This window comes from Pipra filicauda, unplaced genomic scaffold, assembly GCF_003945595.2.
Source record: "Pipra filicauda isolate LSUMZ 115617 unplaced genomic scaffold, ASM394559v2 scaffold291_size933811_pilon, whole genome shotgun sequence".
Lineage (NCBI taxonomy): Eukaryota > Metazoa > Chordata > Aves > Passeriformes > Pipridae > Pipra > Pipra filicauda.
This window is the reverse complement of record NW_024104411.1, coordinates 729,375-871,851: the sequence shown is the minus strand read 5'-3', so window position 1 is coordinate 871,851 and position 142,477 is coordinate 729,375. Positions and strand designations below refer to the sequence as shown.

At 47.0% G+C, this 142,477-nt stretch overlaps 3 protein-coding genes and 1 long non-coding RNA gene across 8 annotated transcripts in view; 1 reads left to right on the top strand and 3 right to left on the bottom strand.

Moving 5' to 3' along the window:
• Positions 1 to 17,785, bottom strand: part of LOC113982345 (peroxidasin-like) — a 42,585-nt gene extending 24,800 nt beyond the window's left edge. The window contains exons 1-4 of the mRNA XM_027710444.2: positions 17,622 to 17,785; positions 8,363 to 8,434; positions 666 to 737; positions 335 to 406 (exon numbers count right to left, since the gene is read on the bottom strand). Of these exons, the coding sequence (XP_027566245.2) occupies positions 335 to 406; positions 666 to 737; positions 8,363 to 8,434; positions 17,622 to 17,785 (380 nt within the window). The remainder of the gene's footprint in view (positions 1 to 334; positions 407 to 665; positions 738 to 8,362; positions 8,435 to 17,621) is intronic.
• Positions 17,786 to 23,535: 5,750 nt separating this feature from the next.
• On the bottom strand, positions 23,536 to 33,563 carry PCMTD2 (protein-L-isoaspartate (D-aspartate) O-methyltransferase domain containing 2). The gene is made up of 6 exons (XM_039382950.1): positions 33,497 to 33,563; positions 30,479 to 30,807; positions 29,098 to 29,200; positions 27,165 to 27,336; positions 26,093 to 26,216; positions 23,536 to 24,561 (listed from the first exon to the last, which is right to left on the bottom strand). Exons 2-6 carry the CDS (start codon positions 30,783 to 30,785, stop codon positions 24,179 to 24,181), a joined length of 1,089 nt encoding a protein of 362 aa, XP_039238884.1. The 5' UTR covers positions 30,786 to 30,807; positions 33,497 to 33,563; the 3' UTR covers positions 23,536 to 24,178.
• A 13,778-nt stretch (positions 33,564 to 47,341) lies between these two features.
• On the bottom strand, positions 47,342 to 111,184 carry MYT1 (myelin transcription factor 1). 5 transcript variants are annotated; one of them, XM_027710461.2, is made up of 23 exons: positions 111,124 to 111,184; positions 87,845 to 87,945; positions 80,581 to 80,635; positions 78,656 to 78,686; positions 75,360 to 75,422; positions 74,345 to 74,592; positions 72,512 to 73,381; positions 71,747 to 71,881; positions 70,249 to 70,339; positions 69,611 to 69,724; positions 67,973 to 68,187; positions 65,228 to 65,433; positions 64,070 to 64,339; positions 63,272 to 63,426; positions 60,760 to 60,822; positions 60,466 to 60,534; positions 56,159 to 56,221; positions 55,499 to 55,582; positions 50,998 to 51,219; positions 50,492 to 50,583; positions 49,474 to 49,577; positions 49,214 to 49,357; positions 47,342 to 47,587 (listed from the first exon to the last, which is right to left on the bottom strand). In XM_027710461.2, exons 1-23 carry the CDS (start codon positions 111,146 to 111,148, stop codon positions 47,447 to 47,449), a joined length of 3,561 nt encoding a protein of 1,186 aa, XP_027566262.1. In that variant the 5' UTR covers positions 111,149 to 111,184; the 3' UTR covers positions 47,342 to 47,446. The 5 variants fall into 5 exon arrangements, with proteins under 5 accessions (XP_027566262.1, XP_027566264.1, XP_027566266.1 ...); XM_027710463.2 differs by having other exon boundaries at positions 65,228 to 65,352; XM_027710465.2 differs by lacking the exon at positions 111,124 to 111,184 and adding an exon at positions 106,786 to 107,032.
• Positions 57,118 to 58,545, top strand: LOC120323580. The gene is made up of 2 exons (XR_005564197.1): positions 57,118 to 57,307; positions 58,460 to 58,545. It is a non-coding gene; the product is annotated as an uncharacterized LOC120323580 (long non-coding RNA).
• Positions 111,185 to 142,477: the final 31,293 nt, after the last annotated feature.

Sequence of the window (142,477 nt, the reverse complement as noted above, 5' to 3'; positions counted from 1 at the left end):
CCAGCAGACACAAACCCAGCAGGCCAGCTGCCTGCTGCTTCAAGACATCCTGCAGGTCCCTGTCTCTTCCCATCATAAGGTCCTTGGACATAAAGGGCATCAGAAGCACAGCTGGTTCTTCCTATGCTCCAGAGGTTTAGGATCACAAAAAAAACAGGAAGAGACCTCAGTATTTACTAACCAAAATCAGTGCTGGGACCAACTGTTTTCAGATTAACCCAGTGTAGTCTGGCAAATCTGGCTGATCAAACAGAAGCTTCATCCTACCCCTTGCTAAAGTGCCTGGTACTCTCCACATCTGGAAACACAGCAAGCAAGGCTCATCTGTACTTACAGCTGTTCCAGGGAATGGAGCCCATGGAAGGCATGTTGCTGGATGCTCTGAATTTCGTTTTTATAAAGGTAGCTTTCAAAAGGAGAGAAAGGAAAAAGCATTAGGCCAACTCATCAGCAGCTGTGTTCTAAAAATACAAAGGAAACAATAATGAACCTCAAGTCGAAGCAGAGCTTGTTGGTTGGATTCAAGGGCAACGTTTCATACCTCTGACACTGACATTAACATCCAGGAACTCCAAACACAAAAAAATATGTCCTTGGCTGGCAAACATTACAAGCGGGTTGGTAAATTTTAAAGTGGTTAAGAAAATACTGAGCTACCAACTCACAGGTATTTCAGGTTCTCCAGATCTTCAAAGGATCTTCTCACGATTTGTTTTATCTGATTATTGTTCAGCAGCCTGTTCAAATCAAGAAAGAAAAACACAAGTGGTGAATCGAGCACATGTGAGATTTGTGGCTTTTCTGTTCTCGGATGCCCACTGAAAATTCCTGAGCTTGCTTGTCAGAGAATTTAAGATTTAAAGGGTTAGCAGATCAAAGTTTGTGTATTCACACCAGCCAAATCAATGAGAAGGTTTCTTACCCAGAGGTGCCAACTGCTTCCAATATGTACAGTGTTCAAAGTCTTTTGCCACAGGCTTTTTGTTCAAACCACTTTTTGCCACAGTGGTTTTCAGCCCCAGGTTACAATTTTGGCCAGGAAAGGGATGAGGGGAAGGGAGACAGGCAGAAGGAGGCAGAAGGGAGGGGGATATTAAATCATTGCTGCCACTCTTGTACAACCACATTGGTTTTTGGAGGTGCCTGGTTGTGTTCAACCTGGGAGCAGGGGAGTGCAGAGGCAGTTTTTAAGAGTACAAATGTAGTTTAAAGCATCAGCTCACAGTGGAGTTATAGGAGCCATAAAATGGTAACAGCTTTGTTCTAATCACTTGATAAACCAATATCTGCAAATGAGAAAGAAATAAATTCAGTTCTGACTCCTGAGGCTACTCAGAGACAGCCTCTTTCGATCTAGGGAGCCTTGTGCCAGATTTTAATAAAAAACCTATGGACCACATCACACTGGAAAGCAATCTCTGACTTGTATGTGCAGTTGCCATGACTGTGCATGCAAATGATGGCCGGTGCCAAGGACCAGAAACAGCTCAGCCCTGTAAGAACCACGCTGTGCAGCAGTGGTAACCACACAGCTGAACGCTACAAAAACCTCTTCTGCAGCCACTGCCAAGCCCAACACCGAGCAAAGACAATAAATCACTTATAAATAGCTCTTTAATATATGAATTTAGCTATTCATCGTGGCTGCCCAACCGCACTCCTGTGGGTCTGTCGCTGCGGTATCCCACTGATTGCAGATCTGGTGAAGCTCAGAGCTGGTGGAGTTTAGAGCTGAATAGCCCAGAGCAAGGATTTTATCAGCTACACTAATTTTTAAAATTCCTAAATGGAGTTGTGGATGGAGAGGAGAGATGTGACTGTGTGCTGCAAAGATTTCTTTTTCTACCATTGTAGGAAAAAGTGCAATTCCCTCTGCAAGCAGCCAGACCTCACAATGCTGGGTCAAATTTAATACATGCACTAAATGTGCATTTTCTATTTTACAAGCTGATTTTTGTGATAATTCTACTCCCCGGGAATGACCTGCCACCAGGCAGCAGTTGAGAAGACAGTTCAGCACTTTCCCAGCAATAAAGCCTAATCTTCTGTCCCACTTTTCCAGAGAAAATAGAGCAGCCAGCCTCTGTCATTACTAGCCAAGGTCTCCACCTGGGAAAACCAGTTTGCGCAGGTAAATGATGGAGAGAAAAGACAAAGAGATGGGGAGAAATGGTAGAAAGCATGTGGGAAAAGAAGATGAAGATAAAATCAAACACCTCAGGGATGACAGAAAAGATAAAAAATGACAGAAATACACATGTGTGATGGCAGGTTCACAAGTTCCCACCAGGCACCTGAGTCACACCAGCTTTCTACCAGCTTGTTCTCAGGTGGAGAATTACATTAAGGGCCCAAAAAGCACGTGATAAGCTCAAGTGCACAGAACTTTGGAAGTCAGATAATAAGGGTTTGAGAAAAACCTCATTATTCTTGATTTGACTGCCCTCCCTTGATCAGCCACCCAGATGCCGTGGATGTGGGTGCCACTCCCAAACTGCACATCACCGGGTTGGGGACAAGCAGCCTGAAGAGGTTAAGGCAGAAAGTTGCTGGAGAGTTCCTGCACAGGTGGGAGCAATGGCTCAATACACACAGCTGAGGTCAAACAGCCCTATTTCTCTCATAAGGAAGCAAAAATGATGTCAAGTCCTTGGAACACACGATCCTGCTTTGACAGCCAATTCTGCTGAGTGGAAATACAGCCTCTGAACACCAACCCAAAGGTCTGTTTGGTGACTGAACACCCAAGGACTGGAAATAACTGCCTGAGAGCAGTGCAGGAGAGGGCTTTTGTCTATTTGCCCACGGCACAAAGACAACACAGGGCCCAGCCGCGCCGGCTTCCTTCCCTGCCTCTATCAGCACGCTTTCATCTTTCGCCAGGGCAGGACAAAGGCAGCTTGTTCTCTGTTATCTGATCCTTGGCCCCACTTCTGAGGGCATGATGGGCTGACAGGTGAGTGCCAGCACCAGTGTCATTCCCATGGATGTGAGCACCTGGATCCTGCCACGCAACCGGCATCGGCCGCTCCCCTCACGAGGGACAGGACACAGTGACCAGGTGAGCAGGTCCTGGAGCAGGGTCACACCAACAGCCTGAGCAGCCCCACACACAACCATGGTCCGGACTCCTTTTCTGACCATTCTCTTTTGTGCAAGGAGTTCAGGCCAGAACTGATGTCCACCAGGATTTCAAATTGCAACATGCTGTCTGACTGCATTTTGGGGCTATTTAAAGGCATTAACCTAGTCTGTTTTGTTGTCTTGGCTGTTTTGGACAGTGCAAGAGAGTGTAATCAGTGATGCAGCCAAATAAGATGAATTCTGGAAGTTCAGATGGCAAGCAGTCCACAGGCCTCTTATCTCATCGTCTGATACTTAGAAATTTGTTCATTGCCTGATTAAAGAATAAAAAGAGCATGGAAAAAGCCATCTCTGCTTCCTGTGTCAGGATTCCCCATTGTAATGGAAGGATAAGTCCTGGAAACATTAGAAAGTGAGATAATTGATGAAGTCCATCACAGTCCACATATTCCAAAATGCTGCTTTCAGAGAAATCCATAGACAACACAGCACATCTGGCTCCTAGAAAGACTTTGGATGGCTTCTGCACAGCTGTCTGCTCCTTGACTCCTGTGCAATTCATCCAGGCAGAGAAACGTGCAAAATCCTGGCATGACCTGGCTATGGATCCCAGCTGCAATCCACAGCAAAAATGCCCAAATTCCTGCTAACCTTAGAGGATTGGAAGCTAAGATCTACTGCTAACCAGATCTGCTGGGAATAAATGCTCTGGCAGACAGAGGCTGGAAAGATCATTATCATTATTTTAAGCACACCCTGTAGCAAAACAGGCTAAATAAAAGTATCAGAAGCACATTTCCTAGCAAAATGATGTGGCATTTCCCTTCGTGCCAGATGGTGAATTGGGCTCCAAATAAGTAGGTGTACTTAATCACACAGGTTTTATTCCTGAAAAAATCTTCTGGGATGTTTGAGATATACAAGCACCATGAGATCTGGCCCAGATCACCAGAAAGAATATTTTACATTCAGCTTCCTTTAGGTTTTATGTCCTGACTGCCTCTTCCTTCTTCCCCACCCTCTCTCCAGGTTGCCAAGCACAGGCTTAACTTGCATTAAATAAGTAGTTTTCTGGTTTTTGAAGAATGTATTAAATGATGTGACAGTACAGAATTCAGACTCAAACCATGTACTCTTTCCTCTTTTTGTGTGACAAAACACATGCTACAGTCATTGCGACATAACAGCTATTTTTTTCCTCACACCATTAACAGAAATCATCATGTAGTGCATTTAAAGCGGGAGAAAAAGTGAGTTTTATGTTCAACTGTGCATTCTCCCTTGTTGACAGAATGATCTGGAATAGCCATTTCCCATATTTGAGGAAGGAACTTTTATTCTGAGATCCAAGCAGACTCTGACATCCCCTCCTTGCTGTCAGGAGCACGTTCTCTCAAGAGCTACTAGAGGGTAAAACACAGAGACTCCACGTTACTGCTGTTGTTCATCCTGAGACCCTTCACAGGCATCTAGAGCAGAGCTGCAGGGCTCACCAGAAATGCCCTCTGCTCTCACCCAAGCAGCAAGAGAAATGTGATGTGAGCAATGGCACTGACAGGACAAAGGGCCAGGCAGAGGCACACACAGCGTGGTCTCCACAAGGTCCCTGTTCTCCTGGGTGCTTGTGCCTCAGGCAGAACAAAATACATGCTGGGGAAGTTAAGAATTACTGCTTTGGTCACTAGGTTGGATGTTTCTAAAGATGATGCTGGAGAGACCCAAGTAGCAGCAACCATTTGGCTGTGATGGTCTTGGTTTGAAAATACAGAGATGGACCAACTGGGTCAACATGGCAGAGGTCTGACTCCTGTGGGAGCGTGTAAGGACCAGCCACACAGGGGTGTCATCTCCATCCCCACCCAAAGATGACCGAAAGGAGCAAAAACTGGAAAGCAATGAGAGGCTGTGCCTCACCATGAGCTCGTAGTGTGTTTGCTCTCTTTCTTCCACAGCCCAACACCTGCTCTGAGCTAATGTTGGCTTCAGTGATGCAGAGAGCGCTGGCAAACTCCAGCAAAACAGCTGTCCAGGAGCTGTGGTATTTTGTGGATGGCATACAAGAGGGTTTTTTGCCTCTTTCTCCCTTCTACCCTTTTTTTTTATCCTCTTACCAAGGGGACATGTTAAGAGTTTAAAAATACACAAGGAGATCCTCACCAACACCTGCACAGGAACTGAGCAGAGGCAATAGGAAGGGATGAGGAAATCCTACAACTCTCTAAGACATTTAGCCCAAGAGGACTTCTCCAGTGCACACAACATTGCAGAGAGCCAACAAGGAATCTCCCAGTGGTGCAGGATTTAGGATAACCTGTGGTGCTGTACCAGGAGTCCCCAGCCAGAAACACACAGTGACTGTATCTCTTCCACAAAGAGGGTTTCTGGTTTTAATGTTAAAGTAGTGCTCTGTGATTTATCAAATCTCCCACGCCAAAGAAAAGCAGAGAGGAGCCAGAGGAAGGTTTGAACTGTTGAACAGCCCCACTGGACATCCACACAGGCTCCCAGCTCACCTCCCTGCATCCAACACAGGCTACAAAGGCTTCCTTATCAGGGTGGTTTACAAACTGTCAGACTTGGATATAGTACAGCCATCCTGCCCAAACGGAGATGCGGAACAGAAGCTTCACCAGAATCTGCTGCCCTTCCTCTGCCTTTGTAAGAAAAGGCTCTTCAAAACACATTTATTTGCTTATGGAACATTTAAGTCCCATGGCAGAAAGATGCAAGCTCAGAGCTCTGCACGTAGAACCTGAACTACTCTATCCTCCAAAGATCCCACTTCGAATTTTCTGGACAAACTTTCCCAGGAAGTCTCTCAGGGATTTTAAATGATTTATTCTCTTTATCACTTGAAGACCTGTCTAAGTCCTCAGGCAAAAGTTTGCCATCTAAGCAGCATCAGCAGTTTCTTCCAGTCTCATCAGTTTTGATGTGGGAATTGGCCAAACCAAAGTTCCTGGAGAGAAATTTGCTTCAGGGGTGCGAGGTCTGACGTTCTCTCATTCAGTTATCGAGCTCCTCATCCTGGGAGTTAAATGCTACGAGTGTGAGAACAACTGATTTTTCCAGTGTGTTGGCCAGACCAGGAAATACAACTAAGCATAGGAAATACTATCTAAATGGAAATGTTTCCATTACACATCCAGTTGATTTTCAGAATTCAAATATAAAAATGCAGTATTTTGTCAGAGCAGCATTTCACCTAGGCCAGTATTCCAGCTCTGACGATGGCCATAGGACAGTATTTAGGAAAAGCAGGAGTGTCTGCCCACCATCTGTGAAAACACATTGTTCTGGCATCTGAAATCATGAGATCAGGGATGTTAGGGGGTACATAACTGCCTTTAGTACCTGTTCATGGACTTGCTGTCCTTGAGGTCCCTGTCCAGGAGAGTGTGGATGTAGAAAGGAAAAAGAACTGGACAAATTCATGGAGCATAAACAGAGAGACAGGTCTTTCCTCCTCCATCAGGCTGTGTATCTATATCTGGCTTTATGCTGAGTGTCAGGAGTCAGAAAGACAGAAGCAGAAGTCTTGCACGTGCCAGAGACCTGCCCAGCCCAAGGCAGGGCAGGAACTGGGATCTCTTACAAAGCTAGGCAGGTTGGGTGGAGCATCTCTCCAAGTGAAGCCCTGCCAGCATCCTTATTTTCCCCAGGGTTCAGCTGAAACTCGCCTGGTGGTCCTGCAAGCTGCCTGCCAAACATCTGCCTGGATCACACAGGGATGACATCATCTGGAACCACTCGTTTCCTCCACTCAGGAGAGCTTCAGGGGTGGAAGAGCAGGGCTGGAGATCAAGAGACCTCAGGAGAGCTTTGTGATAAGGTAAAACCCTATGGACTCAGACTCTACTTTCTCTCTACATATTTTAGTCTCATTCACTACCCTATCTGACCCCATCTCAAATGACAGAAATCCACCCAAAGCATCCTTTCCCTCTTGTTTTTGGCAATTAAGTACCACGTGGTGCTGTTTGAGAGACTAATATGGGCTGTTCTGGTGCTCTGGATGAACAGCATCACTGGTAATAAAGTTTTTGACCAGCCTACTAGTGGACCACCTGTTCTATGAGCAGGGGCCTGGGCCACAATCAGGGTACTTTGAAGCATCCTGCAGTCATGGCTTGGCCAATCAGTCCCACACACAGAGTGGAACAATCTTTAGCAAATTTTGATTTTTAAAAGATAACTATTGAACAGGTCTCTATGATAAAGTCCTGTTGTATTACCACTCTTCCTAAACTACTTACAATTAACTACTTAACAACTGAATGCCTTTTTGCCCAGGTCTTCCTTCCTTCAGCTCTGGTACCGCCACAGGATCAGGGATTTCAGATCACTCAAGGTATGACAGAAAAAAAACAACTTGGACTTTCTCTTACCATTTGGGACCATGAATGTACAAATGTCTGTCGTGCAGTGCAGGTTCCCAAACAAGCTGGTTTGCCTCACTGAGGAATTCCTGCCTGGACCTGGAAATCCTGTGGCTGTTAGCGCCGTGTTACAGCTCAGATAATTGGATCTGAGTCTCAACAGCCCAATTACATCCAGCACAGTGCTGTGCTGACACAGCTTCTGGTTCTGATTTGGGAGCTGGTGTGTTTTCAGCTTCTTGGCTACAGGGTGCAGATTTACTCAGATCTGCCTTCAAAACCTGCAGCAGCAAGAACAAGCAAAGGCTCCCATGATTTCCTTTGAGAAGAGTGAAAAGCTCTTTAGTACAGTAGTACATCAATGTGAGCGAGGGATGAAAGACTGCAGGAACTGCTTTCTACTCCCATTCTTTCCTGGAGTAGGGCAGGTGTAGGCATCTATTCCAGGGCAAGGCATAGGGACAAGGTGGCATTTAAAAGATGCTTTCTCACTTCAATCAAACTTACATAGAGCAACTCATGTGGTTCCTGCATTCAAATAGGCCACAGGAAAGAGGAAGCTTTTAATAAATCCCTTCACTATTTTGCTTCCAGGCCAGAGCTTCTTCTATAGGCTACTCTAAGGCCATACCTGCCCAAACTTCCTCAGTCAGTACTGGAATGCATCAGATTTTTAATTAAAAGAGAGGTTAATTGTGAAAAATGAAGGTTATTAAATGGCACGTTTAATTAAAAAATCTAAGAAACATGATCCAGAGTAGGACAGAGAGAATTTTAAAGCTTTAGCTGGATATGCACAATTTGATTGAAATAACTAAAAGCCCAAGGGCACCTTTAAATTGCTACAGGGGACAGTACCAACAAAAGTAATAAATGGACATCCTCAGAATGGAACTTACAGTGTGTTGAGGTTCTTCAGTCTTCTGAAGGCTCCAGGTTGTATCTCCTTGATGTGGTTGAAGCGTAAATCTCTAAAAGCAGAAGACATAAACAGGCCATTAGCAATAAGCATCATCCCCACGAGGAAGGGAGGAGGGCTGTTGGGAGGATCTATCACACCAGGCCTACATCAACAGGAAAAATGGAGACAAAGACCAGGGAACAGAGTGGAGAAGGAGTGGCAACAATGGTTGGGGTCTGCTCTTGTCTACAGTGGGCTGGGACAAGCCCATATTGATAAAATTCTATAGTCTAATTTCACAGAAAACTGAACACTGAAAGGACTCAGGTGATCATTTCCATGAGCAGCAGAAAAGGTCTGCAGCAAAACACCCCAAGTTCAAGTGCAATTACACTTGTATCTCATACTAATTTGTAGAGGAACACTCATCATCACGTGGACCCGTATTTTAGCTCCCTAGCAAAACTATCTTTGCCCTAAAATGGTTAAATCTGCTCAAATAACCTCATATAATAAGCATTTCCCATTTTGCTCCACAATGCTCCAAGACTCACAACAGCTTATCGCTGCCTGCATTTCAAATTTGTGCCAACTTCAATTAGAATTACTGGACCCCAGGGGATTCTGGCAATTTCCAAGGGCTGCCCACGGAACTACATCAACTTGGAACCCTAAAACATGGGGTTTGGATTGCTAATGAGATAATAAAATAAGAGCTAAGTGGTTTAACCTGGTTAACCAAGTAGAAACACTTCTATAGGGACTGTGCATTGATTTGGCACCTTGCACGGTCCAGTGTATTATAACAAATCACAGAAGGCTGACAAATCAGGTTTGCTGCAAGTTTCTGTCCAAAGCAAAACAATGAGGTTGATTTTTTAATCCTACACTGCTTGGTCTATCCCATTTAGAGAATACACAGCTATTTTTCAGTTTAAGGCAGCCTTTTAAGGGCATTTGCTTTAAGAGGAAAAATACACGAGTTGCCCGTCATTCCGGTGATAACTTACACATGGAAGCAGAGTTTAAAATAATAATTCTACAAATAGCTACAAGTTCAACACTTATTTTTAGACAGGCATCAACAAGAATTGTGGCCTTTATGAAATTCAGATTAGAAAGAGGTGCAGTCCTTGCAGGTGAGCCCAAAGTGACAGGGAGTATCTGGGGGGGCTGAAACAGCTTTGAGCAAGTACTTGGGAAGAGGCTACACAATAAGTAAAGGTGATTTTATTTTAAGATCATAGAATCACAGACTGGTTTGGGTTGGAAGGGACCTCAAAGATCATTCAGTTCCAACCCTCTGCCATGGGCAGGGACACCTTCCACTATCCCAGGTTGCTCCAAGCCCCGTCCAACCTGGCCTTGAACACTTCCAGGGATGGGGCAGCCACAGCTTCTCTGGGCAACCTGTGCCAGGGCCTCACCACCCTCACAGGGAAGAATTTCTTCCTAACACCTAATCTAAACCTGACTTCTTTCAGTTTAAAACCATAGTCCCATGATGTAATGTTTCTTAATTTGCAAACTTAATAGTTTGCAAAACTAGTTCTTTTACGCCAAAAAGTGCGTAATAATGTTCTTACTTTTTAGGCAGAAAATGCATGGCAATTTTACTCGCATTACACTGAAATATTAAATCTCTGCCTCGTTACCCCTTTGTTATTAGTGAATGCAACAGAACACAGGCAAGTGGACATTGTCTTTTCTGTGGCGTTTTTCCTTTAACTTTTCCACTTTGACCAAAGGAATCAGAAGACTGATACAGTAAGAAATCTTTCCCCTCTCTTAGTGGTAAATATTGCACACAGAAGAGTTAGAGTGCAGAAAGAAACAGAGCTTCACAGTATTTCAAAAGAAGGTTTCTAATTGTAATTCACCAGCTCTGTTTGTCCACTGCAAACTGCAGTCCCAAAGGATCATCCAGGATCATCCTTTGGAACTGTAGTTTTTAACTTCACCTTTGACATTTTCAGGTGTGTTTGGCTTTATTTGCATTGCTTCAAATGCAAATGCAATGTTTCTTGCCCTTCTTCTTGGAAGGAGTTCCACATCCTTCTTCCCTGATGATGTGAATTTGAAGGTGTCTTTACAGAGTTTTCAAGGGAATGACTGACACCATAAAGCCAAATACAATTAAACATTGGCAACAGTGATAGCACAATGTGCTGCCTGTTCTCCATGGCCTCACTAAAAGGAAATGAGGAAAGACTAGACCATGAAAAAAGGTGAAGAAATACAAACTTGATTTATACACTGCAATGCACAGATACCAACTCTGCCTGCCCTGGGGGGTTGTAAAGGGCTGTGTAATTAGTCCAGGCAGCTGGCTACAGGTAATAGGGAACATTACAAATCCATGGAAGGAATATACAGGGGTCAGGGCTGGAGCTGTTGATGCTCATGGAAGGCAGCAGGGAGCAGGCAGTGAAGTGTAAAATACCACTTTGGGTCACAGGCTGCAGGCGGGGAAAAAACCCCTACAACTATTTTAATGACCAAAGACAACTGCAATCCTTCCCAGCCCTCCTTCACACTGAGGCACTCAGCTCCCACAGCTGAAACAAAAAGCAAAAGCCAGAACTACAGGTAAGAGAGAACACCTCTGAAAACACAGGAAAAAATAAACCACTAATGTGGATGTCCTTGAGCAGCCAAGAAAGTCCTTGGCGATGCAGAGGAACCTAAATCTTCCTCTTTACCATGTAAAAGCCCCAACACTTTGGCTCATCCACAATGTTTTCTCTCCAGACCTTGCCTTAGCCTAAAGCACCGCTGGCAACGAATGTCATGGAGGGCTGCACTGGGAATTTCCTGGCTTGCCTGTATTTGATTGAGAACATTCCCTACAGAGTTTGCCTCCTCTTACACAGAAACACTTGTTTCTCTCTATTCCCAGGGCGCTTATTCTGGAAATTTACATTTCTTTTCACGAACAAGTGTGCTTTTCACAGGGACCCACCACACAGCTTCTCCCATGCCCAGCTGCTTCCAGCTGCCCTGTGCACCAGCAGCTGGGCTCCCTCACTCCTGCCTGCTCCTTTCTACCTGGGAATTTGCAAAATGGGGAGAAAAGTTAAATTCCTTGTGATTTAACTCTCTCCCATGTTTTCAAGGCCAGCAGTCTGGGATTACAAGATACCTTCCCGCAAGGAACAAAGGGAATATCTGATGCTAAAAGATATCCCAGATTCTCTTCTACCTTCACACACACAGAGTGCTCACTGGAGGCCTGGGACAGCAGCTGTCCTGGGTCACCCAATACTGATCCCTCTGGACAACACCAGCTTGACTGGCTCAGCAGAAAATCTCACCAAACCCTTGTGCCAAAGCACCACAGCTCCGACAGGAAAGTGAGCTGGAATACATGGATAGTCTGGGATCTGCTATAGAAATAACTCGCCTTTTCTGAATTTGGGAACTCAATCCCATTATAGAGGCTACACAGAAGGCCAGAACTTGCAAATGGATTGGGAAATGGGTCTTGACAGAAAGACACTCCAATCTGTCTGAGGATCTCTGCTGCTATGAGAACAATCATCCCTGCAAGCACTGTGTGAAATAATTATCAGTGATTAGCATATAAAATAATCAATGCCTTTTACAAGAAACTTTCACTTCTGTTTAATCTATTGAGGCTTTCACAGACTCATGTATTACTATGTTAACTAAGCAGATAATTAGCTACAAAAGGCATTTTACTGCAGTTCCATGGAAATTACTGGGTTGGTTTCATGGAAGCATCTTTTGTGCACAGCAGTAATGCTGACAGTTCTGGAGCATTTCACCCAGAACTGGTTAGTAAGTGGCAGCCACACAATCATTACCAACAATGACACAGAGAGTAAAGGTGGTTTTACAGAAGTAAGATATTGAGGTTCCTTCCAGTGTTTCCTGAGGAAGGCAAGGTGTGAAAGACATCCTAAACGCATACTAAAAATATCCTATAAGTCAAGTTTCCACATATAAGAAGAACCAGAATATTTACCAGAAAAATGCTTGTTTCTCTTGCTTATCTGCAGAACATCACAGTCAGCTCTGCAGGTTCCCCCATCCTGCCAAAATACTCCAGTCCTGGCAAGAAGGGAAAACTGCCTTGCTCAGATGGAAATGAAGTCTTCCAGACTCACTGTCATCAGCTCCCAAACTCAGGAATGTCCCTCTCCCACACGAGTCCCCAAATGGCTTTAATAAATGACAGCCTTCATCTCCCAGTCCCTACATGGACAGCTGAGCGCTGCCATCTCTGCAAGGCAGATGAGGAGACCGCGGGGAGGCTCAGGGCTGGGGGCTTTTCCAAGTCCTGGCTATTTTGGAGTGTACCAGCTTAAGACATTAAGATTTGACTGTTCAAAGAGTGAAGAGGAAGGAAAATATGTTCAGCATGGAAATACAAGTAAACGAGATGACGGGATCATGGTTGAAACAGTAGAGAGCGAGCAGATGCAGGGCTGTGGTTCCCTGTTACACTGCCACACCACTCACATTTTGAAGTTTTAGGGGATGGCAACACTAGATTTTAATTAAGAAATTACCACAGGCATTCCTGAATGCAGCTTTTTAAGATTTCAGCTCCCATAAACAGGAGTCAGATTTTCAAAAGGGCTCCCTCTGCGTCACAATCCAGCAGCCAGTCTATCAAGCTGGTTTGATCCCACATTTTCTGTGCATGTAAGCTGGTGGGAATGCTATGCTTCAGAGTCTGGCCTGGAAGGCAGTGCCAGGGCAGGAGGCATCTGCTGGTGCCTCATCCCTGGTGGAATCATTTCAACTGACACGTGGCATCCCTTTAGCTCCTGCCAGCAGGACAGGAGCAAAGAACATCTCCAATGCATAGTTTTGGTCCTGGACACATATTCAAGAAGGAAGATTACATAAAAAATTATTGAGGTCATCAATCTTAGATAATTTGAGCTATTATTTATTAGCAGTGGGTATGGAGTTTAGGGTCTGATCCTACTCAAACCAGCTGAGTCTATTCTTGGGCATTCCTGGCACCCAGGAGCAGGACTCTCTTAACCTAATGCCTATTTCCTTTGCACCATCTAGTCAAGATATTTCCCATATCAGATGAAGACAAACTTCCCTCCTTCTGAAGTGTGTTCTGACCCTGATCCAGAGGAAGTAAAAGAAACTCTTTAATATGCAGGATAGGTGTCAGTCTTTTGCTTTTTTAAAATCATGACCATTTAAGTTTTTATCCAGAATACACACACAGTTCTTCCTTAAAAAGCAGATGATAAAATCCCGGTATACCTATGGAGAGAAGGATGTGGTGAGGGCAATGAAAATACCAATAACTGAAGTGGGAACACTGGGAAGTTCAGTGAAGGCAAGATTCCAAACACTTAAGATAGCTACAATCACAAGAGTTAGGATGCTTTCATCAAAAGATGCTGGAATGTTTCTAGAAGGAAAATATGTATTAAGTGCCTTCTCTCCCCCCATTTTCCTTCCGATGAAGGTACTTCTATAAATAGAAGATAAAGAAAATTTTGGTCACCTCTAAAAGGTTTAATAAGGATTAAATTCTGCAGTGAAAGAAGCCAGCAAGAGATCCCACCTGGCACATGCAGAATGTGTGGGTGTGTGTTTAATGGCTGCATATAAGACCATCACACACTGAGGAAATGAGTAATCCATTCTTCAACCCAAAACACACGACAGAGACCACAATGGGAGCAGCGTTTCCAAGAACTCATTTGCTCAGTAAACCTTTCCCCAACAAATGTATAAAATTCCCTCTCAAAACTATGCTCATTAATAGCCTAAGAGAGATACACCCTGTCCTACTCCAGCCTTCCTCCTGCGGGAGGAAGAGAGGAACTGAGCAGCCACCAAACAATAAGCACAATGATGTGAAGGGAAACAAAACTTGTAAGCTGGCCATGCTTACACTGCCCAATTAGCAGCCAGGTCTGTGAACAACTGGGTCACCTTCAGTTCATGCCAGCAATGTGCTCAGATCCCAGATCCTGCCCCGTCTTTGCCTGTGCCCTCAGCTATGTTTCTCTAGCAGGACTCATTCATTATGTGCTCTGCATAATGCAGAAAGGAGAATAACCCATGGATAATTGGATCGCAATCCATTAGCTGCCAGCCAGAGGGGAACTTCTTTCCGTGGATTTCTTCCACTCGTGCCCGCACGTTTCAAAGCTTATTGTCTTAAATGTCACACTGTAGAATAAATGACGGAAGGTTAAGGATCTATTCAAATTTTTGGAGTGTATGTTCCACAGCTGCTCCCCTCCTTGGGCTGCTGGCTAAAAGAACTGCCTGAATCCCAGCAATAACCAGCGGATCACATCTGGATAATCATGTTCCAATTGAACAGACAACAGCCAAAATACGTTTGCAGTTCTACACCACGAATTTTTATAGCTTATCTGTACACGTGTAGTCATTCCTGCCATCCTATCCACGTGTAGTCATTCCTGCCATTCTATCATTCCTGCCATTCTATCCTCTGCTCAGGATAAAACCAACAGACTTCATTACCAACGATAAATGGTCTGCTGCTAAAACCAGACATTGGGCTGGATCCTCAGCTGTACCCAGCTGGGATTGGGAAGGGAGGAGGGAAACGGCGACCAAAGAGGAGCCAGTAACAGCTCATCAATCCTGGAACTGGTTCCATGCCAATCCCAGCATCGCTCGGAGAAGGCCATGGGCGGCTCCGAGTTCCGCCAGCTGGCTCCAGCCCCGAGGGGGCCATCTGCCAACGGGGCTGGTGAAGGACAGCGTGTGCCAGCTAGGAGACTTCCCCACTCTTCCAGGATTGTTAGAGAGAGGATGGCACAGAGTCACGGAGGTCAGAAAGTCCCAAACTCCCAACTTCAAAGCAAACTCCATCTGGAAACTGCAGCTGTTCTGCGAGGGAACCGAGCTTGAGCCTGGGATCGTGTTTGGAGCTGCAGTCACAGACTCAGTCCTACTCATACCGAAGGGTAAGTGTGGAAAATATCCCACATTTTCTACTCAGAATAACTCCATGATCAAGACTATTCTTGCTATAATTCTGAATGTTCAGTCTGACACAACAGTCCTCCCAGGAGAAAGATTAACATACCAAAAAGCTGGAGTAGTCAGGGCTTGGTTAAGAAGCATTCTTTGATCTTGCACAATTCAAAAAAGTTTAATTATTCAAATGTTATTTATAATAATACAACGGGACGCTGGCTGGGAAATGCATTTATATACATTAGATCTTCAAGATAGCCAGGAAGTCAGGATTTTTACTTGTCACACACCACACAAAGGCACATGATCTGCCAACAGAGAGCACTCACCAGGCTCATGTGTCTTTATATCTTTGGGGATCTCTGCTTACCAGAGGGGTTTACTTAAAATTATGCAGACAGTAGTAAAAGAGAATAAACCAGATAAATTGCCTTAAAAAATACTGGTCTACAGTCACCTCATTTTGGAATATTACTACTTTTACGTCTCACACCTGTACCATTTAGTTAATGTTTTAAAACCCAGTTTCCCATTCAAAGTTCTTGCTCTTCTGTTAAACTAAATAAACCTGTTTTCCAAATGGTTAAGCAGGGAAAACATGGACCATTTACAAGCAGTGCACATGCAAACCAGTTAGAGCAGAAGAGAGGGAATTAGGGTGACTGCACTGGAAAACCCGATCACCTTTCTAGATTCAGTTTTACAGGCAATTCAATGCAACCTCTATCACAGCAAGATACTATCTGGAATTTTACTAAAGCTGCAAGGCCAAGCATGGGCCAGGGTCAGGGTTTTGCTCCCTGCAGCACAGAGAATGAAGTGTGCTGCTGCCAGAGGGAGCAAATGTGACAGCAAATGTGGCCACATTTCAAACACAGAACAGAAATTAAGCTTTAATGAGCTCAGAAATATCTCACTTCAGCCAATGAAACAAATTTTTCCCCTCAATAAAAATCCATGTTTAACCAAGGAGGAACCAGTTACTTTGCTAAAATCAAACAATGTCAGGGTATTTGAAATATTTTGATATTTCAAGATGCAGAGGAATAAGAGGGAGAAAAAGTTTGGTGACAATTGGAAGAGCCAGACACTGTGAGTTGCTGTAAGTGCAGATAATCCCGACCCAGTCTGCACAGTACCGAGCAGCGTCACACTGTAAATAATCACTCCATCAACAGCCCAGGGAGAGAGAAAGCTTTGGCAGCTGTAGCAAGTGTAGACCTCATCCTGTGGGTCACTAATGCTAGAACCTCCGTGGTCTCCATCCATGAAAGCAGGTCTGGATGGCAGCAATTCAATGCCAGCATCCTGCCCACATCATGTTCCTCAGGCTGCAAGCAGAGAAGATGCATCAGCAGCATTAGTGAGATGTCTGTGGGAGAAATGCTGGTATGGATGTGGCAGCTGAGATAAAATTCAGTTTGTTAAAAGCAGCTCGAGTTGAAGAAGTTTTACAACTGGCAGCAGTTTAAGCAGGATGAGTGCAAAGATTAATTTTTGCCAAGTCTTTCCAACTATTTGCAAAAAGGGTCTTCCAAGCCAAGAGATCAGATAAGAACAGCACAAAGGGAAGCACTTTGTCACATGCCACTACATCTCAAACCCACCTTTAGGTTCAGGATTAGTTTAGAATCACAGGGAAGTGCTCTTCTACCTCCCTCAGTAAGAGCTATTTAGGAGTCACCAAGCATTACCCATCCTTTTCCTCCACCTTTCCTGTTTGAATGGACTCAGCCAGCAGCTCCCTCACTCACAGGTACTTTATTTCTCAAGGAATCTGTGAGTTATCACAAGCATTACTTTTCAAATAACCCTTAAGTTTGGTTTGCATAGTTGAGATAGAAACTGGAAAACCAGTACTTAAAAATTTAGGAATGAAATGGTGTTGTATGTACCAGGAAAGGGTAGAGACAAAAGCCTGAACTGCTCTATTTCCTCTCTCCCCTACATCCAAAGCTTTCTAAAATGCAAGCTACATACATTTCTATAAGCTCAGTTTAATATTTGTGACTTTTGATTCTCCAAAACAGTCTTCCAGTGCTTGCCCTGGCATTATTCTTACTAAATTTTTCAATTCCCTTGATTGTCCCATTAGCAATTAACTGATGCCAAAAGAAGCAGTTTCTGTTTTGTGTTTTAAAAGCACGAAACAGTCTGTGAGGCCAGGAATTCTGCAGAGGAAAAGAAAAAAAGGAAGATAAAAGTATGCCTTTGGCCTTGACTCTTTTTTTTTCCCCCCCCTTCTTTCTAAAGACCAAGCAGGTAGAGAAAGGCAGTAAAATGAAGTGGTTACTCACAGAATGTTTGTCTGGGGCGGGATCTCGGGGATGGTTTCCAACATCAGATGCATGCATCGCACCGTGGTCCTGAAGCACAGGCAGCGACTGGGGCAGGAGCAGGAGAAACCAGGCAAGAGGAGAAAACACAAAAAGCCTCCAAGAGCTGAAGGTTTGATGAGCATGGTGTTTGCTGGAGTGCATTTGCCTCAATTCTGAACTGCAGGGAGCTGACAAAAAAAAAAAGTTTCCCAGCCCTGAGGTCCAGGAGGAGGGGACTCATCAGCATGTGTTTGCAATTAAATTAAGGCAGTTTGACAGTCCAACCGCCCACCCCCTCTGCCATTATGTACATCACTGAAGACCAGACTGTCCCCACCCCTCTTTAATTGTGGCGCTGAAATATAAACTCTTAATTTTGATTTATTTTCTCCTTGCTGCTTCTTTCGAACAGCAAGTTAACTCCTCACCTCCTCCTGGGGCATTTGTCTGACAGCAGAATGCACCTTCATGGACAACGACCAAAAAATGATCCCGTGCTTCCAGGGCTGAGCTGGGATGCAAAAGATCCAGGGTCAAGGTTTTTATGTCAAATTTTTTGCCTTAGCACACTCTGAAAACTAAGGAGAGTGTCTTATCCAACAGCCTGTCAAATGTGTTGGGTACTAAGACTTTTAGGATAGAGGCTGTCTCTTATTACATGGAGTTACAACACCCAGTAAAAATACGTTTCCAACCATTGATGGGAGCGTGGAATGCTACAGATAAGTGATTTTAAAAGGGAGATCACTCACAGAGATAAATAACCTGCAAATAAAGACAAATCCCCATCCTGCAATCTCTAAAGTTTCTTACACAGAGTAAAAGCTGATTCATTTCAAAGACCTTTTGCCAAATACAATTTCTTTCTATAAGGATGCCATTTGGAAAAATGTCAGGATTTTGGAGACATTAAAGGCAACTGAGGGGTGAAAAGGGAAAGAAACACTGAAATCAACCGAGTTTGAACTGTAGGAAATTAAGTCCTCTCTTTGTTTCTCCCAGTGAATGATAAAATTGAGACACAAAAGGCAGGATTTGTTCCCATCTGAATTAAATCACCTTTGTAAAGAAGCTTGGACTGAAACCAGCTTGTCTTTAGGTTTGCAGTTATTACTACACGAGGTCCTAAATGTGTGGGTTTAGCATGAGGGAGGCACTAACACACATTAGGATATAAAGGTACTTGAGGAAGTACAAACACAGCATAAATCCACATTACCTGGACGATCAAATGAAGGTTTCCCATGAACCTGCACATCTGCTTTAGACTGTAATCTAAAAAATAATTAATGTGACAGAGGAGTACTTAACAAAAGTGCCATTTACACCTTCCTGGTTCTCTTCTCCCTTCAGATTCTCTGTCACTTGAGCATTTGGGGAGTGCGTTGGGTTTGGGGTTTCACCTAAAATTTCATGTCATAGAAGGTAAAATCACTATTTTTTTCCAGCTATAAAAGAGCATTATACTGCAGGTTTTCTGCCTCTAGTCCTCAGGCAATCTGCTATTTGTTTGCCCGGACATCACTTGGAAATCTAAGCAAGTTTGCTGAACTCATCTGCTCCCCCTGTGGACCCGACTCATGATTTTGGGCAGAGTGTCCTCTAGCGGTCACCCAATCCAACCCAACCTTCAAAAAATGGGTTGTAAAAGGCCAAACTATCAGCTTTAGCCTTTATCCAACAACTAGCAGCTGAGATCAGAGTGCTCCGTGTGAATATGACAGCTTTTACTTCCAATATGAGATGTCAAGGGCATTAGAAGCACATCCTCCATGTGCATCAGACAACGCGTGTTATGTTTAAGTCTTCTTCTGCAAGAACAACAACAAAAAAAATCCCTTCTAGGTTTATTTCTATTGCAGCAGGAGAGCTGGGCCAGGCCCCACTCAGGTTTCCTTACGTCTGGAATCGTATTTCAGCGCCCGGCTGTGCCACGGGGGCAGCTGCAGGAAGGATTGATGGGTATTTACCCACTACTTTGTAGGCATGGGATCTTCAGCCAAGCCAGCAGATTAACAGCAGCCATAGGGAATAATCTGAGTGCAAAAAGGCAAGTGCTGCAACCCCCACATTTACTTAGAAGCAGATCTTTCCTTGAACTTGAACCATACCTCTCCCACTTTGCTTATTTCCCCTTCGCGACAAATGGGATGATTGTGGGATGTTATGAAACACCAGCAATCCCAGTCCCCTTACTCTCACATTAACTTATCTGATTTTCCATCAACATGAAAAAATTGTTTAAAAAGGAGTGTGCAGCTCTGGGCAAGAACCAGAAATTAACTCCTGAGCAACTGGAATTAAAGTTAACCCTCGTGTTCCATGCTCCAGCATTTCCAGCCTCTTCTACACAGGCTTTTCAGACCTGTAGAATGCAAGGAAGTTTGGGGGTTTCTCTCGTGTGTTTCTCCCTCCCTCCCCCCCCCTTTGTTTTAACTATCAATTCTGTCCCAATAGAAAGACTTCCCTCAGGGGACCTACCCCCTCCCTACATCCCAGGGAATTGTGATGGTTTACGTTTTGCAATGAAGTGAACATAAACATTATCTGACAAATTTAATTTCCTCAATACCATTTCCATGACACATCCATGGCTTTCCAAAGCAGAAAAGGATTTTGTTTCAGCAAGCATCACGTGAAGGAAAACATTAACGTTGAACTAATCTCCTGTTATAGCTGGTAAAAGGACATTTATCATACACACAGATGACAGGAAGAAACACACAGACAGGCAATTATCCTATGGAATAAAGGTTAACAGATTCATTTAATTAGCAACAGCTGTATTTGCTGTTATGATCAGTTGCCTACCACAGCTGAAGCCAAAATATTATCCCCAGTACCAGAGAAATGAAAGCCTTGAACACACCTCTCAAAAATCTGCATTAATTAAGCACTGAAGCGGAGCCCAGGGGACAAGAGGGGAGCTGCAGGTCAGAATGCATGGAACAAACTCCTGACATGTTTGGTTTAGGCAATTCCTTGAAGTACAGAAATCAACTGAATCAACTCTGGGTATCTGTTGTCCACAGGTTGATCAGCCAGGTAAGTGAATTCACTCTTTAACTGTTCTGATATACACTAAGTCCAGATCAGTTGTGTGTGTGCTGATTCCAAAAATCATCTTGCACAACTGCATTACATAAAGGTTTGGAACTCATCAGCTGGGCAGGTTTCTTTTGAGATTATATTCTGAGGAGTTCATCTAAAACTATGCACCTGCACCAAACGTTTTTTTTCTAGCGTTCTAGTGTTTTACCCTTCAATTATGGAAGTAAGTACTTACCTACAAAGTATTCTAATTACAACATGATGCAAAGCCATGTTAAGAAGGCTAAAAAGTCTTTACTGAATTTATTGATACAGAAACACTTATTAATAAAGTTTAAATTGTGTAACACTTCTGCATGCCTCAGGCCAATTTAACTCTAGTTTCGATACAGAGATTTTTCAACTTACACACTCATGATTAAAGCAGCCTGAAGTTCAGTTCTTTTCCAAATTTACTGCAGGATTGAAACCTAAAAGGAGTCACAATAAAAGTGATGACTACTTAGAACACAAAAGGAAACAAAGCAGGTACAATTCCTAGACAGCTTACAGACCATACAAACTCAGCTCTAATACAATTCCTCTACTAGAAATGCCTACAAAACTACAGTGCAAGTGCTTGTGCACAGGGAAAATGTATTTACAGTTCCCCCTTATTTACAGGCTATTAGCAATACTATTTCACAGTTATATTACACATAAAATTTCTACTATGTGTTTGTTTGGACCTGTGGTTTTTTTGGACAAGGGGACAATTTGACAACTTAGAACATAAATTTCCTGTATATATATATTTATTTATTTATTCAACTTCACCCAGGAAAAAAATAGCAGTATTTATGCATCTTATAGAAAGCTACAAAAATCTAGCAAATGTAATAAAAAAGGCAAATCTGGTGAAAAATCCAATAAATTATCTTTTACAACTGCGGCTGGGATGGGGAATAAAAATCAAACAGGGATAAATGAAAGACAATTCTCCCTCAACTGGTCAGCTCTAACAGAAGCTCAGGAAGGCTTACTAGTAAGAACCTGAAGTTTAATGTCATTTTTAAAGGAACTCTTTTAAAAGTTTAATAATTAAACCAAAGGATGGATGACCTGGTAGCCAAAAGCAGGAGGCACCCTGAACTACAGAGAGGTGTGGAAATTGTGCCATAATACACAAAGGCACCTGGTATGACACCTATTAAGCAGAAACATCTAACAAATACAGAGGCCACAGCCTTTGGGGGAGCACAGAGAATAATGACACATAGATTAAGCCTCTCTTTACCACCATATTCAGGATATTCATCTGTGGGAAGAAATCCATTGCAGTTGCCAGAATTACACGGTGGGTACGTGCACGTTTACAGGAAACCATCAGCTCAGTGGCCACAGAACTGCCCTGCTTAAATTAGAGAAATAAAAACCTGAGGGAGCAAGCTAATTTGGGGTGCCATTTAGACCAGAAGTGGAGACTTAGGAAACCAGAGGCAAAACACAGCCTGTGCCTGTGTTATGTGCCTGCAGGCACATGATACAGTATTAGGAGATGATATTGTCAAAGATACACAGAACTCCTATGAAGCAAGGAAGAGTTCTTCACTTCGGGCTCAGGCATACAAGAGTTATCCATTTATTTTCAAAGCCACACAAAACTTTGAAACACTATTTATCATGAAGCAAGTCGTGCAACTCGGGACCATTAACCGAAAACCCGGCGTATTTTTGGCAAGACTGTCTTTCTTTCATTGCTCCTCGGAGAACGAGGAGACAGCACATACACACCAAAAAAAAAAAAGATACCAAAGTGATACCAACTTTAGTGCTTCAGATGGGGCAATGCCTTAACACAGCTGCACCACCTACTGAGAGGGGGCCTTTCATCCCCCCCAGCTTTAGGAGTATTTCACATCAACACAAACTCAAGTTTCTTTCCAGCCTTTACCAGTTTAGGCAGATTTTTCAAACAGGCTGAGCCAAGTAAAACTCTTCTAAACATGGTATTTTTTTGTCCACGGACACTGTGGACTCCCCATCCCTGGAACTATTCAAGGCCAGGCTGGATGGGGATCTGAGTAACCTGGTCTAGTGGAAGGTGTCCCTGACCATGGCAGCGGGTTGGAACGAGATGGTCTTCAAGGTCCCTTCCAACCCAAACCATTCTGTGATTCTATAATTCCACGGTATCTCCTTCCACCACCACAACAGGAAGACTTGCAAACAAAAAATCAGAGCTCACACCCACAGAACTGCAGAGTGTCAAGTCCTTCCACATGAGCCTATTAAAACATGTCCTCGTTGTTGCAGGAATGAAATAACGCACCAAGCTGAGCAACCTGGTTGCACACACCACATGTGGAACTCGTGTGCATTAGCTGTATTCCAGTCAGCTCACCTTGCCATAGCAGGGGCACACACAGAACACCTAAAAACTGCACCAGTCTGGCTTTCTATACTGTTTCCAGGTTCTAGACACCCTCCAGAAAACTATATTGGGCTGATTTACCTCTCAGGCTGGCACCCTGCACTTCACTCTGTGATGATCACACTTATCTCATACGACAGCAAAACCCCACAGATTCTGCTTTCACAGTCAGTTTTCACAAACTCACTGCTCTGCAGCTCCTCTCTACCCTCTTCCCCATTCAGAATGACTCTGTAAACATTTCCAGAGACCACAGTCCCAGCTCTGACAACCCCTGCAACCTGTCAAAGTCAAGCAAGCTTTGCAATTCCTCACTTTGCCTCCATTGCTTTAAAAAATAAAAAAACAAAACAAAACAAAAAAAAACCCACAAAACAACCCCAACAACTCATGCACTAGAACAGGTGGTTCCCATTAAGAAAACCAGTATTCTGTAAAACACTTTAACTTTTTACTGAAAAATTATATAGAGTTTATAAGCAAAACAGAGCAACCAAAGTGGAGCTGATGCTTTCCTTCTCATTCAAAACCTGGATGCCACAAGGGTAATGCCAAAAATTTCTTTCCTTTCTGTAAAAGTTGTGCTTTTTCAGATGACTGGAAGAAACTAGATTGGCCAGGTCAGGTTTTACTAATAATCTTAACCGTCCATTAAACACACACCACAGCAAACCCATGGCAGGTTTAGTGGGAGAGAGCACAGACAGGAAAGGTCTTTGGGGAACTGCTTAAGAGTTTTTCAAAACTGACATTCAGTAGAGAAGCCATGAAATTTTTAAGAGTATCTCTGTGCAGTTAGTTTCAAGGGAATTAAATCCTCCTTTCCACAAGCAGCTGAGCATTTCACCGACTTGCTTCCTAAGGAATCCCTGCTGTAGGATAAAACTATAGCACACAACTGAGAAGGACAAAGAAACTCAAAAAAGCTATAATGTTGAAGTTTACAGCAGCCACATTCCCCAGCCTACTGCCCTGCGTGGTCACATTTGCAGGCAAGCAAGTGGTGTACATTTGTCAAGCCCTAAGAAGTACTTTATTTTCTGCCTAATTCCCACTCTCTAGAAGAAGGAAACTACTTCTCCCTGTAATAAAGCAAGTAATACTTCAAGGGATCGGGCAAAGGCAGACTCAAGACCTTTTCTCTCAAAAAGTTTACAGGAGGGTCTGGCTTTAGTTCAGAGGGTTTGGTTTCTTCCTCTTCCTGCCTCTCCTCCTCGATGTCCTCGCTGTTGTTGTTATCATCTGACGGGCTGGAGATCCGGCTGGCGAAGACCTCTTTGTCCAAGAAAACAATGGTCTCCATGCGCCGGCGACGGACACGCCTCCGTTTAAATCTCGGGGGGTTCTTCAGCCCATTCCCAGTTTTGCTCATCGTTTCCTGATGAATTATTTTCTTAATGGTTCCTCGGATGGCGATGCGAGCCAGGTCCTGCAGGCTGCGAACGGCCACGGGGGCTGGAACGAAACAAAACCCGTGAGCAGACGCGGAGAAACTCCACCCCCCCCTCCCAAAAGTACTCACAGGAAAAGTTCTGTTTGCTCAAATTAAATCAGGCCATTTGAAATCCCTGCTGCGATTACACAAACAGCTCTATTCAACTCCTGTCAACTCAGATAAACTGCACTGCAACTTTCCAAACAAAATTTAATTGCGCATTTGTCTCATTAAAAAATTTGCCCGTTTTGATCTCAAGTTCTCAATTATTTTAAGATACACATCTTAAAGATCATACGAATGCACACTTAGCAACCAGAACTGTGACTGTTTAATTACTTAGAAAAAGCTACTTTCCTACTGTAGCTTACTAGACATGAAGTTTATTTAACTCTTCCATAAAATGATTTTTCTGTTGAGCTGTTACTTCAGCTTTGCCAAGTTCTGTATTTATAAAACACAAGTACTATTTATGCTCTTCAAAAACTGCTTCAGACTTACTTAGTGGGAGAAGACAGGATGGAAACCATTTTGTAGAAGTAATTATAGAAGTGTACAATAAGTTACTGTACTGAAATATCTCCCACAGTAATGGTTTGGAAGACTGTCCTGTCTTCTGCACGTATTTGCTGCCAGCCCATAAATACATGACATAACTCATAGAGCACAAAGAAAAAAATGTATTAATACATTTTAGTTCATGAATGTGTGTGAACTAAAACTGAAACAAAAAATCCCTGTCTTCTACCAACAACTAAGCTTTCCTGGGACCTGAAGGAAGCAGAAAAAAATTACATCTAATATATGTGCAGGTCTCACTATAAAGCAACCTACATACAAAACATGCTGAAACATGCACTTAGTGACTTTCCAGCACAGTATGGATTGTTTCCCGAGCTCCTTTCTGTCATGCAGACACCTTTCCAGAATAAGACCAAAGCCTGACTAATCTCTTTATGAAGGTATCTCTGTCTTCAGAGGCTTCTCGACCCTGAAATCCTAATCTAGAGATTGAGGCCACTGATACAACCTGCACTTCAAAAAGCCAACCAAGAAGTGCACAACTTGTATTCCTCAAGCATTCCAGCTTCAGGATAATTCTGAATTGCTGTGGGATGAGAGCCTTTGAGTAGATATTTTATTCACAGGTCCTGTGTGTGTATTTCCCATTGAGAACCACGACAGGACATAATTCAGGACTGAATTGTCTGCACGTGCAAAACCAACAACCAAACATCCCTCAAAGTTCAAGTACAATTTCACAAGAAATCATTTGTATTTGGAATGATGTTGTAATGGAAGGTGTCCCTGCTCATGGCAGGGATTTGGAACCAGATGATCCCTTTAAGGTCCCTTCCTATCCAGGCCATTCTATGACTCCACAATTTAGAATCTATTTTATGCAACTCCCATTCTGGCACGAGACAGACAACTGTTCAAAAAGGAAGCACTTGGAGTAATTTTCCTTGAAAGGATTCCCAGGGATGTCACACAGCTCACAGCCAAACAGCAGAAGAAACCTCCCCCATGCTCAGGAATGTCTGTACTCACGCAAGTGAACAAGCCTTGATTTTCCTGAATCTGCGTGGTTTGGCTGAATCAAAGGAGCAAAAGAAACAGCAAGAATCTTCTTGGTCTCCCAGGCAGAAGGACCAGTACGAGTTATCTTAGTCAACTAAACCAAAACAAGGAGATTATTGTCCATTGTGTGAACTACAGTGAGATTTTTGTACAGAAAAAAATGAACAAATGACTTTTCTGTCTGAACAAGTGGTTAAAGTACTGGAAGCTACAACAGTAAAAGGTGATAAGGAGAAACACTGGTGGTTTTTTTTAAAAAAAATTAAAAAATAGGAACTTCTTGCAGGATTAGCCCCAAGTAACTCTTGCAACAGAGCAAGGGCACTGGCAGTTTGGGACACTGCTTTCCCCGAACTTCCTCCATTCTGGGCCAGAGCTGCTGTGTCTGATGCCTGAGAAAACTCAGTCACCGATGAACATTCACTCCTGAAGAGGTCTGCAGATCACTGGATTTATATTCCAGCTCCAATTTCTTGCATTAACTCACTGCACACCATTGTACTCGGAAGGAACCCTGCACCCTGCTCCTCTGTACCCTGACAGAGAGAAAAGGTCAGACACCTACACCTCAGCCCATTAAAACAACACATCTTTACACCAGAGAGATAAAATTGAATTGCAATCTTGAGCTCACACGTGGGGCTCTTGCCCACTTTTTACTAAAAGGCTCCATTGACACTTGTAAATAGAGACATCTTGCAGGCTCTTTCACAAACCAGTTGGGATATGCAAAATGTTGTATTTTGTCATCAAGCCCAACACTAGATTATGTAATTGAACAAAGCCTTGCTTACATTTTCTGCAGCATGGAAGTAAAACTGCAATTAACAGACTTCAATATATATTAAAAGACTGGTAGAACTATAAATTTCTTAAATATTATGAATGTGCAGAGTTCAGTTTCCACTCATAGTGAAAAACCAGTGCACTTAATGATTTCTTCAACCTCCTACAAGGGCAAGATAAAGGAACAGCTATTGACTAAATCAAGATCAGAATTAGGAATAACTGAAAGAGAAACAGGAGAAGAAAGGCACTCAACCTTCTCTTCCAGAGGCATGACAAGAATTCCCCCAACTTTCAAGAGGTTCTTCATGTAGTCCTCGTGTTCCTTCTGTACTCCAGCACCACAGTAAACACGGTCATACTGAGTGCAGTCCGGGGAAATCTCTAAACAATTGCCAGTAACAAAGGATGGCTCACAAAATTCAAATCTGAAAGTGAAGACGACTTGTATCAGACAAGAATAATACAATTTATCCAATGAGTTATCTTCAAAATTCTGAAAAAACTAAACTACAAAAGACACTTGAAAAAACCCCTCAGTTTTACAGGATTTCTCCTTCAAAGCCCACATATTCTAGACATTATTGTAACAGAACAGAGCTAGAAGTCTCAAAACCGCAGAACAATGAGGTCAGAATTCATGGATTAAACTCTCCAAAGGATAAGGATGCATAATTTCATACTTGAGATGCAGGGAACTCTTCAGAACAAGCTATTTTTAGTCACCTGATGCTGACTCAGTTATAATATGCAAATATAAATATTAGACCTCTGATTGCAGACAAAAAAGTCTTTTAAGGACTGCACCTGGGTTTATTGTTGCAGTTTCAAAAGCTGGCTTTCAGATGTGGGGAACTATCACCTGATGCTACAGAATTATGCTTTGCTGAAGCCAATGGAAGTTTTGCCATTAGCTTCAAAAGAACTGTGATTTTACCCTTCACAAAAAAAGGGACCTTTTGCCTACAGCATTTCTGACTCAGTGTAAAAGAAAAATGAATGATTCTGTGATGCTTCTGCTTTTCTTACGCGCTCCAAAACCACATCAATTTTAAGCCCTACATTTATGAAGTTGTACAACACATCCATTCTTCTACTGGTATCTTGAGTGGCAGCTCAATATAGCATCTATTTATTCCTAAACACTTCCTGAAGCTTTCTGGTTTTGCAAAGCGTGCTGGACATTCAGAGCAGCCAGTGAACAGTTCCTGCACACGGTGTTCCAACAGCACAACCCAGCAGACATCACTCAGCAATGCCAACTTTCCAGTCATGATGATTCCTGAATTCAGCTCACTTTTGCTCCATAGCTATATTTGTCTGGAGAGAGAAAAAAAGTCTTCCTTAAAACATCTATTTAAACAATAGCAATGTGACTCTGAAAAAAACACCCAGCCGAGCACCATCCACGCCAAAAACCGTCAGCCTGCTGCCAACATCCAGAAAATACAGCCCTCTCATCAGCAGCTTTCCAGTACAGCAGGAGCAGCACAAGGCTGAGTAGTCTAAAATCCAGCATGTAATGACTTTAATTTTCTTCCTCCCAGGAGAGGAGGATATCAGGTATCCACAGATGCTTCGCTTCCCCGTCTGAACAAACTGTGCAACGGATCCAAAAATATGACAGCTACAACTTTTACTGCTGAGGTTACTATTGGCAGTGGTTATCTTGCTGGAAAGTTATTACTTGTGACAGCAGCAAAATGGAGGTTCTAAGGAAGAACATCAATCAAATCCCAAGCAGTTTTAGTACCAACTTAATCATCTTAAAACTACCTCCTTATTTTAAAACGTCATTTTTCTTCTTTTCAGATAAAACATATTAGGCCACCACAGAAATCAGTTCATATTCTTCTCCTCACCGTGCACGCTCCCAGACCACAAAAAGAACAAGTATAGTTAATTGCAAGTTTCGAGCTGTTACTGCAAGTGCATTTCAAAACAAACAAACTTCCTCAGCTCCCTCTAAGCCCTGCAACATCAGCACGGCTATTGAAAACACAGCAAACACTTCAGAAACTCCCCCACAATACACATGGGCTTCGAAGGTCACACACTGCAGCTCAGCAAGCCTAAGGAGCCCGAATCCTCAGATTACCCTGAATCCAGAGGGGCCACATGGGAGCCAAGAACTGCCACGACTAAAGCCAAATGCACAAAATTAACCCCAACGGGCATTTTGCTCTCACTTGTCGAAGCTGTCGCTTGTTTTGATGAAGAAGTCCAATTTCTGCTTCGCGTATTCGATCACGTCCGAGTGAAGCTCCACGCCGTGGTTAACACCAAAGGGACCTGCAAATGTGGAACACCAGGATAAAGGTAACAGGCAACACCACGAAATCCAGCAGGATTAATACAGTTTGGGTTACTTCCTGGAACAGATTTTCCCCGTGAGTGTCAGACAGTCAGTGTTTGTGTAGGGTCAGCTCTCTTAGCACTACAATGGGAATTGCAACCCTATACCTGCAATTTCTGGCAGCAAATGAGCCTGTCTTGCACAATTGATTCTGACTCATTTGCTCTCAACTATGCAGGAAACTTCTCCATAGCAGGGAAGCACTGCTGCCGTTGCTGTAAAACCTGGAAAAAAAATTCCAAGGCAGAACAACTGCCTGCATGTTTTAATACATCCCTAAAAATTTTTCATATTATTTTTATACCCCCTTGTTGATATGACAAGGAATCAGGAAAAGTCATCATCCACTGTACTTCAATTAACAGCAAAAATAAACTGGGAGATACAGAAGTTGTTCTGCACTTGTGTTTTTTATTCAGAACTGACAGGGTAATTTTTGCAAAAATTCAAAAGAATATAAAAACCCTGGAGTTACATATTGGTATCCTTGGTAATCTCAACAAAACTAGGACAAAACCACAAATGGGAGATGGGAGCGAGACTCTACCCTGAGAACAAACACCTCAGCAGTTAAAATTCTTGACACCCACTAAAGGGAAGTTTGTACCCTACAGCCATTTGCTATCTATCCTGGCAGCACAGCTCTGACTGAGACACCCCAGGGTGAATGGAAAGGGCACAACTGCACTTGGGTGATTTGCTTTGTGTCACTGTAGATGTGGTCACAAAATCAGTTTTGCTGCACTCCGTGTTTTCCAGAGAATATTCCCACCCGTCTGCTAGTAAGTGTCAAAAGTGGACCTCAAACATGTCTCAGTCTAAACAGCACAGTGTGAACAGAAACAGGCACAGTGCAGGTGTAGTCACAGCTTTCTGTGGACATGCTTAATCCCGGTTTCAGCTTTGTACTCCTGATCCTGATCTGGGGTCATCTTTAGAAGGAAACTAACCCAAGTTCATGTTCCTGCAGGAATCCACTACAATCACCTCTGGAAATACATCTGTGCCTGTTCTGATCTGCCACAGAAATCTGGATCCCACCTGGTTCCAGAGAGAAGGTTGCAAGAACCCTGATAAACAAGCTGGATTAATGCATTCTTTACTTTCCCAGCTATCTTTCAGTTCCATTACTTGAGGGATGATTCATTCCAGATTTCAAAACATGTTTTTCAAAATCTAACGCAAACAGTTAACGTGATCGAAAAGGTATTTACCCAAGATGAGTCCAACCATAGAACTCAGATAACCAGTGCCACTGCCAAGATTCAGAAATGACAGCCCTGGTTGCAGATCCAAAGCTTCCATCACCTCAGAGTAAATGCACGGTGCTGAGAGATGAATATTCCCATGTTTCCATGCCAAGTCCTTGTAGGCATTGTCTTTGAACTCTTCCAGGTAGTAATCTGCTCGATCAATGGCTCGGAAGGCCTGTTCCACCAGTTCTGTCCTGATGTATTGTGCTTCCTTCAGGTTATCAATTAATTCATCGTTATCTTCTCCCGCACTCACTGCGCCTCCCATCTTCAGCAGTCGCCTATAGACACTAAAAGTAAAAGAATAAAGGAAGGTGAGGAACAGAACATGCACTTCAACGCTAAATTATGCTGCTGTGTGTGAAGTACTTTGAGAGAGACCTTTTTGTACTCCCAAGGACCTCAAGCACTGGAAAAACATCACCAGCAGCACTCCCAGCCCCCATTCCAACAATGGAAAACAAAATGCAGCAGATCTGGCATCCTGTACCTGACACTGGTGGGGGGGTGGGGGGGAAAGAAAATCACAATAGGCAATTTCAATGTGCAAGTTCTGTCTTCAAACGCTCCCAACATTTTACCAGCATGTCAGCTTTTCCACTGAACTCTTTTATATAAAGGATTATTCCAGCTCCTGTGCTCGTAGGTCATTTTTCACTGCAAGCCCAACCAACAGTGCAAGTTTGGCCTGTCTGCCAGAATTCTGGCCACGAGCAGACTTTCTATCTCTAACAGCATCAATTAAGACACAGGCAGCAAATCCAAAAAAATCTCAAATTACATTTTCTTTGAACGTGCATCAGGACGTTGATTTCACAGAGGTTAAAAATGCCCAACAACTCTGATGCATCAACCTTGCTTACTTTAGCAAATAAATGCACTTTCACATAACTCATCTCTAGAGTTTGAGCCACCCCCATTAGTAAAGCACTTAATGATACAGTAACTGCAGAGAGAATTTCCACTGCAGCCTGTGGAATTTCTTAGGTCCTCTTAAGCCCTAGATGAGCTCACCTTCAATTTGGTAACTCCTGAGTGACAGAGATCTCTGAATTACAAACACTTCTGACTTCACTGACACCATCATGGACCTATTCAGGCTTGTGGGTGTGGGGTAAGGAAAGGAAACACTTTCCTTGACTGTGCATTACACTACACATGATTATAATACTTCATGTAGTTAAACAGCTACAGGTTTTAAAGGAAAAGGTATGGGGGGAGAAGAACACAGAAGAACTTATCACTCAGAATTAACCTAGCTCTTCCCCCTTTCTCATATCTTAAGAAAAAAAAATCCTTTCCAGAAAACCCATGATTCTTTCAATGCATTTATTTACAATGCCTTTCCCTGCTCTCAATAATAACCACAGAAGCAGCAGCTTTGGAGTTCATTCCTGGGATCAGAAGATCTGCCTACAGCAAAATTGCTGGGAGTTTATTTGTTACATTCAGCAAGAGCAAATTACAGACTTTCATTTTCAGAGGAAACACAGAAAAGCTGCAGGACTCCAAGGAAATTTCACAGTTATTCAAATAACATGCCATTCTGATTACCTGGAGAGGCACACAAAACAGGATATACTTAGGCAGGGACCTCGAGCCAGTTTTTAATCCATTCATGCCTCAAAATACATCAATCCAGTTCAAGACCATTAATAAAACTTGAAATAAAAAGCCACCCCTCTCCTTTCGACAGTGACTCCTTCATTTTCTCTCCGAAAAATGACTGTGTTTTATTACTTCACAGTGGAAACACATCAAGTTGAAGGCTCAGGTGGGTTAATCTACCAATTATTTTTCCCCCCTCCTCTTACATACTTAAAACCTCTGTGCATTTGCACATGTAGGGTTACCTGAATCTTTGTTCAATTCACTTTATGTAGCATTCCACATTAAAACACTCTCTTTTCTGAGGGTATTGATTCCCCTGAGTTTCCTCTACATATTTTTGTTCTTAGGCTTGCTTATTTCTGCTACTCTTTCTGCTACTAAAAACAAAAAAAAAACCCTGATTTTTAGGTTTAAGCTAAGAATACAAAGTTGTGCCTTTAACAATGTTCCACTTTGGATCCCCAATAAATTCCTCCTGACGTACGTGAGCCCCACTGGGGCAACTGGTCTGACCTGGTTTTAGCTCAGCTATATGAACAAGTGTTTTTCCATGTTCTACAACATGGAACACAACAACAACTGTTGTCTGAAACATTTTTTTAACGAGATCAAGGAACATCCGAGCTGTGACAGGCATAAAAAATAATCACTTTTACTGGACATTAACTTAGTTCCAATAAAATTACTGTTTTGTGTGCAGAACTCCTGACATTCAAATTCCTCTTAATGTAATCCTATATATTTCTTTAACTTTGCGGGAACCAAGACTGTGGGTAGGGCTTATTTTTAACAAACTTTTCAAAAGAAAACCCTCACCCTCCACAACGAGCCCAGCTGGAATTTTTACGCAAAACCAAGAGATTTCCACAAATCTGAGCCAGGGACAAAGTTCACTGCGCAAAAATTCGCTGCTCGCACAACACGGGACACCAAACCCAGCAGCGTTTTGGTGCTGAAACACCCCCCGGGGAAACACCCCCTTTAAGAAAAACAAAACAGAGAACGAGCAAACGAAAAAGCAGAAAGCGAACGAGCAGGGGAGAAAACAAACAAACAAAAAGCAGAAAACAAAAACAAACAAAAAGCAGAAAACAAACAAAAGCAGAAAAAACAAACCAAGCAACCGGCCCCACGTGAGCAGCTGCGTTCAACCTGAAACCGAATCCTGGGACTGGGGCGATCCCTCCCTCCCGCTGCAAACAAACACCGCCGGGGGCTCGGGGGACGGCTCCGAACAATGCACGGGGCGCACAAACGCAATTCCTCAGCCCCAGCAGGTCTCCAGGGCAATCCCTGCTCTGCCATAACGCGCTGCAGGAAGAACAGCAAAGGTGGGGTTATTTAGTGATTTAATAAGAAAAGAGGCACCTGAGCGGCCGCGGTTCGGCTCCGCTCGGCTCCGTTCGGTTCGGTTCGGCTCCGCTCGGCTCCGTTCGGTTCGGCTCCGTTACGTTCGGTTCGGTTCGCGTCTTTTCGGTTCGGTTCGGCTCCGCTCGGCTCCGTTCGGTTCGGCTCCGTTGGTTCCGTTCGGTTCGGCTCTGTTCGGTTCGGTTCGGCTCCACTCGGCTCGGTTCGGCTCTTTTCGGCTCCGCTCGGCTCACCCCAGGCCGGCGCGCTCGGGGCTGTAAACACTGCCCAGCTGAGCGCCGGCCGCGCCACTGCGCACGCGCGGCGCGCACCACCGCCGCGGGCTGGGGGGGGCGCGTGGAGCACACCACTGCTGTGCCCGGCGGGGGGCGCCGTGCGGGCCGTACCATGCAGGGCCGGCGCGGGGGCGCATAGGGCTGTACCACTGCGGGGCTGGGTCCGTGCGGGAGCCCCAGGAATGGATCCCGGTGGGATTCTCCGTCAGACATGGGGAAATCTTCCAGCAGCTTCTCACAGAACACACCCCTGTACCCCCCACCCGCCCCCTCTGCCAAAACCTCGCCATGCAAACCCAATGCAACGTACCAGGAGCAGACACAGACTAGGAGTCCCTTCTGTCCCGTCTGTCCTGGGAACATCTCCCAGTCCCAGTGTGGCTGGTTTCCCCCAGCTCTGTGCCCTTCCACCCTGCCCTAATTGCCTGTTCCCAGCACGGGGCTGCATTTCCACGCCTGCTGCTTCAGCTCATCGCCCAGTTCCCCCAGTCCTTTAATGCCCACGGTGACAGCACAGTGCCCCAGCTCCCGCTGGGATCAGGGCTTCCCAGGGCGTGGGATGGGATAAGAGGAGCTGGGGAGATGCCAGTCAGAGCTGGCACACACAGTCCTGGCGCTGGAGCTGAACCAGGTGTTCTGATATTAGTCACTCTTGGGGAAAAAAATCATGGGAACTTAATGAAAAAAAAATAAAAATTGCTGTGAGAACTGGTTGATATTCTTAATTTTGAGCCTGTGAACACCTAACTTGGGTTACATCCTTGAATTTTGTTTGTTGGTTTGGTTTTTTTGCTGCAACCATAAATGCCAGGTATGAATTTACTGAGGAGTGAGCGAGCGAGATGCAAATTCACCTGATTCCAGGGGCTGAGCCTTGAGGAAACATGGAGTATTGTAAAACTTCACAATATCTGACTTGCCATTTGTGTAGTGAGGGATCCCCTAACATGATCTGAGTGTTAGGCATGTAATTTAAATTTTACCTACCTGTGTAAGCTCGCTCAGTGGTTGTAACATGGCAGGGCCTGACAAGACAAGGGGGAAAGGTGTCTCCTGTGACCTGAGAGAAGTTATCCTCTAAAAGTGTGTGTTTGTCTTCATGTTTAAGTGACCCACACAGCTCTGGCTGAGGCTGCAGATCAAACAAAATTGTCTGGACTGGCCTTAGATCTTCATGGACTCCATACTACACACAGCTGCAAAATGAGAAGGAAGAACGACATCTAAACAAGAGGCTTCTTGATTTAAGTTGTCTGGAGATGAATTGTGGAAAAAAGGCTGTCTTGGCAGACACAACAAGCCCGCAGTGAGAAAAGAAAATAAGAATTACTCTGGTAAATGAGACTCAAATAGGAGAAAGTGAATCAGCATCCGAGATTTATTTATGCTTTAAGGTGATTATCTCAGCTGCCTTCATTAACGTGGTAACAGCAGACTCTGCAAACAGGCAGCGGGGTAATTCTGTAGATGTCTGCACTTTCATTTCGCAGAAGACAGCTGCCTGGGAGAATGGGATTATTGGTGGGAGAGCGAGCACTGAAACTCCTCCTTGCTGATTCAACCAAAACAGGCCGTGGTGATTGTGCTCGGGCACAATGGGCAACGCAGCGGAAACTGCAAACGCAGGACAGACAAACTCCTTGCACGTGTGATTCCAGGGCTTCCATTCAGCACCTGCTTCCTTGCCACTAGCATCACTTGAAAAATAGCAGTTGTTTTGTGGGTTGGGGGAGTTTTTTGGAGGGTTTTTTTGTTTGGTTGGTTTTTGGTTTTTTTGGTGCAAAATTTATTAAAATGAAAGCTGGGTAAAAAAATTCCCTGTTATTGCTAGAGCACCTGCAGTGTAGGCAGAGCATGCAGGGGCAAAGGGGAGCACTGCTTGTGCCTCTCTCTTGCAGCAGCGAGTCCTCAAGAAGCCCAGAAAGCCCTTGAGGAATGTTTTAGGGATTCCCAAATACCCTGTGCTCTCCCAGGTGTATTCATGAGTCCTCCCAGCCCTAAACTGCCAAGACTGATGAGACTTGCAGCCTCTCTGTTTCTAGACAGAGAATTGCAGGAATTAACCAGGAGAAACACACAGGGAAGATACTTACCCACTGCAAGTTCCCACCTCACAGCACCCCAAACATGTCAGGGACACAATGATGGGGAGGGAACAGCTAAAAGGACACAGTCACCCCCAAGAGACAGGTTATTTTCTGCACATGCACATCTCTGCTGCACATGGCCCAAATCTCTCATGCCAAGCTGTGCCTGTGCAGACATATTGTCACTGCTCCATGGGCTCATCCCCAGCTTCCCACTGGCACCCCCTGGTTCTGCTCCCCCAGGGGCTTTTTCCCACCTACCTTCTTCGAAAATGTAGTTATTGCTGAGAACACCTCCATGTATGTCATAGCATTGGGCTCCAGCTCTGGAGGAAGCCAAAAATTGTCTGATAAAATTGCAAACCAACCCCCCCCCCCATTTAGCAAAACAGAATGGTTGGCTATTTCATGATTCCGTGGGTCTCCAGCTGCCAATTCTTCGTGCTCCTTCTTTCCCTGCTCTTTAAAAACACCTTCCTTTCCTCCTTAGAGCTCACCTGGGGCTTTGTTAGCCAGGAGTTACAGCCAGTGGTAGATGAGTAACTCACTGCTGCCTCTGTGCTGTCCGTAAATGAGTGTGGGCAGCTGCCCCCGGCTTGGAGAGCCCCCGCAGACTCCGGGAGTGGGAAAAGCAGAGTGAGAGTGGGAAAACGGAGCCTGCTGGCACTTAAATCCCAGCGTTACTCTCTCCCAGCCGTGTACCACAAGGTGTCCCCAGCAGTACAGGCATTGCTGCGGGGTTCGGAGGTTCCACCTCAGCATCTTCTCCGGGGCTGGGGCAGGGCAGGGACCCTCACAGGCACAAGTACAACCTCTGTCCCTACTCTCAGCAACCCCCAATCTTACCAGAGAGAACCAAGTCTCCATCCTTTGTTAGCTGAGATAATTGCTGATTTTTCTTGCCTTTCCTTGTCTCTATTTCCCTGTGTTTTACAGTTTCCTCCTTCATTTTTTTCAAACCAATTTCCTTAATAAGCATTTTTGAAACACCGGTCAGAATGAATTAACTTCTGAACCCTGTCATAGTGATGATCAGTCAAAATGGGATGTTTTTATTTATTTGGAAGATCAAATAGTAAAATGCATTTTAGCCCCCAAGCCAGGGCCCAGCAGCCTGAGCTGACCTGCAGCCTGGCAATACAGATGGTTGTTTAAGTCAATGGGGTAATTAGTGAGTGACAGGATGACTCACATAAATTAAGAACTGGGGGAGCATTAAATCACAGGGTTATATTTTCCCATTTTTTCATTTTGTAAAATATGCTGTGTTGCCTTTTCTGGTCAGTTTGGCACTGTACCATTTCCATATGCAAATACTACTGTGCATATGCACACATATGCATATATGCAAATACATGCAGACTTATGCATTTATACTGATATTATTATTAACACACCGACAGCAAATCACTTGAGATCCTCCTGCCCATGCAAGGGAGGGGTGTGTGTGTGTGTGTGTGTCTCCTAAAGCTATTCTCTTGCTTCACTTCATCCAAGGGCTCTGTGAGCAATTGCTGAAGCAAGGGGAAGAGCATATGTCTTGATTTCCACTGTATTGCACTGTGCATAACCACTGCCACTTGGAAAAAGGACTCGTAAAGACCTGGATTCATCTCACTTAAGTGTGTCATTAAAGGAAAGCAGCCAGGAGTTGGTGCAGCCTGGCTGAGAGTGGGAGAAGGTGTCACCAGAGATCCGTGACAGTGAGGACGTGGAGCAGCGAGGTGCTTCATCTTTTCATGGTGTTGCCAAGAGAGTCAGTGAGCTCTGCTCTGTGCCCTGTCTCTCTTCTGTCTCTGCCATGATTTAGGGCACGACTGCCAAATAAAAATCTCAAAAATCAAGCTTTTCATATTTATGGGGCAAGAAAACGATTCCTGGGTCTTTTAAATGATTCATGGATTAAATAAAATCAATGGATTTTATGGATTCATAAATAATAAAAATGCAACCAGACAGCAGCCATATCACACTTCCCTGCTTTGCCTCTGGCAGTTCTACATGTCCTGCCTGCAAACTCACCTGTCGGGCTGAGCCAGCCACATTTGTCCATCTCCCCATAAAGACTATGGGGGCTTATCCGTCCTGCTCAGAAGGCCTTTCCAAAACCTCCCTACTCCAACAATAAGAAAACATCTTCAGATTTCCAATGGGAATTTATTCCTGGCCAAGATGCACCTTATTTGATCTCCTACCCATATTATCCTCTAACATAAATCATTCCCCTTCCTCCCACCCTGAATGTATTTATGAAGAGTAATCATATCCCCTCTTAACCTTTGTTTTTCTAGGCTAAACAAGCCAAGCTCTTTTAATCTCCTCTCCTAAGATAGGTTCTCTGTTCTGCTAATCACTCTGCCAGTCCTTCCCCGCACCTGTTCAAGGATAAATTAATCTTTTCTTTTTCCAAAGAGAGGTCCCAGAACTACACACAATATCCCACACGAGATCATACCAACACTGGTACTGGTATTTCTCTGCATCTACCAAATAAATGCTTTGTTGCATGCAACTTTTTACACAGCAAATGGAAAATAGATGCAAATCCATAAGCTAATAACCAGAACACAACCTTAACCATAACAGAACCTTACTCAAGGAGATTGCTATTTTACTTGAAACAGGCACTCTGCTGTTTTGCATTTGTGGGTCCAGGTCCTTAGCAGGCCTTTTTCAGTGGTTTTCCACATTTCATTTACCCCAGATCAGCATCAGGACCTTTGTATTAAAGGTGGCACTGAGGAAAGTCTTGTCGGTGTTTCACTCAGCCTTTACTCAGGCAAAATTCCCTTTGAAATCATAGCTGAGGGTTTGAACTACGAAGATGCAGAATCAAATGATGAAAAGCATTTTGCATTCGTCTCTTCTCTTTTCAAAATGATTTTCCAGTTTTACTTGAGGTTTAATTAAATTTCTGTGACCCAGGCAGGGAGTTCAGCCTTTCCTGATTAATGCTCTTTTAGGTGGCTCTGCTGATAAGAGTTTAGCATCAACAATTGAGCTAACAAGCCCCAGTGAACAGTTTATAGCAGGAGACTAATTCTATTAACACTTTGCAGTGTCAGGACTCCACTTTGAGCCTGCAGCTGAGAGGAGAGATGGGGGAGAGGGAGTAAATGCAAAATTTGGCAACTAAATCACCAAGATTCAGCTTCTTTGTGGGCAGAGCTCATCTGGAAAGTATTTTAGCTGACAACATCAGAATTTCACCTGTCCTTTTTTTTTTTTTTCTCCTGGCTGATGCTCCACACTTTCTTGGCTCATTGTGATAAGGACTGGGAATAAGGAGTGGAACTGAATGGCAGCATTGATAAGAGAAATGAAAGGGTAATGTGATGACATGATACTGGAGTAGGGCCTTTGCAGTTAGCCCTGCCTGTGCTGGATGTGTACCAGGGTAAAGGATGGTCAGGACAAAGATGCTTGTGCTGACAGTTCCAAATTAGTCTGCTGTGAGAGAAAAATTGAGGTTAATGCTCTGCAGAAATGTTTCTTTTACTTTTTGGGTGACAATAGAAATATCTTGCAGGTCTGTTATGATTCACAAGAATTTTCTCTCTCTTTCCTTCTCCTCTCTACCCTGATAAAAGTACCACTAAAATCTCACTCTGTCTATGCTAAAGCACAGCCTGATGTCATTAAAATGCAGTGCAAAGTCTTGACCAAGATATTGCAGTTGATCCACCTGTCCAGAGCTTCTCATCTCCAATACCTGGAGACCCAGCTTTGGTCTTGCCTGTTTTGAGCTGCCCACAAACCTCATGCAAGAATCTCCTTTGTGGGAGCCTGCAGAAGCCAGAACATTATTTTGAGGTCATTGTTTTCCTTTCTCCCCTGGACAGTCACCAAGGATAACTTGAGACATGCAGACCACCTGGAAGTTACCTGAAAACAAGGTGCTCCCTGGATTGGCAGCAGAACCCCAGGCACACCAAATGCACAAGGTGAAAACCAGTGTCCATCACGGGTGCTTATCATTGCTTCTCCTGTTGGTGGAGAGCACAGATGCCTTTCTCCATCCGTGGCCACCATCTCTCCTGTTGACTTTTCTTTCTTCCTCAAGTCACCCATTTAGGACTCCCACTCATTTCTCCTTTGCCTGGGATTGGTCCTGTGGCTCTGCAGCTCTCTGAGGCTGTAGGAGGATCAGGGATACCCATGGGCAGGGGGCTCTTCCAAGGCTGGTGGCTGAGTAAGGAGTTTGGACCCTTCAGGGGAGCTGTGGATCCATCAAGACAGGAGCCATCCAGCCCCCTTCAGTACTTTCTGAGCTGTTTCTTCTGCCCTTCTCAGGGACAGGGATGGACAATAAGTGCTGCTGGTCCTCCCCAGGGAGTCTGCAGTCAGGGGCCATCCAGCAGGGCTGGGTGGCTGCACCCCTGTGTTCATCTATGCTGTGGTCTCTGTCCTGTGCTCACAGTATGTGCCCATTTTTATTTCATTTATTTTACAAAACAGGCTAAAGATTCGATTAAATTATTTAGGCAATTTGATTACCTTCCCTGTCAAGACAGTCTTCGGGAAGGATTAGCAGTGTCTCAGCCCCTCAGCAGGAGTTGGTGGGGGGAACATGTCCCACATCACACACTGCCTCCTGCTCAAACCCTACCCCCCGTGCGCTTCAATCAGATGACAGCCCTTTGCTGTCCCTGGATGAAACCCCTGACAAAACATGCCGAGGACTCACAGCCGCCCTCCCTCACTCTCCCCCCATGACTTTTGCTACAGCATCGCTGCAAATTGTACTTGTCAGCGGGGGAGCCCCCTCATCAGGGGACTCCAGCCGTAATCGCCACAAAGCGGATGTGTGGATCTGAGTCCGGGATGCTCCCCAATATCAGATCACAGCAGGGACTCAGCTAATACCCTTGTTCCCTCTCCTGAAAACCTGAAGACCCACTGAGAAATCCTTGATGAGGGGAGGCTCAGACAGCTCTCCTGACCCCTCAGGACAAGAGGCAGCCCAAGCACCCGTCCCCCAAGGTGCTGCCCTCGTGATGCTGTGGGGGCCGCGCTCGCCGTGGGAGCCACGTCGTGAGCAAGCGGCGAGCGTCGACAGAGATCCTCCTGCCTTCATCTCTACAGCTGTTGGGAATGGTCTCGTGCACAAAGGGCAGTGTCCTCATTAAATTTCACGGAGGGTTGCCATGTGGCCAGCTGAAATTCTGTTTTGTTTTATTTCGGTAATATATTCACCACCTCCGAACGTAATGGAGTGACAGATGGGAGCTGGGCCCTGGCTTTCATGGGAAAGGCTCCACTCAGCAGGGAAGCAGTAAGTTTCCCACCTAATCTTCTGTAACCTTCAGACTGCTAACAACTGTAAGAAGCAAAGCAATGGGTAGTTATTAAATTAATGACTTCATCCCAAGCCGGTAATAAATATTTTATAGTTTTATCTCTCCACCCTGTAGACTGCTCTAGACAGACCAGACTGTTTATTAATCTAGCTTCTGGATTTATGTTATTTAATTGCTAAACAACCTCAGCCTGGTTGGGCTGGATTATTAAAGGTTGGAGCCTGAGAAGGAGTCCCCTAGCAAATGGCAAAACCTGAGGAGCTGATCCTTGATGTTGGACTTGACTCATCAAAACCAACTCTCCTGCAGTGCTAAGGCCAGGTTAGCCTCTGTTTGAGTCTAAACTGTTTGGCCATTGCCTTATGTTCAGCTTAGGTGGACTCTGGGACTTGTGAGTAAGGAAGAGACAAGTTTTGGCATATCCTGGCTTCAATAAGGACATGCTGGTGTTAACCATGGGCATGGTGTTGCAAGGGCAGACATCATCTAAGTGTGGACAGGTCCTTCTGGGGCCTTCATGCTAGTCCTGGAGCTCAGGCAAAGCATATGGCCTTGCTCCATCCCTTCATGGCTCGTGTTCCTTCAGATCCTCACAGATAGTCCCTGACATTCAAACAAAAGAGCATTGCAGTTCTAGAAATGAAAGCAGGCTTTAATGGGTATTATACTTCCTTGTTGTCAGGGTCGAAAACGTCTGTAAAACTGATACTACCATTTTTACAACGATTGGTGATTTATTCATCCCACTGAAAGACAGGGATGAAGGCATCCGGAATAACGAGAGCTATTTGTCTGAAGAATGCATGCTTTCCTACAGCCTCAATCCCACGAGCCCTTCTGTACAAAGCAGAAGGTTGTTTCAGGATATATCTTCTCATAAAAGTATAGAAGTGAGTCTGTTAACAATTGTGGGCCAGAGCCTTTGATCCAACTAAACTGTGCTGGAGCAATTTGCAGCTTGGGGCTGCTCCATTGCTGCTCCATTGCTGCAGTGCCATCTCCAGCCCATCTGATTGCTCCCAAGCCTCAGCATTGTCATTCTCTGGTCCAAGGGGGAGTGAATTTGATGATAAATAGTATCTCTGAAGAGCAAAGTTCCCTTCTTGCCCAGGTAACCCCATAGAGAACAAGGCAACCACTTCCTGACCACCCAGCTGTGTGTTTTTCAGGACCCCTCAGCTGTGGGAGGAGGATGAGGTGGGTTGAGCCTTCACCCGGAGGAGCTGTGGGGTGGGGGAAACAAAAGTCAGAAAATATGCATGAGGCTGGAAAAGAGTCCCCTTTCTGTTTATAGCTGTTTAAGGCCAGAGCTTGTGGCTGTCTGGGAGAGGCCAGGTCAATGCTGACAAGTGGAAGGTACCACTGGAGGAATGGTCATTAGCAGCTCTTAACAATTAACAGCGGCATCAGTGAGGCCAAGTGACACTCTCTTTGGTCAATGGTTTATTGACATGTTTAGAAACAACCCTATGCATCCTTGAAGCCAGAGACCTGCTCTTCTCTGCCATTCAGCTCTCACCCTAGGCCTGGTGGAGGAGGCTTGAGAGCTCTCCTAAGCACATGTATAAACTGACAGTGTACCATCTTAAACCAATTCAATTCCCTTCCCCGCGATAAAGGACGCTGGTTCTGAGAAGATAACATCTCACAGTGATGGCTCCCCGAGCTGCAATTGAGCACAAATCCAACCGCTCTGTTGTACAGCTCAGCCAATTCGTTAAGGAAGGACAAGCGAGCTCATCTATTAACTCCATCATCATAATCAAATATTGGCACAAGGAACTGCTCGGCAGTGCAAAGTCGAGTGAAACCCCCATAAAACAATTATGTGCCCTTCAGGAAAACAACGTGCCAGCCAGTTGAGGGGAACCTTTGCATGGGTTGGCCTGTTTTTCTCCTTTGTGAAGGGGATAAAATCCCATCAACTTTCAAGTTAGGCCCAGCAAAGCCTCAAAGAGATCTTGTCCTTGGGGCTCCTGGGAAAGCTGGGGTCCATCCCCAACAGTCTCTGCTTCCAAGGGTGTTTCTTCTCAGGCATTTGGGACCACACAGCCAGGGTATCCAAGCAAGTCTGTCCTAAGCCTCTGTCAATTTTCCTGCCCCAGGACAGCTTGCAGATATCCAGTGAAGTGAGAAAAAGTTTCCAGTGAACACACACTGACATGGACATTCTTTAAGAAATCCTCCTACCCAAAACTTTGCTCTAAATTTTTCTGACTACAGTTCTGGCTGCATTTTACTCAGCCCTTCACATTTGTGCCTGTGGTACAGACACTTCCTCCTGCTATAACCCGACAGTGCTTGTACCTCCATGCAGGGACAGACAGGGAAGTTCAGTTCAGTTAATCAGACAATTGAATTTCTTGGTGATGAACCTGCCTGAAATTCCCATTTGACCCAATTCACTCAGCTCCAAATGGCCTTAATGTGATTTACCTTATTTCACCTTGGGAGCTCCAGCTACAGCAGAGCAAAACTGAATTATGCCAACTTCAGAAATTATGTTTCCAACACAGAGATCAGTGGAAAATTCTCTTCATTGCCACAGCTTCAAAACATAAATTCTTACCAGTGGAAAGGCTCTATTCTTCCAGGAGGGCAATCTGCAAAAATCACTGTCAGGCTGATATAACTGAACAAATCTTATTGATAAAAACCAGCCATCTCCCAGCATTTGAGCTAAACCTCAGAGCTCAGTTTGGTGAAGCTTTTTTTTATAAATCTAAGAGAGAAAAGTGTCTGTCTCTGTGTCCTGTCCCAGATCCGGCATCTCCTGTGCTGCTCCTGATGGCATCCCCTCTGCTCACGCACTACCTGTGGGAGCACAAAGCCACAAAATCATGAAATGCTGGAATAGTTTGGGTTGGAAAGGACCTAGAGCCCATTTTGTTCCACCCCTCTGCCATGGGCAAGGACACCTTCCACTAGACCAGATTGCTCCAAGCCCTGTCCAACCTGGCCTTGGACACTTCCAGGGATCCAGGGGCAGCCACAGCTTCTCTGGGCAACCTATGCCAGGGCATCACCACCCTTATAGGAAAGAATTTCTTCCCAATATCCCATCTAACCCTGCCCTCTGTCAGTCTGAAGCCCTTCCATTTTGTCCTGTCATTCCATGCCCTTGTCCAAAGTCCTTCTCCAGCTCTCTTGGAGCCCCTTTAGGCACTGGAAGGGGATCCAAGGTCTCCCTGGAGCCTTCTCTTCCCCAGGCTGAACAACCCCAGCTCTTCCAGCCTGCCTCCAGAGCAGAGGTGCTCCAGCCCTCCTGGGAATGTGGGGTTTTGATTCTCCCCATCATGGCACTAGTGGGATTTTAGGCACCTGCTTGGCTGGATGGTGACAGCTCCTTATTCTTCAAAGCCTTCAGAGATGCCAAACCTATATTCCCATTAAATCCTCCAGCTTAATAGGTGGGAAGAGCCAGGTGTGAAGTGCACAGTCCCTCAGCAGAGCTCCAGGTCAGCAGGGACATGGTGACCCCACAAGCCACAGTGAAGGACGAGGACAAAGCCCCGTGGGGACGCATCAGGAATATTGGCAACAGCTCGAAGAAAGACCATAGGAACTAAAGTCACAAACAGAACCGGGTTTTATTACGAAATAACCCTGCCAGTACATAAGGAAGTTCTGTCTGCAAAATACATTTCCTGAGGAAAGTAGATCACAGTATTCGTTTTCACAGAATAACATGTAGCCTGCTATAACTTTCAATGTGACTCTTTATTATTTAAATATTAACAGTATTCCTTCACATAAACAAGTACTCAGTCATCACATAACCAACACACAAACGACAAAATAAATATACAACAAGAGCACAGTTTGTTTTTTTCCCCGACTTAAATATTAAATAAATAATAAATACAGAATTTTCATTTCCTGTTATCAGTGCCTGAAACAATATGAATGAAAAAGAAAAGAAAAACTGAAAAAGTCTCTCTTCCCCCCGGTGCCCCTGCCCCTGCAAAAAAACAAACCAAAAAATTATCAAAATGTCTCAGTTATAAAATATCTTTAAAAAAATTCCCATCCTTAAAAGAATAAATAACAAAATATATAAAAAATAACTTGGTTGCATCAAAATTACAAGTAGGAGTTGTAGATAGGGGTTTTTTCTTTTTTTTTTTTTTTTTGAATATCATTTTTTATGGTCAAGAGTTTTAATTTTTAACTTTTTTTGCTTCTTTTATCTTCATTTCTATGGTGCAGTGTCCAGTTTAAAATAAGTATAAAATTAATAAATAAAAAAGTTAAATAAATAGCAAAAAGTTAACATAAGGTGTTGTAAATATAAATTACATACATCTTGCCAAAATTAAATAATTTACAGGATAATTAAACTAACTACTTTTTTTTTCTTCTCTTTCTTCCAGTAAGTGCAATTTCTCTACTTTTAAATACTAACTGAATTGCAGTCACAATCAATTTGGACTCTATTTACATGTTAAGAACGTTGTGTTTTTAACACCTCAAATTTTATATTCTTTTTTTTTCCCTTTCTTTTGTATTTTTGCACTTGGAATGGGTTCTAAAATAAGTGAACTCATGGAGTCTGATCCTGCAAACACTTAAGTATGGGAGCAAACCCACCCAGGCCAACTGCCCTGTGGAACTCAACACGGAACCGACACAATCGAGTCACTCATGGGCTTAGAGGCTGGATCCAGTGGCCACGGTAGCCACTGGGACTTTCCACTGACTTCTCCAAAGCGCAAATTACATCCTAAACATCTGCAGGATTCGGCTCGAAACAACACCACAGTCTTGCCTTTAGTAGGGGCCAACAAAATCCTCCCCAGCTCTGCCCCCCCTGCTGCCGGGAGCAATGCGGGATATGGGATGCAGGATGCAAGATGCACCCACGCTGGGACCCCTCGGGGGGGTTCTGCCCCATGGTGCTTGTGAAGTGTTTGGAGAAGGAAGCGAGCTCCGGATGGGAGCGGAGGTGGGGTGACAGCCGGCCCTGGAGATGGAGCGGGTGCTGCAGAGCAGCGGCGCAAAGACAATCATAGAGTTGTTCTTTAAGTGCACAGTGGGCTGCGTGTACCGAGCTGCTTACAAAATGCTTCTTTGGAAGAATACCCATTACCTGAATACTCTTTTTATTTGTTTTCCTTTTTTTGTTTTTTCCCTTTTTTTTTTTTTTTTTTTTTTTGTTTTGCAGAATGGCGCTTGCGCTGTGATTTCCCCTCAAATCCTAGAACACCAAACCAAAAAAAATACTCATTGCCCTGTGGATACCTGTGAGAAATCAACTCCCGATTCACGGTGTGTAAGCACTTTGCTGGCCATCAACTAACATCTCTCTTTTTGTCGGTTTTTGCCTCTTTTGTTTTGTTTTGTTTCGTTTTGTTCATCACAATCTCAACCGTTCTCTGGCATTGATGTATGATCTCTGGACTGGCAGTACTGCGCCACTGTAAGGATGATCACAATAATGAAAAGAACCAGAACTGTCATCAAACAGACTTCCAAAAAATCATATACACCGGACCATGACACATTAAAGAGTTCCTCTGTATGAAATATCTGGAATTGGCCTATTCATAATAGCTATTCTCATATTTAAGACAGACAAAGGAATACTGTAGTTGCAAACTCCAAAAGCTTCCCTGAGAACCTTTTTTCCATTGCGCTTTCCACTGGAGATCCAGAACTGCTCTTCAGATTTCTTTCAGAAAATAAAAATAAGCTACTTTATAATACTTCAGAGTTCCCATGCCCAGTGGATATCTGAACACTTCGGGGTTGGGAGGCCCAGCACAGGTTCAGATTTGCAGGTAGCTTGCAGCTCCAGCACTTGTAGCAACATAGAACATAACTCATGTGTGAGTAGGTGATCTGGACATACGACCATAGACAACATGAGGGTTTAAGCCAGTCATACACTAGTCTTGGATCAGACAAGACCCTGTTCTTGTAATGTTTTAACCCTTGGATCAACTCTGCAAGAGCATGGCAACTCATGAAAGTTGCCTGCTCTTCACCTGCTACCAAGTCCCACAGCCTACTGGAGAATTTAACCTTCCATCCTGATCTACCTCGTGGTCCAGGTAGAAAAAAAACCACTTTTCTCAAGAAGGTCCAAAGCTAAGTAAACGAGAACATTGAGTTCGATCAGTTCCATGTCTCAGAAATGGCCTCTTGGTTCCATTTTGGTCCTTTTTTTTCCTTTTTTTTTTCTTTTTTTTCATTCATTAAACAAGTTTTCTAACTTGTAAACCTGAATACTTGGAGGGAAAGTTCCATCTTACAGTCTGTTTGCTTGCTCATCTCCGTCCCGCGGCACTAAACCTGGATGCCCTTGACGGCTTGCTTGATGCTCTCCAGCAGGTCCTTGTTCTCCGGGTTCTGGTAGCATTCCTGGTTGGTGTACATGTCTGTCAACGTGTTCACATATGCATCGAAGTTCTGCTCACTAATTGGCTCCTGCAGACAAAAAAAAAACCAAAACAAAACAAATGAAAGGATTAGTAGAAGCACAGGAAGAGGCTGAAACAATTCTTTGCAATAAACCATTTGCATATTTTATTGTGGATGCCTGAAAGTGTTCAAGGTCAGGTTGGATTGGGCTTGGAGTAACCTGGTCTAGCAGAAGGTGTCCCTGCCCATGGCAGGGGGTTGGAACAAGATGAGCTTTAAGGTCCCTTCCAACCCAAACCATTCTATGATTCTATGTATGTACTGGCAGTCAAAGGTCTCCACTTCAGGAGCCTTTTTGTGTGCGGTGCTGTACCTGTGGGAATCTCATCATGCAACCCCTGATCCTGCCAGATCTTAACTGGATCCTTAATTTTATGGATTGGCCTTGTGGAACTATTAACAGCATCAGGTTAAGCACATTCAGGCAGTTTGACAGGCTGGAGGCTGAATAAAGCCATGGAAATGAAGGGCAGGAGAACAAGAGGACTGGTGGAACATCACAGAAGGAACCAAAGGCAAAGTCAGGACAGAAGCCTGGCCACCTTGAGCTTACAGCTGCCCAAACCAGCACTCTGCTGCAGTACAACTTCTGCTTTTGAGGGGCATTGTGGAAACCTTGCAAATATCTCATTTGGAGTAATGGAGGGAAAAGAAAGGGAGAAGAAAGAAAAAGAATAGGAATAAAATGAGCATACAAGTCTCATGGGCATTATTTAATTGGAGTTGCCTGAAACCTTGAAAAAATATTTGCTGAACAGTTTATTTGACCTTTTTGTGTCAAATACTTTACAAAAAAGCACTCAGCGAGCGGTTTTCTGCCAGTTAGGCAGCTGGGTGAATACTATCCAAAACTGCTCTGCTGGAGGATGGCTTCTCTCCAACGAGACTGAATTTAAATACAACCCCCAATGAAAAGGATTCCCAAAAAAAAAAAAAAGGATGGCAGAAAAAAATAAATCAAAAGCTCATTTCTCTGATCATTGCAATGGTCTTTATGAGTTGTAAGAGGAAAACTTCCTCAATAACATGAGCCCCCCCTCCACACACCTGGTTTTGACAACAGTAATTACATTCCTGGGAATAGAGCGAAGGTAATTAATAGCCTTTTGTGGTTTTACTATTTTAATGCAGTCTTTTCATTTCTCAGTAACTCTACAGTAACATGCTGTGGGCTGTTAGACCTTGTTAAATTAAACAAAATACATTCTCTTTAAGAATGCTATTCTTTGGCTGCCAGCTATTCAAAACCGAATTGAAACTACCTGCATTATAATAGGAGCTCTAAGATCTTTCTGACGTTTAAATCCAATCCCTCCTGATCTCTGCTTGTGCTGTCTTAGCCTAAAAGGCACTGGGTGCCCTTGATAAAGTTTCCTATTTTGTGATAGTGCTCCCAGATGTAATGAGACAGAACAATAGATACAAAGGGAGATCAGCAGAAAATGACAACAAAAGGGAGATATAATGCAAGCTTCAGAGATAAGGGAGAAGTACTGATCTTATAAAGGACACGTAGGTGTATGGAGAGAAATTCTCCCAGTCTTTAATTGTGAATAAGCCTTATTGTGAACTGGGTTTGGCACAGCTCCCTTGATCACACCGGCTGGGGCGAGCGCTGTCTAAGTTCCTTACCATGTGCGGAAGGCGGATATTGGCAAGACTTTGGATTAGAGCCTGGCTCAACCCTGAGAGCTCCAGGAACAGGGCTTCGTTTTGCTCCTCTATTATTTTGTTTTCCTCCTCGATGTTCTTCAGGTTCTTCTCCATGGTGGAGATCTGCAGAGCAAGGAGCACAGCAGGGTTACCAACCCTCACCGGTGGCACCCACCACCACCCAGTGAGGGGCTTGGCCATGCCCCCGTGGGCTTGGGGGAACATTCAAGCACACAAACCTGTGACTGTAGTTTCACCATGGCCGCTTCCATCTCCGAGTTGGACTCGTTCAGCTCACTGATCTCCTTGTTCAGCTGCTTGATCTCTTCATCATTCTCCAGAACTGCAGGAGGGAAGGTCATGGTCAGTCAGCAAATGCTCTTGGAAAAAGCAAAATGTTGGGCTTTCTGCTGAGCCCATCCTGCTGCATAGACATCTCCACTCCCAGCGTCCTCGGGTCCTCACCTTGGCTTTTACATCCTCTAAACAGGATGCACATCTCACCTGCATTTTTTTTTACCTTAATTTTTTTAAAATTAAAGTTTGGATCATCACAGTTCAATGATACTTGAATAGGTCAATATGTAAATGCAAAAGCAAAGGGCAGCTGAGCGGCTGGAGTCCAGCACATGCCCACACCCGACAAGGTTGATTGTCCTGAACAATCAGGTCACCTCTCCAGTCCTGAGTTTGGAAAGATGCCATTTAAAAACCTAATGCATGTCTTGATTAGAAATTACGAGGTTCATAAAAAAAAGCAGTATTTCCAGAAGAGTGCAGGTATTTATAGGTTCCAAACTATATAAGTGCTCAAGTTCAAGGCTCAAACCTTGTCAAATACCACAGAGAACTCAGTAATAGCACTGGAAAAGCAAAGTGCCATCACTAACAAAATTCCAGATCCAGAAATATCACAGTATTAAAAGCCCTGAATAGGTGAAAAGTGCTGAATGACTGCAAGGGATTTGTAAAAATGCCAGTGAATATTTGAAAAAAAAAATAAATCTCAATTTCAGCATTAATTCTTTTGCCTTCTTTATTGTCACTCCCTCAAAGTGTGTGACTCAGGGAGTGGGGCTGGTACCATACCATCCCCAGCACCCAGAAAACCCAAGGAATGGGTTTTCATAGCACATGACATCTTTGCAAATCTGTGGCCAGATTTCAGCTGTTGAAACCTCCTCAGTCTGCAAAGAAGAAGATCTACAGGTTCAATACCCCAACACACCTGCAAGGCAAAGGAGTGAAAATCCTTACCGTCGCTGGTCTTGAACTTTGTGTTGAGAATTTCATCCCCTGAGAGTTTTCCTTTCTTCCCAGCAAAAGTAGCTCTTGGACACCCTGACAAACTGAAAAACAAGTAAAGATGGGTTTCATAAACTCTCAGTATTTATAGGTGCTTGTGTTCCCAACAAGAGCACGCACCATTTGGTGGAGTTCACGCTGTGAGACAGTTCTTCTAAAAGCTTTTTATGGTACAGGGGAAATTGCTTTATGAATAATGCCACAAAACTCCCCATTTATAAAGTGAGAGCAATTTTCTTTAAGCAAGGATTAAAAAACACACTGTTTCCTAAAAGACAGGGTACACCAGGTGAGGAAGGCGAGATGAGTCTCGCTAGCTTGGGCATTAAGCCCCCTGTTCATGGTGCTCAAGTGCTTTTCTAATATGCTAATGGAGATTTAGATTAGATACCTACAGGGAGGTAGATGAGTCCACAGCAATGCTGTCACACTCACACTGATTTCCAGTTCTGATTTACCTTCTGTGAGTGAGGAAGCTCCCGTTGGCATGGCCGGAACCGTCACAGCCTGGGGTAGGGCAGGTTGGGCCTTCATTCTTCAATGACTTCCAGGAAAACGAGGAGCCATTGAGTGATCCTTCCTTCTGCCTGCGGGCTGCGAGAGGGCACCCTGACGCACTCCGGTGAGAGGCGTATTTGCCGCTGATGTGCCCGAGCCCAACACAGCCAGGAACAGGACACCTGGGCACAGGGAACCACCAGAAATTACGGCGTGGCCATAAAGAGGAAGGAGCGGAAGGAACGGATAAAGATGTGAGGAAATTAGGGATGAGCAGGAACGGGGGAGCCTTGGAAGGGAGCATTTGCATTTGGGTCTCGTCTCAGGTTTATGGGGTAGATACTTAGTTGATGGAAATGGCAGATGGGAAATTAAGAGCTACGACTGCTCCTTCAAAAGAGTCAAAGAGAACCAAGGAGAATTCTGCAGAAGGAAAGACTGTGGAGGTCACATTGCACACAGCAAAAGCAGGTCCCGGTGGAGTCAAAAACCATTTGTTTGGTGCCTCACTGAGGGCAAAGATGGTGGTTTGGGCTGCAAGACACGGGATCCTGAGATACCGCAAGGTTGACACTCTCACACTGAACCATCACAGGTGTACAGCCAGCTCTGCACGGTGCCACTGCTGAGGAATGCAGGGTCATCAACTTTATCACCCTACACTAGCACAGTCAACACGGTCTAGGAGCACTGTCTGTGCCCATGGGGACACAACCCTTCCCTGTGAGCCAGTCCCTGAGCCAGGAGCTGCTCAGGCTGTGACCTGTGCGTGAAGAGCTGTAAACCTGCTCCTGCCAGGAGGATGTCTGAGGAGCTTCTGAGCTTGTACCCCAGCAGACAGGACGAATCACTATGCCATCACTCAGCCTGGCATGACCTCACTTGCCTCCTCCTCCTCCTCCTCCTCCTCCTGGTTCACATCCTGCCTCTGTGGAAAGATCAACCCACGCTCACAGAGGGATAAAGTGGGAATTACCATCAAGGCAGCACATGAGCCCTCCTACCCCCGCACTTCTGCTGCTGTTTATGGATGGCTGAAACCCACGGGAGCTGTGAGGAGCATCGTGGAAGCACCAACACAACTTGTGCTGTTGGCAAGCAGGCGAGTGGCTCTCCAAAAGGCACCTCTTTCCTCCCTCCTCACAGCCCCCCCACCCTAATGGCATTCTCACTAAATCCAGCCGACCCACAAGTCCAGTGCTATCTATCAGGATTTCTGCTGTGGTTTGCATTTGTTTAAAAATGCTTGCCAATTATAAATACAGTTAAAAGTTTATTACTCGGGGGAGGTTGCTCTAAAATAAGGGAGGTGGAAGTAGGTAAGAAATGCCAAAAATAACCCCCCACGTCCTCAGTATGGAAGCAATTAGGGACTTTGAGGCTCCCCAGCAAAAATATCCACCGAGCTGCTCCTGAAAATCGCAAGCTGCGTTTCACTACAGAAATTATTACCCTGATTGTTTACATTCTGCACAAAAGGGAGATGACAGCAGAAGGGAGGGGGGCTCTACACCCAGCCTTTCCCCAAGATAATTTGAAAAATGCTGATCTCGATTTTAATCAGCTGCAAATGCAGCACAATTCACTTATAATATCCCTGCCAGCAGGATCCTCAGTAAATTCATAACATCATTGCTTTTATATGATCACGAGCAAATTACTGAATCCTCAGGAGGAAAAGGAGAAGGGGGGGGGAGGAAGGAGAAAGAGAGAAAGAGACAAACCCCAGGATTTAGTATGCAGCCATTATGGCCCAACCGTTACATATTTTACGCTGTTAATTTAAGTTTTATTACATTTTCATTGTTAAAAAATAAACCAGAGCCTTATTGTGCAAACCAGCTGTCTTGGACATTTTTTTTAAATTATTTTTTGTTAATTATTATTATTTAATGGAAGCACCAGCAGCGTTTGATCAATTAGACACCTGTGGATGCTTCCGTTCTACGCCAGGGCTCGGCTGAAGGTTGAGGTGATCTGTTCAATCACGTCTGCAGCAAATTACTTGAAGGATGAACAGCAAAAACAACAGGGACTAAATGACTTTCTCCTTGGTAGTGATGTGCAAAGCTCGGCCGGGTTCCAAGTGGCGCTCGGTGCAGACGGAGGGTGGATTTAGAGCCAAAGCTCCTTATCGCAAACCGGCACCGGGCACACCTTGCTGTGGGCGGTGGAACACCCTTCCCACGGGATGGGGGAAGGTGGCAGCGATGGATTGTTGCACCATGTTGCTTTGCACATCTCAGAGGAGCTTCTGTTCCTCCTGGGTGTGCTGGAGAAGTCGGGGTTACTGCCTGTGCTGTGGGATATTAGGGAATGCCTTCACCTCCTGCTCTGTAGAGACCCTCAGATCCCACCCGGCACTGCCTGCCCCAGTGCCCACAGTCCCACCAAGACCAGTCTGGGGACAGACAGTATCAGCTTTCCAGGAGTCAGGAAATCCAGTTCTGGCGATGCTCCAACCCTTTTTGAAGCTTGGAGCCCAGAGAATCTATGGATGTCCCGCCCCTGGAAGTGTCCAAGGCCAGGTTGGACGGGGCTTGGAGCAACCTGGTCTAGTGGAAGGTGTCCCTGTCCATGGCAGGGGGTTGGATGAGATGGGCTTTAAGGTCCCTTCCAACCCAACCTATTCTAGGATTCTATGATTTCTTGCCAGTTTAGCTTCCCAGCGTTTTCATCTTTAGGGTGAACTGGGAGAGAACCCAACCCCTGATGAGGATGCTGGTGGGACCATCATTCTGCTGTGGGAGTCCTGACAGCTCATCCCATGTTCCAATACAAGCCCCAGCTGCACTATAAAAACACAGCCACATAAAAGCCCTTTTTCTCCTTGGACTGGAAAGTTATTTTTTTGCAGAGAAAATGCACTGGCGAAACTGCTTGGCATATTCCTGCCTGGTCCTGTCCTGAATGGGAAAGGCACAGATGAGAAAAACCACAGCTTCCCCAGCCCCACAGGGCACGTATCCCTGTGGAAAACATGGATAGGGATGACCTCCCACATCCCCCTCCAACCACAGTGAAAGCAAAGGTACAACAGCCAGCAGTTGCACAACAACAATTTGCTGCTCGTATTTTCCTTCCCTGTGTCTCTGGTTAATGGCCCAGCATTGCAATGCCACCAGCAACTCAGTGTATTTGAGCCAAAAGAGGATTTTTCCCACAGATTCTCAAGTAGGTTGCTTAATTTTTAATAAACTCTGCTAACTCCTGCTAATTATCACACGGCTCATTTAACTGGGAGGCTTTCCTTCCTGTAGACTGAGGAGGAAGAACAGAGCAGATGGCTCAAATATCATCTTTTTCTGAAAGGTCCTTATGCCCCAGCAGGCACATCTCAGCTTCCTGCAGCCCCCACGGGATACTTCCACACCCACTGGGTCCTGCTCCAGCTCAGCCTCTGCTCCAGGACAAAACCTGGGCACACAAAGATATTCACCTCTGATCCCCTGCAAAGGCAAAACCAGCCCTGGGGCTAAAATAAGTTTAAAAAATCCATTTGGAGACAGTCTGATGATCCAAAGGGGTTTGGGCAGATATGCCAGCACTCATGGGCAACTGGAATCTCTTGGAGGGAGTTGATAATTTTTCCCATGTTTCTTTTTACCCCCTTTCACCTGCACTTGCTAGGTGAGTGGACAGGCTCCAGAAAGGCTGGGGATGCTCTGGGTTAACAAAAAAACAAGATCCTGGAGTCAGTGCTGCCTTTGATGTCCTATAGCTGTATAAAGGGTTGAGACACTGACCTCAAACACCACATCAGGCCATGGACACTTAGCCTGTGATGCTTGGACTTCTTAAAAGTCAGGCCAAATGGATTTCACAGCTCATGAAAATTCCTGAGGTGCACTAAGGGATTTCAGATCTCTATTCCCTGAAGGAATAAACCTCCTGAGACATTTTGAAAACTTCAGCCCGAGGCAGCAGAGAAGGGTTTTATTCAGTTCACTCTGAATATTCTGCCCTGGCAAAGACTCTACAAAACATGTTTTATTCAGGGTTACTGGATCCTGACTGGACTCATTGCTGGATAGTTTCTATTTCTACTGTGTTCCTGGGAGTTAAGCAAGTCCCTCAGCTCTCATCTGCCCCTTGCTGCCCGAAAACCTGCAACATTTGGCTTGATTGTGGGGTTTTACCCTCATTTACAACACTGGTGGGTTTTCTTAGGAATTGTATGAAGCACAGGTAGCAGAGAAACTGTTTGTGCCCTACCAGCCTACCTTTCACATCTGCAGAAACAAACAAGAAAACATACACCATTACCTCCCCAGCACCCAATTTTTCAATCAAATTGCAAAATTGCAACACCAAAAAACCAACAGGAAAGCTTTGTAGATGATGCTCAAAGCAGAGTGAGCCAGGAGGGATGTGGGAGGGATGTTGCTCCCCCACGTAAATCTGTGTGAGGCAAAGGGGATACAGTGAAAAGCTCTACTCAGGAGTTATCCCCAGACTTACTTCATCAGCTCTGGGTCTTCTTTATCATCCTTTGTCGGGGTGATCTTGATCCCACTTTTCTTGGCACGAGGGCAGCCTGACAGACTGTGGTTAAAAAGAGAAGAAAGGCCTGTCTCACTGGCAGAATCCCTGCCTTTGCTATTCCCCCACTTCAGTCATCTTTCCCTTGAATTTGGCACAGTGTTTTTTGATCTCTCTCGTTTTACAGCTTCACACCACGAGAAGTCAGAAGAAAAAAATAATAAAAAATTGAGCTAGATGGACAGTAATTAATGGTGTCTAGATAAGAAGATATCTGCTAACAGCCTGCAATGTTTAATGGAATTGTTGAAACAGAAGGCTCAGATCTCTGCTATTAATGTTCTAAAGTGATAATAGAAATCATAAATAGGTAGCAATATTAACAGGAACATTGCATCAGCTAAAATCTGACCCTTTGTCTTTTATTCTGTTGAAAGGAGCTTCTAATCAGATGCTGGAAACATCAGGAAAAAAAAAAAAAGAGAGAGAAGTCAGATTAAAGAGATGAAAATAGGCTTCAGTTGTCAGTAACATTAATGTTTTATTCAGAACTTTACAACTCTGCCCACTGCAGGGGAAAAAAAAAAAAAGGCAACACAGAAAGAGGCTACAGAGAAAATAATTTAAGGGAGATCTTACCTTCTATGCGATGCATAATTTCCTGTTATGTGACCAGAGCCATCACAACCAGGAGTAGGGCACCTGCGGAGGCAAGGGAGGCTCGGATTAGCCCGGGGGTGCAAGCAGGGGGTCGACACTCTGCGACAGCTCATTTCAAAGAGAAATCTAGGGACTGTCAACACAGAAGCAGGTTTTTCCTTCCTGCCCCTTCTCCCTCTGTAAGAACAAGGCCTGGTCTGTAATATCCACAGCACCAAAGTCAGCGCATCGCTGTGTGATGTGGCGTTGGAGAGGAACATCGGAGGCAAGATGTTGGGATGTTGGGGGGGATGTTGGGAGCACAGTGGAGTGGTTGCTCTCCAGGAGGGACACAGGTCCCAGCCTGTGTCCCCACCCTCAGGAAGGGGACAGCTCAGGAGCTGATAATGAGCTAAAAAAACCCTCCAGGACAGTGTCTGTCATCTTGAGGAAGCCGTAAGGAGACAGCAGGTGCCATCCAGGGCCAGCAGGATGGATGCAAGGATAGAAAAGGAATGAGAAAAATAGCCTGGACAGGGGGCTCAGCAGGGCCACCACCAAGAGGAAGGTCCCAGTTCAGGTCTGGGTGACTTGGGTGTGGGGGGTGGCTAATCTCAGTGGGGGCAAATGGACAGCCCGTTGCAGGAGGGTACTCAAAGTGCAATACCAGCCAATGCTTCTGATGGAAAAAGATGAAGGAACAGGAGGAAAAAGGTTAGGTTAACCCTGGGTTCTCTTCTTCATCACTGTAGGCAGGACACAGGGGGTGTTGCAGGGTGACAGCACCTCCTGGACCTCGGGCTGGGGGTCGCCAGGTCACCACACACGGTGCCCCAGCAGCTTTTGGTGCTTCGGTGCAGAATCTGCCCTCGGTCCTCAGCCACTGCCGTCACAAAGGGACCTTTGAAGATGCACCCAGGGTCGTGAGTTTGAAGGTGAGCACCCAGCACTCTGGGATGGCACTGAGAGCAAAGCCTGGAGAATGGTCCTGTGACCACCCAAACCTGCACAAAGGCTGGCAGGGCTGCGAGCCCGCCGAGCGGCAGCGAAGATGATGGCACGAGTTAAGCACCGCATCGTTAAGAGCTCAGAGCAAGAGCGGTGAGGGGACATGAAGTACCACGAGCACAAAGATCTGTTCCGAATGCTGTAGGTGACGCGGCGGACATAAAAGTTGTCATGGGGACAAGGAAGAGAGGCGAGGAGTGTTCGCAGAGGATGTGCACGCCAGCCTGCCAATTAGCCAGGGCTTTTTCAGTCAAGTGATTAGGACCGGGGGAGGGGTGGGAGGGGGAGGAAATCCGCGGTGCTGCCGCAGGACGAGGGGGAGATGCTCGGCTGCTCCTTCTAACCAGAGCTCAGGGCACATCCACGAGCTTGCAGAGTGCCCATTCTCCTCGGGGAAGAGTTTTGCTGTGTCCCACCTTTCTCAATCCCTTTTTGTAAAGCCACCAGTGCCTGGTTTGGACCACTGGCAGGTACCTGCCCTAGAACAGGGACTGATGTGTGTCCAGGACATGCCAGTGGTGTATGGGCAGCCCCTGAGGTCAGTGCCCTTGGGAAAGGCAATATACTTTCCCAAAGGTTGCCCAGGGAGGTGGTGGATGCCCTGGAAGTGTCCAAGGCCAGGTTGGACAGGGCTCTGAGCAGCCTGATTTAGCTGAAGATGTCCCTGCTCACTGCAGGGGTTTGGACTAGATGGCCTTTAAAGGTCCCTTCCACCCCAAACTATTCTGTGGTTCTGTGCCGGTGCCTGGCCTGGGCAATGGTATAATTGGGTTGCTCCAGCCTCTGAGAGTCAGTGAAGCAATGATTTCCACAAATGTCTTTTATCTGGTAGCTTGGAAAACAGCCTTTCAAAAAGCCCTCTTTTTTTGACCAGAAAATATCAAAATTCTCCTCTTTGCACAAGCTCAGAGGGAGAGTTTGGCATTTGCAGGTCATTGAATAGTCTCTGTTGGCAAAAAAAATTGTTACTTCACCTCAGATTGGGAGTACAGGTACACATCCTGAAGGGTGTCAGGGACACTAAGTCAGGACCAAGGCTCAGCCTGCTCAGATGCAGGAAAACATAAATGCACAGAGATCCAGAGCAGTTAAGAGCAGGGATATATCCAGCAGAACCCCAACAAGGATGCAAATGCTTCGACTCATTTAGAAATTACAGGTTTGGGAGATGACTGTGACATTTCCCTGCTATACACTCTTAAACTAGAAAGCAAAACTATTTCTTTGTTGTTCTAGCTTCAGGGTGGGAGGAAATTATGAAAACACTAACACCAAACTCTTTCTGCCTTTCAGGACTTTCAAAGAGAGGAGAGAAGTAATTTGATTTTTATTTTTAATTATCTGGAGACAAATCATACCAACAGAGACCTTTTATTGCATGTTCCAGCCTGGAGCTGTTTTTTTTTATATCAGGGATATTAACCCCTGAAATAGAATTTATAATAGAAACACTGACATGGTCTTATCTGGAGCTGTGAAAAGCTATGACTGTGCAATCTGTAATATCTCCAAATCCTCTTCTCTTCCTCCCTCCTCTGCTCCCATCCTCACCAAGACATAGAAAAAAAAAGAGTATTTGAGAAAAGATATTAACAAGCTTTTTTTTTCCCCCCAGAAGTCTATTTTATACCGTATTTTGATAAAAAGCACTGACACTGGATGCCTGAGGGGGGCAGGGGATCCTGCACAGCACAGCTGGGTGCAGTGTTTGATCTCAGGTACAACCCTGTTTGATTTTTGTCTGGTCCTTACTGGAAGTGGGCACTGCTCCCAAGAGCTTTTAATATCTTCAACACTAATTTTCTGATCACTTGGCTACTCTTTAAGGCTGTTGGAGAAACACCAGTTCAGCAAGATTCTTTGAAGAGGTTCTTTCAAAATATACAGTCTATAATGCATGATTAAGTGTACTTAGCACTAACCACGCCAGTCCTTTCCATCCACCAGCATATTCTATTAATATCAGCTAATCCTGCCACTTTTTCCACCTCTGTGATAAGGAGCAGGCATTTAACAAACACTTTTCCTGGTACCAGCACCCACATTGGTTGTGGGGCACAGAGCAGTCCCAGAGCCATGCGTCCCTCCAGTCTGTCACAGAGGGATTTGGGACTTTATCAATCATCTTTGTGACCAAAGAGGCTCCCCCTGACTCACCCATGGCTTCAAAAATCCTTGACTGTGTTCAGGACACAGCACATTTGTGGTTTTTTTCATGGTGAGCCTGTGCAATGGGAAGCTCTCCATTTTACTCTCAGTGGGGGCTCTCCAGTTATAGTTGTGAATATCTCAGTGTCTGAATGATCCAAAAACTGGATTCAGCAAAGCAGGGAGCTCAGAGGAGACAAAGGTAGGCTGGATCCATGGAAGAAATTTTGAAAAAGTTCTCAATGAGCTTTCCCCCAAAGAGGGAGTTGTGTGGAGGAGGCTTCAGGTCCCCCCAGTGTCTTCATCTGCTTTAAATACAATTTCATCTTTCTTGAGGGAAAGCAACCTAAGAGAGCATCTGGGAAACCCTCCTATGAAGAATAAGCTCCTACTGAAAATGAGGAGTTTGGGGAAGACACAGTAAAGGTGAAAACAAGATTCAGAGGAAGATATTTGACTGAAAATGTCAAAACCAGGTTCCTCTCTTCAGAAGCAGCAATGGAAACGGGGAAAGTCAGATGCCTGTGAGCCCTTTGCCACTGGCTCAGGATCTGGCCTCACCAAACATTTGCATACTCCCTCCTTCATTCCCTCACAAATCATAGGAATGAATAGGAACCTCTCTCACTACATCCAGAACAGCCACTAAAATTTAGCCTAAAAATAGCATCCCAGGTTCTCCAAAAGCATTGGCTTTGCTATGTCCTGGTGGTGTGTTCCCACCTGAGTCTCTGCCCGAAAATAAAGCATGAGCCTTTCTCCAGGTTTTGGATTATTTGAGATGTACAAAAATGTTAAATGAAAAGGGTTATGGCCCAAACTAGGGAACAAGAGCTTGAGAAAAGAAAATAGCATGTCTACAGTGCCCAGAGGAAACCTGCCAGACATTCAGGTAACTTCCAATCACTGCCATGAGCCCCTCTCCCCAAAATAAGCCTTCCTTCATGCCATTGCCTCTTCAACGTGACAGCTGGAAGCTGGACTCCACCAGAGCTCCTTGCAGGTAGGTTTTGATCAGCTCTTTGAAAGGAGAAGGGAAGGGATGGAAAAGCAAAAGCAGAGCAAGAGGAGTGGGGGCAGGAAGGGAGAAGAGAGAAAAAAGGGTGGAAATAAAGAAAAAAAAAGGAGTTCCAAGTTGAGCGCAAACATACTTGAGGTCAGCAGAGTGGGCAGCCATGAGGTTTCTGAGGCTCTTGTCAGCAAGAGGACAACCAGAAAGGCTGAAAGAGAAGAGATGGAATATCTGGATAAGCAAAAAAAAAAAAAAAAAAAAAAAAAAAAAAAAAAAAAGGAAAAAGAAAAAAGGGCTGGGGCGTGGGGAGGGAGAGGGGCAATAGAAGGGGGGGAGGAAACAGAACCAAACTATCCACATGGTCAAAAAATATACTAAAAGAAAAAAAAAAGTTGTCTTTAGAGTTCAAACCATGAAAAAAAGGTCAACCCACCTGCGGTGAGAGGCATAGTTTCCCGTTATGTGTCCACTGCCATCACAGCCTGGGGTTGGGCAACTGGGCAACAACAACAACAACAACAGGGATCATAAATGTGGGAAAGGACTGGATTCCCCAAGAGCCACGGATGGGCAAAGCCAGCTCAGCCCCCTCAGGGTCTATCAGGTGGGTCTCAGCCCAGCCCCACTGCCAGACCCCTTACACCAGCTCCATCCATCGGATCTCGGTGTGTGTTTGTACGTTTGCATGGACATAAACCAGACATTTCCCCTTCAGCTCCCTTTCCTCCCTCCTTTGTTCCCAAAAAACCTAAGGATCCTGTGAAAAAAAATTTTAGGAATTGCATAAATTTGTGGCAAATGCAAAGGAAGTGTTTAAAATCCTTAGTTGCTTGGAGTGCTTGGTGGCAGCTGGGGACTGACAACAGCCTGCTGGGTGGCATGACCTGACAGGTATGAACATCCCTGGAGGGTGCTGCCAGGTTGAATGATTCCTGCAATACTGAAACTCTGGCTGCAGGAATCATCTTGTTCAGTTTTCAGAGCTGAATAAGGTGTGTCAGATTTCAGGTTTCTGAAATGATTTGGTTTTTTTCCTCCCAGCTCTTTTAGCTGCAAAGAAAAGCTTGAAAACACTTTTCACTGCAGAGAGGGAATGAAAGTAGCCTCTGACTGTGTGTCTGGAGGCTCCTAAACAGAGGGTAGGAAGGAGCTGCTGCATCCCACCCACTGCCTTCAGTGGATGTACTTCCCATCCATCCCTCTTCACTGCCTCCTCTGTGAATTGTACTTTCATGGGCAATGGAAAAAGGTGCTCTCCCTTCTCCATGTCCAGGGAATAAAATCCAGTTTGTGCATGAGCAGCAAGGCTCTGGCACAGTCATGCCCTCCTGCCCCAAGTCAAGGGTATATGAGAAAGCAGGGATGTCCTGGGGCACTGCAGGGATACCTTGGGACAACCTGGCCCAGCAGGTTGAGGCTTGGAGGCACCTATTCCCTGCTCACCCTTGAGTCCTTTCCCAGCCACAACTCCCACACAAACACAGTGAGCCCTGGAGCCAGCACTGATATGGTGATGTTCAAGCAGCAGGGATGTCTGGCTGTGTGGTTCCCACTCGTGTGCCAACAGGAGGGTGATGGGAAGATACAGGTGAGGAGCACCTTCCCTGCCATCTGTGCCTGGAAGTGGCACAAGAACTACATCCAGACACGGAGCATCAGGCACAGCAGGCAAGTCTGCTCTTAACTACAGCTAATTCATTACAGCCTTTGGGCCAGAAAGGAATAAGGATGCTAAATGGGGAGGGAAGCCTCAGCACTGCCCATGACACCATTTATTTATTCCAGGGCTGTTTCCATTCAGGAAATTTCTGTACCATCACAATAAAATTAAGACACGGGAGGACTTCAGGGCTCTACCTCAGAAATTGCTATTCACGGTGCTGCTGGGTTTTAAAAAAGCCTTTAGAGCTTTGGATAAGGGCAGCTGGTCTGTGCTTTGCTCATTTAGAGAAGATACTGCTGCTGCTCTCCCCCACAGATCTCCTCCCTGCCTGTCTGCTCCCTCAGCCTCCTGCCTGCAGAAGCCAAGTAATGAGCGAGTTGTATAAGGTCAGTAAAACAGTGCCCACCAGCTCTTCCCTGTTTAACATACAGGGGGGTCAGATACACAGGAAAGAAGCCAAGAACAGCTGGGATGCCTGGGAGGGGAGACTTCCAGCCTGATCCCGAGGTGCTGTTAGGTCAGACCGAGGTCCAAGCTGCCATGTTTGGATCAAACTCTTAAACATCAACCATTCCTATGGGAATCAGTGTGGATGCAGAGCAATACTTCATCTAATAGCACAGATCTAGGTCAGTACTTCCACCCACCCGATGAATAGAGAGATGTAAGCTGGGGCAGGGTCTCTCTCCAATGCAAACTGCAGCCTGACAGCAATTTTGCTGCAGCCCCAGGTCACACTTTGTGACCCTGGATTATCACAGTGCTGGGACCCACTGCTCTAAGCCAACGAATCCTGTCTTCTCAATGAGACATCTTGTGGTTCAACACCCCCATCAAGAAGGTGCTGAGATCCCTTGGGTGCTCTTGGCTCCACAGCATCACCCAGTGCCCTAAAACAAGGGGTCAGGAGATTGGGCAGGCTCCTTCACTGTGCCAGAAACACTCTTGCAGGAAACACTGAGGAAAAGAAAGGGGGTTTCCTCAACCCTGTCCATGAATCCTGAGAGCACCAAGCTCCCTAATAGGTTCTTTTTATCACTGAACAGTAAGGCCATGTAGGAAGGTATTTTTCCTCATTGATCAGCTGTTGTACGAGGGTGGGGTTTCTCTTGAGCTTTCATATGAACCACTCAGATGAGCTAAGACCAACCACAGTAAGAAAGAGAACTACAATTCTAATTTTTAAAATTAATTTACTAGCAAATTTTGTCTCCTACCAGCCTGGCTGTGCTAGGTACATATTTAGTAGATTTTGGAGGAAGAGACAAAAAGGAGGACTTACGTGAGCAGCTCTTTCTTGATGTCCTTGGAGAGGAATTTCAGCTTGAAGTTGGTTAAAGTAACTTCCCCTGGGTATTTTCGCTCTTCAAAGTTTTCCTCTGACACTTCTTGCTCATCAGCTTCCGAGGAGGCAAAAGAGTGAGCGGCAGGTTCTGACTGCAAGAAAAGATCCAGGAACAGGGATTGTAGTGGTGGTCATTGCTGCTGAACTGTGGTGGGAAAGATCCCAGCTTCATTCCAGTTAAGAGTGCAGCATTCCCAACACTCCTGAGCCCTCTGAAAGCACCTCACAGTACCCAAACCATGGATCCAATAGTCTGTAATTTCCTGGGTTTGTAGGAGAAATGTGTAAAACGTGTCTGTACGTGGATTTCCATGTGGATTTCCCTCACCCCGGCCAGGGGGTCATGGCTGGATTCCCCACCTGCAGGATTAATGTCAGTGACATACAGGGCCATCTCTGCTCATGGGAGATATAAATCCTGGCAAACATCACCAGGAGCACCACTGGTGCAAATGAGCTGAAAGGATTTACAACAAAGAAAGCACTGCACACCCAGGGCAAGGAAAGTGGTGGGTTCTTCCTTTGCAACGCCAACGGTTCTAAGACCATCTGCCTCCTGCCTGCTTGTCCCTGGCTGATACCTGATAGTACTGACAAAGCTAGAAATATTTCTCTCCTAGGCTCAAAGGGCAAACTAGGTGTGTGTGGAGGGGAAGGGAACAGGACAACTGTGCGAGCAAACATGGCATTCAATCGCCCATGAGGGAGATTCAAGCATGAAGAGTCACTTCTCACCTCTTCTGGCTCCTCTTCTCGCTGACGGTTTGGTTTAGTGTAGTCAATGGGCCCATCCCATTCATCCTGGCGGGAGGTCTGGCTGGACTGGGGGGAGGTCATGGTGCTGCTCGTGGCACTGGTGCTGTTTTGGCGCTGCGACACATCTGGGGACTTCATGCTGGGACTGCTGCTGCAGCTGCTGCTGCTGGGAAAGGTGCTCTCCCGTTTGCGGTGTTTGTTCATACTCAAGTCCAGAGTCCCATTTTCATCCACCTCAATGTCCATGGACTGAAAGGTTGGAAACATGCCCAGTGTTAGCAGCTGCCAGCAACTCCCTGTGGGGATCTTGCCCCCATTTGTCTTTTACAGTGCAGCAGGCAGCTTTTCATGTCCCATCCTCTCCACAATCAGTTATGAGGAACTGAATGAAAAGGGATGCTCTTCCCTAAATATTTGAGGGAGGTGTCATGAAAATGCATCCCATGTGGCATTTTGACTCAGTTGATTAACACAGGCATCTAGTGCCACTTAAGATGCCCCATGGGATCCAAAACATCTGCCCATGGCTCGGGGTGCTCCGTAGGACTTCTGGAAAACCTGTGTTCCCCTGAAAAATAGCTGGAAATCAGTCTGGATGCAACTGGGGAATCTCAAGTGGCATCAGATACAGATCAGTGAGCAACTGAAACCAGTTCTGAGAATCACAGAATTGTTGGGGTTGGAAAAGCCCTCTAAGATCATCGAGTCCAAATGTTCACCCAGCATGGCCAAGGACACACTAAACCATGTCCCCAAGTGCCACATCTACGTGTGGCACTTTAATCCCTCCAGGGATGGTGACTCCACCGCTGCCCTGGGTAGCCTGCTCCAGGGCTTGACCACTGTTTTAGAGAATAAATTTTTCCTAATAACCAGTCTAAACCTGAGACTTGGCTTGGCAATGCTGCTCATCTCCCATGGGTAATTTGAGCATCTCCACAGCACATTGAGAGCCAAGATTACCTCCTCCAAACCACACCACCCAAAGCAGGGAGCGAAAGGGTGATTTGTGATGAGTGTCTGCATTCCCTCTACGCTTAAAAACTGAAACGAAAGGAAGGGTAAACCAAGGTATTTCTCCCATCCCAAACTTCAAGTTTGGCCCCTGGGCAGTGGTCCCCAGGCACATGCACCCACCTTGCCGGGGGCCTCTTGTTGCTTGGTGCTGAGATTCTCGGGCATCTCCCAGCAGCGTGTGGAGAGGTTGAGGATGGCAGTGGCAGCCATGTGCGCAGCCTCAGCGTCGTGGGAGTAGTCGAAGCCTGTGGAGGAAGATGAAGTGCTCTTCACGTAACTGCTGGAGGGGCTGTGGCTGGGGGAAGAGGCCTTTGGAAAAGGTTTGGCTGGAATAAAAAGAGAAGGAACAACACAAGGCTGATGTATAACCGGCATGGGCAGCAGAGAGAAGTTAGCCTGACACAGTTAATGTATTCACAAGTTCCTGGGGTTATTCCCAGTCCAAGGGCTGGTTTGTTGCCCGAGATGTGCAACAGGAGCAATGCTGGCTGCAGCTTGTGCAATGGTCTCTTGGTGTGAAAGGTTAATTCGTTAACTGACTCTGCCATCAATACCCAAAACACAAGTGCTTTTCTTCGTTAGAGCTACTCCTCGGTGGAAGAAGCTAAAAGAGAAGGCCTAGAGAAGCTTCCTGGCTCTTTTTTTGTCCTCTGTATGTCCATAATTTATCTGCAGAGCTGTCTTATGGGGAGATTTCTAGTAGTACTTTTGAAAACATAAAATTTAAAAAATTACATTATTAGAAAAACCATGGTAATAAAATATAAGCTTCCAAGGATAACGCAGTGAAATACAGATTTCCTGACAGCTGACATATCATTTAAATATGCCTGAATAACTGGATTTATTATACAGCTGCCACTCTGTTACTGTATGTCACAGCAGCAGCAGTGCCAACCTGGAAATGCAATTTCTCTTCACACCCTATGAAACAAAAGTGAGTATTTCTCAGGGTGAATGCACAATAAAACTTTCCCTAATAATAAATAATAATTTCCTATTAATAAGACTTGAACCTGGTCCCATTTAGGGGGGGACCTGACCCACACAGGGTCCCTCTAAGTCAGTAGTTTCAGTGGGTGCAAACAGGATCATCTGATTTAGAACAGTCACAGGATTGCATTCTGAATCAATTACCAAAATCTTCAAATTCTGAATTTATTCCACTGTGCCCTTTCTGGGGGAAACCACCCCTCCTTTAGGGGGAGTCTCACCCAGGGAAGATTCCTAAGCTTTGGCCTGATGATGGCAAAGCAAAGACAACCTCTGTTGATGCAGCTATGGAGCAAAGTGATTTCATTATTCCCATTATGAACTTGTAATATAAGACACTATAAAATACTAATCTTCCCCAGCACCGCTTTCTTCCTCGTTGCGTGCGTATATAATGCATATTGACATTAATGGGAGTTATGCACACACATGCAGGGGAATATAAATCCCTCTGGATGAAGATCTCTTTAAAATAAGTTCTCAGTGAAAGGAGCAGATTTCCCCGCTATGATTGGCAATCATATTCATCCTGTCGCTTTGATTAACTCATTGGAGGTTTGCCCGAATGGTTATTCTCGTGTCTGGCTGCTTGTTTTCCCGTCCGGTTTAATCCATGTCTTTGTGGTGGGGTGTGGGGTATCCACCCTCCCAACCTGACAGTATTCAGGATCGGGAGATGCCAATTTCAATTTCACACCGTGGGCTCAGCCATGCTTTTCCATTTCATAAGTATTTCTACCACTAATAGACTCGCAATCAGCAAATTAGTGAAATAAGTGATGAGAAAAAATAGAAAGGATTATCCTAGTGGGTCTGCTGGAATTATTTTTGTCAGTACAATTACCCTGAAAATTCTTTGCTAATATTGCAAATAACACAATCTATTCAACGAGAGAATCACTTGTGCTGGGAAACAAATTACTTTTCCATCAGCCCTAACCCAGGATGACAGTGGCAGTTGTGCTCTCTGGCCTCCATCCAATTTCATTGTCTGATCCTGTACAGATTTAGTACTGTAATAAAGGGCACTCCCATTGTAGTGCAACAACCAGGATGCTTTCAAGTACAAGCACTTTTTTACAGAGCAGCTGCATCAGGATTAAACAGGATTGTGGAAGTGGGATTAGCCAGACAGAAAGCCCTCTTGAGGCTGCTGACTTCTGCAAACTGGGCTCCTAAATCTTTCTTTTTTTTTCCCCCCTCAGAAAGATGTCTTCAGGTACATGGCTGGTGTCAAAGGGAAGGGGGAGGTTTAACACTTTTGCACAGGCTATCTTCCCATGCAGTGTCCCTCCTGCCACAACAGCCCAGCCCCTCAGGGTTTATTTATCCATTTCATTTTCACCCACAGTGTTATAACCAGTGCAAGGTCCTCAGAACAGAGCAGAGGTGGGTGGCTACGACATGAGAGAGCTGGAAGATAGAGGTGGGTGATCGATAGGTAGCAGAGCTGGAGAGCAGAGCACGGCAGGAAAGACAAATGGGTGGAATGGGTCATATATAAGATGGAAGAGAAGAAAACTGTAATCCATTTAGCTAGATGAGGAAAGACAGATCAATAGATACGAGCTGCAAAGCAATGGGGACCAACTGAGGACAGCTGTGTAACTTCTCCCACCTCGAGACATCACTGAGATTAATGTTCACACTACAGTTCTTCCAAAAGCTGAGGCCAAAGCAACTCTCCTCCAAGCAAAACTTTACCAGCGGCCATGGGCTCCTCTCATCTCAGCCTCCCCATCCCAGGAGGGATCCAGCAGTTCAGCCCCAAGCCTCTCCCATCACCCCAAAGCCACAATCCCAAGAGCCTTCACAACGTGCTGACAAAGTCAGAAAATGCAGAAACCCAGCCCATCCCTGCTCCCAACTTACATTTAAAGGCTTTAGGTGAGGTTTCGCTAGTCTGAATCTTTGGGGCAAGCATGCGTTTGCCAAAAACCTGAGCATCAAAACTTGCATAATCGAAGGTGACCTTGGAGTACTTCTCCAGCTCCTTGGCCAGGTTGGCCCGTGGGGTTGCTGGGACCATGTTGGGCCGGTAGCTTCCGTACTGAGGGATCTCCAGTTGCTTCACAAAGCACATAGGCCTGAGGATGAAACAAGGAGCAGCAATTATTTCTCCTTTCCTTGGTGAGATGACTGTTGGGAGGGGACTAGACGTGATGGGGATGTGTAGCTGCACCTTGTTCCCGAGGGCTTGCTGGGCATGAGGAGGCAGCAACAGCCCTTTTGCGCTCCCTCAGCAAGTCTGCAGCTGGTTTGGATCTCTTAGGTTCCATTTTTATTTTTTCACCCTTTTTTTTTCTTTTTTTTTTCCTCTTTTTTAAACAAAACACCGAGATGTCAATCTCATCCGAAACAACAGTCCTGCCCACTGCTGTGGCATGGCAGCATTTTCCAACACAGCACAGGAATGGGTATCACTCACTCATGGGACCCATGACACGGGGTGGCACACAAAGGCGTGAGGACCCCAGTTCAGCTCCACTCCCCACTGCAGGTTCGTTGCAGAGGCACCAGGGCCTCTCCCCTGCCTGCAGTCCCTCCTAGAGCCCCGCTTCGGCGGGGCTGCCTATCATGAATCAATTTGTCTTGCATATAAATTGTATATAAATGGCCTATTGTTATTCTCCTTCCCGTGACCTCTTTCCACCAGTGACTCCTCGGAGCGGGAGCTCCTTGGAGCATGGGCCGTCCTCGTGATGCGCTCAGAGCGCTCTGTGCCCGGTGCAGGCTCCGCTGCAAATAAATAAGTAATCGCCCTAAATGGCCTTTCCAAAGCACCGAGCACTGGTGCACCAGGGTGCTCAGCAGTCCTGGGGAGCAAATAAATAAATTAATCAGAGCTCGATGCCTTTGTGGGAGTGCTGCTCGGGGCTCGCACCGCGGTTTTTATCCTGCTCTCGCTGCAAAATAACAAACCATATTACGATCCATCTGTAGCCTCATGAATCACATCAGCTGCGGAAGCCAGCATCTATCAGGGACATCCTTAATGTGAGACAGGCCTTTCTCCCGGGAAGATAGAGATGGGCGAAATATCAAAACAAATGTGATTGGTTTGGGAATGAGTGGCAGGTTCTTCTCCCCTGAACCGCGCGGGCTAAGGAAGAAAAGCAGGTGGACTTACACGCAACTGCCATGGAGTGATTTGTATGTAGCCTAAATCTCCTCCTCCCCCTCCCTGAGTCCACCCTACTTATAATGCTAATATAATAGCCATCACTGGCTGGCAGTTTGTGCTGCAGAGCGATCGGCACAAGTGCCTTCTGCTGCACTGGTAAAACCCTTTGGCCTGTAGCCTCAGCATTAATTGATGCTACAGAAGCAATTCATTGTCCTCAATGCTCTCCCTGGGACCATCAATTAAATATCTCCCCACCTTGGCGAGACCTATGATCATAATAACAGGACTCAGCAGTATCAAGATACAGCTCCTGGGAGCGTGGCCTGGCAGGGAGGGCTGGGGCAGCGCAGGGATGTGGTGCTGGGCTTTGCTCTCCCGCTTACCTGAGTATTCGGTCAGAGTTGGAACTGGTCTTTGAAGGATCACCAGACTGGGTTTGTTGCTTTTCATGTGATTTGGCTAATTTTTCAGCAGCAGCAATGGGGCACCCAGATAAACTGTGGGAGTTCGGTTTGTTTGTTGTTTTGTTGTTTGGTTTTTTTTTTTTGAAAGAAGATAAAAAAAGAGAAAAGAAAACCAAGCATGAGGAGTGAGCATGAAAACCTTCATTTCAGGGACCCAGAGCTACACTAAGCCCATGAGAAACATTTGCTTCTTCCACACTGAACGAGTAATGAGACAAACTCACCTTGCACCTGCAATCACATTAACATAGAATCATGATTTATAGAAAGGTTTGGCTTGGAAAGGACCTTAAAGCTCAACTAGTTCCAACCCCCTGCCATGGGCAGGGACACCTTCCACTACCCCAGGTTGCTCCAGGCCCTGTCCAACCTGGCCTTGGACACTTCCAGGGATGGGGCAGCCACAACTTCTCTGGGCAACCTGTGCCAGGGCCTCCCCACCCTCTCAGGGAAGAATTTCTTCCTAATATCCAATCTAACCCTGTGCTCTGGCAGGGGGAAGCCATTCCTTCTTGTCCTGTCACTGCACCCTTATAAGAAGAAGCCAAAGCTGGTACCTCCTGTGCGTGTTGCGGTTGCTGTTGACGTGACCCTGTCCTGTGCAGCCTGGGGTGGGGCATTTCAACACGTTCTCGTGCATCGCCAAGACTTCAGAGCAAGAAGGGGAAGGGGAGAGGGGAAGGGAAACAAAAACAACTTAATAAAAATCAGAGAGAAGGAAAAAAAAAAAAAGACAAAACCATCAAGTCTTGTACGCTGGTTTCCTAGAAATCAGGGAACGTGAAATGTCGTAGTTAGAGTTTGTGGAGAAAAAAAAAAAAAAAGATTTTCAAGGCAGCAGCACTCAGGTCAGCACTAGATTAGCATCTCTACACACAGCCTGGGCTTTCTCCTCGTTTTCTGATTGCAATCCGGTTTCCCCCATCTAGTCCCTCCTGCCCATCCATGTTTTGGAACCAGTTCTCCCAATTTCAGGTAGTTTTAAGTGATTGAAGTTGTATCTCTGCTTTTATCCTTAGGACTGGTCTTTGTTTGATTTTTTTTTTTTTAATTTTAATCTTCAGGATTATTGCTTCCTGCAGCACTGACCTTAGAAGTAAAGAAAATAATTTGATCTGCAAGCTTTTGCAAAGCACACAGCTTGTGTTAGTTATTTATTAATTTTCTTTTTTTTGCATTCCAGCCTGTGAAGATAGCTGTACTTTCTTCTTGTTTCCTGTAGATCTGTGTTTATGGCAGGTCTGCAACCTTTGAAATTACTGATAAGGAAGGGCTCCTTTTTTTTTTTTTTTTTTTGTGGTCTATTATGCCATTATCATAAACATGCAACCTTGATTTTTATGTATCTATGCAGGGAAAGCTATTTAGGATGCTGGTAGAGAGGCAGAAATAAAATATCTCTCCATGCATATACAGAAATCTGCTATGATGATGATAAATATTTTCTGTAGAACAGGTGAATCTTGATATATCACCTTGTGAATTTTACAGTGATAAGAGCATAGAAGAAGACTCAGCTACCCTGTACATCCTGAATGACTCCTCTCCTTTCCTGCATGTCCACATGTTTGGACAGCAAGGAAGAATAATATCCCCTTCTTCCCAAAAGATATCCCATATGGGGAATAACATGTGACTTTCGGTGTAAAGATGGGCACTGCTTAACACACTCCTGGAGGTGGGCAGGCATTTTTAAAGCCCCCCTTTGATTTTCAGAGAAGGGACCTCGTTCTCCACAGGATGGTGCTAAAAATCTTTAAGAAGGGCAGGACTTCCAAGCAAATCTCCATCACATTTCCTGTGAGTAGCAATAACACTTTGGTGGATAGCAGCATCCAGGATCAACCTGGAAAAGCACCATCCCACGCCAAAAACTCTGTTATACTCCAAGGAATAACATCAGGCTCGTGCTAGAGACTCAGCCATAAAACTCACATCATTTGGGATTATCTGGAGAGCTTTGAGGCAGCGCTACCCATCAGATGTGAAATTCCCCTTAGGAAATAAGGCCTCAGAATAATTTAAGCAGCCCTTGTTATCCCACCATGTACTCACTCTCGGGGGGGATCCTGTCTTTGTGCGGGCAGCCGGAGAGGCTGCGGTGATGAGGGTAAAGCCCCGTGACGTGGCCGGTCCCGTCACAGCCAGGAGTCGGACACTTGATTTCTCGCTTCTCGGGTCTCGAAGGATCTGAGGATTGTGGGGAAAGGGCGGTGGGGAACAGGTTAGTGGATTTGGAGGGGAAGAGGTGGAAAGGAGACAAAAAATTGCTGAGGGTGCTTCCCCTACCGCTTTTGCAGTCAAACAGAGAGAGACTTTGGGTTTGGAAGTTTTTTTTCCTGGAGGTGGAATTGTAACACAGGAAGTTGAAAAAATTGGAATCAGTAAAGTAATTTGAGGAAGAAACCCAGTTTGGAGCATGGAGCAACTCACAGTGACTGAGCAGGTAACCAGCTCAGTGCCAGAGGATGCCAAAGCCCCTGCCCCTCGTGTTCCTGTGACCAGACTCCTACCTCTACTTTAAAACCCCCTTGTGTTTTAAACCAGCCCTGCAGCTCAGACTCAGATTTTCAAGGCCAATGGACAATTTAGCCAAGCAATTCCTCTGCTGAGAGGAAGGATGGTGTAGGGCTCATCATCATTTTGTGCATTCGCTGTTGACCTCTAGGATGTCCCCATCCCTCTGGGCATTGAGGATTTGTGGCTAAATTCTCCCAGTGGGCTGTGATCTCCCCCACCATCAGCCTGATTATCACAGGGTGCTGAGCAGACAAGTTCACCTCTTTTATTGGGAAAGGAAGGAGAGGTTTGCCCCTGTACCTTTGCCGTAGTAGCTCTTTCGGATGCTGTCCAGCGGTTTGCTCTGTTTGTCATCCACCTGGAAGTGCTTTACGTGTTCTCCTGGCAGCCGGCTGGGCTCCCGCACGATCTTCACCTGCTCAGCTTTCAGCGCGATGGCTTGTTCCAGCAGCCCCAGGTTCCCCCTTGTCATCATGTCGTACATCTCTGACTCGTCGGTCACGGCTGATTTCTGGGACCGGGCGTCGTCGTCCTTGTCATCGTCCGACCGGACCTCCACGATGACCGAGTACTCAGGCTTTGGGCTGAACTGCCCTTCACAGTGGCTTTTCTGCGTGTCCTGAGAAGTGTGAGGAGCTTCTTCGCAGATCACTTCAGGAGCCATCTCCTCCTCCTCTTCATCCTCATCTTCTTCCTCTTCTTCCTCCTCCTCATCATCCTCCTCCTCCTCTTCCTCCTCCTCATCCTCTTCTTCCTCCTCCTCCTCATCTTCTTCTTCTGCCTCAGCCTTCTCCAGTTTACAGGACTCCTCGCAGGTGGCATCATCCCGGTGCTCTGGACACAACTCGCTGCTGCGCTCACTGGTGACCTCGATGACCTCCTCCGCATCCTCTGTCTGGATGATGATCTCCTTGTCGCACTCCTCTTCCACCAGCTCCTCTCCCGCATCCTCATGGACCAAATGCACAACGTCAGATGGTGGCTTGGAGACCTGCAGCTCTGCTTCGGGCAGCTGCCCCTCGATGGCGAGGGTTTCCTCTGCTATTTGTCCCAGGTTTAGGAGGGAGTTGGCAATTATTTCTTGGTAGCTGCTGTAGTTGGCCTTGCTGGGCCCAGATGTACTTGATGCTGTGTTTTGTCCATAATGGGTTGATTTTGCTGGGCTTCTCTCTGAGGAGGGGGGAAAGAAGGAATAGAAAGAAAAAGGGAGAAAGAAGGAAAAGACAAAAAAGGAAAAAAAAAAGGAGGAAAAGAAGAAAGGGGGAAAAGAAGGAAGGGAAGGAAAAAGAGGAGAAAAGAGGAAAGAGGAGAAGGGAGGAAAGAGGGAATGAGGAAAGGGGGAAAGAGAAAAGGGGGGCAAAAAAAAAGGGAGAAAAAAAGAAAGGGGAAAAAGAAAGGGAGGAAAAAAAGAAAGGGGAAAAAGAAAGGAGGAAAAGAAAGTAATTATGTAAACCCATAAACATTTCTTTTTTGTATTTAAACTTATCTGAAACCAGAGCCTGGCTGTTCTACCCCTGGCATGGCCTAATTTATTGCATTTGAGGATGGTAGGTAGAAAGGGAATTTCCACATGGAAGGGAAATCATGGGGGTTAAGATTTGCCATGTTCCCAGCTCTTCCTACCCTCTCACACATACCCTGTCCCATCAGCAGCCATCTCACCCCCCTGCTCCCAGTGCTCCCCAGACCAGGGCTCCAAAGCGGTGAGCAAGACACTGTCAGGACCCTGGCTGAAGACTCATCTCCTTTGCTGGTCACTCCTCCTCTTGGATAGCAGCTGGATCTGGCCAGGGGCATGACTCCTGCTGAGCCCCTCTCAGCACCAGTGTGGGACCCTGGCTGCCTTCCCCGCTACCACCTGAGCCACACAGCAAGTTCCTCTCTGCTTTCCATGTGTCTTTCCCCAGGGAGCATCCCTGGTGGAAAAGCTCTCACTTTTATGACGCTGGAGACAATCACTGTGTGTCCCCTCTCAGCTTGAGCAGAGCTTTGCTGTGTTGCTTCCACCCAGTGCAATAATTGAAGGACCCATCCTGTACATAATTCAGAGGAGCTATAACTCCTGGTTGTTAACACTCCCTGCCCTTTCTTCATCTGCAGAACACAGCTCTGCAATCAATAATGATAAAGCACCTTCTGCCTGCTCGGGGCTGCGGGTCTCCTCCTGCTCCATCGTCTCCGCCTCATCCTCCTCCAGCATCCCCTCCGACTCATCGGAGCCAGACTCCTCCTTCGCCTCGGCCTCCTCGCTGCCGTCGCTGTCGACGTTGTAGCCTTCATCCAAGGCCAGTTTGAGAGGGTGGGATTTTCTCTTCGACACCAGATGTTCGGCCTCTGCATCCTGAAGTTTCCTCTTCTTTGCGAGAGGGCAGCTTTGTAAACTGCAGATGGGGTCAAGGAGCAGAGAGAAGGCATTGCCAAGTGAGAAAGGCCTGGCTGCCTCATCCCAACTGGTTAGGCAAAGGCAAGTGGGACAAATATACAAATACTACCAAAAAGACCATCCAGCAGCCCAGATTTTTTAGCTGTTTTAACCCTGCATGGCCAGATCTGCTCTCAGATCATGACTTCGTGCAACTACATCAACTTTTTTCAGAAATGAGAGCACGGATGCTGGGGTGCAGCTTCCTTGCAGTTGCTGTCCAAGGAGCAGCAGGATCAGCAGCTCCCAGCACCACTGTTGGTGATAGGCATCAGGACCATGAAACCAGGCAGGGGATGCAGAACTGGACCCTGGGGCTCATCCACCAACTGCTCCAATTTCACCATTATAGGGTGATGATAACCATCAGTTAAGGCTGGCATGGCCTCAAAGGCAGACTGTGTTCTTTTTTCCCCTCCCCATCCATAGAGACACCGAGCAGACCAAAATCTCTGCCTGTCAGCAGCTCCCACCAACCCCTGGCACCTGAGTCAGGTACTTCTGCCATGTTTTGGGGTCTGTAGGAAGGTTGCTGTCAGCCTGGAGAGGCAGACCTCCCCAGGATCCCTTGGGGACTGATGGAGAGACAGAAACCAGCTCTCTAGTGGGCAGATTTGGGACAGAGGGGTTGGGTTGCTGGTCTAAATCAGATTTTCTCCAGTGAACCTCTGTGTCTGGGTTTCTTGCTCACAGTTTTCCACTCCACTACCTCCAATGCAGCCTCACCTTCTGTGTCTCGCGTACTTCCCACGGATGTGTCCTGAGCCGTTACAGCCTGGGGTTGGACAGCTTGAGAGGGAAAAAAGCAAAACATCAAGAACAGCAATAGGACTTTGGGAATTACTGTTTAATTAGAAGTGTATAAACTATGGTCAGTTAAACAGGTCCTGTGCCCAAGGAACAAAATAACTGGAAACGGGAAGATAATTTCCCTCAAATGGTTCAGTTTGTCCCTTTGAATTCCAAGGGAGGAGGGCAGGAGAGCAGCCCTGCAGTTTGCTAAAAATTAATGAAATTACTCACCCCATTTAATTAGATGAACGGGTTCACTATAGTTTTATGAGTATGTTTAATTAAAGATTTGCGTGTGTAAGAGCAAGCTTTTAAAGGCAGACAGCTACTGCGCTCTGCCTCCCCGCTGCCACTCCAGTTTTGTTTTTCTCAGGAGGAAAACACAGGTTTTTTCCTTATTTGGTGGCTTATCAAGAAACTGGAGTTCCTTACAGCAAGAAATGGGTGGTTTTCAGAAAAGTAGGTCAAGGAGGTTTTTGGCAGAGCAATATGGGTGAAGATCACCAGGACTAAAATCCTCAAAAGCACCTCAGAGCCCCACTTTTGGAGGGATGAATGGGATTTAGGTGACCAGATCTCCCAAATCCCTGCATTTTTTTCCCTGCTGCTCTGCAGAAGAGGGTGAGTTAAAGACTTGCAGGGAGCTCTGAGCCACACTCTCAGCCACCGCTGCCTTCGCTTGAGCATCCCTCTGCACGGGACCACACGCCTTCCCTGCAGGGGTAATTAGTCCCAGCTTCAGGAGCTGTAAGGGCTCCAGATAAGAAGCATTAAAGCAAACATTTTCTGGCAAAACCAGATTATGGCATTGATTATAGGATGCCCAAGTGACTTGCCTGATGTCTGAGGAATTCTGGAGTCGTGTAGGATTAATAACCTCATTTAGCACTGTATCACCCTCAGCCCAGGAAGTTGGAAGCACTAATGAAATCTCTCGATGACAGTGCAAAGGGAGAAGGCATCACCAGCCCAGAGGGGATCTGGCCAGCCTGTTATTCTTAGAGTAAAAATCACGGGACAACATTAAATAGTATCAAGTGCCAAGTCAGGCTTTAGGGACTCAGAATTTCTGCTCTCAGCAGAGAGCTCAGCCCTTGCAAAAAGCTGAGGACACGGAAGGTCTGACTGCACTAATGGGTGTAGCAGCTCTGGGGGCACTGGTGGGTTATTAATGGTTCAACTCCCCACAATACAAGTCAGATTGCTGTGTTCAAAGAATATAATTCAACCCAAAAGCAGGACAGAAAAGGGCTGCTGAACTGTCAGGAGAGTAGGAATCCTTCCTCCAGGGAGACCAGCTTGATTTAGATTAGCAAAGCTGATGCTGAGAGGGCAAATGGTGGCAGCACATCCACTAAAGGGACACAGCTCTCTGGGTGGGTGGAAGCTGCACCTCCTGGCTCCTCCAAGACAAGTCCCCCTCCCTGCTGTCCCCTTTGCTTGTGGCCTGGTTTGAAGCATCCTCCGATGCCATCACTTGGGGGATGGGTCCCAGCTCTTTTGACATCCACACACAGCCCAAGCCCCACCACACCCAGGGTCTGGCCTGGCAGTGAGGTGTCCCTTTCTCCAGCAGAACATTCGAGGTCAGACAGAAAAAGATCTTATCCCACTAACATGCGCAACTGGAAGAGGGAGCTCCCCCCTTTGCTGCTCATGATCTAAAAGTCTATTTAATTTTAATTGCCCTCAGTCCTGACTGAGGCTGCTGTGTCCCGAGCAGCCCCAGACACGCTTCCAGTGACTGCACACCAAGAGACAGAGCAGTGTTTATGTCACCAGTGACTTGCCTGAAAAAGGCTTATTCGGTGGGAAACAAGAGCAGCTCTGATGAAGATGTTACAGGCTTTTATAAGTTTTCCTGTATCAATTAAAGCTAATTATCCCCCACCCCATTTTTGATGTGGTGAAATGAAGCCTGCAATAAAAAGTACGTAGGAAAGAGCCAAGTGGTTGAGCATCGAGGTTTGCCAAGGCAGGTGCCGATTTGGGATGTTTCTGGCTTCAATGTGTTAATTTAATGCCTTTAAAAAGCACCAGCACAGAGGTGATGCTCGACATGCTCTGGGCCAGGTTTCCCCTCCCCTCTCTCCTTTGGGGAGGTTTCGTGTATTTTGGCAGGAGTCCCAAAAGGGGAAAGGAGCTTCGAGGTCTATTAGAGCTGCTCTCCATCTCTCGAAAGCCACCACACCGACCAGCTCTCCCCCTCTCTCCAGCCTTCATCTGCTTGACAAAAGGGCTTCTTATTGTTATGCAGACGATGCCCTGCTTCCAATTAGTCGATTAATCGTCCAGTTATTCAGGCAATTAGGTGACAGCTGCAGAGATGGCTTTGTGGAGCACTCTGTCCTGCCCCTTAGATATGTCACCTGCTCCAATTACCACCTCCACTCAAGTGTTCAGCAATAAAAGTTGGAGAAGGGGCATGCCCACCTCTCGCTCCTCCCGGCTCTCCAGAGTAATAGGAGAGTGGAGGAGCAGAAATGCTCTGAAATTGGGTTGGTTAAGGTCCAATTACTCTTTGACACACACGGCTTTCTAAGGAAGGCTGCTAGGAGAGGCAGCCCCTGCTATTAGTGCCTGTCCAGGTTAAAGACTCCTACCTCTTGCAAAAGCCCTTGTGAAAGGTTTAATGGGAGCTTAGAGGTGGGGGAGGCTGTTATATCTATTAAGAAGCTCTGTGGGGCTGCAGAGGCTCCACTCCTGCTCTTTTGGCTGCTGCTGTTGGCAAGCCAGCACTGCTAAATTAGTGACAACAGGACCTCAGTGGCTGAACAGAGGACGTGGGGCCAAAGGAGGAGCATCTGGCACGAGAGGTGATGTGACACTATATTGTTTGGGGGGAATAAGAGGTTGTAAAATATGTGGAAAAGAAACTGTGGTTAGTTGGTTAGTAGGATGTTGTCCCTAATGATCCTGGAATAAAAAACATGGGCATTAGATTTTGCTGGGGTTTAGATGTGGGATTGGACAGAGGGTTGCTTCAGTCTAATGTGACCCTTTCCAGAGCTCCTGTTTTCATCCCTTTAAGTCTTGTGGTTCCTGACATGTTTTATCAAGTGGTACTCATAAGACTTGGACACAATAAGGTGCCCGCCTATATAAGCCCCCCAGCAAGACCTCCACCCCACTAGTCCCACAGGTTTGCTCCCCACACACAAATTCCCAAGCTGAGGGGCTTATCCCAAGCCAGTCCCACCATGTGCCCCTAGGAGGAGCAGGGTCCTTACCTCACCTCCTGGCCGATGAGCTCCGTGGGCACTGGGCGAAGGGGCAGATGCAGCAATGGAAACAAACACAGGTCAAACACACAATAGGGGTGCCTGGCCCCACCCCCGAGACATCCCCCTTCTCCGGGGGAAACTCTTCTGCCTGCAGCTGCGTTTCTATTGCCTCCTGGGGCATCCCATTTAGGACAGAAAGGGAAAATCTATCCTGCTGTCGTTTTACTGCATGCCAGCCTGCAGTAAATCATAATCCTGCCCTGTAAATCCTCATATCTGTGCTTATTTTCAAGCACGTGAGTGCACGTTTGCAGCTTCAGGGACCACCTCTCTTCTCTGAATACAGATAACTTTGAAGTCATGACTTTGGAGCTATACTGACATGCATGTAACTCAAGTTTAAGTAAAGACCAAGTTTTCTCATGCCGCCTTCTCTGCATTTGCCCTTAAAATCTGCTCATCAATTTCTTTTTCCACAGTTCACAACTGTTTTGCTGCAATGGGCATATTTACCTCTAAACCACCATTTTTCTCTTCCCCTTGTCACACTGGACTGAGCCCCTACCAATGCTCAGACATATAGTAGGAGATGTGTTAATTGAGGTTTAGGGTAAACAGTTTGTAGGGGTTTCAGGGATTATTCCCCATTTGTGAATAAGAGGACTTCTCACTGCTCACAGTAACTATGTGCAATAACTTCACATCATCATAGTTGAAATCTTACATCCAGCCAGGAATCCAAATAATCAGGAGGAAAAAAATCCCTCAACATAAGTTTAAATTCACCCAGGCTAAAAACTATAACACGTTTGCTCAATTTGTTTGAGCTAATTGGGTTTCCTGGGATCCAGCTCCCAGTGGGATGACTCACAAGCTTCAACAAACTGGAGGCAGTGGCAAGTCCCAGGGTGTACATAATAAATTACCTTTTCACATGGAGAAACCCAGATTCAAGTGTGGGGAAGGCAGGGTGTGAGAAAATAAATAGAATTAGGGGGCTCTCATTTGCAACCTGAGTGATCACCTTTGTGTATGTGCAACAAAGCAATGAAATCCAAATATCCAAGCTTGGTTCAACACAACTGGCAGCATCTGGGTTTGTTTTTTTTTTCAAAATATGCAGATGCTGTGAAAAGCAAGGTGAGGACAAAGGAAGGTGGTTCAGCCCCTCTGTAGGATGAAGCTGCAGTCCCTGCAGCCATCACACCTTTCCAGCCTTGTTCATTCCTCACTTCCAGCCAGCTTTGTCATTTGTCAAATCCACAACCATAAAAAGGAACCAAAATAGATAGGCTGGTCTGTAACCATCACACACGGATGTGGGACCACCTGAGGTGACACCCCGGGCTCTGCATCAGAGCCCCTCACCTTCTCCCGAAGAGAAAGCGCGCAGAGACCTGCACTTATTTTCCTTTTCCTTTTTTTTTTTTTTTTTTTTAAATCAGAAAATAAACAGCAATCAAGCTTTGCATTAACCAGTCGTTTGTCCCCCCATCCCTGCCGGGGGACAGCCCGTTTGCTTCTCCAACGTGAGCTACTTCTGCCAGGCTCTCTCAGATGTGCGACTTCAAAGCCGCTGGCAGAGTGAGCATGATGAAAGCCCCGGGAGCTGATCTGAAGCTCCAGTGATTGCCATCCCCTACAGCAAAGCATGCACGGGGGCTTTTTTTTTTTTTTTAATTTGCTTGTTATTTTCCTTCTTCTGGGTGTAGAGGATGAGGGTTAAATATCATAAGGACCTGTATAGGTTTGTGGATGGGAGTCTTGCAGGATTTTTAGAAAAATTTCGGTGGGGTTGGGGAGCAGGGGGCAGTGAGAGTAACTTAAAGAGTCAAGCCTGGACCTGAAAAATCAAAGCCTACTTGGAACAAGCAAAGTGCAGGGAGCTCAGGACTGTACAGCCTGGTGCTGTGGGATAAACAGCTGCTCACCTCTGACAGACTTGGATCGCGTGCGTGCTCTCTTATCGTCATTTTCTAAACTCATCTGCAACGGAAAGAAAAAAATCATTGCTGAAAGATAACAAGAAAATTATTATTAAAGGACAATCTTGCATGTGGCTATTGCTTCATGTAAATACCTCGGCAGCAGGGAAAGCTTTCCCATGTTTTTGAGGTGGAGGTTTCTTGCTTTGATGCAATTATTCAACACACCGTGCCCAAACTTAGCAAGTTTAAATTAATTTCCACATCCCAGGACACAGGAAGGACCCTCTGCTTGTTAAGTACCACAGAGGGACAGACACCCAGATGTGATGCTCAGTGATGGAGAACAGCTGTGCCTGAGATTGCACTTGTTAAGGGCAGAACTGGTTTCTCTGGGTTTACATCACAGAAGTGCTCTGAGCACCCCAGTGGAATGCCAGCATGTATTCAGAAATCTCTGAATTTGTGTCCAAAATGGTCTCCTGCCTGAGAAGGGCAACTTTTCACAAGTACCCTAAAAAGCAACCTCTCCTCTCTTCTAAATTTGCCACAAAGAGGGCTGCGTCTAAATAACACCCCCAACGTGGACATCAAACAGGAGGGTCTGCAGGGAACATGAGCATGAATAAGTAACATTGGGGACTTCAAAGTGCTTGATATTAATTAAACATCACCACATACCACAAGGTAGCAGAAGGCTGAAGTGCAGCCACCTCTGGGGTGCAGCACCCAAGCCCTGGTGTCAGGGAGGCTTTGAAATCAGGCAGTGCCTGGAGGTGGGAGCAGGAAAGCAGGGACCTCCAAGGCATGGCAGAAAGACACAGCTGGAATAATATAAATGGGATTTCATTAAAGTTGTCAACAGAGGTGCTGAAGTGGTCAAAGAGCTGTTTTACATCTTGCCCTCAACACAGATGCTCTCTCTGCAGGCAGGAATATTTGGCAGCAAATGCCAAGGGGAAACAGCAGGACTGGGATGTGAGCAGGGACAGGGGTCATAGCCTGGTAGGCTGGGGACAAGACAGTTTGGGTTTTACTGCAGTGTTACCACGTGGAACATTTCCTCCTGAGACAACAAGAAGGAAAGAGAAAAGTGGGGGAAAGGACCATTTACAAGTGGGATTGACATAATAAAAACAAATTCACTTTAGAACATCCTCTACAAGGCCCAGTTAGAGAAGGATCCAACCAGCTCCTGGGCCATCCCCAAATGAGGAGGTTCCAGGCTAACCCTCCAACACCCCTGAGAGAGCAGGGACACCAGCAGCTGCTCCCCTTGGTCAAGGGGCAGGAAGGGACATACATGCAGAGCACATGCTGCTCTGCTGGCAGAAGGGATGATGCAGGTGTGATATGTGCCACTGCATCCCCACATGCATCTTAAAATCCTTTCTTGATGGATGGGCCAGGGGTCCTCACCCTCAAAGGATGCACCGCTTGGTGCTTTCCCTGAGATTTGGAGGCAGAAAGGAGGAAGGGAGGGAGGCTGTTGGGCAGGCAGAGAGAGGAAACCAAGGTCCCCAGCCTGTGGGGCACCACAGCTAAAACCACCTCAGAGAGGAGGGATGAAATTTCTCCGAGTGCCTCTCTCCTTTCCATTGCCACCCTCCAGAAATTCACTGTTAGCATGCGATGATTTATGTGATTTGTTAGATGGGGAGGTTGGAGAGGAAAGGAAAAAAAATAAAAGAGTGGTGGTGGGGAATCAAAACCTGGAGCAATTTCTGCATCCTGTCAGCATTCAGCTCATGGCACCGCGGCGTTGTGCTCCACGTTTATTACAATCTTCCCAATAACACAGCAGACAATTACTATAATTTGTATTTTTAAAGCCCTGGTTCCCTGCAGACCAATGGCTCACGTTTAAAGTGTGGAGAGGAGCAGGTGTCACAGGGACTTCATTACATTTATGAGCCTTTCAACGTCGGCGTGTGCTGAGCTCGCTCCCTAATGCCGCCGCACGCCGACAATACAACTAATACCTTGGATTGCTGGGAGCCTCCAACCAAAAGGAATTTCAGAGAGGGCTTTTTCTTTCTTCTTTTTCTTTCTCTTTTTTTTTTTTTTTTTTTTTTTTTTTTGACTGATCCCCAGGGAATTGGCACATGTTGGGCTGGTGCCTTGGCAATGTGGGTTTCCTGCAGATCAGTTATTCGAAGTGGCAGAGGAGGTCGGGCTCTGGGAAGGGCAATGGGCATCACCTGCAAGGGGCCAGCCCTGGCCAAAGAAAGAGGTCACAGGGCCAGCATGGAAAACCAAAGCAAATTTTCAATTTTCTTAACCCTGTCCTTCAAGGACAGGCAGGGGGGAAGGGCTCAAGCTGCTTGTCTATAAATGTGGGAGATCTATAAATAAGGGAAATCCAATTTCATGTAACATTTGTCTTCAGGAAATTAGGTATCACTTCCGAGGTAACATCCAGGCTCCTCACTACACCACAGCACCTCAAAGTAATTCCTGACATTGCCTACCACACCTTTTTCAAGCCAGGATCAAACACCCTGGGAAGACAGGAACACACTTTGTTACCACATGGGCAGTGGGACAGGAGCCACCTAGGACAGGAACAGAGCCAACCTTGCTCAGGACCAAAGAATGCAAAATCCAAAAAGGCTGCCTTGCCTGACCTACTGTACAAAAAAAAAACCCCAAACTCAAACTCCTAAATTATTGAGGGTTTTCCCCACAGGAAAGACCCCTTTACTTTTTTAGAGAACTTGTCACAGCCTCACCGTTGTGTATTTATTCCACTTGCATCACAGGCAGGATGGGGTAAGCTCTGCACTCCTAGGCAGTTTTCTACCATCAGGTTTCTTTTCTCAGCTTAAATCAACAGCAACAGCATCCTAAAAAATCCCCACTACCCACTAAAGTGCCAAAACACCAGGAATAAGATCCATTTCGGAGCTCAGCCCCTGCTCCTTCCAGGCAGCTTAAATAACTGGCACAGCCATGGCTGCACTTCAGGAGCCTCCGTGGTATCGAGCTCGGATGCAGGAAGGTTACATGAAACCACTGTCCTTTATTGTTGCCTTCTCAACCAGAAGCCCTCTAGACAGACCGTTTTAATGCAGAATTCCAGGTTACACAGCGCATATTTGCAGTCCCGGAGACCGACAGGGTATTTTCATTAGGTCTCTCTCTTGTTCACATAACAGCCAGTCTGAGAAGCTGTCTGGATCTCACTCTTATTATTTTAACTCTGAATGAAAGCAAAGCAATCCAAGGGGAAACCCACAAATAAATTATTGCTACCAAATGCCAGCCACAGGCATGTTAGTCCAGCTAGAAAACGCAGAGGTTTATTCTGCTCCCCCTCACTTACCAATAGGTTATGTCTAAGATTGAATCAAAATAAGCATCTAGCAAGTTTCCTAGCCCAGTGCTGCAGGAAAGGACCCTGCACTGGGTCTCAGGGTACTTGCTTCAGGATTCAACTCAATGCTCTGCCATTGACAATCAGAGTAACCTTGGGAACATCATTTCATCCCTGAGTGCCCCTTTTCCCCCCCTTTTCTCTCTAAAGGGAAGAAATACCCCCTGCACCATGGCACCATGTGTTTGCCCCACACTAAGGAGCTCCCTGACACAACCAGAATACAAGTTATAATGATGACGTGTCAATACTGCAAATATAAGTCAATGAGGTTCAAACAGATAAACTTGAGAAAGAGTTTAACCCGCTGTTACAATGTGAATTTTAACAGCCTGATTCTACAGTCAAGGTCTTGTTCTGCTGCCAAGACAGCAATACAGCACAGATCCAAAGTTTCCTTTTATGGAGTACCTACAGGGTTGATATTTTCTTCTTCCTTCTTATCTTAATACACATTTCCTTTCCAATGGGAGGCTAAGGGACATAACAGAACATAAACCCACTGGGAGCCCACCATGTGCTGATGCCCAGGTGTGCCTGGGCTTCGGCAGCTCTATGCAAATCTGTGCCATTAAGGGCCCTGCTGAAATTCCCCCGGGTCAGCAGTAATACTTTATATGTATTCAAGAGCACCACGGAGCTCAGAGAAAATAAACATGCTGAAAAAGCCTTCAGCAGGACAAAGGGAGGTGAGGATTCAGCAGGACTATTTATTTTACACCGAAAGCAGCAGAGCTTCCATCAGTGCTTATTTGTGGACATAGCAAAATGCCAATTGCAAGAAGCTGCATCTGAGCTTTAGAGGGACAGACGGACACACAGAGCCTCTATTTTTAGTTTTAAAAACCCCTAAACTTACATTTGCCTAGCAGCAGAAGGAAAATGCCAGAAGAAATGACATTTTTCCTACATAATTGTTGAAAAGTAGTTTTCTGCTTGGTCCTCCCCCTCTTCCAGATCCAAGGAGTCCCTCAATTAACTCCTCAAGGGAAAAGGCAGTAAAACTGCCCTTCAGCTCCCACCAACTGGTGAGGACAGGTTTGAATGGCCTGTTCTGATTTCTTCTTTTTTTTTGAGGGGGGGGGAGTATTTCCCCCACCCTACCAGGAATTCCTCCTCCTTGGCTGTTGCAGGCTGAACATGGGCAGAGAGACCTTGATCTGGGCCTCCAAATTTCTCCCCCTTGCTCTCTGCAAAGTGCCATGGCATCTTTGGTCACTGTAGAAAATGAAGAGGATTTCATCCTGCTGGAGCTTCTCTAGCTGTGAGTTTTTTAGTAAGTAAGGGATGATGGAGGAAGAAATACCCTTGATCAACAGGGTGCCTCTACTTTTACAGAAAGGCTCAGTAGTAGCTCCCAGCTGCTATTTTAGAACCACACTCAAAGATTAGGAGGTGGTTTTTTTTTTCCTCTTCTTCCTTTAGGGTCTTCCTTGCTGTTTGATTTAAATCCTCCTGACGTTCCACCTATTGTGAGTCCTGTCCTCGGCTGAATGAACTCCCGCCTGCCTTTTGCTCTGACTGCTTCCAGGAAAGGACACCCTGCGCGGTGTTCCCGGGCTTGGAGTCGGGGTAGGGGGGGGATGTGTGTGATTTTTCCTTGATATGTTTAGACGCAAACCCACAGCTTGTACCCACCTCAAATCCAACACTACAGCTGTGTCACAAACATCCTTCCTAAAGCCGTGCTGTCAGCTTGCATTTGCAGGAAGGGTCCAACCCCCACGGAAAGCACCCGGTGCTGCGAGTGAAACGCCTCCCGAGCGCCGACACTCTGTGGCGATGGCAGCAGCATCCTCCACACAGCAGCATCCTCCACACGAGGGAAGCGGAGCAGAAAAGCTGCTCCTGAGCATCACGTCTGACACAGCCGCAGCTGCACCGTGCGCGTCCGGGCCGGGTGATTTCATACGCTGTAGTTTGAGTTGACATACACTTTCCTCTTGACTGTCTCAGAGGGCTACAACACGCAATCCCGACGCCAGGGAGGCCTGAGCGGCTCCGTACGTGCCGATGGCTCTCACGCCACAAGAGGAGGGGTAGGGAAGCGGGGTGGGGGAAATAAATCGTAGTTCTTCAACCTCGTTGTTTTCCAGCTCGATAATAAGCTGCCTTTTCCATAAGATTATCCTCGACTGGCACCATGTGAAGGGGTTGTTGAAGTGAGCTACGTGCGTGTCTCCAAAGAGGATGAAATAGCTGGCACTTGTGGTAGGGATGGGCTCTGGTGACCCCACCACCATCCCTGTTTGTCCTGACAGCAGTCAACCTTCACCAACAAGCTGCCTGCTTTTCAGCTGCACCCCAGCTAGGTCCCCATGGCACAGGAAAATAAAGATTTGGGACACAAAGATTCATTTTGCCATCAGACACTGTGGTCCGGGAGCGTCCGTGCGGACGGGCTCAGCTGGCTCCGTGCAGAGATCAGCTCTCGCCAGCACTGCAGAGATCTCATTTCAAACCTGTCATGGGAAATTGTATCCCATCCCTGGACTTCTTTAGAGGCAAAAATAAATAAGTAAACGTGCCCCACATCCCATTGTCCTTCACCGCTGCGCATCCTGTGGATTACGAGCTGTGACTGGCATGAAAAACTACATTTAAATACAATATGTATTTATGAGCACACTTGTAAGTGCAAGTGTGTGCACACAGTGCAGATCCAAAGGTTAGAGAGGGATCAAGACCTCTCCCCCTGCGAGGTAAGAGGGCTGCACACACGCACACAATATCCAGGCTCCCTCCAGGCTCCCTCTCCACATCTCCTCCTCTCACCCCCGAATCAGTCACTCAGTTAAAACGCACATAAGCAGAGCTGGGGATTGCAAGAAATGGTTAATATTCACGATGTGCTTGTCAGAGGCAGAGCACTAGATGAGCACCAGGTACTGGGAATATTACCTTTTGTAATCATTGCTTTATTAACATACGACAATCTTATTAAATCTAATCTAAGTGCTTATTTGGCAGGTTCAATAGAAAAGCCTTAATTGAGCTCATTTTAAATGTAGCAACAACTGCTTACTCTGCTCTCTAAGAAGGTGTGAGCTTTCCTGGCGACACCTGTGTGCAGCTGACAGCTTGTTAGTGAAGAAGGATGGCTTTTAAGGGCGGATTTTTGCTGGCTTGGGGTTTTACCAGGGTTTGGTTTATTTGGGGATACAGGAAGGGTCAGTAACATCAGTCACCCAGGGAGGCTTCCTCACCACCCAGGTGGGTCCACCCACACACTGGAGATGATGCCTCACTACTGAGAGGTCAAAATAGGACAGGAAGCACCACTTGTGTAGTGAACAGCCCAGTTCTCTGCTTAATTAAAGCTTCCTAATCTGCTGGCAGAGAATCTGCCAGGAGGTTTGACAGCTTTGGCTGTATCTCTTTCATCAGCCACAGCTGCAGCAGTAAATGAGTGGCTCTGTTGAGCCCAGGGAGCTGTCCGGGGTCCCGACAGGAATGAATGCCTCGCTTGTCCCCTCCAAAGGCACCACAGCTTCACCTGGTGCTCGAGGGGCTCCTTCCGACCAGCCGGCGCCTTGGAGAAAGGGCCTATTTTAACAGTCCTGGGAGTGACCTAAATACCCAGATCTGAGCCACCCTTGAAGGATGGCACCGGAGAGGAAGGCAAGGATTTAACTATCTGGACTCAAAGCCAAATCTTGACAGCTGGAAGCCCTCCCTGCCCGAATTCACCATACAGGAGGTTTGGCTGTAGTGAGGAGACAGAGACTTCCAAGTCCTGTCTGTCACTTTGGGTACCGGAAAGGCTCCATCCCCCCAGGACCAGCTGGTCCATAGGGGCTGGAGCAGCACGTGGCCCTCATCCCATGGCCAACACATGAGGTGGTGTGTGGGGGGGTGTCACTGTGCTAAAAAAGTAAAAGCTTGTGTGCTCACCTTGATGTGTGTGCCGTGCAGGCTGGCGGCTCCCTCGCAGCTGCTGATCTTCTCTCCGCAGGTCCACCTCTGATTCAGCAGCTCACCCCGAAACTCATTTTCTGGGGAGGGAAAGAGGAACACGGGGTCAGGACCCAGAGTCAGCCTGGCACCTCATCAGCAGCATCAGCCAGAGGTGAAAATGCAATATTTATTCCCTGCCATACAAATCTTCAGGGTCTCCAGGCCCTGAGCAGGAGCCCAGGATGCCACACCAAGGCCAAGACCCCCAGCCATGAAGAATTTGCATCCTCAGCCTACCCCAAACCTTGCAACACTGCTCAGCTCGGTTGGAAAACACACTATTAACAGTGAGTAATCACTGGGGAGCTGGACACCTCATGGTGCCCGTGGCAGCTGGCAGAGGGCTTCTCCCTTTACACTCTCTTCTCTTTCCAGAGGTGAAGCTAATTTTTAATATTTCACAAAAGTTTGCACATCTAGAACAGTGAATTGGCATCACTGACTGCAGAGAGGGGTCCTCATATAGGTTTCCATGGCCACTTTCTGGCATCAGCACCCTGAGAGTGGGTAATTTCTCACCCTGAAGTTTATTTTTGGGGTGATCTCAAAGACAGGAGAAGTAGGGAGAAGGTTCAGACCGGCTAAAGGAAACCTGTGGGAGCTGTGTTGCCAGCAATAGATAACTTGTTGTTTAGGACACCAGGCAAGCAACTTTGGAACTGCTCTGCCACAAAACAGCTTTTAGGAGAACATGCAGAAAATCACCAGGGAATTGACTCCTCCTTGCCTGTGTCTGTTCTCCCTCTAGAACAGACTACAAAACAACCAGTAATTCCCACAGTGCTCTTGCAAGAACAAGTACATGGAAAGACTGGGATAATTTGATCCTGTGATGATGTACATCCAAGATAGTGCCTAAGATAGGTGACTGTGAAAGTCATCTTTATGTGTTTGTCCTTAAACAGCTGCTCTGAAGCCAGGAGTGCAGCGAGGGGAACTTTTCTAGGTTTCACAGGAGACTCCAAACTCTGTTTGAAACGCTGTGTTCTAGCCTAGACCCAAGACAAGGCACAGGGCTTGGAGGCAGAATCCAAGAGTTGCTGAAACATTATTCTGCTTTGGAGAAGCTCCGAGGAAAGGGAGCAGGGAAGCACAGATGGCCAGGCAGATGATTAAAACCAAGCAAAATGAGAAAAAAAAAGCTTGAAAGGGACAGAAGAAAGGAGAACAGAGGGGAAAAAATATCAAATAAGAAGAAATAAAGATGTTCCAACAGCACATTCATAGGCCATTACAGCCTGTCTGCTCATCTGAAGCATTTCACTGAGCATCCTTCTCCTAAACATGTTTTAAAGCAGGAGTATCCTCTATGGGATGGAGCAGAGAGTGGGTTAAACTGTAGAAATAATGGATCCAGAATGCCAGATCAAAGCTCTACTTGGGTTTAAGATTTTTGAAAGGTTGAGAGGTCATGAGATACAACCCCGAGGAGGAAAATTTAGCAACATACATGCAGATTCATCCTTTTTGAGCCTGTTTTCTCATGTGTGCCTAAGTCATAGGCCAAGGGTGAATTCTGGAAGCTGCCATGGATAAATCTGGCTCAAAGTGCCAGCTTGTCCTCGCCACAGGCCCCATCTCAACCTCCCAAATTTTCATCCCTTTAAGCAAGAAGGGAAGGCACTGAGTGTTGGGATGAGGAGCCTTGGCTAGGCTGAAGGTGTGTTGGCCACACCAGCTCAGAGCCTTCCTGCCTGCTCCAGTCCCTCTGCCCAGCCCACTTTGGGTGGCCAAAGCAGTTCCATCAACACTGGAATCAGATTTCCTGTACTTTGTGCTGCTTAAATGTGTCTGGTCTCCGGAGAGGATCAGCTTGCACTGCTGGCTCTGCCTTTTCCACCTCCCTCCAGATCCTGGGTTCAGCAGAAACAAAGCTCACTAGTTATGTGAAGGACATGTGTGTTAACCCCTACCTGTGCCACCCAAGGGAAAGTGTGAGATATTGCCTGAAATATGAGTTTTAGCCCATTGAAAGCAGATCCCGGAGTTAATGGTTGATTCTGGGGTCCCCTTCTGGCACTGAACTGGGACAGCTGAAGCACACAGCTGGGAGCACTTGCATCCACTCCCCCTTGAAAAATAATCTAGATGCTCAGCTGGCCTGATGGATCACTGCCTGGTGTTCACATCCCAAAGGAAACCGCCAGCTTTCCCCCCTCCTCAGGACCCTCCACACAGTCAGGACTGGAGCACACACTGGGGCCTCCAGTGGACAGGCTGCTTTTCCCCAGGAACATTTAGGACAATCCACAACCATCCTCTTCCTAATGATGTTCTTTCCCAAACCTGTCAGCTGTGAATCAAAATATTGCAAGCTGTGTACAGTCCTGGCACAGAAGAACAGGCTCTGTGAAACACTTGGGTCACTCTCATCAACACCAAACAAGGTGATGTGGAAACTTGGGAGGGAGACCACAGCAATTCTGAGTGTTAATCAGACCTGTGTGCTTTACTTTCCATTTACAGAGAAAGAAGAAAGCACAGATTTCCCGGAAAAAAATGAAACCCTCTAAAGAATGGCAGAAAATTCCCCCAAAAATAAACACAGCAAACCTCATAGGAAGCTTTGGAAGGAGAGTGAATAAAAAACGAGGCAGGATGCTGCAGGAGGGGGCTGCCTGGGTGGTAGCCAGCTCCCACACATGTCCTTACAGCGCCAGGGGAGCCACATTTGCAGCACCACCCTGTCTCCAAATCTCAGCAGAGGTTGCACCTGACGTAGCAAAGCACTGGGGTAAGAGGAAACTTCCACAGAGAAAAGGTGGGGGGTGAAGGCCTCCTTTTCTCATAAGATGCACCACTGCATATTTAAACTGAAAGACTAGAAGAAAAACATATCAATCTTCATTTGCTCCCCCAAGTGTGACAAAGGCAAAAGGAAGGGAGAAAGATTTTTCTTCATCTTTGCTCAGGAACACTTTTTATGGGAAAGGTGAATCCTGTGTTAACAAGGCAGCAGCGTGCTGAGAACAAGCTGGGTCCTTCAGTGTCCTGCCAGACAACATGGGCTCGCTTCTCAGAGCAGATATAGCAGCAGTGCCAGGGATCAGAGAGAGCATTTTGGTCCCCTTCTTTAGTGTGAATTAAAATAAATTTAAAAAAAAAAATCAAAACCAAATTCTACAACTTCTCTAGGCTGGAGAAGTTGCCCCTGGACCTCTGCACTCCTCTGCACTGCTGGATGCCCAGAACCCCTGCATCTTACAGAAAAGAGGGAGAGCAACTTTTTGCACAGGTAAACAGTGATAGGACAAGGGGAAACAGTTTTAAACTAAAAGAGGAGAGATTTAGATTTGCTGTTAGGAAGAAGTGTTTTACTCAGAAGATGGTAAGGCACTGGCACAGGTTGCCCAGAAAAGCTGTGGCTGCCCCATCCCTGGAAATGTTCAAGGCCAGGTTGGACAGGGCTTGGAGCAACCTGGTCTAGTGGAAGGTGTCCCTGCCTATGACAAGGGGGTGGAACAAGATGATCTTTAAGGTCCCTTTAACCCAGACCATTCTATGACTCTGATTTTGCAGGGCACACAGCTCTGTGGCCACTGGTCACTGCCTGGAGAACACCAAGAGCTGAATTTGCTTCCCTGCATGGCCCCAACCCCAGGGTGCAGTGAGGGCTTTTCCCCTGGCAGGCAGCATGAATCAACTTTGATTTAAGGCTTCAGTCTCAGATCCAAACTGCAGCACCAAACCCCCTTGCACAGCCTCCAGGACTCAGCACAGCTAATTGCCCCATGTTCCTGCCCAACCCTTGCCAAGAAAACACCCCTCTGAGCCGGTACCCCACACAGCTCAACCTTCTCACATGCACAGCAGCTCAGCATCAGGGTGCTTTTTTCAAGAGAAATTAATGAAAACCTCCGTAGGGATCAAAATACACTGAAAAAATAGAACCTGGCTTCTGTAGCAATTCTCCTCCATTCTTCTCTGATGCCAGGGGTGTTGGTTTAACCCCCTCTCGGGGCACAGAAAGCCTGTCTGTTCGAGGCAATTATCGCTGTGTACCGTGGCATGGTGATGTTCAGTGCTGCAAATTCAGCTTCCCAAACACGCATTTAATTTAAGATCTAATACTGGATGTTAATTGTATAGTGCACAGTAAACGACTGATCATTAAAACATATTAATTGAGGTTTAACAGCTGTGTAATAGATATTACATCTCATACTTATCAGCAAATATGATTTAATAATCAGTTTAGATGGGTGTATGGATGGGAGATGTAGCATGGTTGGGTAGATTGTGGTCGTTCTTTGTTCGTTTGCTGACCCCTAAAGATACTTTTCCTTATGGTTGGAGAGGAGCTGAGCAATCACCAGGCAAATCATAGAATCATAGAATGGTTTGGTTTGGAAGAGACCTTAAAGACCATCTTGTTCCAACCCCCTGCCATGGGCAAGGACACCTTCCACTAGACAAGGCTGCTTCAAGCCCAGTCCAACCTGGCCTTGGACAGTTCCAGGGATGGGAATGTTGAGCTTCAGTGTTCTCACCTGGGCAAGTCCCAAAGCGTTTATAATCTCTATAAGAGGAGAAATGAAGGAGTCATGAGTAGTTCCTCCTGCAAAGCTGGAGCTGAACTGCAGGGACCTTTACCCTTGACTGTGTTTGCACGACTCAAAATTTGCTCATTAGCTCACTGCTCCTCATCCCCACCGTGGCTCCACTCACTGAAGCACAGAGCAGTAGGTTGCCTTGCTGCACTGCATGGCTGTTCAGAGACCCAACAACTCATTGTAGCAATGAGCTGAATTTGTGATCCCACCGTTCCAACAAAAACACAGTGCTGGCTTAACCCACCATGCTACCAAACCACATGCTGTGACATCAAAGGTTGTGAAATCTGTGATGTGCACTCTGACCTTTTATTTTCCCCTTACCCAAAGGAAAGGAAGGGCTTGATTTCAATAGGATCAAGCCTTCCTAGTGCTTTCACTGCCAAACAGACCCCTGCAGCACAGCGTGCATTGCTGACACACTCAGCAGCCGGCTCAGCACCAGCACAGCCCCGAGGTGTTCAGTGCCAACAGCCAAGAACAGCCCTGCTCAGCTCTGCAGGTTCTGGAGGCACAGGAGGAGGAGAGCACCAGAGTTTCCATCTCACTATGCAAAGGGGGAGAGGACAGGTCACTGCTAGCACAGTGCTGCTGCTTCTCCATCTCCAGCCACAAGAACCTGCCACTCTCCTTCCAGCAGTTCCTGCAGCACAGGGAGCATCCCCTGCCTCAGCTCCCTCCTCCGACACTGCCTGAAGCACAAGTGACTCACATTCTACTTCCCAGCCCCATGCCACCTCAGCCCTTGGCTCATCCTGCTTCTGATGCTGTCAGCTGCCACCTTTGCCCAAGTGGCTGTGTCAGCCCCTGTGGTCACCTTAGCCAAGCCAGCTCATGCTTTGCCCTGTCATACCTGGCACTTTTGGATGCTTTTGAACTCTTTGTCAGGTCCTTTAGGGGAAAAGGGGATCATCCCTTCCCCCTTGCCCTAGGACGACACTGAGCAACTGGTTTCATCACAAGATTATTCAAATATCCCGAATACAAGAACGTGTTGCAATGGGAAGGGAAGAAGCAGAGCAACCTGCTCCTTGGAGAGGGAGCAAAGCCCTCAGTGGTGGGGCTCAATAGCAGGATCAAGATCCACCAGGAGCAAGGTTCAAACATCACCTTGCCACAGGAGACAACATCCTCAGGCCCTGGTGATGGCTGTGCTGCCATCCTTCACCTGGGACCCTTTGTCCATCCCTGCCCAGCACCTCTGCACACCAAGGTGAGCCCTAGGAAAGGACCAGCATTTCATCCTGTTTCTCTGCATCAGCCAGCACCACAAGAGCTGAAGCCCTGTGCACCCATGATGCAGGGAAGCAAATGAGGCTGCAGTCTCTCCTCATTAAGAGCAATATTCATGCTCCAGTGTTCATGGCCAGTTAATAAGAATTTTTATTAGAGTATTTTTTTCTTTTTCTACTAAGTGGCAGCAGCACAGTACACAGCACTGCAGAGGGTATAAAAGGTGTTTTTCACCTTCCATCCTTGTACCACTTGTGGACTGTTCAAGAGAGGAACAAAAGCTGCGTGCCCAGAGCAGCGCTGCTGTCTGCACAGGGTTCTTAAGTATTGATCAAAAAGATTAAAGAGTGAACGCTGTTCAACATCCCATTTCCCCCCAGCTCCGTGGGGGAGCTGTCAAAGCACAAAGCTGCTCTAAGTGTGGCAAGCAAGGCCACCAACAAGAGGTGAAACAAAGCACTGAGGTTCTCCACCAGAGAATCCCTTTGGTGTCTCCAAGGCCCAGGGCAGCAAAAGGGCCTGGAAAAGCTCTCAGGCAATGCAGATCCCTCTCCAAGGCAAGAGCAAGACCTGAGCCATGGACATCTCTGCCTCCTGCCTTTCTGCTGCCAGACACTAAGTGTGAGTGTTCCTACTGCCATTGGAGGAACTTCACTGACACAGCTGATTAATTCCTCTCCAAACATACCTGAGTTTGAAGGAAAAGAAAAATAATAATATTAAAGAAGAAAATAAAATATCAAGCAAACCCTGGCTTATCACTTGCAAATGATGAGTGCCAGCATCCTCCCCTTCTGCCAGGCTTATTCACAGCATGGACCACTCCTGCCCCTGGCTTCATCTCCAGCATCCATCCTTTTATGCACTCAGAGGGAGCTCTGCCCAGCCACACTCATGTGCTGTTCCCAGCACATGTGCAAACAGGCGTGTAAGGTGTCAGGCTTGCAGGAAAGCATCTCCCAGAAACATGATGTTGCTTCTTTCTTCTTGCACATTTCCCTCATTTTTTTGTTCTAATTTGGCTTTCCTGGTAGTTTCTCTGTTCCACAAAAGCCAAATGCAAACCTCATCCCTTAATCTCCAAAACAGCAGCTCACTGCTGAGAAAATAATATAGATGTAACTTCCAGCATCACACACTTTCTTTTCCATTTATATGCAAATGACGACCTTTCACCCAAGCTGTCTCAAAGAAGTATTTCCTTAAAAATGCAAATAGCATGTTGCAGGCAGTTACTCTGGCTGAGTCTTTCTTATATTATTATTATTATTTCTTTTAACCTTACCAGCACTGTAAAACACAACAGCTAAACTGCACCCCGGCAATAATTACTTTTCATACCAAATTGAAAGCCTCCGTGGAGCCGACGTGTCGAAACACCAGCAGGAGAATTCAGCGCAGATAAATTCTTAGAGATGGTCTTGGATAAGTTTGTCTTGGGCCACTGGGAAGGAAGCAGCTCCAAGACACGCTGCTGCTGAAGGAAAAGACCTGACGGCTCAGGGTGAGGTTACAAGAGCATCTCCGGTCCTGTAAAACCCTTCTCACGGGGCTGCTGATGCACAGGAGCCCTCAGGAAGGGCCAAGCCACCTGTGCAAGTCGGGCTGAGCACAGCAGGCACGAGGAGAACATCCACTGGCAGTGCCAGTGTTGGACAGGGGTGTCCTTCCCCACCCACGGTGGTCTGGGAAGACCTTTAGGGTCGTGTGTGCACTTTGTACCTGTGCTGTGCAAAGGGGCTGCAGGGAAACATCAGGACTCCTGGGCCTGAAGGTGAACAGTGACAAGAGTGGCTGAAGAAGAGGCCAGTGAGGAAGCAGCCACAATGAGATAAATGCACTCAGAGGAACAAACGACAGAAGAGGACTTCAACTCCAAGACTCCTCTAGTTCACCTCTATTTCTCCCAGTTGGTGAGAGAAGGGTAAACCTCCAGGGAGAGCAGCATAGTGCTGATTCCATCTCCACCATGGCAGCAGCCACAACACCAGCACTATGTGCATCTCCCCACCCGTGGGGATGGGGACAGGGTTGTCCCCCCAGACTGGTAGCATGACCCCACCCCAACAAGTTGAAAGGTGAAAGGAGGCATCAGCAACTGCTGAAACCAAAGCCTTCCCTTCCTCACAGCTGCTCTAGGCCCGCACAGGGAGGCACTCCAAGCAGAGATGGATGTCAAAACAGACTGAGTTGGATGCATTGATCCGGCTCAAGTATTTGACACGCTGCATCCAAACTGCTCTATCATTAGTTTGGAAATCAAGAGGGAAGAGGAAGAGAGAGTCCAAGCACTGTGCCTTCAGAGGAGGGTACAAGGCCGCACGCTGGGGGAAAGCCAAACGTAAAGAGCAAAGGTAATAAATCGAGTTCTTCACATACAGAAATAGCAAGGAAGAAAAGCCAGTTAAAGACAACCTTCCTGGGACAGGACAGCACAGGGTTCAGCTCAGTACCTGCTTCTGAAAATTTCCACAGCATGTAGTGAGAGTAGAAGAAACCTCTACCATTTTAGTCATCCATAGATTTAGCTGTCAATGACTTGAGTTTCCTTCTGGGCTCCAAACCTCTGGAGCTGCCCCAGTGTTGACTGTCATAGGCAAAGTGAATTTGAATCTGTGGTGGGACCTTACCCTCAGCCTCACAGATTCTAGACAAAAACAGAACTGCAAAAAACCCCACAATAGCTAAAACAAAAACCCCACATTATTTCTGCTCAACATTGGCCCAAGTTGGGCACACAGAGGGGTTTAAGGGACACAAATCCTCTTGTCCCCAGCACAGGACTGGGGCCCATCAACAGTGTTTGCTCAAGCAGGTGGATTTCTGGCAGGGATTTCTACCACATGTGAACCAGGTCAGGCAGAGGGAGAAGCTGCCTGGAAGAGCCAGGGAAGGGGCTGGCAGTGCCTCTGATGCAAAGTTAGATGACTAAATGGGCTACTTCCCAGCTGCCAGCTTGTCTTTATGATATTAAGCCTTTCCTCTCTGCTGCCATATAAGAAGTGAAAAGTTGACACGTAAGCGTGTGTCATATGGAGTCAGAGAGACAGAAGCAATAAGGCATAAAAGGAGGTGAGATCATCGTGCAGCAACAACTCCCCTGGGGTACGAGGCAGCTTTGCTCAGCGCCCGCTGGCTCCCAGCTCCCACCAGCACCCCCTCCCATGGCATGGGCCCAGCACACTCAAAACAGAGCCCATTCCCTCGCTGAGCCCCCCAGATCAGGGGGACACACACAGGGTGCCCCACTGCCCACTGTGAAATAAGGCAATTAACGGTTTTTGAAGGGTCAGCTTATTAAACAGGAGTCTCTGCCAGCCGGAGTGTCCCAGCCCCCCAGGATTATTGCTGCTGAATAGGGTGGTTGCTGTGCACTGCTTGCCTGAAGAGGAGAATCATCAAATATGTTAAGTTTATAGCCCTGCTGGCACTGCTCCGAGCGCTCCTGCAGGCTCCCTGTAATTGAAATTAAATAGAGACGAGTGATACCTTTCTGTCCTTCCCACAGCGTTCCCTTGCTTGGGAATACGACTCAGGGACAACAAGGAGGAGGGATGAGGCAGCAGTTGGACACCCATGGGCACTGCTCTCAGAGCAGCTTTCATCCTCACTTCCAGCCACTTGCACAGGCTGAGCCCACTGTGCTGCACTGGTTTTGTCCCAGAACTGAGTCAGGAGCGGAGAAAACCCACAGTCCCCAGCAGTGCAGTCACGCCTGGGCCCCACAGCCAAGGATCAGCTCATGAGTCAGAAGTTTCTCTCCCCTCCAAATCATTTTCTCCAATCCTCCCCTTTCCAGCAGGGAGTCCTTGCTCTCCTCAGTAGTGCTCCCTGCTCAGTGGGTGAGCGAAGCAGGAGCAGCCAACCTGCCAGAGCCACCTGCCTCCCCAGCAGCCAGGAAGCTGCTCCATGATGGGAGGGAGCCGAAAGTTTCTAGGGAATGTGAGAGAGAAGCTGACAACTCCGTGCTCTGCTGAGACACTGCAGGCGGAGTTAACTGTTTCAAATGTCATTTTTTTTTAAAGCAACAACATTGCTCCCAGGCACTGATTTGTTTGTTGGTTTTTTTTTTTTTTTTTTTTTTTTTTTTTTACTTTTTTTTTGTTTTTAATAAAAAAAAAAAATGGAGCAGCTCTCTCCAGAAGCTATTTAATCCTCTCCTGTCACTTGTGTTCTTGGAGAGCGCATTTCTCTGGGCAAAAGCAGCGAGTTACTCGCTGACTAATTACATCAAAATATTGAGGGCAACAAACAAACCTTTAACTCCACTTGCCAGAAGCTCGCTAGATGCAAAGCTTCGGAATTATGGAAGAGAAGCGTATGCAAAAGCAGGAGAAGCTGGGACTTCAGACATGCTCATGACAACATCAGATTTCAGAGGGATGAATTAACTGTGCCTCTCTGCAGAGCCTCTCAAGTTGGGCTAACTTTGGTCAAGATAGCTTTACCTGGAATCTCACCCACCCAACAGTTTTGATTTCTTACAAATCAAGATTTCATTTTCCTTTATGAGGGAAGGGAATTCATTTATTTTCCTCTCATTCCCACACACGCACTTGGATTTTGGGTACAGCAAGGACCAAACACATGTGCACCGGGAAGGCTCATTTTAGGCTTCAAGCCCCATTAGAAGGCAGTTTTTGGCTTAAATCAGGCAACTTCTTTCAAAGCCCATCTGACACCTTCACTTATCCCAGCAGCACAGTGGAGCAACCTCTACTTGGGACACAGTGTCACAGACCCAACCCCTCCTTGCCCCAAAACTTTCACCAGACATTCAGTCAGTAGGATTTCAGCTTTGAAATCCTTCCCATCACCCTACATTGGCCATACAGCCAAAATGGGAAAAACCAGTGATGAAAGAGGAAAGCCTAATTCTGCATTTAGGCTTCTGATGGGCTTCTAAGAGGGTTTGGATGTCCAAGAGCTGAAACAGGTGACTTAAATGCAAGCTTTGGCCCCAGACTTGTGACTGCCAGACACCCATCGCATTCCAGCCCCCAGAGCTGCCTCTCCCAGGCTGGACAGCACTAGGAGCAGGGAAAGGCTCCAGTTCTGAAAATGTGGGTTAACCAAAGGCAGCTGCTGGGGAGGCTTCTCTGCACTGTGTGGGTATTTTTGCACTCACATAATGAGGCACTTCCCACAAACCTTAACCAGCCACACTCAAGGAGCCCAGTGACAAGCGCAAGTTATTCAACATCAAATTGTTGGTTTCAAGGGATTGCTTAAAAAAAAAAAAGAAAAATAAAACTCAAAAGTGCTTAGAGTGTCATCTATAGATTTTTCCAGTAATACCCCAGTTTTTAAATACTGTGTGCATGAAAGCTCTCCCAGAGCCATCTCTTGTACCTTCTAATAATATTCACCAGGGGATCCTCCTAATGTGGGGTTTGAATCCATCACTGCTGAATACACCTGACTCTTGACCTGCAGGGAGGGTTCAGGTAAAAGTGCCCGTGAGCTGCTGCTCAGAGAGACGATTACAGTCCTCAGCATCGATCAGAAAGGTTCTGATTGCACCCACAAGGAGCAAGAGGCTTCCCCAAAACTGGCAGAGAGCTGACTTGCAGATACTGTCCTAGGGAGAGCCACGCACCTGCCAAAGAGTTTCAAGCAAAGGAACGAAGAAACCCGACTCTCTGCTGCAGTTTATATTTAATTAGAGGAAAGGCAGCTTACGCAGCAGTTTCGGAAACATATTGTCTTACAGCATATTGGATATTTGTATCTTAACAGCTCGACATCGATTTCTTTTATGTAAAGGAAGAGGGGGGAAGAGCACCGCGTGCCCTAAGTTGTGTAAGCTCCAAAGAGACGCCTGTACCGCTTGGACTAATGTTTAGAGTAATCAAAGGCGTGAGCTCATGTATTATGGATGGGAACGAGAGTTTTCAGTCTTCTGCAAAAAGGAATCTCCAGCGTTTGGTATTTTGTTAGCAGCCTGGCACCATATGGCTCTCCCCTGCTGATATTCTTTCACACCAGAACTTTATGTTCAGATGCTTTAGTTAATATTTTACCCAGCAAGCATAAACAAGATGCAAAGATTGCAGTCGACAGCAACCTCCTCTTAAACCATATACCCACGTTAATAGTGAAGGCTTCTTTCAGCAAGTACTTTACTGAACACATGCCTGGCTTCATTTTTTCCTTAGGGGTCCAAGCTGGGCCATTTACTTTAACTGCCTTCCCATCAAACAAAACGCAAGCAGCAAAACCAAGAAGGATGTTTTCACTCCCTCCTTACACTGTTTCCTGGCTGGTTCAAGGCAGCCCTGGATGAGTGCAGGTGACACACACATGCCAGTTGTATTTGTCTACAAAGTTGTATTTGTCTCTGCTTCTGTATCATTTCAGCCTAAATTTTATCTTGGAAAGGCAGTGCTTTTCTCATTCTCCCCTCCTGAAGCAGGGATGGAGCCCCAGGCAAAGCTCCCAGCCTTCAGGGAAGCCTCACCCAGGCACCAACACCCTAAACTGACCAAGACCAACATGCATCCAACTCTGTGACCAAGATTCGTGCTTCCTCCCACCAAGTTAGACCCAGAATCACTTGCAGCTTTGAGATCTGGCTCTAAATGTTACACTTAAATTCCCCCCACACACCCCCACCCTCCAATATTCTTATTAGCCTTTAATATTCTTAAAACAAATAGGACCTAACAGATGTCTTTTCAGCCTGCACTCTTATTAATGAGAATATTGTAAGAATGGAAATCAGGTCACAAATGTTTAATACTTTGTTTAAAAAGTCTTCAGCTTCTTTAAAGAGTTCCACTAATCCCAACATGACAGATGTACAAGGCAGTTTTGCTTGGGGCAGATTAAAATTCTCGCTCTGATTTGCTCTTTCATTTGGTCTGATTAAAATAACATTGCGATTTTTTTTTTAACGTGCTGACTTCAAAATAAAAAAGGAAAGAATAAAAAGTGACCAGTAAAGGCCAGCATGATCACAATAAAAGCAAATTTATTGTTGCTAAGATAAAAAAAAAAAAGCAAGAGAATAGGAATGGGGGGACAGCCAGCTCATACCCAGGTTAGCATTAAAGCTCTGTGTTAAAGATGAAAGGGGAACCTTTCCAAACTATGTTCTTCCATTTGAAAGTGTTTATTAATCTATTCTCTCTGAAGCAAAAAGTTCAATGAAAGACAAAGATCAAAAGTATTTTAATTTAGGTGAAAATTATTTTTTTCCTCTTTTTCTTTTTTCCCCCCAAAACCAAACCAAACTGAAAAGCAGAGCATTGCAGAGCATGGCACTTCAGTATTCTTCCCTGAGACTGAGATTTGCTGGAAATAGCCCAGCTGATAGGACAAGGCGATCTTGGGCACCCTTTCCTCAAACAAACTATGCTGGGAATTCCCCATTTCTCTTTCTTGACTTCCTTTCACACCAGGCCACCCTTCCCCAGGCAAGCTTTCCCAGCTACCTTCCTTTCCTTGCTGTTCCAAAACACATCAGGCATCCGAGTCACATATGAATGTGTGTGTGGCAGTTGGCACACCAGGATGCTCTGATGGGAGAAGCAGAGGAGCAGCGTGCTGGGATAAAGCCCCAGCCACACTCCCAGCCCATATCCTCTCCCCACATTCACCTGTAAACAAGCCAGAGCCATGCCTGCCTTTTCCCTCCTGGGTCTGCCCAAAACCAGCCACGATTTCCAGTGCTGGGTCCATCCAGGGCACTGCTGGACCAGTTTCCTGCCTCATCAAAGGCTCCTGTAGCATGGAGGGAGGCATGGCTTTATAAAGCAGCCAGTGCTGTTCAAAATACAGCCCCTCAGAGGGCAAACTCCTGCTTAAAGAGACCAAGACTACACACCGAGATCCCAGTCTGGACCTCTCCAGCCCAGAAACCTTCTCCGCCTCCCCATCCCCTCCTGCAAGCCCACAGCAAAGCCTCACAGAAGCATTGTCAGGATCAATTACCTCAACAGTAGAAAATCACTAGTTTTGTGTTCTATATTTAGCCATTTTTCCTTACAACTCCAGCTTGTGCCTTCTATAAAAGAGTCCACAGAAAATCCACAATGTTAAAAGTTTCTGAGGATCTGCTCCATTCTGGTGATTTTTAACATTTACAGTCTTTAAACATACGTGCTCAACACATGCTCGTGCCCCTGAGATGTCCTCACCTCAGTGCCCACCTCCAGCTATTCCCAAGGCAGAAACAACCTCCCTCCCACACCAGATACTGTGAGAAAGCAGCTTGGGGAAGTCGAGGGATGCCCTCCTGGGCTGCTGCAGAGGAAGTCCACGGAACCTGAATGGGAAGGAGATGCTTGGAAACTGCTCTTCACCTTCCATGTCTCAGCCCTGTCCCAAAGGGCCAAACCACGACACAGGCTGCTCCCAGCAAAGCAGATCCTGAACTCTCCAACACTGCACTTTCAGGAATTCCCTTGGACAGATTAACCTGCCGAGAGGGGGAACTTGCTTCCTCCAAATATACACCCATAAAGCCCTTTTTCTCCTTGGTGAAAATATTTGTGGGGAGCAGGAAATGACAGATTTCTCTCCCCCCTCTGAAGGGAGCAGAAGAGATGTCCCAGTCCTGCTCTTACCATTACTCATGACCTGGCTCCCAGATCCCAAAGAAGAAATCTCATGTGAACTCATTTCATTCCTGGAGCAAGGTGTTTTGAGGCATTTCTTCACCCCAGAGACTTTTCACAGCCTGTGCTTATCACCTCACCTCTCTGTTCACACCAGGATTCTCCTCTCTAAGGATTGACCTGTGGATCAAACTTCTACTTTGCAAAGGTAAACAGCCTCAGAAGTGATACAGAATATTTTACAATGGGAAGTTTCATGCAATCCAGCCTTAAGGATGTCAGACACCAGTGGACCCTGCACCACATACCAAGGAGAACAGCATGTGTACATAGATGGTGGAGTTATTCTTTGTAGAAACCAGTAAAATCCAGGATAAAGACTGAAAAGGTGGTAAGAAAAAGTGGAAAGAGTGAGGTTTTCTGACAGCAACTTCTGCCCTGTCAAAACTCCCGAAATACCTGGGAACTGAGAGGCTGTTAATGGTAGTTAATGCCAGACTGCTAATCCCTTTCACACAACTGCTAGCTCCCAAAAAGCCAAATAAACCTGGAGTCTGAGGCCACCTTGGTCTCCCCTCTGAGCGTCAGCATGCACAGCCAGGGAGCAAACGGCATCTGCACAACAAATAACCCAAAGAGGGGGGTTGTTGGGGGAAGAAGAGGAACACACAGCAGTGTATTCTCAGCTCTGGAAGTTTTTGCAGCGTGGATCCTCCATGCTCAGCTCCCGCGTATGAGAAAGAGGAACAGCTACAAAGCGACAGCTACAAAGGAGACTGCCTTTTCATTAAGGGAAGAGCTCTAGCAACTAAGCCACACAGTTTACAGCTGTAAAAATAAGCCCTTCCATTTACAGATTGACACACACACACAAAGCAAAAGGGAGAGCGGGTCCTGTCCCCCACTTTGCCATTAAACTCTCACGTCCGACTTCCCAGCGGTAAGGCGATGCTTCCCCGCCCCTCCCTCCTCTTCCCACGCCTCATTTCATGTTTTCTGGGAAGCCCAGCCCAGCCGTGGCTCCAGACTTTACTGTAAACCTGCCGCTTCCCCTTCCTTGCTCTGCTCTCGGGGGGCAGAGGGTCCCCCCAAACTTTAGAGTGCGGATGGTATCATCCCTTACAAAATAAGCCCCACCCGAGGTTGTGAAAGGAGAGCTTTACCCCCTGCTGGAGCTAGAGACCATTTTGCATTGCACAGACTGATTTTTGGAGTTCAGGAGTATAACCTCTCCTGCTCTCCTCAAGCCCTGATGCCAAACCATGGGGGGATTTCAGGGAGGGAGAAGAGTTCATATTCCTGAGCTCTAAAGCTGTGTCATTCAGCCTGTTCCGGGTGTATTGCTGACTTAGGGTGCACTGCTCCCCTCAAAGCACAAGAAGAGCAGCGTGTCCCATCCAGAACCCAAGTTTGGAGGCAGCACCCCAAAGCCGAGCCTTCCGGGGGGGGCGGACGGGGGAAGTTTAGCACCGTCTGCTAAAATGGCAGCTGCTCTGACGCCGAGCTACGTCTTGCGAAGTCAGCCCTGCCCTCATCATCATCATCATCATCATCATCTGACTGCCAGGATCCGCGGCCGCCCCGCTCCGGCTCCCGGGGCTCTGCGGGACGGGGCAGGGGACACGCAGAGCGGGGGCTTCGCCTGCCCCTGCCCACCCTCAGCCCCCCAGTTTGCGGCTCCCGGTTCTTGGGGACAGTCCCGGCCCCGCTGGGTGAATCTCCGCCTGGAAGGCACCTGGGTTCGCTGTGGCCCCCCCCCCCCCCCCCCCCCCCCCTTCCCTCCCACTCCAGCCCGGGGACATGCTCGGGTACAGCCCAGCTCTCTAAAACAAGAGCGGGGGAATGTGGGGGAGCAGCCCTCCAGCCTCCGGGCTGCTCTCCCCCTGCTCCCTGTCCCCCCAGCCCTGGGGACAAGGGTGATTCCCGGGGCAAAGGGACCGGGCGCCGAATAGCTCGGACCGAGAGGGAGTGGAGGTGGGGAGAGAAAGGGGAACGTTTGGGCTCTGCAGGGAAGGAGTTCTCGCCCGCTTCCAGCCCAGGAATTGTCCGAAGTAGAGGAGGCATCTCATCCCAAAGCCACCCTTGGCAGTGACCTTAAGCACCGTCCCGCAGCGGTGGCTTCTCCAGCCGGGCCAAGCCCCGGGGGTCCCCACGGCAGGTCCTCCCTGGAGGACGTGGCGGGAGGAGTTTCTGACTTTCCTACAGCGGCCCCGCTGCTCCCTCTCCCCACGAGAGTTGCCGCGGGCCGGCGGTGACCCTGTGGGGGAAGGGGGTGCGGATTCTCGGTCCCTCTCCCCGGGACTAAGAAGGAGACAAGCGGGACTGCCTGCCCAGACCCCTCCTGGACGGGACCCCCGGAAAGTCGCCACCCTCGACCGCGGCCGCCCATCCCCGGCGGGGTCGGTACTCCCTCTGTAACAGCACCCCAGGACAGAACCGGACCTGCCGTTCGGGGGTACAAGGACCCCAATTCCGCCGGGACACAGGGGGCAACTCTGATCTGCTTTCTAGGAAGGGAAAAAACCCAACTTTCAGGAGTTTTCCTACTCCTTGTGCGACGGGGATCGCACAGAACAACATCACTTGGGAAGAAAAAAAAAAAAAAAAAAAAAAGGGAAAAAAAAGGAGGAAGCTAAAAAGGAAAACCAAGTTCTCCTTGTTCTTCCCGAGGCAGGAGAAGGAGGGGAGGGGAGGGAAGACGGCAGGCAGGTTTGAAGGAGCCGAAGAGGACAAGTTATGCCCGGGTTTCCCGGCCGTAGCAGCCGGCGCTGGTTTGTGCCTTGCAACACGCGCCTGCTCCAATCTGCGCCGCTCGGGAACAATAAACAGGATCATACAAAGAAGTGGAAAGGCGGCATCTTTGCTTCTGGTTTCTATGACAGCATCAGAGGGAGACAAACCAACTATAAACTCTAATTCCTAGATTCCTCCCCCCCACCCCCCGCCCGCCCCAAACTCCCTTTTGTCTGCCATTAATTAAAGTGGCCATATGGAAAAGGCTGATAATAACAGCAGATGAGCCAACGAGAGAGAGAGGGAAAGAAAGAAAGAAAAAATAACTAAAAGTAGCGGCAGGGCGATGGCGAGGGTTTAGCCGGGGCTTTTTGCACTTGTTTTCAGCGGCTCTTCGGAGCGAGGGGGCTCAACAATAGCAGGAGAAGAGCGGCTGTCCCCCGCACCACTGCCCGGCCCGCTCGGGGGAGGGGGGTGAGAGGGCAGCCTACCCTCTCCCCTGCCCGGCTCCGGGGAGGTTGGCATGCCCCAAGCCTCCTGCTCCGAGAGGGCTGATCCCCACGACCTGCTCTTTCGCGTGGGAGAGCCTCGGAGGGTGCCGAGACCCCCTTTTGGGGCCCCCTCCTCGAGGAGTGTTGATCCTACCCGCCGACAAACTGCGCCCCAAACTCAGCCTAACTCGCCGGGGTCGACCGCAAGCACATCCTCAGGCACCAGCCCCATGCCCCTCGCTCTCTCCCCAAATTACCCACGCAACAACAACGGCAACAAACTTTGCTAAAATTGATAAAGAGATTAGCCAAGCAAAGCCTCTTCCGAGCAAGCTAAAAATAAGAACACGCAGATTTCTGTCGTGGTCAACGTATAGAGAGAAATCCGCAAACATGGCACACTTCCCTTGTGCCTCGCTGCTATAAATAGAGAACTCTAAAGTAGGCAATATTTGGAAAGAAGAGGGGGGGAGCGGAAAAGAAAAAAAAAATAGGAGAAAAAAATAAAAGTCTGGCAGTGTCAGGAGCGAGCAGCCGCCGGCGAGGGGAGCGGGAGGCCGCCAGCCCTCCGCACCCGCCTCCCCGGGCGAGGGGTCCGCGGGGCTCCCCAGCGCCCCAGGAGTGCGGAGCTGCGGACTTGGGCTGGAGTTTTCGCAGGAAGGGGGCTGGGGGTGTGGGGGGAGCCCGGGGAGGGACGCGCGCAGCCCCGGTCCCGCGCCCGGCCGTCAGCACCTCCGAGAGCTCCGCGGCCGCGGGGCCGCCGCCGCCGGCGCAAACTCCTCCCGGCGCCCGGGAGCGTCTTCTGCTAACACCTCCCTCCTGATAAACATCCACCGATCTCGCGGTTCACAAACCCGGCAAGCATCCTCTTCCAGAAATATTCAGAAAGTTTCCCGGCTGAATGCGACGTTGTGCTTTTTTTTTTTTTTTTCTTTCAGTAAATCTCCTCCTTTCTCATCTTATTCAACCTCTTTTCAGTCAGAAGCATAACATGTCCACTAGCGTCTCGCATCCGGCGAGAGAGTGAGCGAGCAAAGATGGACCTAGGAGCATGATGATCATCATAAAAATCCCCTCGGTTCTCCAGTGCAATTTTCAAAACAACAACCCAGCCTTCGTGCTGTAAAGGCGAAACGCCTGCGTCTGTTTACATCAACTGTGAGCTCTGAAAGCCTTTCCCCTCTGTCTCAATCCAAGGGAGGGGAGGGGAGGGGGAAAAAAAAAAAAGAACAAGAGGAAAAAAAAAAGAAAAGAAAAAAGCCAGCATTATCTGCCTTTGTCAGCGAAAGAACATAATATTGACTTACCTTTCCCCACAGCTATTGTCTGCCCCTTTACAAAATGACATCACGGAAACCAATCATGAAATTTGCATGGGGGAGGTTGTGGGGGGAGAGTTCTTGGAGGGCAGCCCACTTCCCTACACCAGTAACACGCGTGTAAGACGGGTTGTTGGTTTCAATTAAATATCTGATACTCCTTAGTGTGTGAACTCTTAAGCCTGCTAAAGGCAATGTCTCATTTACTTAATGACCGCTCTCATTAATGGAAATGGCACAGAGGGGGCTTGCTGCGCCTTCCCTTTGTAAATACACTACCCATGAACCCTTGGGGTTGCAATATATCTGTTTACTCTCTGAGGTGAAATAAATTTACAGTATAGCATCAAAGAGAGCGAGCGAGAGAGATGGAGCTGCTGCCTTGAGTGCACAGAGAGTTGGGGCTCTCCCAGCCCCGCCAGCCCCTCTCTCCTCGCACTCCCCCCTCCCCAAGACCCAGCAGAAGGTGAATGATTTTACCCGAGCTGATTCATAATTAATATGCACGAGGCTCGGGGCTCCTTTGATAGCAGCAACACAAAAGGACGGCGAGCACGACAAGCGCCGTGCCGTGTCCCCCCCGCGCATCCCGAAGCGTGGTACGGCCCAATAATTCCTAATAGCAGCAAGCAGCGAGTGACAGATGCCCTGGGTTAGCACAGCTCCAGCGAAAGTACTTTACAATATTTATTGGTGGTTAGGAAGATGACCTATCACCATAAAGAACAGACTGGGAAATTTATCGCCTCTATGAACCTGGAAGTATTGCATATTAGCTGATATACATATTCAAAAGTGAGTGGTTAAAAGGTGTATAAATATTTTATTTTTTTTTTTCCCCTCCCCTTAAAAGGAAAAAAAAAATAATGATGACACAACGCAAATTCCCAGCAGATAACACCTCACTCCGGGAAAGAGAGATCATGGCTCAGGGGTTACATTCTGGACTTTGTGATGGGAAGAACAACACAAGGAAAAGTCCTAAAATAAAACAGTGACTAAGATAGCGTGGAGACTCTTTTTAACTGAGAAAAGTGCATGTTCCTGCATTATGCATCTTTTCCTCTCAGAAAGAGTCACACTTTCACCATTTCTCCTTGAAAATGCTCTGCTTGGTGGAGATCTGGCCACTCTGGGAAGAAAAAGTCTTCTCCGAGCTGGAAGGAGGGAGGCTCTGGGGAGAGACCCCGGCACCGTGTGGCAGAAAGGGCATTAGCACATCCCATCTATGTCCCCTGACAGATCGGAGCATTAGCACTTAGATTACAACTTTTTGGGAATAGCGGGGGGAAAAAAAGGCAGGCTGCAGCCCCACGGGGTGGGGGGGACACTTTTCTACCCAGCGCTTTTCCCTGAACCCTCGTGCCATCCCCAGCATCACCGAGACAATTAAGACTTTACTGTCATCTTAATGAAGACTTCCAAAAAGATGCGGGAGCTCACAAATGTACAGAAACCCCAGGAGTCCTTAGAGAGCCGAGCGAGCAGAGACTGGCAGGAAAAGCTGAATCCTGCTGGGGGTGCGCTCTCCTGTGGAAAACTCCAGCTACAGAGCCACAGAGGCCCCAGACACCTCTCCAGTTCACCCCTGCCCTGGTCGGGTCAGGTGCAGGCAGGAGCAGGAAAAGCCTCTCCAGCTGCCCAACGCTGGACACCTGCCTGGCAGCACGAGCATGAGTGGGTACTGCAGGCACTTGTGCTGTCTCACCCACGGAACATCACAGGGCACGTGGCAGGAGTGATTCGATTTCCCATCTCAGCCATTTTACTGAGCAGTGGGTGACAGAAATACTAATTTTAAACTGTTGAGGCCACTTTGGAGATTCTTACGATGCCCATTTCCATGGCTTGCCAGCCTGATGTGCTCCTAAACCATTAACATAAAGGAGATATTCAGCAGAGAGTACTCCTGAAAAGCTGTTTTCTATCTCCTTTGGACACGCCACGAAGATAGGGATATTTTACATCCTAAACCTTTGGCATTCAGAAATTCTATTAAACTCTTATCTGCAGGCAGCAGGCCTGGTGCTACACTGCATCTCCATTGTTCTGCACCCGTGATAGAATCAAAGGGAGGGCTGGGTGGACTCAGCTCCTCTGTGCTCACAATGCTGCCTGCTCCTCTCCACCGCTATTTCATTTAGACACGAAATGCTAAAACTTGAGAAACAAAAGCACAATAGATCGGCTGGAAGGCAGGAGGGAAGCGTGTTTACTTGTGTGTGCTTCCACATAAATCGGTGCACACGCACACTGCATGGATATGAGCACACACATGTGCCTCTCCAAGCGTTAAGAGATGAATTTTATTATTGCTGTTGTTGCATTTATTAACACGCGACGCACCTAGAAGCCCTGAGGCAGCTGACAGCTTTGATACCACTCTACTAAGCTCTGGGCTGCGAGAGGGTGTTTGGCTTTTCTTTGTTCCCAAACTCGCCAGACTTCCCTGTCTTCTCTCCGCCGCCCTCCCAAAATCTCCCCAAACGCTGCAAACAAACAGCTTTTCCTGGAGTTTCTCACCAACAACAACTTCAGCAGCGGCAAGAATTCTCATCTCGCACCCCCCAAGCTCCTCCCGACCCCCTGAAGACCTCTGTCTCAGGCCAACACCCGCTCCCACCACGCTGGAGGAGCCCGCGGGGGAACGCGAGGCCACGCGTGGGCTCCAGAGCGGCGGCGGGTCAGCACCACGGACAGCTCCGCCCGCTCCCTCCTCAGCGCAGTTGCGACCTTTTTAAGCATTTTTCAACCTTCTTTTTTTTTTCTTTTATGTTCTCCCTCCCTCCCCATCCCCCCCCAGTCTCTCCAGAGTCACTTTACAGCTGTTTTCAGAGAGGAGATAATTATCGCGCGTTTCCAGGTCTGAAAGAGCTGTCGCTTCCCTAAAGGGAGCCGTGCAGCAGAGAGGTATAAATTAAATGTTCACGTATTCTCATCTTCAGGGTGTTGAGACAGGGGCTCCGAGGGTCCTTGCCTGCGGGGCCGAACCTGGAGAGGATTTTTACAAGTAGAGTCCCTTCACACCCCTCCCTTCCCCTGCTCTACGTGCCATTTTTTTTAATCTTACTGTGCTCGTGTTTTCAGATCGAGTGCTTCAAGTTTGAAATTACTTAAAATAAAACTCCATTTGCCTGTGTAAACACAGACATAAACCCACCGCACTCTGTTCCATTGGCTTCTTTGAGTCTGTTTCAAAGAAAATTAGATCTCAAACTTTACGCATTCGTAATTGGCACCAACTTCTCCGGTTACCAGCTGGGGGTGAAAGATTCTTTTTTTTTTCTCCTTGTTTCTTTCTGAAAGCTTCTATGCAGATGGGCTGGCTGCCTTAATGCCTCAGACTACAATTAGTGCTGTTGTATGCCGAATAGAAATGGCCAGCATTAATATTGTATATGGAACAGCTGAAGGGTTGCAGAGAAACCTGCCCACTACAGGCCCCTGGCAGATGGAACAACATGCACAGGCACAAAAAACTTTTAATAACCCTTTGCTCGCTCTCCAGCGCGCCCCTTCTCCCCGATTTGGGCGGTTCCTTCCCGAAGAGGCAATGCCTTTGTCTAACCCAAATCTAGAGCTCTTTTCTCCCTGAAGGACAACAATTGGAGCAATCACCATCTTTTGCAAAAGGCACCTCGCATTATCCCAAAACTTCCTCCTTTGTGCCTCAGCTAATGCAGGCACTGAAATACACACCGGCTGAACAGGCACGAACTAACTTCTTATTTAGTAACATCTCCCCCCTCCCCTTTATTATCCAACAGTGTACAAGGGGGGGGGAACACAAAGCCAAATCAAACCACCACCCCTTTCCCCTAAAGAACTGTGACCAGAAGCTGCAGAAAACAGGATTTTCTCCTCAGCACCCTTCCTTTCGCTCCTCGTCCTTTGTAATTAGGTGAAACCCGCGGCAGTGGGGACAAAGCCCCGCCGGTGCCTCGGAGCAGCAGCACCGGGGGCCGCACACCCCCCGCACCTGGAACCTTTCGCAGGCGAGCCCCGAGCAAAGCGAGGAGGGGCGGGGATGAGACCCGGACCTCGCTTGCTAAACGCAAGCACGGGAAAACTGCGCTCTGAAATACACTCGGAAATCCCTTTCTGCCACGACACTGGGGAGGAAAATATAAAACAAGGAGGGACCGGGTAATTTGTGGGTCCGCGATCCTCCCCCCTCACGGCAACCAAGCCCCTTTGCCAAGGCGTGACTTAGGCAGAACTAAGCAACTCAAGTGTTTCAGAGGAGAAACGGGGGAGACACACTGAGGAACAGCCTCCCTACGCTCACACCCCACCCCTCCCATCCTCCGACGAACGGCTACGAACCGAGGAAAGTCCCGCAGAGCTTCATCCTTGCCGGGTGGCGGTGGCTGCCTGGCCCGGGGCGGCTGGGGGAGCGGGCGCGGAGCCGCCCGGGGTTACTCCATCATCCCTGGGAAAAGTTCCCGTCCGGAGCAAAAACTTATGGGCGGTGGCGGCCAATGGGGCCGCGCCGCAAAATCCTCGCAGCGCACTCGGCGGCCAATCCGGTCCCCCCCGCCCCCGCCCGGGGATGCGCACCCCCCTTCACTGCCCCCCCTCCCAGCCCGGAGGGGGGGGCGGCTGGGGAAGGGGACCCGTCCTCCCCAGCGGGCGGGGGCTCAGCACCTCCCTCCTGCCTGTAATTAGGAGAGAGATGAAGTGATGGTGTGCACATCCCAGTGGAGGGGCGTGGGGGGGGAAGCATCCCGAGGGAGTCCAGTCACGGAATGGTTTGGGTTGGAAGGAACCTTAAGGACCATCTCATTCCAACCCTTTGCCATGGGCGGGAACACCTTCCACTAGACCGTGTTGCTCCAAGATCCATCCAACCTGGCCTTGAACACTTCCAGGGATGGGGCAGCCACAGTTTCTCTGGGCAACCTGTGCCAGGGCCTGCCCACCCTCACAGGGGAGAATTTCCTTCTAATATGTAATCTAAATCTCACCTCCATTAATTTAAAAGCATTCCTCCTTGTCCTATCGCTACCTGCCCATGTAAATTCACCTCCATTGTGAAAGAGAGACCCCAAAAGACACAGTAGCTGCTTGTGGAGTGACAGCCCCCCCCAGCTCACCCTGTGGGCAGGGACACATGGCACAGTCCTGCGGGCAGTCCCCAGGCTGGCAGGGCTCTGGGCAGTCAGCACTGCAGTCACTGGACTCCTGCATGCCCAAGCTGGTTTAGAAATCCATGAGGCTAATAGTGGCCACGTACAGCTTGTTGGATGCTTTGGATGAGCCCGGGGTGCACTGGGGAAGGGAAAGGGGGAATTTGTTCTGGGAGGGATCCAGAATGGAAGAGATGTCCTCCTGCCTCAAAGGACAGATGGCAACATTGGACTGAACAGATCCCAGCTGGAGAAAACTGGATACAGGCCAGCAAGCAGTACTCTCATTGGCCTCCCAGATGGAAAAGCAAGGAAATAGTTACCAGGAAATAATAATAATAATAATAATAATAATAATAATAATAATAATAATAATAATAATAATAATAATGCAACTAACCAGGGATAGCACTGAACTTTGTCACCCTGTTGTCTCAGAAGACAAAGTGCCATCTCTACATTGTGTGACCCCCTGCTCTCTGCTCATCAGCCCAGATTAAAAGAAGTCCAGCTCTTTCCATGGGCCAGCCCAGGCCTGCAGAGAAGGAAAAGTGCCATTTCTGAAAGTGGGAGAGAAGAGAGTTTGCCTGGCAAAAATTGATTGTCAGTGTAAAAACTCATCACCCTCACCCAGGTGGGCAAATAAGTGTATTTGCAGAAAGAGAGCAAGACTGGCCCAGTGTCAGCTCCCTTAATTTGGAAAAGGGGAAAAACCTGTGCTTGGAGGAACAAGTGGCACCAGTAATAAGAAGAATGGGACAAAGTGATATTAACTGAAAGAGAATTGAAATCAACTTACCTCAGCAGGGGATGCCTAAATATTTGAGTATTTTTTATTTTATAAACATAATGGGGGAAGCAGTTGGAAAAGTATGCAGAAAAAAAGGAGGGCAATTCACAGTTTGGGGCAAGATCCTGGGCCAAACTCTTTGTTAACTACACCTAACTCCTTAATCCAGATTTCTTTGCAGGCAGAGAGCTGGAAGAGAGGGAATGGAGGAACATCTTTTCTGGGTTGAGGAAGGAGTGTATGAATATCAAAGTGCATCTTTTCTTCCCCACATCCATCACGGTCTTCTGTTGGTCTCAGGGAGGTCTAAGAAAATAACAATAGCAATAATCACTGTCATTGGATTGAATTGAAAGGCAGGTGTTTGAGTCAAATTAAAAATCTAACTGCTGAATAGGTGTGATTTTTTTGGGATCCTTAGTCGTAGAAGGACTGGGCTCAGCCACACTTAGCTCAGCTGGTTCAGGCATCCATGCTGGATATGGCTCAGGAAAGGAGCTGTAGCTGGGCCCCCTGTAAGGCTACATCTGATTGCACAGCTCTCTCTGCAGAAAGGGGTGTGAGACAGCCTGTTTGGGGACTGGCACCTCTTCCCTCTTTGAATTAACAGTTCTGCCTTTGCAGAATATTCTGTGCTTTATTGTCCCTTCAATGCCCACCTTGGAAGATGAGAGGTGACATTGCGGAGAGCTCTGCGCTTGGAAAATGACTTTCAGAATTACGTTCTGGCAATTTGAAACTTCCTCTCTCTCATCTTCAGCCTCTTGGGGCTTTAATGGGAGACAGCAAAGTGCCTCTTCCTCCTCCCCTCTTTTCTTTTCCTCCCCTGTTCTCCGGCAGCTGCAGCGGCCGGGATTCAGCAAGGTCACTCAACTCCATTGCTTCCTGCATGCAGGAGATCTCAAATTAAGGGGTGTTGGGAGCAGCCTGTTGAGATGAAACAGCCTTCACTCAGCTCCAGCAAGCAAGGAAACAAAACCCCTTCGCAGTGGATCCAGACTGTCTCACCTTCCCTGAGCATTAGCCAGGGGAAAAAGTAAAGGCATAGAGGAGCAAAAACCAGAGTAAAAAGAGTCCATCCTTGAGCAGAAAGCTGCTGTCTTTTGTCTAGCAAAGGGAGCCCCAAAATTTTATTAGTGGCCTGCAGCTACCTCATCTACTCCTCCCTGGTGTTTTTATCAGCATCTCACCCTGGTTCTTGTTTTCCCCAGAATTTCTGCTGCTGCCTTCCCTTTCCTCTGTTCACCAGCAAGGCAGAGTTGGCCCTGATTTGCTCCATCTCTGGGTCTTGGAGCACTGTGCAGAGATGGGACCTCATCCCTCCGGGCTCTGAGCTTGCCAGCAGTGTGATCCTCTTCCCAGGTGCCACTGGCCTTAGTCCTGTGCAAGCGTTAAGGGGAGCAGAAGAGAACACAAATGGGAATGGAGGAGAATCGTAGAAATTCCACTGATATCTGGATATTCCCTGCCAAGGGGCCTGGGAAGCCGTGTGGCTCACATAGGAAAAGACCAAAAGAAATACCATCCCTTTGTAGTGTGATTTCTGGTGATGCACTGCCAGACTGGGGGGAGTTTATTGTTCCATGTGTACAGTTTTGCACCAGAAAAAATTAAAATCACCAACAAGTTCCTCCACATACCCCACCGCCTTCTTACCAACAGCTTGTGCCTCACTTTCCTTTTCTTAAACAGCTCCCCCAGTCCTTGCCAACCCTGGCTTTTCCACAAAGAAGAGGATAGTTCCAATTATCTGTTGACTGTTTTCTTCTGTCTTAAATCCCTCTTATGGCTGCGTGAGGGAAAGCCGGAGAAGCCGTATGCAGATATTTTCAAGCTCAACTTGATAGGTACTGTCAAAACTGCCAGAGTGTGGTGACAATAAACATTTTAGCTGGCTAACAATTTGCTGCAAAAAGGGTTGACCCTGAAATCAAGTTCTGCTGTAATGAACACTTTGTCTCCAAATATTTGCATTTTTGCTGACAAGGTTCACTCTCCAGGAGATTTCCTCCGCCCGTGAGCAATCTGCCTTCAGAGGAGATGGAGGCTGGATGCAATTTCCCGAGCCAGTTCCTTAGCTGGCGTGCAGGAAGGATGAGCACGTGCCCAAAACCAGCAGAGCCACCGTGGATGGGGGATGCCCAACCAGGGGAGCTGCTCAGCTCCAGGGTGCTGATCACCCTCATTGAGAAAGCCCTTTTCTGTCTGGTTCTGCATGGCAGCGCAGCGCTGACAGCCCAAAGCAGAAGTCAGTGGTTGTCCTCATTTAACAGATTGGGAAATTGAGGCACGTGGGGATTCCAGAATGTATTTGGACTGTCTTTGCCGAGCTGGAGAGGGAGCAGCCAAAAAAGTGACAGCCAGTGTAGACTGTTTGTTATCCAAAACGGTGGCAACAGAGGAGGAGGAGGAGGCTGAGGCCGTACTGGCACTCTCAGCAGCTCAGTTTGGTGTTGCACTTCCACTTCTCCAAGCACATGGAAAATTGAGTCTGTCCACCTTCAGGAGCTGCTGCACTGAATCTTCTTCCATCTCGTTCGAACTGGGCAGTGTTTTGACCAAGGTTACATAGAAAGCCACTGGCACAGCTGAGAGCCAAGTATCACCTTCCTCAACCCTGAGTCCAAAAACCCAGCTGCCTCCACTGTATAAAGGAAGACGCTCAAAGTTCCCTTGCTGCAAAGGCAGAGCTGCAATGCTTATGTGTTTAAGGATGGAATTTCAGCATCCCAGCTCCATTGCTACAATTAATCCTTAATACTGGGGAAAAAATCCCACAGTGGGCAGGTTTTTACACGGAAAACTCCTGGCACTGATTTTTTGAGGGTAGGAAGGGGTGTTCATCCAATTTCCCTCAGACACCTGGCTTCTCTATTTCGAATAAAAGCTGCTCTTACTGTGTCTATTAGCTGTGCTCGCCAGGCCGGGGTTGTGATTTGCTTGAGATCCTTAAATTCCTAGACAAAGTACACAATAAATTCTAATAAAACTTCTCACTGCTGCAGGAAACTGGGGGGGGGGGGGGGGGGGGGGGAAGACAGAAAGAATCCTTACAGGTTCACGAAAAAGACATAAAGGGAAGGAAAGCACAGCTTATTTCATTTTTATCTTCCTTTCCCCTCCCTGCTGTAATGAAAGGCAATTTCCACTAGCACAGTGTTGCCATTTTGCCGTAGAAAAAAATCACAGTTTTGGCCTGTATTTTTTTTTTTTTTTCATTTTATTCATGTCAGAGCTGTTGCATTTCTGGCAGTGGCAGTAGCACTGTGCCTGGGAAGGCATCCAGGCTCCCACCTCAATGCTCTCTGGCTCTGCCATCCCATGTGGTGGCTCCTCGCTGGGCTCAGTATGGCCACAGCCTCCCAGGGCAGATTCCACTGCTCAGAGCAGCGCTGGGATGATGGAGATCTTGCAGCATCAGCCCTGGCTGGCCAGTCACCATGTAATTTTAGGATCAAAGTACAGCAAGGTATTACAGAATTACTATGCTGGTGTGAGGGGACAGAGTTAAATTCAGAGTTTTTATTTTAAAATGCTGTGAAATGCAATGCCCTAAATGAGTATGAGTTATTTTGGACAGATCTTGTGAACTAGGCACAAGCATGGCTGTTAATACCAGTGAGAGAACTAAACAGCTCCTGCTGTGCCCAGTTGTGCCTGATCAGCCCACAAAAGCCCTGTGAGTGGTCCCCCAAAAAGCAGATCCTGCTGCAGTTGCCACATACAAACACCCACAGAGGAACATACAGGTGTATCCACATCCTTGAAATTTTCTCCCTGTGACCCCTCTATATGTCTTTATTCTGATTTTTTCCTTACTCTTCTTGTTACAAGGTAGGTTCTCCGCACTGGCAAACATCATTATCATCCTCTCAGCCCTCCTGGGCTTTTCCCTCTCCTGGTGGACAGACTAAGATTACTCCCATTTTCTTCTCCGTCATAAACTCTGGGAACCACTGGGAAGAAAACACCCTGGTTAAAGGCTATGAGCTGAGTTTTTCCCATTGTTCACAGTCCAAAGAGACAGTTTACTCTTTTTCCTCTTCTTCATCCCCTCACTCCCTGCTCTCTGGCACAGGAAAATTACCACAGCTCCAAGACACACACCATGAGCCCCTTGCCAGCTGAGCCGTTTCACCCTGTCCTCATTGCAAGCCGTGCTGGGAAGCCCAGAAAGCACAAGGGAGGGATAATTACCAGTCCCAGCACTGTGATGATAATTAATACTCAGCTAAAAGGAGCGCTTGTCAGGTCAGGGAGCAGAAGGAGGGATGGGAAAACAAACAGGCAAAAATCAAACCTGAGCAAAGGTTTGCTGTGAGGAAGGGCCTGGGGACAAGGGGCAGGAGCAGCTGTGAGGTGCAGATGTCCAGGGTGATGGAGATGGTGTCTGTGCTCATCCACAGGCTGTTGGAGAGGAAAATAGGTGTTCCACCCCTGTTGGTGGACTGTCAGGGAGCTTTCCCATGTCACAGGATCCCCTCCCATCCTCCCTTCATCCCTAATGGGCTGAGAGTCAGGAAAGTCCTGCAGCCAGAAATACTCGAAGCCAACCTGCACCAGAGCATATTCACTCCTCTGGAGTTGTGAGAGGGGTCGGGGGAAGATGCCCCCAGATTTTTTTGGTTCAGTCACACAGGGAGGCTGAGCCTCTGGCCTTGTGGCTCCCTGGCATCTCCTGGTGCAATCCTCTAAATTTAAGACTGACTTAAATTAAACACCATTTGGGGGATATCAGAGTCCACCTTTTAATTGAGGTTGTAGAAAAAAATGTAGAAAACATATAAATAATTCAGTGATAGCAACGGGGATCTTAAAACCCAAACTTCATAAATCTAAACTCAATAAATCTGAGCAAGGTGAAGCATAAGAGAAAAGAGCCAGGGAAAAGTGGGCTTGGGGCTTTCCCACAGGTAAGGTTTCTGGACAGGCTTGGGCAAACAGGTTCATTCTTCTTTTGCTTGGTCCCACCAGCTGAATGATCAGTAAAATGCCTCCGTACACACTGGGTATCATCCCGTTTGCAACAGCTGAGTTAAACCAAAAAAGACAACCCAGAACCGTGGTAAAGGGTGAGAGAAACAAGGAAGCGCTGACAAGGGAGAACAATATGTTTCCAGACAAGATTTAAAGAGAAATGTTATGATAATACCAGTTTGGCGTCATACTGTCATAACACCATCAAAATGACATGCTGCCACCACTAATACGACTGTTTAGGGAATATGCAACATGAACAAAAAAGCAATTCGCTTAGAAACAAACTGGGATGAGTCTATATTGTAAGAAAACAGAAAAATGCTGAGATCCAAGGGAGGACCAGACAAATGCTTCATGGTTTCTTGTGACAGTGGTATAGACAGGGACCAGAATCTCTTAACAGAGCTTGCTCCTTGTTTTCCATGGCCTCTTAGCCTTTGCTGGGATAATCTGCTCATAGGGGAGAAACAGTTTAAGGACAGCTGTTCTGGCATTAATTAAAGTGCCCTACAGTTCTTTCCTAATAAAATCACTTTTCTTCTAAGATCTTCTTCCTTGATTTAATACCTGTCCCTAATTAAGTCCGGTGAGAGGAATTCACTCCTTCAAATGAGTTAAAAACGGATGTTCTCAAGGCACCTGCATCTGAAGAAACTTGTTTTTGAAGTCCATGAATTAAATTAAGAGGGGACATTTTCAAACTGATCGCTCCCTTCTGATTAGCACAAACGAGCTGCTCCACCAGCGCTGTGTTAAAAATTGTCTCACTTGCTTTTCCGGCTAATTTGGAAAGAGTTCAGCTCTTAGGGTGCTAAATAGTCACATTAAAGACTACAAACCCACCAGTGCATTTAGGCTGAGTCCTTTAAAAAAGGAGAGTCAGCATCACATCACCTGAGGATGCCCCTCTTCACAGACAGCTATGGAAACATGCTGCCCTACAGCGCTGACAGTGACTTGTTGACCAACAAAATTCTGGCACGAGCCCCGTGTCTCAGCCATGGCAACCGGGCTGAGAGTGTGGCAGTGGCAGCTGCTACGCACAGAACAGCGCTCTTAAAAATATCACGGCTGAAACCCATTAAAGAAAACAAAAATAGAAAATATGCAGGAAAACGAGGTTGCGTGTGAAATAGATCCCAGGAAGGATGCTTGGTACATTTATAGCTATAGCCTGCCCCAAATTTTCCTGGATGTTTAACCCAATGCTTCTTCACTACAAGCAATCCAAATATTATTTTATTAATCTGAAAATGTCAAACTTTATGCCTTTTTTTTTTTGTTCCTCTTGTTAATGTGATCAAAATTGAGAGCTGTGTTGTGTCAGACTAAAACCAGAACACTGGTATCTGCTGATCTCCCAGGCTTGCCCAGACCTGGTTCACAGCACAGTTTTCCCTCTGTCCCATCCCTTTGGTCCCAGCCAGACCCTTCAGCTGCAGAATTAGAGGACAGGAAGCAAAGGGAGAAGCTTGTTGCCTCACTCCTCCCAACACAGTGTAAATCTGATAGAAAATGGCTCAGAGACTTTCTGAGGGGCATCTTTAATGATAATTTCATACCTCTTGTCAGAGTCTGCAGTGAAAGGGATCAATCAATGAGGGGTGATATGCTGGAACAGAGCCTAAGCCCCTCAAAAGCCACCCCATCTCCAGCTGAGCCTTGGGTGAGTTAAATCCATTCCCAGTGTCAGCCCATCGAGGCACACAATTATGCAGGGAAGGTTTTGGGCTCTCCTGGCTCGTTACGTCAGGCCCCCACACCAGGAGCTGGAGACGTTGCAACCACCAATTTACTTACGGAAGAGTGAAGAGCTGCCCTGTTCCATCTCTTCCTTCCCACCTGCTGGGCTTTATCTCTTAAAACCTGAAAAAAAGGGAGAAAGATTTGCTCCAAGAGCTTTGACCCGTGAGCTGGTTTTCTCACGTTGCTAAAAGCCGAGCATTCCAAAAAAAAAAAAAAAACAACAAACCAGCCCAGCCTTTGCCATCCAGGATGAATTACCCGTGTTACAGCGGATCTGCACGGTGGTAGGCTGGTTCCTGCTGGAGCTGGGAGTTTGCCATGCTTTCCTAGAAAAGCTCTCTGCTGCTCTCCCTGCAACATTAATTCTGAACAACAGAGATGGAATGAAATGTAGGTCTGAAAGCAAGCCACGAGGCAGAGAGTAATATTTAGCTCTCCTCTCCCAGAGGTCTCACCTGTGTTGGCACTGTTTTAAAGATGTTAGAGTGGGATTAAGGGGCTCAATCAGGTATTTTATTAGTTACAGGAGCCCATTTTCCTTGTTAAATAATTGAATGCATGCGCTTAAGGCAAAGGTCTAGGCTGGCTGGTGACTCCAGGCTGAGCTTTCACAGAGGATCAGCTGGAGTTGGCAGCATCAGTCTCTCTGTGAAGATATCTGGCTTTCCTTTCCTCTGGAGTAGACGCTGCATCTTACTATGAACATCAGTTCCTCAGACGTTTCTAACAAGGATTTCCATGAGGAGATAAAAAGGTTCGAAAGTCCCTTAAAGGAAATAATATTTCTTCTAAATAAGAGCTAAACAGGAGCTGAAAATGTGTTTTCATAGGGATTTTTTGTTTGTTGGCTAAATCTTTGTCCAGGAGGATAACTCAAAGGCTTGGTTAGGTTCAGGTCTTCATGAGGCACTACTCAGTCCAGGAAAAGAAAAAGCTGAGAAATGTGCAGCAAAACTGCTACTATTAATTTTTCAACTATTCTGCACATTTAATAAATTAAAATACCTCTGCAAATACTTTGAAGCTTATTCATCTCTGATAACACTTGGTACCTTATCATTTCTAACTGCGCTACAGAGGAAAACATATTATTATGGATTTTGTGGTAGATCCCTCAATTTATCAACCTCAAAAGATTTCCAAGCAATAGATGCTTTCTATGTAAGTTAATATGTCACAAGCTATCTATCACCCAGGGTTTGCTGAGTCTGCATTTCTAATCAGTGACTTGACACCTTGAGTTACTGAACACTTAAAGGTTATATCTGTGCTAAGTAAATGATGTGACCAAAGCAGTTTCAGCCTCCAGCAGGGGACACTGGGCACCTTGGTCATTCCAGGTGTCTTGCACATGTGGTTACATTGCCCAGGGATGGGCACCACGATTTCCTCACCTGAACAAGCACCACTCTTGCAAAAATCCACAGAAGGGGACACCGAAATACCCCAGGAGTCTGTTGATGGTGGAAAGCCTCCAGTTTCCAGGATATACAATTCCATTCTGCCTCCTTCACCTCTCCCCAGGGCCGGGGCGGAGATGCCTGTCCTTGCAGGCATTCATCATGTCCCTGCCTCTGTGATGCTGCACTGGCTTCCTGGCCATCTGCCACGCTGTGTCCCACAGGCACTGCCTCTGCTGTGGGTGAATGATGACGGCAGATACGGGGTGTTATGGGCACTGGGAGGCTTCACATCACTAAATAAATGTAATGAATATATATGATTTCATTTGCCCCCCCCCCCCATCTGCCAGATGCATTTCTACACTTTCATTTGGTCTCGCTGATGTACTGCAGCTTCACCCTGTGTAATCCACACGAGCTCCACGTGCCACAGAGCAGAGCTGGGAGACCTGTCAGGTGAAAGACTTTCAGGTGAAAGATTCTGGCACTGCATATGCATGGATTGCAGCTGGAAAAGTCATGTGTCTCACCGCATGCCTGCCCTGAAAGTTATGAGGTCTGTGGCTTTCACCCTATCCCATCCCATCTGCCACCTGAACACCTCAGAGCACACACACGTGTGCTCATGCAGTGTGGTGTATGTGACCTGCAGACCTGGAAAAGTGAGAACAAGGCAGGTGTTTCCAGACACACGACAGACTCTCGGAAGGGACAGGGATACCAGTGGACAGGCACTGACTCCACCTCAGCCGAGGAAACCCATCTTTCAGCCCGTGACAGATTTACTCCTGTGACCCAGCAAGCAGAGGTCAGAGGACCCTGACAGAAAACAAATGAGAAATGACATCTTTCAGAAATTCCTGCAGTAGTTTCTTTCCCCTCTGGCTGCTACATCTCTCCCACCATGTAGAGCCTTGGTGGAGGGGCCAGGCAGAGAAACTCCCTTTCCAGCCTGGGTGCCAACTGGGATGTCTCCCTGGGGCTCCTTAGAGTTTGCTCTAGGCCATCTCCTCCCTGTTACAGCCTGAAGCACCCCTCAAACTTTACACACTGCTGGGGCAATGATTTGTAGAACCACCTGTCAGCATCTCCCATTGCCCCTGCTTTGGCTCACACCACTCCTTACAGCTCCTGCAGCCTCCATGCCTGTGTCCAAAATAAAACAGACGCATTAAAAGTGATTTTGTCCAGAAGCAGAGACACGGTGCAACTTTGCATGCTCTTGTTTGTCTCCCTCTGTCATAGCCCCTGTCCTCTCCTGTCCCCTTCAGGGGTGCACTTGAGGACAGAAAGTTGCTACAATTCCCTGTCCCAAAGTCTGGCTTGGGAGCCCTTAAACATGACACAGCACATACTTGGGTGCAAATCTTACCACAGGGTAAGGACTGAATCCTTTTCCCCCTAACCCCTCCCATTTGCTTACTGAAATGTCACCAGTTAGGAGGGGTGAACACATTTAGGTAATTTATTTTATCCACTCATAACAAGAATGGTGCACTGTGAGACAGAAAAACATAGAAAGAAATGAATTAACTGGGTTAGTTTTCTTCACTGCTTAATTGTTCCAGAGAAGCAGAGTTCTGGCGAGGGTGATGAATCATTGTTTGGGAAATATTTCTTCCAAGAAGCTGATTTGAAAAAAAAAATACATTTATAATTTATTGCAACCTCTTGCTCTGTCGGGGAACGGCAGCCAAAGACAGAAAGTTCCTCCCTCCCCCGTTCACCTTCCCTCAGTTCATTATCACTATAATCTTGTCTCCCGTACCCTCTCCTCACCCTTTGAATATTACATCTCCTCCCGCCTGTGTGTGGAGGTGTAGCTGCGTGCAGGGATGGGGGGGGGGAGAGAAGCCGTCGGGAAGGAAGGGGGAGACTGGGAAAAATCGTCACATATTTCAGGCTGGCTCTATTTAAATGAGTTTGGGATTGTGCTTCTCTGGAGCAGATGGCCCTGGAGATAATGATGCCTGAGCAGCGGAGGCTGGAGCCCCTCTCTCCTGTTGCCATGGTAGGCCACGGGGCTGAAATGGATTCTGCTTATTAAATTTGCGAGCTCTTGTGTACTCAGGATGAATGGCGTTCAGTCATAAAGAGGCCCAACCTCCTAATGTCGCTGGATAGTTTTATCTTAGAAAGCCAGGCACTCTAACTCCGCCAGACGAGGGTCTCATTAACCTATTAACAGCAGCCGTGAAGGAGTTCAACCCACGGGGGCTTTGAACAGGGCGAGGAGGGTGCCAGGAACGTGCCAAGCACTGGCAGGTCCTCGTGGCATCAAACCCCGGGTGAGGGCAGTCGATCAACTATCCACTCAAATAGGGGAGAGCTTCTCTCAGCATGTCGGGACCTGTGTGCTTCCCACAGGGGTTTTATGGGACCCAACCCCCCCAGAGCCCATCGGAGCCTCCAATGCCATGTTGGTTCCTGTGTGAACAGCAACAAGAGTCTGGGATTCACCAGGCCAGTGAGGCTGGCTCAGGGTTACTGCCCAGTGTCTGATTTACAACACAACCTCTGCTTTTTAAATCAAGGCCATGCAGAAATAGGTACAACACGCCTTGGAGCCTCAGCAAGAACTTGGTAGGACAGAGATTGCAGTTCGTGATAGGAACTGCAGGAGGAGAAAGTGGAAAGATAGGAGGCTTAGAGGGCAAGTTTCTTTAAAAAAAAAAAAAAAAGAAAGAGAGAGAAAGAAACAAAAAAATCAAAGAAAGGATTGGTGCTTTCTTCTCTGACTTTCCTGTAGGACCAGCCTTGGCTAATGCTCATAGCATCAACACTCCTCTGAGAGACTCAAAATATTGCAGATTAAATAGAGCAAGCTGAAATGCTTTACCTGAAAACATTCTTGTTTTCTACATAAAATTGTGGGTTTGATTAAAGTAAATATTTATATATCTGTTCCAGACATGATAGACAAATCTGGCTATTTCTAGAGCTTTGGAAAGAGGTGTTTCCTGCTGGTAGCCCTTCCACCCAATTCTTCTACCCAGGTTTGCTTCAAATCACATGGTGAGGCCTAAATTAAAGTATTAAACCTTTTTATAATCCATATTAGGACAAGTTTACCGGTGATTTGAAGTGTAGTATAGTTGGGATTTTGGTTTCCACTGCACTTTTCCTGTAGAGCTGCCTTTCAGAAACACGATGATGGTTTGAAAGAATGGAAATTTAGTATGAGTGAGACGTCTGTTACATTATAATGTTGTTAACTTTGATTAACCAGAGGTTGGTAAAATACCACTGCACTATATTTAGTTTCGTATCACATTTTTTTACATGTTATTATGCAAATTTTCGCATGAGCTTTATTTCAAATGCAACCCAACTCTGGTTTCTTCCCCTGCAATCCTGTAGGAGCCAACAAAACTCAGCTGCCTGAGCTGTGCTGGGTGGTTTCCCTGCTCTGGCAGCATCCACCTGCCAATCCAACCTTGGGATATAAAATAATCACATCAAAGATTGTCAGCATTGGACTTTTTTTCCCAGGACTGAGGAAGTGATGACTGCCTGCTTTGGTGCAAGTCTTCCCATTCAAAGAGGAGGGGTCAGATACCAAACACTTGCAAATAACTCCATGACCTGAGGATGGGCTTGGTGTGGTCTGTAGCTGTGAAGCTGGTGAGAGATTTTCTAAGGCAAACATTTTCCCTCCTGTCATTGGATGATGTTGATTTATTGGAAAGGGAAGAATCCATGGAACAGAAATGGAGGTTGTACCTCTTCCTTCTTCCATGAAAGGTGAGCAGGGAGCTCTGCCTCTTTGAGTCTTAGAGCATCTTGGCAGGTAACTCCAGAGTCACACAGAAGGGGCTGGAAATGGTCTAAAAAATCCTCCCTGGCTTCCAAATCCCTTGTCACAACTGCGTAAAAGTGTCATTGCACAGGGTTGGTGCAAATAATCACCTAAACGTGGGAAGATCATTCTGACCCCTGCAAATGAAGCACAGAAGTCAAATCCAGCCAAATTCCTTGGCATTCAATCCTCCTACTTTTAGAACAGATCTCAAGGTTAATTCTCTTAATGAAATAGTGGCAAAAGGGATGTTCACAAGAATTTTGTTCACTTGGCAAAGCCAGCTGAATATTTAGCTTTAAGATTCCTATTCATTTCAGCGAGTGCTGAGGATCTGCATCCTGCAGCTGACTTTGAAAATCCTGTCTCATCCAGGGACTCTGGACATATCCCTCATCAGCTGCTGGCCTCAGGGCAACTTTTGCAGCATGTGCATCTTTAAGCAGAGATGATATGAAATAGAACCCTCGCTCAATATCAGCTATTTAGAAGGTTCTGCAGATCAGAGGGGAAAAACATGCCCAGATTTCCAGAGAGCTCTCAAAATACAACGCCAGCAATACCGAGCAGATGCAATTCAAGGTTTAAAAGGCTGATTGGAAGTGCTGGTAAGGTCTTTATATATTTATTCTCTTCCAGCAGTATCCCCCAGCAGGTCTCCCGGCCTGGGCTGGCCACTGGAGCTGGAGCTGGGCTGGAGGCCAGCTTCATGGGTGGATTGGGTGTCCGCATGCGTAAGCCTGCTCTGGCGCTCGGTAGGTGCAGTCTGCAGGACTTATCCAGGGTCACCTTGAGTGTCTGAGTGAGAGCAGACACTGGATCCAAGTCTCCTGCATTCCAGGTCAGTGTTCCCAGCCCTGACCCACGGCCCTCTTTGTGCTGAAATCCCCACCTCTAGCGAGGGTGAAGGACAGGACAGGCAAAATGCTTCTGGGGCAGCTGCCTTCGAGGGCAGACCATAGAAAAGGGATTAACTCTGCCTTCAAAATGCAAATCCCCTTGACACACACCAAGCTCGCAGGCACTCCTGGAGCCATTTGCCCAGCCCTGACTTACAGCTCTTACACAGACTCAAGCTTGCCAACTTCATATTGGAGGTATGAACATCAGTGAATTAAAACGGAGCCTACAAATGAAAAGCCAATTAGCAGATATTAGAAGGACACTGAGCTGGAGAGGCCACAGTGATGGAGAAAGGCTCCTGGCCCTTACTTGGGTTTGTAGCACAACCTCATTCCTGACTTCTGCAGCTCCCTTGCCTTGTCTTAATCCCCTTGCACAGGGTTAAACTGACACCAGAGAGAAGAGGTGTTTCTGCAGACTCTCCATGTCAAAATCCAGCCCCCAAATCATAGAGGACCACAAGAACAGATGGGGAGCACAGCAGGCTCCTTGCTCTCCAGAGTCACCCTATGCAAGGTGACTGGAAGCAGGTGATCTTTAAGGTCCCTTCCAACCCAACCCATTCTGTGATTCAATAATAAGGTGACTGTGTGCAGCAGAAAAGTTCTCCATTGCCATTAGGGAAAAATTTCAAGCATTGCGAAGAAATGTGACTGAGAGGCTTTCACACGTGTTGGACATGCAGGAGCTGTCAAGCTGCAAAGCTCACTCAAGAAGCTGGAAAAGCTACACTTTAGCATCACTCTTCCAGCCCTGGCCTTCACATTCCTACCCTGCAATCAGCATTTACACACATTTCTGTAAACTGGGACACTTGGATTGCCAAATCACCATGGCCTCTTAGGATCTCACTACCCATCAAATGGACTGAGCTGCTGCAAAGAGGTGGTCTTGGCCCAAGCCAGCAAGAATTTGGGTGGTCAATAAGGAGCCCCACCAAAGCTGCTGCACTCTCAGCAATCGACACAAAGACAAGTGAGAGCAGAAAATCTCTTTTCCTGCTCCCCAAAACAGGTTGAACTTAAAATGGACCAAAAGGGCAATTGTGGCTTGTGGGAAGGGAAAGACTTGGCAACTTCTCATCAACATTATTTGTTCCACTTCTCTCTCCATCATCTCTTGATGAAGAACTGCTCAGGAGAGGTTGGCAGAGGACGGGCCCAGGAGTCCTCATACTCACAGGGAACAGCAGGAGCAAGCAGGAGATGCTGAGAGAGGTGGTCAAAGATCCCTGTGAATTTCCTGACAGTCAGTTTTACACCTAAGAATTTTTGCAGCAAACAGGGAAAAGGCACTTTGGAAACACTTTGGAAAAGGCAAGTTTAAAACACAGGATGAAGATTGGTCTTTTCCCTTCCTCTATTACTAAACAATCGATTTGGAATCTGAGATCTTCTTGCTTGTGAATGCCTCCTGTATCTTCACGAAGTGGGACATACCCACAAGCAATTTTATAAATTGAAGACAAACACTTCAGTCACGAAGCCAGCTTAACTTCACAGGGAAAACAAGAACAGCATTAACCCGGCATTCTTGGAGTAACATTTTAGATTTTTCTGTTGAAAAATAAATTACTGACTGCGGGAGGAAGAAAGGAATCATTTCGCTGTGATAATTGCAAAGCACACAAAAAAGGTAATTTTTTGCCTGACTTACATTTAGAGAATGTCTCAGCTTTTACCAAACAGCCTTGGTTACCAACAGAAAGAAAGCACTGAAATATGCAAATATTTAAAAACTAGCAAGCAAATCCCTGGAGAAGGCGGAACAAAAAAGAAGCGGGGGAAGGGGTGCCAGCAAATACAGAGATGTCACAGGCTGGGAGCTGCTTCTCTGAAGCCTCTTGGAAGTTCTCACCAGGGACAGTCCAGGAAAGCAATGGCATGAGGACATCCTCTGAGATCCAGCTCTCAAGCACACTTGAACCTCAAAAGCAAATTGAGGCCGTGCAGGCTGTGATGTTTGCAGCAGCCTCAGCCTGCCCTCTCACACACTCAGAGACAGAAATTTAAATGCTCTTTAAACTCCCTTAACCACACTACAAAGCAGGGACAGCTCCCACCTCCCAGCTCTTTTCCAGCCTGGACAAAGACCATATTCCAGCTTTTTTTTACACCTGGCTGACATTAAAGGTTGCATCTCATGCAAATCATGAGACATGGGGATTTCATCTTCTTAATCCCATCAAGACCTGTACTTCAAATCTTTCACCCTCATGACTTTGCTTGCCCTTGGTGACAGGGTCTGTGTCAAGTGACTGGTCACCTTCAGCCCAAGGAAGGACCCTCTGCTAGGTGGCCCTCCTCAGGGAAAGCAGCTGGGGTTTTTCCCACTTCCCTTGCTCTTTTCTTGCATATTGCCAACAGTATCAGTAAACACATGTGACCAGTTACACCAAAGATGCTTCCATTTCTAAAATGCATTATAGGGACTTATGGTTTTATTCTGTTGGGTAGTAGCTCCCCCTGGAAATGGGTGTAAAATGGGACACGTTGGGGCTTAAAAAGTAGCAAACCTGGGCAGGCTGCAAGTTCACAAGAGGCAGAAGGAAAGATTCCTTCATGAATTATTTGTAGAGCTGGGAAGGAAACTCCTTGCAGAAGAACAGAATGATGCAAATTCAGGAGATAACTACAGGAATTCGCAGAATCCCTCATAACCAACCCCGTGGCTAATTCTGGAGACCCAAATCACCACGTTTAGGCGAAGGGTTTTGGAGGAAGCATCGTGCTCCTCTTTCCGCCGCTGTTCTGACCTGTACGGACGGTCCCGTACAGGGAGGGTTCCCACGGATCTGCAAATCCCGGGCGCATCCCCATCCCTCCCCATCCCGCGGTCCGTGCCTGGGTGTCCCCTTCGTGTCGGTGACACCGGGGAGCCCCGGCCGCGGTGGGTGGGTGGCAGGGGCGGGCGCGCGTGTGCGTGCGAGCCCCACAGTCGCTGGGTGCATTTTCTCCCCCGCACGCCGACACGGCTTCGCTTTTGTTTCCTGAGTAAATAGAAAAGCCACGGTGGCAGGAAGGAGAAAGGCAAGGCAGGGCTCGGCAAGCAGCGCCTGTTTACAATGACAAAGGGCTCTGCCACACTTCGGGGAGGAAATTTTCCTTCCAGACTTCAGGGCTCATTAAGTGAGTGGGCACAGCTAATAGGCTTTGTGTGCGAACGGCCCCAGCCTTGCAAGGTCCAGCTGTCACTGGGGCGAATGTCAAAAATAACAGCGGGCTCAGCCATTCTCCACCCCCGCTCGGGCTTTAAAATTTATCTTTAAAAGGGGGAGGAGCAGGCGGTGAAAAGTAGCAAGCAATTAATGGGAGACAAAAGCAAATGGACCCGCCGGGGCTGATTGCGGGAGGGGTGAAAGTCCCCCGGAGCTGGGCTGGAGGGTTCGGGGGGAAGAAATAGAAAAGCTGAAGAACCCTCCTGTCAAGCAGAAACTGGTTGCGGTGATAAATGCACGGGCAGGGCTAGGAGGATGCTCAGGAATTGAGGGTCCCGCGGTCCCTCTCCCGGCTGGGCAGATGCAGCCCGTCTCCCTGCCACGTGTCTTCGCTCCCCGAAATCTCCCTCACAGATGGTGACTCCGAAACAGCGAGCACATGTCTTCCCTCGGTTAAGCCGGAGGTCGGGCTCCTCCGAAGTTTAGTCTCTCACTGCCAGAAGAAAGCTGACAAAATTATGCAGAAATAAATATGCTTCTATGTTTAACTTTTCTCTTTCACCCCATCCAATCTCAGCCTGCCCTGAAATAATATTTGCATGCGTTTGGTTTATCCCCCTGTCAGCACCGTCTGGAAGGAGACACACAAATGGCTCGTTTGAGGGTATTTGTGATTCATGTGATGCATCGATGGAAAAAAGGATTTTAAATCTCCAGAACTTTTAATAGTTTACTGGGTCTCGGCACCCCCCAGTCCCACAGAATGTGCCTCCTGTATTTTTAGCTAAACTTGAGCTGACTTTGACTTAAGGCAGCAGCATCCCACACTCCAGAGCTTGCCACCAGTTCTTTGTTTTAAAGGATGTACTATTACTCCATGGCCAGTTATCCACGTTTTTAAAACACAAGGGGACATCTCTCCACTTTTCCTGCTGAAAACTGTTTTTCCATGAATCCTTCAGCTATTGGGACTCTGCATCAAAGCAAGATTGTGCCTGATCAACCTGAACTCATGACATTTATACAGTGCTTTGCTACTTCTGGGTAGAAGACATGAACTACAAGCAGTGGGTTCTGTATATCAGACATTTTAGGGGTCAAATTATGGTTTTCAGTCCAAGAAGTTCTATCTTTGTGAAAATCCTCCAGATCCCATGTCTGACAAACAGGGTTCCTGAAACTTGCAAGGGTTGGCCTTAGTACAAAGATTTAACCAAAGGGTTTAACATAATTTCCCTTTTAGTCAATAAGAAGTTCAACCTGCAGGGGCAATTTGGCCTCCGAGCACCCCAGAAGTTGCGCCTTTCCTACCTTTAAGTCCAGGCAGAGCTCCAGGCTGCTGGGATGCACAGAGCTGCGAGTTCAAGGCAAAGGATGGCTGCAAGGACACACTCCTAGAGGACTTCAGGGCACCTACTGCAGAGCCAAACAGCCTTGGAGAGGAGGTGCTGACACATCTGATCAAACTCTGGCCTTGAACACCTTGAACACCTTGAACACCTTTCCCATGTGCAGATATGCTGAGATAAAAGACAAAGAAAACTCCTAGGAGGAAGTTTTGGGTTAGTTTGAGCCTCAAAATATGGCCACAGAAGAGGTAAATCATGCCTGGAAATCCTTGAGGGTTCCTGAAAACAGCACAGAAATTTTGCCTGAATGAGTCACGCTGGTGAGAGCTTGAGCTCTCAAAAGATGCAACAATACACCTTGATGGGAAGGAAGCAAAGAGAGGGAGCCTACTCCAAACACATCTGCTCAGATCCAGGGTTCAGCTTGTTGCACTTGTGAAGGGAAATCTGTGCAAACAAACAGTTATTGAATGGGTCAACTGAGCAGAGCGGCTGAAGGAGCCGAACAATGGGGCGGTTTATTCACTTAATGTATGCCAAGGCCATTCACCAGGCAAGCACCTCTTAAGGAGCCACGTGATAAACAGACTCAATTTGCCGTTTGCCGAGGTCATGTGTTCGGGATGCTGTGGACAATATTTGAAAATGGGAGCTACAAGGCCAGTGAGGAAGCAGTCTCATTTCCAGCGCCTCCACGGTGCTGGGGTTTTGTTCTCTTTATTGAATGGTGGTAGGAGAGGGGTTTTCTGAGCTCCTCCTTGAGATGTGATGCTTTTGTTTACAGTGTTTTACCTCTCTGAGGCCTTTGGAAAATTTGGAAAGCCAGTGTGTGCTCTTCTACATTGCCATGCATCCCTCCATCACCAGTGTCTTGTCAAATGGGATTTGGAGTCCAGCAGCAAAGGCAACATGGACCCACTGGCATCTGGAGAAACAAAAAGTGAGAGGTGAAGTCAGGGTTTCATTCGTATTCAGCCTCAGCCTTCTGGATGCTGCAAAACACTCAGAGATTCAGCTGTACAAACAGTGGGTTTGACAAATTCATCCTCCCCTTCTGCCCAAGGACCCTCCATGGCCGCTCACAGCTTCCCTGCATTTATTTACTATTCAAACAGATTTGATGGATAGCTTTTCCTTAAAATAAAGCAAAGAGACTGTTGATGGACCACAGCAGTCTCCAGTTGGAGTCCTTCTGTTGAGTGGAGGTGAGGGGATCACAGGCTTTAGCTGATCCCCATTTGTCGATGGAGGGTTTGTTCAACCCTCCTTAACCTGCAAAATCCACTGTTGGTGGTGAATACCCATCTTTGGCATGGGATCAGACTCGAGGAGTGAGGGTGGTGGGATGGGGTTTGACACTGTTTGCACAGTCAGGTGGGGATTTACTCTGGTTGAGCCAGCACAGGGCACCCAAAGCTGTTGGACAGCTGGTGAGCAGGATCCAAACACCTTTTTAAAGTATTACCCTTGATCTTCAACAAAAGACAAGAGAAGTGAAAAAGCAGAACAGGCTGATGAAGAAGGGAAGAGGAGGAACAAGAGATGTGACAGGAAAGAGAGAAAGGATAGACAGACAGACAGACTGGGAAGTATGGTGCTTGCACCAGGGGGAACATCCCTCACCCCCAGCTTTGTTGGGCTGGAGGTTGGGACAGCCTGGCTGACGGGCCCCCCCAGTCTGCCAGAACGAGACAGAGATTTGGGGGGCGTGCATTGGGCAGCCTCACCTCTTTTCCCACACCCGTGGTCCCCTTCCCCCTCGGTGCCGGGACTGACAGGATTTCTTACGCATCTGTATGCAAATCGCAGGCTGCCGGCACCGGGAAAGGCACTTTGTTCAGAGCATCCCCGGCGCAGCTGCTCCGATTCCCGGGGCCGGGCAGACTGGCCCGAGCCCCTCCGGCCAGAAACACCGCGGGGCCTGGGACATGGAAGCACCAACTAAAGCATGGCACAAATTTAGGAAAAGCCCCCAAACGCTGCCCGTCCTACAGCCATAGTCTGCCATGACTACGAAGTGCTGAAGGATCCTGGATAGGGGCAAGGAAAAATAAAGCATTAGGGTAAATCTTTGGGGAAGCAGAAGGTAAAGAAGGACAAAGCCAAGTCTGGAAGACCAAACTAGATAATTTTTTGTATTGACATGGCTCCTTGTGTCCAGCCCAGTGCCTGGCTGGGAAACAATCTGCTCCCAGGCTGGAAGGAAAATTCTTGCAGCTGAGACCTGATGGCAGGGCTTCAGTTCTCTCCAGCCCCAGAGACAGAAAGCACAGCCCCCACCCTGCTCCCAAAAATGATACCTTTGGATTTCTTCAGTATCTTGGCCAAACCCCTCCTTCTTCTGCCTTCTCTGTGCATTTTTTTTTCTGTTAGAATCCCATCATATTCTGAGAAGAAAAAAAAAGTGTCTATTGTCTCAAACCCCTGTTTATTTTCAGCAAGAAGTGTTTACAGGGCCCCAGTGAGTTCCCAGTCGTCTCTGCAAACAGAGAAACCTGAAACACACGGGGAGGTGATTTTTCAATCCACCAAGACATGAGCACTAGAAATCTCTGCTGATGCTGAAACGACCACTGCTCCCCAAAACAGAGGCTAATGTTTGAGCTACTGAAGAGCCATGTGGGGTGGCTGTCTGATGGGATGGGCAAACCACAGCAGCCCCATGGCCTCACCGAGCCCTTCTGTACCTGGACAGTCACCACCTCCACTCCTCACCATTGGAAATCACCACAAATATTGAGGGAGCAATGGGAAACACCCAAATAAAATGTGTGGTGCTTGCAGGACATGAAAAAATGAGCACAAGGTAGCTTTTTACCAGCATCGGGCTGACGGTTTGGCTCCATACATGGCCAGGGTGACCAACTGTGTGCAAACTCCTCGTGCCTCTCTAGAGCATCTTCCACCCGAGTTGTCATTTGCAACTCAAACAGCCGGTGCCTCAGGGGATCTGTTTATTTTCTTCTTTCTGCTGGACGAGATTCTCTGGCTCAACACTTTATAAAAGCAGATTTTATTTTTCCCTTCATCCCATGCGACGCAGATGCAAATGGGGAACAGTAGGATGCCAGCTTATCTTTTATTTGTGCTTTTAGGTTATAATTGCAGTCTGAATCACTGACTTTTAAGTTACGCTACGTTCTGCCTCAGCAGAGAAAGGGAGAGGAGCGGAAACAGGGAATGATCCCTTGAAGTTCAGTAACACCAAGCAGCTTTGCTTTCAGACAAAAAGGCATTTGCAAGTGTTCCTCCCATTTGTTAAAGGCACAAACTATTTCCGTGATGAAAAAATAAAGAGAATTAATTGAGATGGAGGGGGGAGGAAAAAAAAAATCGAACAAGAAAGGCAGCTTTGGTTCCTACGTGACCATTGTGCTCACGATCATGATATTCATTTTCTAGCTCTGATTTGGAGGATTTCAGAGTGTTTTATCTCACCACCACCAACCCCCCCCCCCCAAAATCATAATTTTGGTGGGCTGCAAAGCCAAGCTCTCCAGCCACATCAACCCCATCTCCTCGTGCAGCCCCGCCTGGAGCTGGGGAGGTGTCTGTCTGCTGTCACCGCGCCTGTCCCCGCTCCTGCCGGGGCCGGCGAGTCCAGCCATGCCCCGACCTGCATTAACACACCCCACAGGAGCCAGGGCTGCCGGCCCCGCGCGGCCGCAGACATGGGAGGCAATAAAGCTATCTCAGCCCTGCCGGCTGCTCCGGCAGCGGGCGAGACACCTGGACAGCCCGGCCACCCGCTCCCTCCTCCTCGCCCCTCCGCAGGGATGGGAGAGTGGCAAGTTATAAATCCCCAAACAACACGGGTTTAGCCCATGGAAAGGGCATTTTCACTCAACACGGAGTCCTAATTTCCTTTTGAAGGCTCTGCATGTTTGATTAGCCAACTTCAGCATCCCCATAGCATCAGGTCAGGGTAATTAGAGACCTTGTGTTAATGAGGAAACAATGGCTCAAAAGCCTAATTGACACTTCCAAGCCCATGCATGCTGCTAATTGTCAGAGCAGGACCCACAGCCCCTGTGTTAACCCATGTTAAACCCTTCCTATGAATAAGAGATATCCCCTCTATTCCCAAAACCAGGAAATCGCCAGCACCAGGACAGGGGGGGGAAGTGCAAGGGGCTGGGCTGGACGCTGAGAAATGGAAGGTGTTGGGATGGGTGCTGTGTGCCTTTCTCCATGTTAAAAGTCTGTCCCAAGGCTCCTGACAGACAATGTCATCAAGCACTGCCCTTTGTGCCCCCGGCAATGACCCCACAGGACCACCCTCCTCGGAGGTGAAGGGTAAGGCGGCCGCCCTGCTCCATCAGCCCTCTCAATCTTCCCTGGACAAAGCCTGTCTCGGGGGAGCGGGTCCTGGGGAGGGGGCCAGGGCAGGGCTGTCTGGTGGGAAGTGGCAAGGCTGGGTCGCACAGCAGATAGTTTTGGAGGAGCAATGGGAGAGCAGAGGTGAAAGGGCAGCCCTTCTTTCCCACCACCCGCCCTCCCCACCACCGTGTCTCGCTCCTTCTGCCCTTTGCTCCTCCTTCTTGCTGCTCCCCCCAGCCTGGCCTCAGAATGAGGGAAATCCCTGCACAATTCATGGAGTGTTTCACTCCCAGATAATTTACGGACGCAGCATCTGCTGGACATGGGATGGACACTGGACTTAATCTCAGTTTTCACATCCTCCAGCCTCTTTCACAATGAGTTTGGGTGTTATTCAGACAGTTGGACTAGATGGTCATTGTAGGCTCATTCCAACTGAAATATTCTATTCTATTCTATTCATTTTTTCCTAAAAATAACCTCCCAAAGAACTAAAAGTGCCTCTCTGTCTGATCCCATTTGTAGATCTAATGCAGTTCATCCAGGCAAGCTACACTGAGAAATTCAGCCCAAGGATCATGCCTGATCCCGTGGGATCTCAGCCTTGGATAGGGTGTGATGGAAACACCAAATCAACCTTCATTTCTTTCCTCTGCACACAGCAGGGGCCGAAACCTGTCTCATCAAGTAAAGCCTTCCTTAAATTAGGTTGATATTATGGACTTAAGAAGCTCCTGGTGACAGGATCGACACAGACAGGCTAAAACAAACACCTGAGCTGAAAGCAGAGGTGGAGGCGAAAGACAGCAAGTCATAAGAGCTCTGAAACACCCCACAGCTCACAGCTTGGGTATCCTGGCGAGAGACATCCCTGCGGTTCTGCCTTTGTACAGAGCAGCCTCAGAGGATGCAAGTGGGAAATGGATGTTCCCTTCGTGTCAAAAAAAAGGAGACAAAACCCCCCTCACCAGAAAACACCCCCTCACCCCCCATTAAATTTGCCAGACAAAATCAGCTCCGCCCCAGCTGATCTCCCATCCACGCGTCCACCTCTAATTGTGAAAATTAAGTGTGCAAATTAATTCTGAAGCGTGCTGGTGTCCACATATCCTGACACCTGGGTGAGGGCAGCATCGCTTTGGGCTGCACGCCCAGGTTTGTAGCCCTTCTCCCTGGGAGCAGAGCTGTCCCCAGCCCTGCCTGTCCCCATCCCCAGGCTCCAGAGGCCCCAAGCAGCATCTGGGTGTGGGGGAGCATCGGGCCAGGCTGGGCACAGACCAAATGCATACTTCTATATGAGACTCACTAATGGCCTTTCAGGTACAACATTATTATTTTGCTCTAATGGCGTGCTTTTCTCTTTCTTCCTCGCTGGCTCATAAAAGGCACATCATAACTACAGAGGGAGGGGGGGAAAAAGGCGAAAGCTTTGCAAATTACAGCAATCAGAGAGCCTGGACCATTAGCAGCATCTGGGACTGCATTTTACATAACAGTGGACACTTTCTTTGAAACAATTACAGCTAATAATGAATTAGGATTGACTGGGCTGTAAACGTTTCAAATTGCAATTCAGAGACTGTCACTCCTCACTATCCCCTTCTAGATGGAAAAAGCCCTTTTAATACTCAGCACAAGTCGTACAGTGAGGATCTTGGGAAGAGATGAGCTTCTCCATGGCCAGGAGTGCAAGGTCCTCTGCCGTGGTCTCATCCTGACCTCTGATGGATTTGGGATCTTGCCTCCAAACGTGGCCCATGGCAGATGCTTCAGGGAAGGGTTTACAGTGCAAATTGATGTATCAGGGCAGTTTGTCCCTGCCTGTTTAGACTAATCCCAGTTTAGGGATGGATCAGCAGGCTGCCCTTTTCTTCTGAGGAACTGCTTTCCAAAGGGACAAAGGGATAGCTCCTCCCTAAGCCAAGCTGAGGAGTTGCTGTGGCCCATGGGATGTTCTATCTCCAGCTGCCCCAGCCCATGAGCCCAGCACTTCCCTGACTCTCCAGCCCAGTGTACTCCCAGATTTCTGTCCCATCCTGTGGGGGTCTGGGGCTCAGGTCTCACATGTACCCACAGCTAAGACTGTACCCCAGTGGTGGCTCAACATCCATTAGAGGGTGGGGCTTTTTCTGCCTCATCTGGGGCAATGAGACTCTCCAACTGTAGGGAATTTTAAAAGTGTGTGAGTTCAATAAAACCTAGGAAAGTTATTGCTCTTCTTACCTTGCTTCTGGAGGTTGCACTGGCCATGCAACGCTTGAGCACTCACCATACCCACAAACACAGGAGCCATCCCTGAGCTGACGAGTCCCCGTGTCTCCCATGTCCCCCCAGACATCCCCAGACAGAGCAAGAATAGAGCTGGGGGGTCACTGGGGCTCAATCCACCACCCTGGCCAGCACAAACCCCTCCAGCTGGGCTGTGGGTCCACATGCTCAACCTCCCACTGCAGCTGCCTCGATAACACAGGTACCCAAACAGAAAGTTAAGAAAAAGGCATCAATACCTTCCCTCTTTCCAGAACAAAAACCTTCCTTTAAAAGGCAGCAAATATATAGAAGGAGACTGAGAGGAGGGAACACTTGTGGCTGCTCTGCTGGTAGCACAGATGTGGAATAAATGGTTGATCTCTACCCTCTCAAAGCCCCCTTCTCTCCCGAGCTGGCAGGTCCTAAAAGGCCACTTGTTCTGCAAGTTGGCTGCTGTCTCACCCAGGGTCTCCCAGGGAGCCACAATGTCACCTCAGGTCTCTAAGATCATTCACACTGGCTGATGCTCATTCGTGTTCCCAAGAGGATCGCCAGCCACAGACTGAAGCAGAGGGGACATGAGGAGACAGCAAGGATCCCAAATCCTCCCAATCCCAGCCCTTCTCATGGGAAATGCAGCATATCCAAAGAAGAAAGGAGGTAAAATCAACCTCAAGCAAAAGCAAACCCACACTCCTGTGCCTGATAAACCCTGAGGAACTGTTTTGTATCTACTCCTTGGTGACATTTGAGTTTTGAAATGCTCAGCAAGATTTAATTGCTCCAATGTCAGCAATTCAGAGAGCATGGCTGCCACCTCTTGCACCCCAAGCCCACCTCTCCTTCCACCTAAACCTGTCAGATTTTCATTGACAGCATCCCTTTCCCATCTTTGGGAAACCTGAAGCCTGCAATAATGCAATAAGCATGCCTGGCAAACGCCTGCCTATTTTATAGAGATGGCTCACACCAGTGTTAAAACTCTAATTATAGAAGAATAACAAGGCTCTAAAGCTCAGAAGCACTTAGATATTATTTCAAGCCAACCAACGAGGAAGTTACAGCTGCTGTAATTAAACATGACACAGAGAAGTCAAGCATTAAACGCAGGTTCATTAAGAAAGCGCAGGGACTCGGTGATCCATAAAGGCAGGACCTTGTAGTTGTTGGCCAGCTGGGGAGAAATTCAGAGAGGGGAAGTCTCACCCATCTACCTCAAAAAGGCAGCAGCAAATCTGCTAATTGTGTTTGCATGATGGTAACGAGCCACTGGCAGGACTTTTTGGAGGACACTGGCTGTGGTCGGGTTCTCAGGGCATCACTCTGTGCAGGGACAGCAGCAGGGTCAGCACCCAGCCCCACAGCACCCACTGCCTCACCTGCACCTCTGTGAACAAGCTCTTACATACAGGTGCAAAATGAGAGGGAAGAAGGTGGGATCCTGCCTTCTCCTTCCTGGTTCCCTCCCAGCTTTAATCCCCTCAGGGTACCACGCTCCAGGTGTCCAGCCCAGAGCCCTGAACCTCTCTCAGGAGTCTGCAAATGAGCACGTACTAATTCAGCAGGTTTCTGGCCTGTGTCCTCGACTCCTGCAGAAGCATCCCACGTAGTGGCCATCTCAGGGAGCTTCAGAGGAGCAGAAATAGGATATTCTATGAATTCCAACTGCAGGATGCCACATTTTGTGGTTTTCAATCGAGTTTTGCAGATCCGTCTGCCATCTGCCTTTAGTACAAGAAAAAAAACTCAAACCCAAGAAAATGCTCTTGTTATTTGGGTGCTGCTCCACCACCAGATACCCCGTGCTCCCCAAGGTGCTCTTGCTGGGTGCAGGGCAGGATGGGGCTCACAGGTTCTGAACCAGGTGGTCTATAAATGCTGTCCTGAGGCAGGGCTGTTCCCTCCAGGTTTACCTAAGCCTAAGGCTTTTTCCATATGGGAATGGCAGTGGGAAGGGGAGGCAGCTTGGCACAGTAGGACCCCACAACTCCCCACACAGCATCCTGGGGGCAGGATCCACGACCACAGAAGCAGGACCATAACCTACCACCCCACTGAAACTCCCGAGGGGAGAAACACCCCCCTCGAGAGGGAGGCTCCTCCAGCCACAAACCCCTACACGCCACAAAAACAGACACTAACCTCCCCAAACCACCCTAAACACCTCCAGACCTGAAAAAAAAAAAAAAAAAAATAAAACCCATCAAGACGCAGAAGAGGGGCGAAGAATAGAAGAAAGGAGGATGAACAGCGCGACCCCCCCTGACCCGGAGCGTGCAGCCCCGCAGCCCCGGCTTTGTGCGAGCCCCTTCCCCCCTGCGCCCGCCCGTACAATCAGGGCAGCTGCCTGGAACGGGGCCGGCTGCCGTGGAGGAGAGGGCAAGGGGGCAGAGAGTAATTTATTTACTCCTCACAATGTGCTGTTTGAACAGACTCCCAAAGAAAACGGAGGAGGAAGCAACACACTCTGCCAGGCGGGAGGAGGAGGGGGATGCGAGGCTGGGAGGGGGGAGATGGCCCTAAATGGATTAAAAATTTACCCTGCAACTGCGGGGCTTTAATTGATACACGGTGAAGGGGGGGGGGAGCGGTAAAATTTCCCTCTAATTGTATTAAAGATACACTAATTAGGTTGATTAAAAACAGAGAGGCTGTTTCTTTCTTTCCCCAGAAGGCCTAAGGGTTGGAGATGGGGAGGGGGGAGAAGTGCAAACAGATTGAAGTTTTAAAAAAAATAATAAAGGAGAGAGAAAAGTGCTCAGCCCCTGTGAGAGGTGCAGCCACATTGGCTGCCCAGAACACCAGGAGAGCAGGAGCAGTCTCTGAGGAATTTCAGGATGGCCAAAGCTTCACCTTTTTCCCAGAAATCAGGTGCCAAGGTGGCAGTCATTCCCAGCAGCTCCAGCACCCCAAAATGCAAGGCTTTGTTCAGCTGCAATGCCATAAAATTGGGGTTTGCAGTTATTTTGGCCCAATTTTGTGAATTTTGGATCATCCTTGTCTACACAAATGCCTATAAATCCTTGTGGGTACACAGATGTGTGCACATATTATAAACTTTAAAATACAGGCTGTACTTTTGCCCCAGAAAGAATAAACCTAAGCAGTGGTTTAACTGCTTTGTCCCCACCCAGGTGATCCCAACCGTTAGAGAACAAGCACAGTGAAAGGGAGAGGATGGGCAAGTTCATTCCCATCACCAAAACCTCCCATTGCAGTGCTTTCCTCCTCTCTTCCTGGCTTCTGATCTCATTTCTTCCCCACTAATGCCCCACCCTCAGCCCAGAGCCCGCTGAGCAGGGTCTGACACCCCTCTGAAACCCTCTTCACAGCCTATGTCAACTTCTTACTTGGGAATTCCTGATTTGAGGAACCACTTGGCCCTTCCTCCTTCTGCAAGAAGGACAGAAAAGTACTTTTCAGCCTGGAGAAAAGTTTCCCAGGAAAGGTTTTATTGCTCGTATATGAGGCAGTCACTAATTGATCTGTCAAATGGCCAAGCTGTAAAATGGGAATGGCAAACAAAGAACTGTGACTTTAAGGGAGATAAACAATATCGTGCTTGGTTTGTTTTTTTTTTCTTCCTTCCTCTTCCAAATGACCATTTTCTCCTTAGTCTGAAACCACGGGATGAAGGGCAAACTCAAATTGAGGAAGGAAGCTTGATGATTTCTGATGCTTCCATTACTGCATAATCAGGGACTAAAACTGCAATCAACAGAACCGCCTTTGCAACCCAGCAGCTTTCAAAAAACTCAAGTGAAAGGAAGATAATTTTCTTTGTGGGACTTTATGTTCCTGAAACACCACCTCCCTTCCGCCTTATTTTCTTAATGTTTGTTTAGAAAAGAGAAGTGGAGGGCTCTGAGGAGACACAAGGGTTCTGCATGAGCACAGCTAAAGTGTGGTTTGAGCTGGAAGGGACCTTTAAAGGTCATTTATCCAGAGGTCAAGCACACAGTCATGTGGGACAAAGGTATTACAGCCCTGAGAAGGCAACTAGTCACCAAAGAAAATCCTAGAATGGTTTGGGTGGGAAGGGGCCTTAAAGATGATCTCATTGAAACCCTCCTGCCATGGGCAGGGACACCTTCCACTAGACTAGGTTGCTCAGAGGCAGCTGGATCCAGGTGCCTTTGTATTTCAGCAGCAAAACTGCCATATTCCATCACCCCCACCTAGAACTGGGGCTCCTTGGTGTAAACCTCTCCTCTGGCTGGAGCTCGTGGTGGGACAGCTGATTTGTCTGCCAGCAGATGACTGCAAGGTTCTGTGACAAGAGGGCCAACAGTGGATAAACTCAATTTCTCCCTCATCCAGCGACACCAGCCAAGCCAGCAGTGCTACCTTGAGCCTCAACTCCTGGACTCGGCTGCTTTGAACCCAAATATAAAAACTCAGTATTTCCTTACATTCCTCACTTTAATTTAGCCAGTGTTAAGGCTCTGGCAGGGGAAGGTTGTGCAATTGCTGCCCGCTGGGGCTGTGGCAACAAACCAGTGACACAGCAGAGCCTTTCATCTCCGAGTGATGGGGTGCACACTCACACACTCTCCTCTTGAAAGCACCTCTTGGCTTCAGAGGCTTCCCCATCCCCTTTGACAAACACCTCCAGCCTTTGTAGGTGACTATCACACTCTGCCACAAGTGACATGTCCCACCAGCTATTCCCTCTGCTGCACAAAAAGCATCACTTTAAGGCAGCTTTTGATGGCGTTTGACTCGGCCCATATTTGAATAACCTCCGAGCATCAGCAGTTTGCTCTGGCTGGAGGGGGCCTGGTGCATGCCCAGGGCATGCCAGGAGGGTTTGGGGCACGGTGGTGGCTCCTGGCAGGTGAGAAACACCCAGAATCGTGCAAGCAGCCCAACCCATTGCATTGCAGGGTGGTCTGTCTCCCTGCACCACCTCCACCTGCTCCCCTGGGTGAAGCACCAAGATGATTCCCTACTGTTTCAGTGTTCTGATGCAGCCACTGCTCGAACCAGTGGTGCAACAAGGGAGTAGGAGGAAGTCAAGGGGGCATCAGCATCACCACCCGGCTCCCAACCTGCTCCAGCTTCACTACCCACCACCAGGTCAATTTTTGCATTTCAGGTGTTCTTACCACTCTGATCCCAAATGAATAAAAAAGTAAATAAAAGCACTTACTGCAAAATTACACAATTGTTTTGCACCATGGAAGTGATAACTGAGGTTGTAAGACAGCAGTGACCTCGGCTCTCACGCTGCTCACAGCTTTCAATTTACACAAGGCAGCAATTTATTTTACTTTTTTAACTACTACTATGTTTGCTGGAAAATTAAGTTTTAGAAGGGCTAAAAATATTAACAAATTTAGGTTGAGAAAATAGCAGGAGGAGGAGGAGGAGGAGAGCGGATTTAAAAAATGTCAAAACACTCAGATGCAACATTTTTAATGAAATGTTTCACTTCAGAAATGCCAAAACATTTTGTTTTGACATTTTCAGAGTGAAACTTAATGATATTTTTTTCTTAGAAACAGCATGAATTGCTTTGTAATAACCTGAGTTAAAGAAAAAGGAAAGAGGAGAAAACTTTTCATCATCTTTCCAGGAACGCACTGACATAGAAAGAGCATTTCCTTCCCTTCTCCTGCCATTTTGCCAACAAATTTAAGCATTTTCTCTCTCACTTCACATTGCACTAATGAGTTCCCCTCCTTTTCTGCACTGAAAACAGACTCTTGCCTTAGCCTGGCTTCCAAGATCCTCCCTTCTGGAGGATCTCCTGCCCACTGCAGCCCAAAGAAGTTTTAACACAAGCAGCAATGTTTTTTTTTCCTCCTTGGGAGAAGAGCTTTCCTCTCTACTGTTGGGGTGCTGAGCATCC

What these genes read in the sequence shown, in the direction of transcription:
- PCMTD2 (XM_039382950.1), bottom strand. Translation starts at nt 30,785, where the DNA reads ATGGGAGGCGCAGTGAGTGCGGGAGAAGATAACGATGAATTAATTGAT. An exon ending in ACAAGCGACAGCTTCGACAA is followed by an intron (nt 27,337 to 29,097) that starts GTGAGAGCAAAA and finishes CTTCACTTTCAG; the next exon opens with ATTTGAATTTTGTGAGCCAT. An exon ending in TCATGCCTCTGGAAGAGAAG is followed by an intron (nt 26,217 to 27,164) that starts GTTGAGTGCCTT and finishes GTTTTGGTTTAG; the next exon opens with TTGACTAAGATAACTCGTAC.
- MYT1 (XM_027710461.2), bottom strand. Translation starts at nt 111,148, where the DNA reads ATGAAGCTCTGCGGGACTTTCCTCG. An exon ending in AAGTACGCGAGACACAGAAG is followed by an intron (nt 74,593 to 75,359) that starts GTGAGGCTGCAT and finishes CCCCATCTGCAG; the next exon opens with TTTACAAAGCTGCCCTCTCG. An exon ending in GAAGACCCAGAGCTGATGAA is followed by an intron (nt 51,220 to 55,498) that starts GTAAGTCTGGGG and finishes CCCTGTGCCCAG; the next exon opens with GTGTCCTGTTCCTGGCTGTG.